This window comes from Danio rerio, chromosome 23 (assembly GCF_052040795.2).
Source record: "Danio rerio strain M-AB ecotype USA chromosome 23, GRCz13ab, whole genome shotgun sequence".
Classification (NCBI taxonomy): domain Eukaryota; kingdom Metazoa; phylum Chordata; class Actinopteri; order Cypriniformes; family Danionidae; genus Danio; species Danio rerio.
This window is the reverse complement of record NC_141043.1, coordinates 23,408,946-23,553,124: the sequence shown is the minus strand read 5'-3', so window position 1 is coordinate 23,553,124 and position 144,179 is coordinate 23,408,946. Positions and strand designations below refer to the sequence as shown.

General features: G+C 35.0%; 7 protein-coding genes and 3 long non-coding RNA genes across 22 annotated transcripts in view; 5 read left to right on the top strand and 5 right to left on the bottom strand.

Annotated features, from left to right (window-relative positions):
* Positions 1–55,531, bottom strand: part of col20a1 (collagen type XX alpha 1 chain) — a 61,041-nt gene extending 5,510 nt beyond the window's left edge. For 2 of the 4 annotated variants that reach the window (XM_087305004.1, XM_087305005.1), the window contains exons 1-34: positions 55,336–55,414; positions 53,044–53,106; positions 47,620–47,724; positions 40,229–40,372; positions 37,527–37,682; positions 33,363–33,554; positions 30,159–30,326; positions 29,716–29,835; positions 28,882–29,046; positions 26,501–26,659; positions 26,242–26,411; positions 23,109–23,238; positions 20,714–20,859; positions 20,502–20,631; positions 19,047–19,186; positions 17,445–17,571; positions 17,232–17,371; positions 14,088–14,220; positions 13,865–14,007; positions 11,297–11,426; positions 9,929–10,045; positions 9,685–9,831; positions 9,546–9,602; positions 9,315–9,353; positions 7,345–7,483; positions 7,114–7,256; positions 3,229–3,338; positions 2,774–2,932; positions 2,161–2,238; positions 1,968–2,054; positions 1,807–1,860; positions 314–409; positions 175–228; positions 34–87 (exon numbers count right to left, since the gene is read on the bottom strand). In XM_087305004.1, the coding sequence (XP_087161130.1) occupies positions 34–87; positions 175–228; positions 314–409; positions 1,807–1,860; positions 1,968–2,054; positions 2,161–2,238; positions 2,774–2,932; positions 3,229–3,338; positions 7,114–7,256; positions 7,345–7,483; positions 9,315–9,353; positions 9,546–9,602; positions 9,685–9,831; positions 9,929–10,045; positions 11,297–11,426; positions 13,865–14,007; positions 14,088–14,220; positions 17,232–17,371; positions 17,445–17,571; positions 19,047–19,186; positions 20,502–20,631; positions 20,714–20,859; positions 23,109–23,238; positions 26,242–26,411; positions 26,501–26,659; positions 28,882–29,046; positions 29,716–29,835; positions 30,159–30,326; positions 33,363–33,554; positions 37,527–37,682; positions 40,229–40,372; positions 47,620–47,724; positions 53,044–53,106; positions 55,336–55,363 (4,023 nt within the window). In that variant the 5' untranslated portion in view covers positions 55,364–55,414. 4 annotated transcript variants of the gene reach the window in all.
* On the top strand, positions 31,272–33,551 carry LOC147831286 (uncharacterized). Its single transcript, XR_015523477.1, has 2 exons — positions 31,272–32,425; positions 32,489–33,551. It is a non-coding gene; the product is annotated as an uncharacterized LOC147831286 (long non-coding RNA).
* Positions 55,532–59,456: 3,925 nt separating the features above from the next.
* slc35h1 (solute carrier family 35 member H1) lies at positions 59,457–77,008 on the bottom strand. Of its 10 annotated transcripts, XR_015522644.1 has the most exons (12): positions 76,537–76,748; positions 76,021–76,169; positions 75,754–75,904; positions 74,042–74,105; positions 72,631–72,703; positions 69,113–69,281; positions 68,911–68,994; positions 67,845–68,020; positions 65,322–65,865; positions 64,436–64,640; positions 62,648–63,225; positions 59,994–60,932 (listed from the first exon to the last, which is right to left on the bottom strand). XR_015522644.1 is itself a non-coding variant. In XM_087305214.1 (11 exons), the coding sequence occupies exons 3-11, from the start codon at positions 76,129–76,131 to the stop codon at positions 60,608–60,610; spliced, it is 1,086 nt and encodes a 361-aa protein (XP_087161340.1). In that variant the 5' UTR covers positions 76,132–76,169; positions 76,252–76,363; positions 76,537–76,748; the 3' UTR covers positions 59,994–60,607.
* On the top strand, positions 68,571–75,805 carry LOC147831285 (uncharacterized). The gene is made up of 3 exons (XR_015523471.1): positions 68,571–71,884; positions 72,263–73,334; positions 73,378–75,805. It is a non-coding gene; the product is annotated as an uncharacterized LOC147831285 (long non-coding RNA).
* Positions 77,009–78,493: 1,485 nt separating the features above from the next.
* taf13 (TATA-box binding protein associated factor 13) lies at positions 78,494–79,347 on the top strand. Its single transcript, NM_001004665.1, is given in 2 exon segments — positions 78,494–78,556; positions 78,655–79,347. A coding segment is annotated over 1 exon segment (375 nt). The 5' UTR covers positions 78,494–78,556; position 78,655; the 3' UTR covers positions 79,031–79,347.
* A 1,575-nt stretch (positions 79,348–80,922) lies between these two features.
* tnnc2.2 (troponin C2, fast skeletal type, tandem duplicate 2) lies at positions 80,923–85,469 on the bottom strand. Its single transcript, NM_131563.2, is given in 6 exon segments — positions 80,923–81,877; positions 82,519–82,655; positions 82,743–82,857; positions 83,760–83,903; positions 83,983–84,034; positions 85,408–85,469. Coding segments are annotated over 6 exon segments (483 nt in total). The 5' UTR covers positions 85,411–85,469; the 3' UTR covers positions 80,923–81,845.
* Positions 85,470–87,450: 1,981 nt separating this feature from the next.
* On the bottom strand, positions 87,451–99,869 carry tnnc2.1 (troponin C2, fast skeletal type, tandem duplicate 1). Its single transcript, XM_087306990.1, has 6 exons — positions 99,783–99,869; positions 92,368–92,422; positions 92,100–92,243; positions 91,060–91,174; positions 88,275–88,411; positions 87,451–87,947 (listed from the first exon to the last, which is right to left on the bottom strand). The coding sequence occupies exons 1-6, from the start codon at positions 99,783–99,785 to the stop codon at positions 87,916–87,918; spliced, it is 486 nt and encodes a 161-aa protein (XP_087163116.1). The 5' UTR covers positions 99,786–99,869; the 3' UTR covers positions 87,451–87,915.
* A 22,353-nt stretch (positions 99,870–122,222) lies between these two features.
* LOC147838181 (olfactory receptor 2G3-like) lies at positions 122,223–124,767 on the top strand. Its single transcript, XM_087306989.1, is given in 2 exon segments — positions 122,223–122,470; positions 122,473–124,767. Coding segments are annotated over 2 exon segments (1,068 nt in total). The 5' UTR covers positions 122,223–122,433; the 3' UTR covers positions 123,504–124,767.
* Positions 124,768–125,494: 727 nt separating this feature from the next.
* On the bottom strand, positions 125,495–127,255 carry LOC147838180 (uncharacterized). Its single transcript, XR_015523484.1, has 2 exons — positions 127,034–127,255; positions 125,495–126,628 (listed from the first exon to the last, which is right to left on the bottom strand). It is a non-coding gene; the product is annotated as an uncharacterized LOC147838180 (long non-coding RNA).
* Positions 127,256–130,312: 3,057 nt separating this feature from the next.
* Positions 130,313–139,973, top strand: si:rp71-17i16.5. The gene is made up of 11 exons (XM_087306931.1): positions 130,313–130,458; positions 132,038–133,968; positions 134,093–134,158; positions 134,298–134,523; positions 134,592–134,686; positions 134,965–135,111; positions 135,214–135,304; positions 136,145–136,275; positions 136,363–136,474; positions 136,743–136,900; positions 137,661–139,973. The coding sequence occupies exons 2-11, from the start codon at positions 132,043–132,045 to the stop codon at positions 137,916–137,918; spliced, it is 3,210 nt and encodes a 1,069-aa protein (XP_087163057.1). The 5' UTR covers positions 130,313–130,458; positions 132,038–132,042; the 3' UTR covers positions 137,919–139,973.
* Positions 139,974–144,179: the final 4,206 nt, after the last annotated feature.

Genomic DNA, 144,179 nt, shown 5'->3' with positions numbered 1-144,179 from the left:
ACAATGGCTGCCTAAAGCCACACAGAGACTTGCCTTTGGACCAGGATTGCCCTCTCCACCTTTTTGACCAGGAGGCCCTGGTAAACCCTTAGAACACAAAGATATGCCTAAAATTAGACTTGCTGCAGAAACATTCCTAAAATGACCAGTCATAGCCATTAACCCCAAGCTCACCTGACTCCCAGGCCTTCCAATATCTCCTTTTTCTCCTCTTGCTCCTGGTGGACCCTTATAATGAAAAGAGAGAGGGTCTGAGTATATCTTAAATGTTTATACACATCAGATTGTTTCTATAAAACAAGTGTAAACGTACCATTTTGCCCATTACAGCTATTCCACGAGGACCAGCAGGTCCAAGAGCACCAAAGCCACCCTCAGGGCCTGATTTACCAGGAGGGCCTACCTCACCCTAAAGAGATGCAGAGAACGCACAGAAACACATAAACAAGACAGATAACAGGCACTCTAAACAGGCAGTATGGCTTAGTGGGTAACTGAAGGATTGTAGGTTCTAGAGGTATAACGATACATTCATTCCTACCAGACAGTTTTGATACAAAACTTTTAGTACACTCTCCGAAATAAAGGTATGAAAACTGTCACTGGGGTGGTACCCTTTTCAAAAGGTACACATTTACACATAAATAGTCCATATTGATACTTTAAAAGTACATATTTGTACCTTAAGTGAAGTTTATTTATAAACTAACTTCGAGAGGATCACGTACTCATGATTTACACAGCTGGCCCAGAGTCAAGCTAATGTATGATCCACCAATTAGATGATTCCTAACTTAATATAAAAAACCAAAGCATCTTACCTTAGCCATCTTCATCTTAAAGAATCCCCCTTCCACCCCCTCTCCTCCCATTTTCCTCTATAGGGCAGTACAGTGGCCCAATGGTTAGCACTGTTGCCTCACAGCAAGAATGCCTCCAGTTCAGGTCTCTGGCCAGCCAGTTGGCATTTCTGTGCGGAGCTCATGTTCTCCCTGTGCTTGCGTGGGTTTTCCCCGCGTCCTCTGGTTTCCTCCCAGAGTCCAAAACATGAGACATAAGTAAACTGACTAAACCAAATCAGCACCATAGTCTATTCCACCAGCATGTAAGGTACCAGTACAGACCCTTTAGGTACAAAAGTGTACCTCTTGATAAAGTAATGCCCAAGTGACAGCTCTGGTACTTTTATTTCTGAATACAATCCTTGTTTTACATGCAGAACATATACAGTTCAAACCTAAATAGGGCCGCAAGTTTATTTATCACCTTGCACTCAAGCCTCAAGCTATTGTTTACTCTTATTTGTATGACCAAGTATGTTTATGATTTTGTGACAGAGCCTTATACACACACATGGTTATCCATCATTGCTTGATATTGCAGCCCACCATTATCAATATAAAAGTCAGACAAAGAGACATACATGTAAAAAGTGACACGGCTGAATTTAAATGCTCACTAGTACAGTGTGTGGTGGTCAGTGTGAGCACTGCATCAAACACATCTCTGCACATAAGGAAGATGTCCAGAAAAACAAGTGAAGCACAGCGTCCTAATAAATATGAGGATTGTATACTATATACTAAAAAAGTTTTCTTGTCCTATTTTAAATATTTGCAGAAACCTTTAATGTAACTTTTTTCTCTGAATGCAATTTTACCTATGCAGCAAAGATTTTAAAAACAGCTAATATGCACATTATTTGAATACAGTTTCACCTAAATCATTACATAATGTTTAATCTATCTGAGAATTTTTTATTTATTGCAAAACATCTGTTTTTTCTAATTTATTTCTGTGCCTTACCTTTTGTCCCACCTCTCCCTTCTCCCCCTTCTCACCACGAACACCAGGTTTCCCCTGAACAAGCATATCATTACACCAATAATTATTACAGCACTAATTATACCAATACAAGCTTTCTATAATGTTAATGTTAGTTTTAAAAAGCAGAGTTGTAGCCTCACAGATGGCCCAGTGTCTCCAGGTGATCCTGGGACATCTGTGGTGCAAGTGCAGGCATAAGCAGGGGCCGGACAGCTCTCCTCATCTCTCTAGAGGACAGAGAGTGACACTCAAAATTCAGCAGCAGCAGCTTTACAGCATCATGTACTATATGAAGTCATTCATACTAAGATGTCAGGACAACTTTTGGTGTACCTGTGAGGGCAGATCACAGCAGCTGTCTTCTGACGCCCAAGTAGTGTTGCACACAATCTCAAAGGACTGCAGCTGAAACTGGAGATGAATACAATATAATAGATTAGAATGTTACAAAAATGAATTTTTAAACAGTATTTATCAAAGAAAAAAATGAAAACATTTAGCATAGTAATAAGAAATGTTCCTTTATTGAGCAGCAAATCAGCATATTATATAATTTCTGAAAGAGGACGTGACACTAAAGACTAGAGGTGAACACTTTGCCATCACAGAAATACATATATTTAAATATTAGGGGAAATATATATTCAATATAGTAATTAATTACAATTAGTTATGCATAATTACATGCACATATCCCTAGCCCTCATTCTAATATTATTCAGTAGTTAAATAAAAAAAGCGTAACCAAATAATGCTAGATTTGAATAATGGTTTGCAATATTATATTATTATCAAATACTCTAAATTCAGTTTTAATAAGCATAATAGGCAAAAAAATGATTAAAAAACACCGTTGAATGACAGTGTTCATATACTCTTTGTTTTTTTTTTTTTTGGTATTTGAACTTCATGATCAGTCTATTTCTGGTCATAAAGTGAGACTTACTGCAGCAGATCCGCTGTGAGGTCCACGTGTCTTCACTAGTTTGCCCAGCATCTCAAAGCCATCAGTGGGCAAGGTTCCCAAGGGCCTTGCAGGTCTTTCTCCTACCCGCTGGCAATCCACAGACAGTGACACACTCACCTGACTGACCGATAAATGGATCTGCCAATCAAATCAGACAAAGAGAAAAGATGAATCAGTGGCAGCTGCATCTCGATTCTTTTTTAAATTTGACTGAGCCTTTTAACTAAAACTTTTATGCAGTAATTACATTTAAAAATATAAATGTACATTCTGATTTCAACTTTGGTAAATGTAAAGACAAAAACTGATAGATAAATGCTTTGTAATGTGCAGAAATTATCCAAAAAAAAAAAAAACAATAATTGTCAGAAATTATTATTTTTGAAGGTCAGCTGAACAACTTCTCAGAGAAAAAATACATAAATCTCACAAACCTTATGAAAGCTGCCATAGAAAATTGAGTGGACTTGTGGCTGGTCAAAGGTCAGTTCCTGGATCTCTCCTTTATAGTCTAGACTGAAATACAGCAGAACTTTCTTCTCAGCTACATAACAAAACAAAGAAGGAAAAGCTCATGAACTTGAGACATTAGAAAAGAAAACAACTTAGAGACTTATATTTTGAAATGAAAACAAGTTCACCAGATGATTTGAATATCTCTGTTTAAAAAGAATAACTGATTTTGTAGAGGAGTGCATCTGTATAAAATATTTATTAAATTAACAAAATAAAAACATAAATAAATAAATAGGAAAAAAGAAACAAACTAAATAAAAACTGATTAACGTTTTACTTAGTAGTTTAAATGTTTTCAGGTACAGAGATGTAAAATAACACTGCATAATCTTCACTGTACACTTAAAAAAGCTTTCCTTACTTAGATTTTCGTCTTGTTTCAAGTCCAAATATCTAAAAATTCTTAAATGAAGAATAATTTTCTAGGCAAAAAAAAAAAAAAATTATTTTGCTTACCCCATTGGCAGATAATTTTGTTTGTTTAAAGCAAAAACCTATTTAATTTTGCCATTTTTTTTTTTAAAAAAACAAGACAATATGTTTTACTTGCCTAGAAAAGTCTTCTTGATTTAAGAATTGTTTGATATTTGGACTAGAAACAAGATGAAAAATCTAAGTAAGAAAAGCATTGTTTTGCATTGTAAAAATTAAATACAGTTCGTCCTTGTTAAAACTAGGGATTTTAGATTTTAGATTATAGATACTAGTAAATATATTTCTCTAAAAATGGTTGCTATTACACCCAATATACAATTTAGAGACCATGGAAATTTCAAAAGTATTGAAAATAATAAAAACAAAAGCAAAGGCCAAATAAAATGAAATAAAAAGATATGCCTACAAATGTTTTTTTTTTAAGCCAAGTATATTTCAGTTAAATTAAGTATTCCCTTTAGGCATTGTTTCATATTAAATCTACAAAAGTCCAAAAGAATCATTATTAATCAAACAACAAAAGGCAAGAACAAATCACTGTCCTAGTCTTTTCTTGTTTGATTAATAATGATGAACACAGATGGCAGCAGGAATATAGCCTGATGTCACTTTAGGAGCTGCACGGGGCCAATTTACTATGACACATACATTTTCATTCTCAAATCTTTACACAACACACAAAGGTTTATATGAATAATCACTGAGTGCCAAATTTTGACAAATGTTTGCATGTATTTGGCTATTTATGCGTGTTTAATTTGACCATTAAGCTAGAACACAGGTCTCAAAGCCAGTTAAAGCAGGGCTCTGCACTGTTTAGTTTCAACCCTAATTAAACACACCTGATCAGGCTAATTGAGTCCTTCAGGTTGGTTCTACAGGTGTCTGTGTTTCTACAGCTAAGTGTGTTAAAGCAGGGTTGGAACTAAACTGCGCAGAGCTGCAGCCCTCCAGGAAATGGCTTTGACACATTTAAACTAAGAAGGCTCTTTCCTGTGTTTATAAATATTAATACACCTAATACACTAATATCCAGGTGAAATTGTGCTTAAAGGAGGAACGAAGGTATTTTATCTTGATTGTTTCTTCAAACTGTAGTCATTAGATGCCAATATCAAAATCAAAATTATACTTTAATTAATTGCGTAGCCCTATTGCAAACATTGTCATTTCTTGTACCTGAATGTTTTAAATTCAATTGGTATGTTTACACAATTAGATTAGATTCAACTTTATTGTCATTACACATGTACAAGTACAAGACAACGTATATAAGCAGGTATAAGTTATAAAGTGCAGTTATAGAAAAACTATGGTCATATTTACAGTTGGATGTACTATTACCATTATTTACAGGTTGTATTAGCTATGAACAGAGATTTACAATAAATTAATATATGTTAAGGTTGCTATTAATAATCAGAAGTGTGCAGACAGATAAACATAATTACAAATGTATATGTACAGTTAGTGTGTACATAATTACAAATGTCCATGTGCAGTGGGTATGTACAGTTCAAATAAGTGAATCAGTGCAATGTAGTGCAATGAATATGTGAAAATTTAAAATGTTCATTTAAAATCTTAAATGCAATTTTAAGGCTTAAAGGGACAGTTCACTCGAAAATAAAAACTCTGACATCATTTACTCACCCTTTACCTCTTTGAGATTCATTCTTCTATTGAACACAAAAGATGACATTTTAACCTGTAGCCATTGACTTCTACAGTATTTGTTTTTTTTTCTTTCTACTGGAACTCCGTGGTTGCAGGTTTACAGCTTTTAAACTAAACATCCTCTTTTAAATTTTTTTTACCTTTTTTTTTTTATGAAAGTTGAATCAAAAATTCATAATGAAAATTTTGTGATAAATAACTTACTTAAAATATGGAAACAGATTACATTATTTCTCTGTCTACCAAATACTTATTTGGACTGCCCAATAAGGTCAAATCATGCCTTTATTCCTGGAACTCAAGACAAAACATTTTCATATTGGAAAGAAAAAGGATTAGTACAAATAAAAGACCTAATAATAAATTTGGCTTATTTAGTCAGTTAAAATCTAAATACATTCTTCAATCCTCTGAGCTTTTTTTTTTTTTTTTTTAGATATTTACAAATAAAGGATTTTACTAGGAAAATTTTCCTGGTTTTGAAAATATAACTATACACCAGACACTTGAAAATACAAAAAAACAGAGCCTAATACAAAAAGGTATCGTCTCTTTTTTTATAACTTATTATTAGACAAGGGTAATTCAAACACTGATACAATAAGGAAAGAGTGGGAGAAGGAGCTTAACGAAGAGATATCAGACGAGTCATGGGAAGATTAAATTTTCAAAATTCATGATTGTTCTATCAACGCGAGACACAGACTGATTTAATTTAAAGTTATCTACAGACTTCATTATTCAAAAGTAAAATAACATACAATTTTCCCAAATGTATCCTTATTGTGCAATAAATGTAAAAACTTCGAAGGTACATTGACTCACTCATTCTGGTCATGCCATAAAGTTAGTTACTTTAGTATTTATTTTTAGAACGTTTTTAATTTTATATCTGAAGTACATAGGATTGATCTGTCACATCTTTGGATAGGAGAAAAATTGGAGATAAATACATATCCCAGGCAGTATCTTTATGTATGATATTAGCAAAGAAAATAATTTTACAAAATTGAAAGTCAGATTACACGCTTCAGTTTTGTGTTGCCCATGGAAGAAATGTGATATTGGATGGCAAATGAACTAAACATATTTTTTAAAATCTGAACCAAAATTATGTTTTCCATCAGTAATGCTGACTTGTAACTCATTATAGGTGGGAGTTTGGCATATGTCGAGTTGTGGAGCCTACACATTTCTTTGTATATTATTAATTTTTCATATTTAATTACATTTTTTCTCTTATGCTTTCTGGATGATATTGTATTATGTTGTGTCTGACTGTTTGTGTATTGTGAAATGGCCTTTATATCTTTTTTTGTCTGTTTATGTTATTGTTTATTTTTTATGCTATAAAATAATATAAAACAATAAAAAGATTTTTTTAAAAAGGTCTTTTTGTTCAACAGAAGAAAGAAACTCATAAAGGTTTGAAACCACTTGAGCGTGAGTAAATAGTAAGTACATTTTAATTTTGGGGTAAACTATCCCATTTTTCCTCGCTTTATTTTATTGTTAAACTTTGTAATTAATCCATATATTCCAAATGAAGCACATGCTTAATTTCTGATCCTAACCTAATGTGTAACTTCCTGTTTAACACTGTGACTACTGCAGATGCTCACATGATGGGATTTACAATTCTACTGATCTAGAACCACTCCTCAATGTTTAGGAAATATCCAGGCACTCACGGTCCAGCACGACCCCCATTTTGGGCTGGAAGTCATTGTCGGTGAGCTGCCAGAGGGCGAAGGGCTCTCTGGGTGAATCTTGCAGGAGCCTGAAGACCATACTGATGGTGTGCTCTGGAGAAAAGCCAGCTGGGTGGATGAAGCTGAGACAGATACACAGGGTTTGAACAGTGACCAATGGATGTATAAACTGGGATGTTTGATTATGTGTGCTTGTGTGTTTGTGTTTACCCTGTGCTCTGGGTGAGCTGTACATCTCTGTAAAGGGTGTAACTTGGCAAAGTGCTGAAGATGAAAGGTTCAGCTGCTACTCCTTCAATAGTAGAGTGAGCTCTCTGAGTGAGACCGAACGCTTCCATCATGTCGAAGCCTACAACACACAGGCACACACACTTTACCATTTTGTTCTCCAGTGTGTGTGTTTGTAAAAAAGTATAATAAAGTTATATACTTTTTTAAAATATTCTGAAGAAAGTGCATAATTTAATTTAAAAAATATATCTGAAAAATCTAGTATTACTATTATTAAAAATAAACAAATAAATTAAATTATTTATACTTAAATTATACTAAAATATATTTAATTGTATAATATTATATTAAAATAAGAAATTAAGAAGTAAAAATTATAAATATAAAAAAGTGTAAAAGTATAATAAATTATGTTGTTTTTTAAAAAACATATTTTTAAATAAAAAAAATAAAAATAAATGAAACAGAAGTTGCATAAACACAAGTTCAGTATGATGACTATGATGACATATTTTCAACTGAAACTGTAGAATATACCTGAAGACTATAGAATACACAAGACGTGTCATTTGTATAGTTTGGAATGGGGAAAAGTGTAATGGTCAATATGGCGAATGAAACCCTGCCTATTAGTACAGGAGCCAATTATCAATCGCTATAGACTGACGGAGAAGCTTGTAACAGGCGTGTGCTTTTACGACAGGTTGGTGGTCAGCAAACACACTGGAATCTCCTCGAATACTTGCTTTACAGACATGAGTTATACAGTATATCAGAATAAAGCTGGAAATATGTACTTTTAAATAAACCAAGTACTCTTGAAAACAAAGGTTTAATGGTTTGTAATCTATTAAATGAACTCGACGTACAGTCCGTCTTGTCAAATGGACATCCCATGACAGCAACTACTGAAATGCCCACAATCTTGTAAGGCAAGGCAAGGCAAGGCAAGTTTATTTATATAGCACATTTCATACACAGTGGCAATTCAAAGTGCTTTACATAAACAAGAATAAAAGTAAATAGTATAAATAAATAAATAAATAAATAAATAAATAAATAAATAAATAAAAACAAATAATAAAACTGATTAAAAAACATAAAAACAGGTAAAATGTGATATAAAAGAATGAAGAAGAAGAGAAAAACAAAATAGTGCAATCTGTCGGACGCAGCACAGTGCTCATTCAGTAAAGGCACAGCTGAACAGATGTGTAAACAAAGAGTCGCTGTTATTTCTGGAGGAGGTTCACCATCAAGACCAAGTTGTGAATTACTTCAGCGCTATCGGACAATCAACTGAAGTTGGTGTTGTTATCACATTATTTTTAAATGTGCATGCTAATTAGTTCGAGCAACCTGAAAATAGGCAGATTTTGTTTGATTCGAACGTTTAGGAACAAAACTTATGAGACAGTTGTTGCTTAATTTTAGTAACAGTTCCAAATATCTAATGTAATCGTAAGCTTGGCAAACAGTTTTGGAGTTTGAATTTAATATTTTCCCATTCAGACAGAATGCCCGAGAGGCGTTTAAAAGATGGCAGCTGTATGAAATGACTTGCCTTAAAGGGACTTTGTTCACAGTTAAAGGGGCGTGGCTAATCCTATTTTGTCCAATCAGTCAAACTGACATCATCAGTTTCTATTTCAGAGGAAGCAAATGGTAGATTGACCAAAACTATTTCAGTGGATTAACTTGCATCAATTAATGGTTGAATTTAATACTAACAATGTGCACTAGCAAAATAAACATTGCTTCCTTAAATCCCTACTGTTGCCATATTTGCTCTGCAAAACTTAGTTTATCAATAGACCCTGTTGCTAGGAGCGCAAAGGACATGGATTTCATTCTCAGAGACTGCATGAACATGGGGCAGTCGTGGCAATACTTGACAATACTCACTTCCCTTTTTACTGTATGTAAATAAGATGTAAATATGACCATACCTTTAAGCACATAATTTCTGACTGTCATCTCAGGACACACTAAAAAAAGAAAGAAAGGGAGCATGTTAAGTTTAAAGAAAGTAGAAAGTAAAGTAAGTTTGATCCCTTAAAAATTACATTTCTCTCTTGTCCATAAACTAGTTTGGTTTGATAAAACATAAAAGAAAACGCTGTTTATATTTAAAATCGTTGTTTAATACTTGTTTAGTTTTATACTGTATATACTCTTACCTTCTCTCTGAATGGGATGCAGTCCAGGAGGAACCTGAACTCTCACTGGAGCAGTAGCTTTAATAGAGAATAACATGCTGTTACTATTTACCAAATCATCACATCAGTCATTTTCACACATCAGTGCTGTGTATCTGACCTGTGGGGTGAAGAATGGTGACAGCAGCGCCCTCTACGGCTCCCAGACGTGAATGAACACTGATGCGGTACACGGTTTCAGGCTGCAGCTCAGAGAAACAGTGACTGCTGCTGGAAGCATCCACCATCTCCTCTTTAGTCTGCTTTTCTGAAACACAAACACACAGAAGCAGAAGTAAAAAAAAATCTGTGTGTTCAGCACAAACAGTAAAAACTGTTATGATGGTTGATTTAAGTGCTGCCACCTCTGAGGGCCTGGATGACTATGCGATATCCGCTGACTGCTGGAACGGGCCTCCAGGACACACATATGCTGGAGTGGTCCGAGCGAACCACACTTACACTGCTCACCCGCAGACTGGCTGATGTGCAGAAAGACAAACACAAACCATGTCCAAAAGCGCTCACTCAATCACTTTTTCCTTTATATTTTATGGCAGTTGAGTGGACTATATCAGGAAAGAGGGAACTAAGATGAGTGAAAGAAATCGGAAAGTGACATAAAAAGTATTAGTCAGAGAGGAGAGTGTTACAGACAATTTCATCATGAACATTACACCTAGCATCCTGTAATATTTCCTTTTTTTGGAGATTTCTGAATTCCATGTCTCTGTTCATTTGTCACATTTATTGTATTATTTTATAACAAAGAAAACAAAATTTCTTTCTAATCATGCCTGTAATTATTTTTTGCTTAGTGATGGGCAAAGCTTAATCATAAATAATTCTATCCAAAATAAAAATATATGTGTGTGTATTTTATTTATTAATTATGTATATGTGATACACACACACACATACAAATAAACAAATGTTTACAAAACAATTTTGTTACATACATATTTAAATTTATATAAAATTTGTATCATATCCATATTTTATATCTAAATATAAATAAACATTTTCTTAACTATATGAATGCACGTGTTTATTTATATATGGATAATAAATTTACAAACAGTACACACAGGTATGTCAGAATAAACTTTTCTTCTTGGATGCGATTCATCGCAATAAATTTTTGCCCAGCACTTTTTTATGTTTGAAATATAAATTTGCAGTGGTGCAGTGGGTAGCACAATTGCCTCACAGCAAGAAGGTCGCTGGTTCGAGCCCCAGCTGGGTCAGTTGGCATTTCTGTGTGGAGTTTGCATGTTCTCCCTGTGTTCGCATGGGTTTCCTTCAGGTGCTTCGGTGTTCCCCACAAGTCCAAAAACATGTGGTACAGTTGAATTGGCAAAGCTAAATTGTCCGTAGTGTATGAGTGTGAATGAGTAATTTAATGAGCAATGTGAATGTGAGTAGTGTTAATGAGTAATGTGAATGAGCTGGAAGGGCATCCGCTGTGTAAATCATATGCTGAATAAGTTGGTGGTTCATTCCGCTGTGGTGCCCACAGATTAATAAAGGGACTAAGCCGAAAAGAAAATGAATGAATGAATGAATGAATGAATGAATGAATGAAAATGAAATGCATTTTTGTGGTGAACTGTAACTATAAATAAAATAGGCAAAGTGCAAAGTCCTGAGTGAACAGCAGGTCAGAACACACTTTAATTCCACAGATAATGTATTAATATGTGTGTGTGTGTATGTCTGCATTTGAGACTCACTGGTCTTGCCCTGTGCAGAGGCGCTGCCGCCCTCTCTGCTGCGGTATTCAGCAGTCACCAGCACACTGTAGCGAGTGTCAGGCAGCAGATTCTGCAGCAGGATGCGCCTCTCACTGCCTGCCAATGACACCTAGAAAAAAAACGCCCCAACACATTTATAACACAACTAAAGATCACAGCACATTTACAACACAACTAAACACTTTAAGCAATAGATCAAATTCACTGTGGCTGGAAGGGTATCCGTTGCATAAAACATATGACAGAGTAATTGGTGGTTCATTCCACTGTGGCAACCCCTGATAAATCAGGAACTACGTCAAACTATAGTGAGCAAGCAAAATTCCCGGGGTAACATAGTTTTGAATCTAGTTTATTTCTTAGTTTTTATTTAATATTTTCTATATTTGTTTTATTCATTTCTCATTATCAAAATTGCTTAAATTCATAATTTCTTATCACTGTATGAGTTTTTCTAGTTTTAAGTTTAGTTTGTCAACATTTTTAGATCATTTTTAATATTTAGGTTATATAATTACATATTTACTTATGTATAATATATCATATGTATTTACTTTGTTATTAATGCCAGTAATTTATTTGTTTTTGAGGTTTTTATGCTCATTATAAGGCTGCATTTATGCATTTAATTTTTGTTTAATTATTGTAAAATAATATTACAATTAAAACTAATCATGGTCTATTAAATGTGATTCTATTTGTAATATAGTTCTTTTAAAAAATTAAATGTATCCCTTTGATGGCAAAGCTGAATGTGTACCCAGATTCTTCAAAAATCATTACAAAATGATGCTCTGCTGCTTTTCCCGGTAACTGTGAGACATTTCCCTTTTACATTTAGGACTCCTTGATGAATAGAAAGGTCATAAATGATTATTATAAATGTTTTTACGATCACTTTTTAATGCTGTTCTGTATTATATTGTAATATTATTATAATAACATCGTTAACTGTTCTGTAATGTTCAAATTTACCCTTTCGGTACAGTATGTGGGTGGCTGTTTTTGCCCTATTGAATTCCATTATATTGACATTTTTTTATTACAAAGCCATGACAGCATATAAACATGCATTCTTGATTGTTGGTGGTTTTGTCTGTTGGGAAGAGGTCAAATATGTCATTTTTACTGTTAATCATTGGTTGGCAGCATTAACCCTTCAGATAGGCCTCTGCAAAAATGTTTCTGGCTTTTATATGGAGTTCTATGGAGTGTATGTGTAACTGTGGCCAGCTAGTGAAGTGCTATGCAGATAAACCTCACTCCTCTGACCTCTAAAGGTGCTCTAGCAACCGACTCCAATGCAAAGAATTGCTGGTTTGATCACAGCTCAGGCCGGGATGGGTGCAGTAGGACTGGTAGGTTACACATGGGGGCTCGTCCGGGATGAGAGTGAGGTTTAGGGCATGAGTGTAATGGAGGCCAGCTAGCGAAATGCTATGCAGGTAAACCTAACTTCTCTGACTTCTAAAGGTGCTCTAGCGACAGACGTTAGAGGTGAAAGCCACCTTGTTAAAGCAGCCGACTCCCATACAAAGACTCCCCTGCTGAAAAATCCAGCTTAAACCAGCCTAGGCTGGTTAGCTGGTTTTAGCTGGTCGACCAGGATGGTTTTAGAGGGGTTTTTGGCCATTTCCAGGCTGGTTTTCAGCCATTTCCAGCCTGGTCTTAGCTGGTCAGGCTGGGAGATGACCAGCTGAAACCAGCTTGACCAGCCTAGCCCAGCTGGGAGTCCAGCCAAAACCAGCTATATCCAGCTTAAACCAGGCTGGAAATGGCTGGAAACCAGCCTGGAAATGGCCAAAACCCCTCTAAAATCAGGCTGGTCGACCAGCTAAAACCAGCCAACCAGCCTAGGCTGGTTTAAGCTGGATTTTTCAGCAGGGTCACCAGTTTGATCCCAGCTCAGAATGAGACAACCAATAGGAGCTGTGGGGTTACTATGCTCTGAGAGCTGAGCTGCTTATTTAGATTTTGACATACACACTACTGCATACTGAAGCCAGAAACTAAGCTTTTTTTTGCACTAGAACTGATGACCAACAGTATAAATGAACCTCTTCCCAACAGGGAAAACCAGCAGCAATCAAGAATGCATGATTATTTGGTGTCATGGCCAAGTTAAACTCAAAATCACCGCAGAGTGGATGAAAACATCCCCAACAGCAAGGATTAATCCTTTCAGGACAATCATTCATCCACTTGTAAGAGATTGTAAAACATTGTGCTATAAACGTTTTTTAATTAAAATGGTATTTTTAATTTTTATTTCAGTTCTACAAGGTTACTACATTGAAACGAATAATATTGATGTCTGCCTGCACCCATCCAACCTCCAGCTCTTTTGTGAGTGGTTGTCAGGCTATTGCACTGCAGTTACTAGGGGCATCTGAGTGGTTTTGTGTGCCTTTATATATGAGTGCTCACTATGAGAGCCTCTAAAACATCTGCTCCCTTAATATGGAATCAATCTATAAGGCACATGAATGGAGACAAAACCACTCTTCTGCGCTAAATAATAGGGTTCTCGTTTCTAAAAGCACTCACTGTGTTTTCCCTCGCATCTCCATTGAGCGGAGTAAATGACACACGGTACTGCTGCACATGCGCATTGGGGTGAACCCAGGTCACCAGCATACTGACTGCAGTCTCTTCTGAGATGGATAAACTGCTTGGACCACCTCCAGATACTAAAGAGACAAAAGGGGCAAGAAAATGATGCATCTGTTGTTGTCCAAGGTTTTCATGCGTGTACGCATTGTATACTCACAAGTGCTGTATCGTATCGCCACAGCTTCACTCTGAGCGCCGTCAGCATATGATGCAGAGAGAGAAATCTGATATTCCTTGTCTTCTTCAACCTTTTCCAAGATAGCACCCTCGCCTTTCCCATTTATCATCAGCTGCAATATATTATAATTTACTTATATTAAATCACAGCCAATGTTTACACCCAGTATTATGATGTGTTTTTAATTAATCCTGTTTCATTGTTAATTTCAACTATTTCTATAGGTAGCTGGAAATGCATTTGATGGGTATAAACACTGATGTGGTTTAATGTTTTTAAACATCCACAAAAGAAACCCACCCAGTAAGCAATTTTGTATTTAAAAGACCTCTGCTTTTTAAGCTTTTATCTAAAGCTAATTACAAGTGGGATCAGAAAGTAGCAGTATGTAAATGGAATGATGTATCTAAGCTACTTAATCCACAAGTTTAATTTTAATGAGTGGTTGATTGGTGTTTTATTTTAATTCATATTTTATTTATCATCTAAAAATCTAAAAGACATCTAATAGACATCCTAAAACAAAAGGCTGTCAGTTCAAAAGTAATAGACGTCTAACAATTGTCCAAAAATAGCCATCAAACACACAGACTACACATGAAGTCTGTCTAATCTGTCTTTTCGATGACTTATTAAACTATTGACAGCCCAGATTTAATCTTGTTGTAGACAAAATGTCTATGTTTGCAAGTCTATTAGATGTCTTTTTAAATGCTAAACTTGCTTGGCTGATACTCTTTGCCAGGGATGTTAAACTCAGTTCCTGGAGAGCCGCAGCCCTGCACAGTTTAGTTGCAACCCTGGTTCAACACACTTATCTGTAGGTTTCAAACAAGCCTGAAGGACTCAATCAGTTTGATCAGGTGTGTTTAGTTAGGGTTGGAGCTAAACTATGCAGGGCTGCGGCCCTCTAGGAATTGAGTTTGACATCTCTGCTCTACACCTTCTGACCAGAAACTCAATTATTAATAAACATAATAGATGTTGTGAGTTTCCCAGAGATGGGTTGCAGCTGGAAGGGCATCTGCTGTGTAAAAACTTGCTGGATAAGTTGGCGGTTCATTCTGCTGTGGCGACCCCAGATTAATAAAGGGACTAAGCCGACAAGAAAATGAATATATGAATGATGTTGTGAGAAAAATGTGTGTTGTACTACAATGCAGGGTGTGTTGTGTTTTACTACAATACAAGGGATATGTCTGAAATCATTGCCATGCCCATCTTATTTATGCACTTTTCTTGTTCACAACTTGTTCATTCATTGATTTATTTTCCTTCAGCTTAGTCCCTTATTTTTCGGGGGTCACCACAGCAGAATGAACTGCCAACTATTCCAGCATATGTTTAACACAGCGAATGTTTTTGAAGCTGCAACCCAGTACTGGAAAACACCCAAACACTATTACATTCTCACACACACACACACACAAACACACACGCACAGGCGCGCACACACATACACACACACACACACACACACACACACACACACTCACACACTATGGCCACTTTAGTTTACCCGATTTACCTATATATAGTTGAAGTCAGAATAATTAGCCCACCTGTTTATTTTTCCCCAATTTCCCCAATTTCAACAGAGAGTAGATTTTTTCAACACATTTCTAAAAATAATAGTTTTAATAACTCATCTCTAATAACTGATTTATTTTATTTTATTTTAGTCTTGATGACAGTAAATAATATTTGACTAGATATTTTTCAAGACACTTCTATACAGCTTAAAGTGACATTTAAAGGCTTAACTAGGTTAATGAGGTTAACTAGGAAGGTTAGGGTAATTAGGCAAGTTATTGTATAATGATGGTTTGTTCTGCAGATAATCGAAACAAAATATAGCTTAAACGGGCTTATCATTTTGACCTTAAAATGTTTTTAAAAAAATTAAAAACTGCTTTTATTTAAGCCGAAATAAAATAAATAAGACTTTCTCCAGAAGAAAAACTATTATCAGACATACTGTGAAAATTTCCTTGCCCTGTTAAACATCGTTTGGGAAACATTTAAAAAAGAAAAAAAAATCAAAGGGGGGCTAATAATTCTGAGGTCAACTGTATGTCTTTGGACTGTGGGGGAAACCGCAGCACCCGAAGGAAACCCACGCAAACAGTGGGACAACATGTAAACTCTACACAGAAACGCCAACTGGCCCAGCTGGGACTCGAACCAGCAATCTTCTTGCTGTAAGGCAACTTGTAAGCCTTGTAATATGTTTTTTTTTTTATTCATTATTACTCTTGCACTTCACACTAGTTTTTTGATGACTGAAAAGGGTCTAGGTGAAATTCAAATACTGGTCACAAGGACAATATGAATCCATGTTAAAACCAGGTGGAAACAGTGCCACATGTCAATATAGCGTCAAAGGAACAGTGGACATTCAAATCAGAGAACATAACTTTCGAAATTTCAAGGTCACAGCTAAGTACTATTTTAAGTCTTATTTAATGAAGTACAAAACAAGTTTAAGTATATTTCATTGACATATTTGAAAAAAATAACACTGGTTCACTTTAGTTTTCCTCCCATTTATTGGTGTTAATCTGGCATCTGGTGGTGATTTTCAGAATTTTCGGAAAAACTGGTATAATACTGTATATTCTGGTCACACTACACTTTTTGCCCCTTAGACTTCCATTCAAACACATTAGAATGTGGAAGTTTAAGGTTTGTTAACTCTGACCTGCGAATTCGCATGACATGAATACATGAGACTACTAGAAGGTCAAAACGTGCTAGAAATTTCAAATAAAAAGCAAATTATCCAGCCTATTTTCGGAGCACCATCTGACCAAATTCCACATACTCAATCTTTAGTGTGACAGGCTCAACTTTCCAGTTTTTACCGACTTTGTAAGTGGACGAGCTGTTTTAAAGTAAATTAAACCCTTTAAAAGCATGTTGTCCAGAATAAATCCAAAGAGAGATGATTTCCTTTTTTCATAATAAGAGAATCTAGCCATTGCAAATCTGACATTTCAAGTCCCCCAATGTTTAGTCGTTCATGTAAGACAAATTGAACAAGACAACAGAAAAAATGATGATTTGATCTCCACTGAATTTCAATCTTGACTGAACACAGGAAGTACTTGAGTTGGAGCTAACCTGGCTGAGGTCTCCTCCATTGAGCGAGATCCATTTGATGAGATAAAAGACCACATCATCAGCTGCAGCTTCCCATCGTACTGTTATCTCACTGCCGGTGAAGTTAGTGACCCTCAGATCTGATGGAGCTGGAACCCTCACTGAAAGATCAAACACATGTGAGCAGCAGTCTTCCAAATCAGAGTCACAGAGTTATATGCGTCACAGACTTACAGGTAGTAACATTGGCCGTGACCGGGCTGGACAGGCCCTTCTCGTAGAGTGAATGGACTGACACGAGATACCTGGAGAGGGATGACAGATTCTGCAGCAACACTGTGTTCACACCTCTGACTTCCACCTGAGAAATACAGATAACTATGCACAATGATGTTTGGGTAGAACATCTAATATACATTGGAAGACAAAATTATTAGATTATTTAAATAAATATTGCATTTCTTTTCCTAATATTTCCCAAGTGCTGTTTAATAGAGAGAGTCTGTCATCACATTTTTAAAGGGAATAATTTTAATAAATAATTTATAACATCTCATTTCTTTTGTCATTGCCATGATGACAGCACATCGTATTTTACAAGATGCTAGTATTCAGCTTAAAGTGCAATTTAAAGGCTTAAAGTTAATTAGGTTAATTACGCAAGTCAACAGTGCTTTGTTCTGTCAAGAAACAATCACAATAATAATAATTTCTTAAAGAGGTTAATGATAATGGCTTTTAAAAATGTAAATACAGTGGTCCCTCGCTATAACTCGATTCACTTTACGTGGCCTCGCAGTTTCACGGAATTGTTTTGTGCAATTTGCATTTGTACATCCTGATTGGCTGTAGACTGCTGTCAATCACTGTCAATCAATCTCCTCCTTGTCATGTCTCCTGTACAGTACAGAATGCGTTCAGTTTGCCAAATTAACATAAATCTTCGATCGTTAGCAGTGTGACTCTGAAGTGATTTACTATATATTGCAAGTTTTCTCCACAGAATGTCGACGATGTCGTTCTGCACCACCAAAGAGGAAGAGGAAGATGCTAACCATCGCATAAAAAGTTTAACTTCTGGACATGCTAAAGGAATATAGAAGTTATGCAGCTATTATGGAATAAATAAATGAAGATCAAATGTTTTTTGGTTTCATTCTATAATACTGGACTTAATTTTCTACAAAGGTTTGAACTTTGAGAGTATTTAAACAAGAGAGAAAAATGTGAAAAGGTTATGCCTGTCTGAGAAAAGTGTATAAAGTGTGTAGTGAGGGGTTTTGCAGCTTTGAAACATCTATAATAATTGTAAAAATACAGCTGACTACTTCATGGATTTCACCTATTGCAGGTTATTTTTACAATGTAACTTTCGCGAATCTCTTGACCTCATCAAGAGAATGGCAAGAGTGTGCAAAGCAGCAATCAAAGCAAAAGATGGCTACTTTGAAGAACCTACAATATGACATTTTTTTCAGAAGTTTCACAATTTTTTTGTTATGTATATAATTCCACATGTGTTTATTCATAGTTTTGATGCCTTCATTGTGACTCTACAATTTTCATCGTCATGAAAATACAGAAAACTCTTTGAATGAGAAGGTTTGTCCAAACTTTGGTCTGTACTGTATTTATTTATTTTAGTTAAACTAAAAGAAACAATCTATATACAGTAATATGAACAACAAAATATATAGTAATATGAAATACCATAAAACCTTTTTCTTGTTCTGTTAAACATCAAAATTTGAAATTTGAAAAATGTAAACAACTATTACAATTTCACAGGAGGGCTAATAATTATGTCTTCAACTGTAAGAAGAGGCTTCTGTTCACCTGCTTGACATCACTGCCGTGATTGGTGCTGTAAATGATCCGGTGGGCGGGAACATCGACAGCTCCAGGGACCCAAGTGACCCTCAGAGTGCTGTGACTGACCATGGGAAACTGCAAACTGAGCGGAGAAGGCAATGGGACTGGAAAAATAAGGAGAAATTGCAGAGGAAATGAGCAAAAGACATTAGTGAAAGAAGTGAATTCTCTTCAGTTTAGCAGTTTCATTTCAATGAACTGATTAAAAAGGATTCTGAGTTCTTTTTCTGTCACATAATTTACAATTTCCACTCAAGTTTATCTTTATCTCTAGGAATTAAAAAGTTGATGTAGCAAATTGTCTTTTAAAATACCAGGTGAAGCAGATGTATCTATTTCTGGTTTACTGCATATTATAGTGATTAGTGATGAAAATGAAGGCAATGTGAGTTTGTTTTCTCGATTACCTTCTGTTGCAACATTATCGAAGGATAAGTTCAAGTCAAAAATAAAAATTCTATTAGTCTCTATTTACTCACCCTTAATCATTTCAATAAAGTTACAACTTAATATACAGTTGAAGACAAAATTATTAGCCCTTCTGTGAAATAAATGTTCAAAATATATACAGGTATATGCAAAAAATAAGTGATGTTGATCAAAGAGAAGTTTTTTTAACACAATTTTAAAGATAATAATTCAGATTGAGTAAGTAAATGATTAATAAACTATTTGGATTGGCATGTATACATTTACACTTTGTATGTTCATACTTCATGTTCTTTGTGTCCTAATCTAAAGTGAGGACTACTTACGCTTTGTAAATCCCTGATAAATGACAAATAAAGGCTCAATATCAACTGAAAAATAAATCTTTGCAATCTTATCTGAAAATAAAATTACTGTACATTGCTGAATGACAGGAGTGTCAAAATACTACATAAAGTAATATGTAATAATAATGTACATGAAATTTCAATGTACATAAATAATAAAACAACAACAATATAATATAACAACATGAACAAACAATATGAACAATATGACAATATGACATTTCAGTGTTACTCAGCAATGTTTAAACTGTCCAGTAAATAAGCTTGTTTTCATTTGATACAGTTTCACTTGTGTATCCTGAAATTATTTTTTGTTCTAAATCTTTCTGTTTTTCATTTCCTTTCTTCTCTTTAGAAAACAACTGAGGTTTTAATTGTTTTTATAGGAGATTTACAAAACATAAACAGTCATCACTTTAGGTTACAAACAAAATTAAGTTATGTTAATAAAGCATTTATTACTTTTACTTATATATAACATATATTTACATGTATATTATTAAATCAATGGTAAAAAGAAGTCATCAGTGTAAATATGGTCCTTTGAAAAGCAACCGCCCCGGTGACAGCTTTCATACCTTTTTTTCTGAGCATATGGAGAGATGTATACTTCTGTATATGTGTTAAACAAATCGATATTTACATGTGGTGCCGATGGCTGTGATTGGGTCACTGGGGTCCTCATCATACAGTGCATAAAGTGTGACTGAATAATCCGTGGACGGGATCAAATCCACCAATTCAACATCTGTCTGAGCAGGTCCAAACTTCACCTGGCACAAAAAAAGAAAACCACAAAACCATTATATTAAAATAAGAGCCATATGGTGGCATGACACACAATCCTACACTCACCTCTTTGGCATCATCAGGCTCTCCATCATTGAGTGCTGAGTATAAGGCCATGTACTGTGTGGCTCCAGCAGCCGGCTGCCAGCGCACCCGCAGACTGCTGGCAGAGGAGGCTGTGACCTCCAGAGCCTCAGGGATTGCCAATGGTACTAAAAGAGAAGAGGATTATAGCACAGTTTCAAAATTACTTTTCCCCTTTCTGTTTTAAAGTCAGCTGCACTTGACCAGCATGATTTTGTAGCATTTAACAGACAAACAAATGTAATGTGTCAAATTGAAAATAACTTATAAGTGCCAGGTGTACAGGCAAGAAACAGAATTTTTGGTTTCCCTAATTTTAAATTGCAGATCAGTTTGGTCTTGGGATTTTAAACTATTAACACTGTATATAGTGTTGCGTTCGCAAGTGTATGTGTGTCTCGTTTCCCCCCCTCGCCTTCTTTCTCTTTTTCTCTTTCTCTCTACTGCTCTTTCCCTTTCCACAGGCCCCACCCTAATTACGTCTAACGACGTACTCTGGGATTGGCTGGAGTGACCCAGAACGTCTTTTAAAAAGTGGAACAAGCGTGGAGCTAGAGAGAGCGAGTTGCTTGGCGTGTTGTTTGGCATTTGGTGCAGTAGAAAAATATAGTTGCAAGTGGTATTTTTTTGATTGTGTATTCCTGGTTTGTGTGAGTGTAAAGTTTGACTTTTGTTTGTTTGTTGTTTAACTATCTGTGTACCCCCCTTGTAATTTTGTTTTGGGTTTGTTTGTTGTTATTGTAAGTACTGTATATTGTATATACACGGTAAGATGCAGTAGGAGTTGGATGCCACACTTTTCTTTTCGGTAAATATTTTCTCTTGTTTTTATATATTGTTAGAGAGACAGAAGTAGTTTTGTATTTTATTTCTGTTATTTTGTTAGATGTATGTATTTATTTTGTATAGATAGGGGATATTTCTTGTTTATTTTTTTTTGTGGCTATTTGGCTTCACATTTTGAGTGTTTGAAAAAGAAATAGAAAAAAACAAACAAATAAACAGACCCCACCCCAAGGGTTCTTAAAAGTGATTTTATTTGTTCACGGTTTTTATATTACATCCTTGTCACCCTCCTAACAACAGATTTGAAAACAAAATCATTAGCCTCTTTTGCAATTGCAATTATTTTAAAAATAATTCCCAATTGTGCAAGGATAAAAATGACATTTTTTCAAAGCATTTTTCACTATTTGGAATTTTTTTTCACTATTCATTCATTCATTTTCTTGTCGGCTTAGTCCCTTTATTAATCCGGGGTCGCCACAGTGGAATGAACCGCCAACTTATCCAGCAAGTTTTTTACGCAGCGGATGCCCATTCAGCCTCAACCCATCTCTGGGAAACATCTACACATGCATTCGCACACATACTCATACACTATGGACAATTTAGCCTACCCAATTCACCTGTACCGCATATCTTTGGACTGTGGGGGAAACCGGAGCACCCAGAGGAAACCCACGCGAAGGCAGGGAGAACATGCAAACTCCACACAGAAACGGCAACTTCGAACCAGCGATCCAGCGACCTTCTTGCTGTAAGGCGACAGCACTACCTACTGAGCCACTGCCTCGCCCTTTTTTTTCCCCCACAATTATATATTTATTTTATTTCAGGGAAAAATCTTATTTTTTAAAGTTTGCCTTGAATAAAAAATACAGTTAAAAATGTATAAAAAAGAGGTAAAGTCCATATTCTTAGGCCCCTTAAGATTATTATTATTTTTGGATTGGCTACAGAAAAAATCAATGTTGTCCCACTTGCCTAATTAACCTAACGGTTAATCTTTAACTTAACTAGTTGACCTAGTTAAGGCTTTAAATGGCACTTTAAGCCACTAGTATCTTAGTAAATTAGTATGTATTGTTATCATGTCAAACACAAAAGAAATGCATTATTAGTAGTGACAGACATTTTTTGCAATTTCCACACAGAATTTTGTAAAAATGATTTTGGGAGTATCATAACTAAAACTTTAAATATACAATAAAAAATAAAACATTTTTTACTTTTATTTAATGTTTACAATGCAAACCCAATTAGATCCCCTTATTTGGTAAATAAAGCAAGCCTCTCATATAATACATCTGGTAAGAGACAGAACATAATTTACAAACTGTATTGTAAATAAATCATATGAACATTTTAACATTACTATTATTATATAACAATAATATTAATGAAATTTATTTAAAAACTGAATAAATATAAATTTACACACATTAACACAACTAAATAAATAGACTCAATGATGGGCTAAAAATGAGTTTTTAGTGAATTATTATGTTTAAAATGTGTTGAAAACTCAGCTCCATGAAACATCACTTGAGAAATATCTGAATACATTTTATATATAGACTAAGCTGAAACTCACATGTGGTGAAGGTGCCTCTGAGAGCGGAGCCCACTTTATTCTCATAGACGGGGAAGATGGATAGATGGTACTGTGTTTGTGAGGACAGTCCTGTCAGCAGAGTTGTGGACTCTGTTCCATTAACCACCAGCTGAAATCAACCAACAACATGCATACCCAATATTTACACAAAGTAGGTTTTTTGAATGTCGGTATTGAATGCAGCACAGTTAATGTCCCATAGATGGCGCCACAAACCAAGCTTTCTTTAACTCCCAGTGCTCAAAAGTAGGACAAATAAACACAGCCATTTGAGTAATTATAGGTTTTCACACCTTTACAGGATTACAGCCTCAAGCATGTACTGATGGCTGACAGATACCAACTCATGCATATTTCACATCATATTGGATGAAAAACAATGTGATAAGAGGATGTACTGTATGTTCAAACTCGCGTCACTCACAGAACTGTAAATTAACAAAAGAAATCAGTTAGATTCTGAAGTTCACATATAATCAAATCTATACTATAATTCATAGATACACTTTATTGCCAATTCAATGACAAAAGACAACATAATGATTGTGGCAGTAAACCAACATTCGCATTATTTACTGTTACAGTCAGAGTTTTTGATGTTAGCAATCAGTTTGGCAAATGCAAACAATCATTCCAACAACCAGCTGCTGTATATATAGGCAGCTTTTATTATATAATGATGTTAAATGGAGAAATTCCTAACCTTGGACCTTATATTTTAAAAAAAAGGACCAAAAAAATTTTTTTATTTTTTATTTTTTTACAAAAGAGGCTCAAAATGTGAATTTTAACTTGTATTTGAATAAAACGATTGTAAGTGATCACTAAATGATCATACCACTTTTAATTTGTTGAGAGCATGTCACATGTTTTTCGTAGTACGGGTAACAAATAGGTTAGTCAAACTAGCAGAGCAAAGAGGATACCTGTTTCTGTGCAGTTCATAGAGATTAGCAGCGCTTTATGAAGAAAGGAGGCTTAATCTTGCTCTATTTAAATCCTAGAACCCTTTGGGAGTGAAGGATTGTGAAGTTGTTTATTTAAGCCAGTTTGTTTGTATGTATAATAATAATAATAATAATAATAATAATAATAATAATTTGTTTTATTTGTAAATGGCGCCTTTCTAGACACCCAAGGTGTGTTAATTGTGAGTTCTGCCTTTTTATTAGTTGTTTCAAACTGTCTTTATATACTTTATATCGTTTAGTTTTCATATAATTCTCTTTACATTGTATCTTTATTTGTCATATTTTTCTGTATACAAGTTGTATTCATTGATTTTTGTTGTTTCTTTGTGCAGTTTCATGGTGCTATGCAGCGACAGTTGAATGGTTCTCTTCTTGAGCAAAAAAAAGAAAGAGGCACCCGTCAAAAACTCTCGGTCTCATTCATGGATGCCAAAGGGCAGCTACAACGATTGGTATTAATTTTATTATTATGTTTTATTTGCTTATTATTCGGTTGGCCATATTCAGATTTTTGAGAGTAGTTGATTGTGCCGGGCAGTTTATTTGTTTACAGGTTTTCATTTTAAACAAGTTTCAACATTCCTAAAATATTTGTGTTTTTCTTATAATGGATTATATAATTCATTTGCACTTTAATACTTTACAAAAGTGTTTTCCAACCCAGGCTCATTCTGATTACATAGCCCAATATAAATTTCTGGAGAGAGCAAAATACGTTCCAAGAGCTACGTTTTTTTGCAGTTTTTGTTTTTGCGAGTCCACCAGTGCCCACTGCGCGTGCCATTCATGCCAGCTGTTCTCACGAAAATCCACCAGAGGCCGCTGTCGACTGACTGACTGACCGACCGATACTCCCACACTCCCTCTTCACTAAACCCAACCAATAGTGTTTTATAAAGCACAGATTGATCTGCCCACCCACTTTGCTAAACCCAACTGCAGTGTTTATAAAAGCATTACAAAAAAAGAAAAGCCCCCTTATTTTTAACACATTTTTGGATTTTACCACATTCTCACCCTGTTATCTACTTGTTAATTTTATTTTGTAGCTTTTGCTTTTGTCTAACATGCTTTCTGGAACTGTTCTTCACCGGACTTAAACCCCGTTTTCATGGTCAACTCCGCTCTGCGTCTCAAGCCTGCTGACATACATGTCGAGCTAACTAGACAAACTGGTAACAGCGGAAAAGCCGTCCATACGGAGATAGGCGCTTAGCTGGTAAGCGAAAACAGGAACGGCATCATACCACCTGATAGCATTTGTTTTCAAGACAAAATGCAGCCATACGCAGCTCTGGCTAAATAATTAGCAATTTCTAGAAACGTAATGTGTATTTTTATGGCGCATTTATCATGTATGGCCATACACCCAACGTACTTCACAATCATGAGGGAGGGTCTCTCCACAGCCACAGGACAGCGGCGCCAGTGCGCTCACAACACACCAGCTTTAGGTGGAGTGGAGAGACAGTGATAGAGCCAATTCGGTGGATGGGGATGTTTGGGAGGCCATGATAGGTAAGTGCCGATGGTGGGAATTTGGCCAGGACACCAGAGTTACACCCCTACTCTTTACGAGAAGTGCCATGGGATTTATAATGACCACAGAAAGTCAGGACCTTGGTTTAGCGTTTCATGCGAAAGTGTCTGAAATGTATATAGGGCTACATTTTCTGAATGAGCCTGTGTTGGTATTTCCCCGCAACATTTAATATTCCTTTTTTCAAAACTTTCAATTTAGTTTCAAGTAAAAATCAAGTGACCTGAGGGAGCTTGAAAAACTCATTCTACACTACAGGAAACTGCTTTTCAAGCTCTGAAACCTCAGGCCCTGAAAATCCTCATTCTTTTTGTTTTAAACAACATTATATACAGTTTTAAAACACAACTCTCAAAACAATATTTAAATACATATTGTTAATAAATACTTAAGCAGTGAGATATTAAGCTAAGCAATGTAATCAAATTAAAAGAAATATTTTTGCTGCATCAAAAAGCGAGCACATTATACAGACAAGATAATGCAGCACATACTAGCATTTAAATGTGAAAATTCAGCATTTCAAAGCCCATGATTTAAAAAAAAAAAGAGAGAAATAACACCAAATAATGTCCATGATAATGCTAGACCTCCGTCTCACCTCATTAAGGCTCTGTCCTTCAGCGGTGTGGTAAACCACTCTGTATTGCTGGGGATTTCTGCTGGGGACGGTCCAGCGCAGACGCACCTCTCTGGAGCCCAGTCCTACATACTGCAGATCAGTTGGGCTGGGAAATGACAGAACTGGTTCCTGAGTTGGATGCTCCATTCCTTCTCACAAAGATACAGTTTTTAGTTTTAATGTGAGTGTACGGTACAGATTCGCCAATTTAATGAAAACAAATTTGTGATTGACCTACTCTTGGCTTTAATACGGTCTTCAATCTTGCCACAGAGGATGCGTGCTAGTTTTCCCACCAGTTTACTGAGCAGAGGAAAATCATTCACCTTATACACATTCAGCTCCAGAGGTTCAGACGCCACCTGCCTCAACTCTGCCTCATCTGCATTTTTCACACCTGGACAAGAGCAAACAAGCAAACAAACAGAAAACTTAGATAAAAAAAACACAATAAAGTTGGGCTTTTATATTCCAAATGTTGGGCTTTAAATTCTCTATTTATATGGTATGGCCTGTAGTGTATGTAATAGCAAAGACTATAGAATACACAAGATATGTCACTCATACAGTTTTGAATGGTGAAAAATGTAATGGTCAATATGGCGAATGAAGCCCCGCCTACTAAAACAAGAACCAATCATCGATTGCTATAGACTGATGTTTCTCCAGAGGAGAATTTTGGACCAGGCGTGTGCTTTTACAACAGTTTTTGTGGTCAACAAACACACTGCAATCTCAACGAATACTTGACATACTTCACAGACATAAGAAATATATCCAAATAAAGCTTGAAATTTGTACTTTTAAATGAGTCAACAACACTTGAAACTAAACCTTTTTGGTTATGTAATCGGTATGAAATGAATGTGAGGTACAGTCCATCCTGTCAAATCACATGACAGTAACTACTCAAATACCCACAAACTTATAAACAAAGAGTCACTGTCATTTCTGGAGCAGATTTGCCTTCAAAAAATAAGTTGTGAATTACTTCAGAAAACCAGCGCAATTAGATAATCATTATCCAGAGGATGATGTGTGTAAAACAGCCATAAATGAGGTTGGTGTCGTGATGTCATTCCCTTCAGGTGCGCAAGAGCTTTAGCTCAAGCAACCTGAAAAAATGCAGATTTAGTTTGATTCGAATGTTTAGAAATTAAAGTTATGTGACAGTTGTTGCTTCATTTTAGTGGTTGTTCTCTTAAGCTTGACAAACAGTTTATTTTTTTATTAGATGTTTTCCCATTAAGACAGGATACCTGAAAATACTGCCCAAAAGGTGCTTCAAGGATGGCCGCCGTGTGAAATGACTTGTCTTAAAGGGACTTTGGTATTAGTCAACATTTGAAAAGGACCAAAAAAGTTCAAAGTTGTCCTAAGACAAAATCTGATGCTTTGGCTTTTCGTCAACTTTGATGAAAGGTGTTGAACCACCTCAAATGTTGACTACTTTAAACCAGCCAAATTACTATGCATATTATACATTGGGTGGTCAGAGGGATTTTAAATGACCTAAATCAAGTAAAAACACATCAAATTAAGTAATAATTCATTTATTCATTCCTTTATTCATTTTCTTTTCCTAATTTTCCTTAGTCCCATTATTAATCAAAGGTCGCCACAGCAGAATGAACCGTCAACTTATTCAGCATATGTTTTACGCAGAGCATGCCCTTCCAGCCGCATCCTAGTACTGGGAAACACACTTACACACTCATACACACAAATACGGTACACTACAGCCAATTTAGCTAACCCAATTCACCTATAGCGCATGTATTTGGACTGTGAGGAAACTGGAGCACCCAAAGGAAACCCACACAAACACGGGGAGAACATGCAAACTCCACACAGAAACGTCAACGGATCCAGCCGGGACTCAAACCAGCAACTCTTGCTGTTAGGCGACAATGCTAACCACTTAGAAACCACTTCATCCCTTAAGTTATTACATTATAATTATTATATATTATATGTAATTAAATATTTTAACATGTCAACATGAAATCTAAGCATATTATTTGTATTTTCCTAAGAACAAAATTGTGGCTAGTGAAAATGCAGAGTGGCTAGTAACTTTGGAAAACTACTAGACACAGTGGCTGGTCAGCAAAAGAGTTAATGTTGAGCCCTGTATATAAACACATTGTTTATTTAACAAGGATCAGGAATGCAATAAAACTATAACTGTTCTCTGCTAATCTCAATTCATTTATAATTCATGTTCTATTCTATTCATAAAATGAAGACATAAAAAATTCTTGAAAAAACACAGTTCCTAAAAAAAAAAATACTTTTCACAAAAACCACCAGGCACCCCTGTTTCCTTAACTGATAATTATCACAAATGTTTCTTAAACTGAATGTCAACATAGAATGATTTCTGGAAATGTATAATAACAATATGCTGAAGATTATAGTTATGATGTTGAAAATTCACAAATTTAATCCATATTAAATTATAATAAAATATGAAAATGGTTAATAGCGATGTATTAAATATTGAAGCACTGTTATCTTTAATGTATTTTTAAAAGAATTCCCAAACATTTTGATGATTCATTCTCAATCTATGTTCGTTTTTACAGATGTGTATTTTGCTTAAAGAGGCTCTCTCACCTATAGCAATGATCTCCACACCAGCATTCTTCAGTCTGTTGGCAGCAGCAATGGCGTCATCCTGAGATTTGCCATCAGTGAGAAGAAGCAAGAACTGAGGAGTGTTGGGTCGCGCACCCACCTCCTCCTTCAGATTGTTCTCAAGAGCGTGGATGAGAGCCTGCCCTGGGATACAGAACATCAGAACATCAAAAAAAAAAAACAATCTGAGGATGTTCAAATTTGCAGATAGATCTTGATCGATGCGTCAAGAGAATTAAGATTATTAATATGACAAAAATAAGTATGTCACAGGATAATGTGCATTTCAACAAATATAAAAGGTGTAAAAGGTATGCTTTGGAAATAGTGCAATAAGAATATGAAAAATAGTGCCATTAAAGTGATTATTTATTTATTATTTTATTTTATTTTGAGTGTTTTGTATGTTTATGTTTTATGTCTTTATGCCCCTTTGTTGTTGTCACTTTGTGAGTTTTTTTTGGCCCTGTAATAAAATGAAGACTCTTAACTGCAAATCAAATCTACCTTTGGGTTTAAATAAAATAACCTAACCTAATTATTCAAAGTATATTGAAAAGATGTTTTATATAGTGCTCATACTAGTACCTGCCAGTAAATGTGTCTTTTTATTGCTATCAGTGTCAGTCATTCAAGTAAAACAGGTTGGCAATTATAGCCATATGCTTAAGTGTTTTTATAGCCAAAGAACATGTATGTTATTGCATCAGTGGTGGAATTAATAGCCATAAAGACATAAAATAGAGGTTGCACTTTTTTAAATATTTTCAATTCCAAGGCTGGAAAGAAGTATAAAGGAAGCGATTGAATTACCTGTAAAAGTGTTCCCTCCTTTGTATCTGAAGTTCCTGACGGCTTCCAGGAGCGGCTCTTTTGATGTGAAGTTGTTAAGATGCCACTCTGTGCGTGGATCTCCACTATACTGAGACAGCGCTGAAACCATAAAAAAATTAATACTTTTAACCACCAATGGCATTCATTCATTAAATCAAGAGGCATTCGTGTTATAAAAGCTTTCTTTTTTATAAACAAACGGTGTACTTTTAACTTGTATTCATGAAAAGCCTTTAAAAAGTGTCACATTTTAAAAAATATTTTCAAAAAAAACATAAATAAATAAAAACTGATGATAATAAAAATGTTTATTGAGCAGCAATTTAGCATATTTAAAGAACTTCTAAAAGATCACGTGACACTGAAGAATGGGGTATGAATGTTGAGACTGAAGCACATAACCATTAAATACAGTCTCCTACCTATCTGGACGCCCTCTGGGCCGATGTGAAAGGGGACAGCAAGGCCCTGAAGGAACTCCCTCACTTTTCTGAAGTTTGTCCGACCGATGCTCCAGGATCCGTCCACCAGCAGGACCAGTTCCGCCTGAGCCTCAGCACTGCATTCAAATGGCTTTCGTGTGGAAACAGCTTAATACACATGGGGGGAAAAGGCTGTTTTAGTAAGTGCTGGCATTGAAGTGCCCAATATGCCTTTTCCCAACATGTTCTTTCAGTAAGTTCATTGACATTACTGCCAAGTATGTTTAACTATACTCAAAATTGCCTGAAACCAGTAGTCATTGATTTCAGTCTAACTTCCTTCACAAACTTGAAGTGATAGCTCTCCCAAATTAGAAAATTCTGTCATCCTTAACTCATCTTTTAAACCTGTTTGACGTTCTTGCTTTTGTTAATCACAAAAGAAAATATTTTGAAGAAAGATGGAAACCTGTAACCACTGACTTCCATTTGCTTTTCCTACTATGGAAGTGTCACAGAATGGGGACGAGACCAGAGCTGCGAGTATGAATGACAGTTAAATAGGGTTTCTGTTGTGAACAGTCTTTATTTTGCGTAGTTGAGCAGTTGACCAGATGATGGGATAGAACCGGAGACTGATGATGAACACTGAAATTGAGAATATCGGAAAGCACACAACAAGGAAGGAACCAGCAGCGAATCACGCATGAGAGTTTGTCCTTCTCTATGCGACGAGGCCAGACACTAAGTGAGGGATGGTGAGGGGATTTAAGGAGCTGGAGTGATGAGCGGGGATGATGTGCAGGTGTGTTTCAGGTATCAGTAGGCAGGTGAGAGGGATCTTGCTGGTTGCGGTGACTATGAGCTGGGTGTTTCAGGTGAATGAGAATGGGCAGAACCTGGCTTGGCTATGTCAGGAAGTCAATGGTTAAAGGTTTTAGCTTTCGTATATATAACAACAGCAGAAAGGCAGAAACAAATCAAACTGTTACATACACTGTGAGGAAAGATTTATTATGTAAAAAAAGAAAAAGAAATTGATCTTGGATGAATGTAAAGCTATTGTAATGCCTTGTTACTGTTTTTGGCTTTTGAGGTGTATTTTTAAAAAAAAATGACAAAAGACAATGGAATTGTCTTGTTCCATGCCCTGGTCACAATTCTCTGAAAGCCATTAGCATTCAGCATAAAGTCTAGCTTCACCCTTTTGGTACCGTGCTGTTGTGCTAGGTACCCTAAAGCTACATTCAGACGGTACAATTTTTTCCTGATTTCAGCAAAATTTGCTTGACATATACGGCTTGACATACTGTAAAGGGCAAACTTTGTTCCTAAAGGGCTACAGTTCTGCATAGTTTAGCTTTAACCATAGTTAAACACACCTGAACAAACTAATTGAGTCCTTTAGGCTTTTTTGAAACATACAAGTTAAGCTGCGGTCACATTAGAGTTTCAGCTTGCGAAATTCTGTAGCACTGTGCTGCGAAAAGGGGCGGAGTTAAACAAGATGATTAGACATTTAAAAAAGCAAGCGGTCCATGTGTTAAATTTCTGTCCAGAGAAGTCATGTTTTGATCTTCGATTGGTTTTACGCAATCATGTGATGCGATTTTACAGGTCAGAATTCACCAAGCTTGAACTTTTCAACGCAGCGAACTGCAAAACCTCCTCATTCACCACCAGTGTGCAGCATCTACTTGGATGATGTGACGGCAGCCATATTGCGCCAGAACCGCACACCAGCTGATTGGTGGAGAGGAGACTTTTGATGATATGGGAATGGTTAGGAGGCCATGATGGAGAGAGGACAGTGGGCGAATTTTGTCAGGATGCTGGGGTTAAACCTTAACTCTTTTTTTTTTTCGAAGGACATCCTGGGATTTTTAACAAAGAGTCAGGTCCTTGGTTAAATGTCTCATCCGAAAGATGCCGCTTACTGAGCAGTATATAGCCCCCTTCTGTATATTGGGGCGTTAGGACCCACACAAACCGCAGGTTGAGCATCCCCTTTTGGCCTCACAAACACGACTTCCGGCAGTAACCTAGCTTTTCCCATGTGGTCTCCCATCCAGTTACTAACCGGGCACAGCTCTGCTTAGCTTCAGTGGGTGACCATGTGAGAGTTGCAAAGAGCTGAATGAAAGAGAACTGCTTCCATGACATGGAAAAAATCTTCATGAAGTTATGGCAACAGTACACTTATATGATCTGTCATCGCAGAACTACCATAAAAAAATAAAAATAAAAATAAATATTGGTGATTGATAGTGAGGCACTTCTGCAGCACGGTTAGTGAGTAGTGGAATTACCAAGTAAACAAACAAATCAAGACAATTACAGCGATATTTATAATTGATGTGGCTTTTTGATGAAAGAATGCGTGCCATAGACATCATGCAATGATTGATCATGAAGCAAGTATAGTCTGGCATATTTGGTACCCACAAAACAACAAGATGGAATCCAAAATCCTATAATCTGGCACAGTGACTGTCTTAACTGGTAATGCATCAAAAATCCTATAACCTGAAAGGGGTTTATTAATAGGCGTGTTAAATGTGTATGCTACAGTTCACTATTTTATTCACAATTTTATTTTTTATTTCATATGAAACCGTAACGCTCAGTGGAAAAGATTATAAGAGACTCAAAAACCAAATATAGAAACTTTTAAAATAGAATAATTGGGCACTTTAAGAGTTAAGCAGAGGAATGTATTTTAATGTCTCAGCCTGTGCATGTTTGCAGTTATTTTTTGCTGTGAGGGATACTTAAGTGTCTTTTTACACTTACAAACATTTTGCAATTATCTCTACCCTTATATAAAGCAATCCGTGGAGTGATTTTGCAAGATCTCTTTACATATGCACTGTATGTGTGCTCCTCCATGGTGCATTCCTATCGGTGTGTGTGTGTGTGTGTGTTTTTTACAGATGGGAGGAAGAAGGGAATAAACTTCAGTCCTGAGGGCACTCGAGGGGCCCTGATAACAACCTATAGAGTGTCATTAACTCTGGTTTATCCCTAATTCTGTTATTATCCTTCACTATACAGACACAGGAAACATCAGCATGGCTCATTTACTCTGTTAAACACTGGCACTTTACAACACTTTACAATCATATTTGCATATTTATTCAGTCAATTAACATTGATGATGTTTTATTATTTGGTTGATTTACGTCTGAAATGTGATTCTATTACCAGTGCCAGGTTGAGTTGGGGTGGTTTTTCTCAGTTTACTGGTGTCGCTGTCCTCCTCTTTTGCTGACTTCCCTTCATTTTCTTCCTGATCAATTCTATCTTCAGCCTTGGATCGATTTTTGTCCTTCTTCTTTTTCTTCTCTTTGGTGCCTTGGTCAGCTTCAGGCTCAAGCTCTGGTACAACAGAAGGCTCTAAAAATGGAAGAAAGATATTATGAATGAAAATTAACAGCTAAATAAAATTGTGATCAATCCTGAATCTAAAACAGTCAAATAAAGATTAAGAGGATTTAGAAGATTTAGATTTAAAAGGGTGGTCCACTATGATATCATACGAGATACAATATCTCTGAATCTTTTACAGAATTAGCTTAGCAAAGCCTACAGCAAACAAAGTTTGGGGACTACAAAAAAATACATCCCTGCGCAGTGAAGGATCGTGGCAAGAGGTTATGTAATGTTATAGCAGAGAAAGCTAAAATGCAGTCCAAACGCTGCCATTCCCACAGAGCTTGTTCTGTTGCTGTATTTGGGCTTCCAAAGGACACGACACAAAAACAGAAGTGCTTACAGTTTAATATTAATTATGTTCCAGAGAATTATAAAAAATATATCTAGCATTTGACAAAGGACAGCTTTAAGAATCTCTCCCAGTTCAGTGCTGGATTTGGTTAAAACTCTTCCAACCGACGAAGCTGTGGATTGTGATCCACAACCTGTAGTTATTTTTTTTTGTTAAAATTGATCTATTGCATGCACAGTTTCTAGCGTTAACGGTATGCTGTAGCAGGGACTTAAACACGGATGTAAACAATGGGAAATGCTGTTTAGCACCATTAATAACTAAGCAATTTAGCTTACTTACACATGCTTATTCTGAATACACACTTGTCAGATTTTATTTTAGAGAGCAGGCATGAGGTTCAGCTGTGTAGAGTAGTTGTATATAATTAAAATAACATATATGAAAAAAATAAAAATCTTTTTTTTTTTTTTTTTTTTTACAAATGAAGCATGAGTGCACACTTACTTGCATCTTATAAACACAACCAAGCCTTAAAAACACACTCTGGACCCTAATAATTATAGAAGGAAATATTTTGTTTTAATTTATTTTAATTTATTTTATTTTGTTTTTTGCATAAGTAAAATGTGGAGGATCTTTTTTTTTTATATATATATTTGCAAACATTCTGTAATTGTACATATTCTTCCAATAAAAAAAAACAAACAAAAAAAAACACTCTGGACGACCCCTTTCACTAGACACGTTAAAGTTTAGGTTGAGGTTAGATTTTAAATGTTGGTTTTTGCAATGTACATTTAGTCACAAATGTATTAAAATGGCCGTCACAGTGGTGCAGTGGGTAGCACGATCACCTCACAGCAAGAAGGTTGCTGGTTCGAGAGTAAAGACATGCGCTGTAGGTGAATTGAATAAGCTAAATTGCCATAGTGTTTGTGTGTGTGTGTTTGTGTGTGTGTGTGTGTGTGTATGCTGTGTGAATGAGAGTGTATGGGTGTTTCCCAGTACTGGATTGCAGCTGGAAGGGCTTCCACTGTGTAAAACACATGCTGGATAAGTTGGTAGTTCCATCCCCTGATGAATAAAAGGACTAATGAATTAAAATGTATAAAGGTCACGAAAAGCTGCTGTACAACATCAAAAGCATTTATCTGTAGTCAAAAAAGTAGTATATGTTATGCTGTTTCAAAGCCTGCGTCTACATTCCCACACATTTTGCCCCTATACAAACAAAATCTCAGCACAGGTAGAGAGCAACCCATTCATGTCCCATTCGGTCCCATTACAGAAGCACTGATTACAGGCATTTGGAGATGAATGAACTCTTATTAATAGTTAGTGATAAAGCAACCACTAATTTAACCCTCTGTCACTCCACCAGCAAAGCATATATAATGACAGAGAGTGTGGGGATGCAGCTCCTCTGCTTTGTACACTGACTGGGCAGCAACTATAAAAGTGTATGGTTTGTTTGTCACTGATAAATGCCATGCTGTTAACACCTCCTTTTAGTAACTCAGTTTTACACATCTGGAGCTCAACATAAACGCTGCAACAGCAGACATGCAGTAAACTTTTACTACGAATATACTTTTATACCAACATGATTATTAAAAATATCATAAATTATTAAAAACATCAACTAGAAAAAAAAAATTATTGAATCATTGCTATAATTTTTTTACTGTTATTATTTATGTGTTTGATAATTTTAATTAAATAATAAATGTGTTGAAACTGTAATATAGAACTCTGGTTAAAAACAAACACAACAACAAGCACATAAGACATACACACAAAGTTAAAACTCTCTACCACCTAACCCTGATTCAAAATGGTAAGATTTTCGTTGAAGGAGATGTTTCTAAGACTGTCATGACACCTTGATAATCATGACATGACAGCATTTATACCTGATTATTATTAAAGTTCAGAGATATAACTTATTTATTTCAGGAGTTTCTCTAAATGAGACGGTGAAAGTAAACATTAATATGAAAATCTTAATAAAGGCAAAACACATTAATAGTGTTTATTTGCTGAAATTCTTATTAAAATGAGTACATTTGTAAGGTTTTTGTGCATTTTATATATATTTAAAAAGGGGAAAACAATAAATCATTGTAAGAAATCTGTAATGTTTAATTCATTTTCCGTTTAAAACGTGTAAAGGTCACTTGACCATCAGGACGAACGCAACATTTAATTTCTCAAAGGATGCATTCTGTGTTCTCATGGTCTACCAAGTTTGTTCTTCCGAGGTGACCTAGCAAGAATAATCTCTGAAGTACATTCTCTGCATGCGAAACAGTCTTTGTCGTCATTGTGACGATTTGACATTACCAAGATTAACTTGTCATAAATCTGTGATCATGAAAATATTTCTGATCACTCTTTTAAATGAAACAAAATTTATTTTTTTATTGAAGCGTCTCAGTAAGAGCCAATACTCAGTCAAAAATTGTTTTTAAAACAGTTCCATTAATATGTATTTAATTACATTATTTTTAAAAAGATTTTTGCCTTCATTAGATAAGACAGCATTTAGACAGAAAGCAAAGTTTGAGAGAGAGAGAGAGAGAGGGGTAGGGAAATGTCCTCGAGCCGGGATTCGAACACGGGCTGCCTGACGTGCTACTGCACCATATGTCGATGCGTTAACCACTAGGCTATTGCGCCAACAATTAATCACATTTTAATGAAAAATTCAATTTGTATCACTGTAGTTGAGGTCAAGAAAAACATTAATGACACTGTTGTAAAATTCATGACATAATTATAATGGCCTTAAGATAATCATGTTTATGGCAGATCTATGACAAGTTATGCTGTCTTAGTAATGTCAAGTTGTCATTAAAAAGACATCTCAAGCAATTGTCACCTTTGCACCTAAAATAACATAACTGAGCTAATGAAACATAATGACAGCTGTCATACACATGCATATAATCTCATTCACGTTCATAATATGTGTCATATTAGCCCATCATTTAGTCTAATTATTACATTCTTGTATATGTGTGTAAATTTATTTCTATTCAGTTTTTAAGTTAATTCCAGAATAATTATTAACTAATATCAAAATGTTCATATGATTTATTTACAATAAAGTTTGTAAAGTCATATTGTCTGTCTTTTAGTAGATTTATTATATGAGAGACTTGCTTTGTTTAACAAATAAGTGGATCTAGTTGGATTTGCATTGTAAAAATTCAATAAAAGTTCAAATAAAAGTTAAAACTTTTTTTAAGGTTCATGTTTTTAGTTATAATACTCCCAAAATCATTCCACAGAAATCAGCAGATGTTTTTTTTTTTTTTTTTTTACAAAATTCTGTGCAGAAATAACAATAAATGTCCACAGATTCTAACTTGCCTCATTTTAAGCGTCTTAAAAAAAACCTCTTCAATGAAATGTTACAAACATGAGTTGGTAGCGCAGCCCGTGTAAAAAACTATTTGAAGATACCTTCATCAAAGTAACTTGCAATTATGTTTCAAAAGGTCAAAATCTCTGAATTACAGCTCTAAATTCACACAAAACACACTTCAAACTTTTGAATGGTTGTGTTGAAAACTTGTCCTTTTTCATGAAAGATTTCACTGGCAAATGCACATTTAATTAACTTTTGTCTGTACCTGTAGTGGTTGGTTCTCTGTAGAGCACAGTGGGAAGGCCTTCTAAAGCCTCCGTCACGTCATCCACCTCTCCAGAGCCTGAGCCAATAGCGGGAGTTTTCTTCTTCTGCTCCCGGTTCCCATTGCGGATCAACTCTTCCTCACGCAGCCCATCAACTGATGCACACACAAACACAAGAGGAGAGGAAAATATCAAAGTGGTCAATAGACCAAACATGCGTTTAGGACAAGAAAGTAAACGTAATCTGAAATAATATTACAATTTACTTTTTGTGTGTAGCAATTAAATATATTTAAAATGTCATTTTTTGTTGTGATGTAAAGCTGAATTTTCAGCCTCATTTATAGTCATCAGTTTCACATGATGATATGCTGCTCAAGAAGTATTTAATATTATTAAATACAATTTCAAAAATAAATTGTAATAATATTTCCAAATTTTAAAGTTTTACTGTATTTTACTGCACAACATGCTTCATTTCAAAACATTTTTAAAAACCTGCTGATCCCAAACTTCTGTGGTGTGTGGAATATTATTTTCTGATTTATTTTGTATAAACTATTACATGATTACTACTTTACAAAACAAGTAAATCATGTTAAAGCCTTCTTTCCTTAAACCAACAGCCTTCTGATATATAAGCAGATGCATATGGAAAAACTGAGTGGATGCTTTGGCTTTCATGACAGAACAATGGAATAATCCCCCTCAGACATAAAGCATGGCCCTACAGCCAAACCACACAACTGGCCCTGTCCAGACCTGCTCGGCTCGACACAGTAACCTACTCCCTCAACCTGACATATCACAGATGTTTGCCATGGTTTGCATCTTTTGACAATGACAACACCAGTCTATTACAGAATAAAGTCAGATCTGCCAGCTAGATTCTTATTTCAGCACATTCATAGCTGGGACAATAGCTGAAAGTCATTTCATCATCCGCTATCAGGTTTCTTTAAGGGAGGCCTCTTTGGGGGGGACATTACTGTGTTTAAAAGGGAATTCCAGAAGCGTTTTGTGCCTGTAAAGACACAAGTGTCAGTCCTGGCCTGTAATCCAGCAGGAATCCACCATTCCACACTGTCAATTACAGACAGTTTCCCCTGAACACTGTACTGGTGTTATGTGTTCAAAGGTTTCTTTAATTTTTTCATCTCACAAATGTGACTTATTGTTCTCAGATTTGCAAAAAACTTGCAATTGAGAGTATGTTTTCCTTCTGTTAGAAATACAATTAGAATTGTGAGATTAAATTAAGTCAACATTTAAATTTAATTGTTAATTATTATTAGGGGCGACGTGGTGGCACAGTGGGTCTCACTATTCTCACAATTCAAAGAAATAGGAATAATAACTGCAGTAAAAAAGACAGAACTGTGAAATATAATCTGAGAATAATAAGAAAAAAATCTGAAACCACAGAATTGGAAAACTAGAAAAAATTTAATTTGTTTTTATTTCACAATATGGGAAAAAGTCAGTGAAAGTGTGAGATGAAACCATAAACTAGAGAAAAGTCTAAACTCTGACTTTGTATCTTGGAGTTCTGTGTATATACCTTGGAATTTCTATTAAAAATTCCCAACTGGAAGTTGAATTGTGAGCTAAAGGTCATAAATTATCATTTTTATTTACTTATTAGTGGTAAAAACAAGCTTCCATAGATTTCTGCTTCTTGCTCTTAAAAAGTTCCTCCACCTCTAAAGGCCAATTCACATCGCACAGACGAAAGCCAATAAACAAGTTGGTCGTTGTTAAAATGTTGTAAAAAAATTGTCACAATGTTCACACTGTCCCAACAATTGCTACACACAAAAATAACACTATTAATTAAGTGTCTTCAAAAGACATTTAAGTAAAGCAGATCTGGTCTCTGATCAGATTAATCCTAAATTTATTTCCACTTGTTGGGGAATCATATCACACTGCTCAGATATTCCATGATCCAACAAACTCTAATTGAACATGTTTATTCGGGTGAAAACAAACTCCGACCAACAGGTCAGATGCCGACCGAGTTAACACACTGATCCAACAAACTCCGGCAGACTTGTTTGTTGGCATTTGTCTGTGCAGTGTAAACAACAAACCTGAGAAGAAACATCTCATTATAATAATAAACACTGAGTCATAATGTAACATGGATTACTCTGGACATTTTGATGTTTCCTTAAAATGTGAGACTCGTTAAGGTTCATTGTGTAGCAATGACCATTAATTTTCAATCCTTAATAATGGATATGATTTGATTCCTTATACTGTAGGTTAAAAGAAGGACCAAGCAGCTCCCTAGCAATAACTCTAATCAATCAAATAGAAACATCTTCACTCAAGGGCGTAGAATTGGCATTAGTTCACCGTAATACTATTAACCACGACTGTGCAATTAATCGAAAATTGGTTTTGATTTTGGCCTCCATGATTATGAAAAACAATAATTGGGATAAAACAGTTCAATTGCATCACACACCCCTCTAAATTGACTGCAATAAAATCATGTAAATTGAGTTTTGCAACATGGGACAAGTTTATTATTTGTATTATCAAGTGTTTATTTTATATTATGAAGTCCTTTAATCTTGTTTTTAAAAGCGTGAAACCGAATTTGTGCTGTTCAATGCATGTGCTTTAGGGATGTATGTCCCCACCAATGTCAAGAGCAAATCTACGCTCTTGTCCTCATATCTTTAACTCTTACTTGTAAAGCGTCTTTTCGCAATGAGCTTCTCCTGTGTCCCGTTGATTGCCATAACCTGAAGGAGGTATTCCTGTCTGGAGTCCAGGCCAGCGACTGTGGCACGTCCACGTGTGGTGGTCAGCATCAGCTCTGGCTGAGGAACTTCTGGAAAAAAAAAAGAAAGAGTCATTTAGATTTAGAAATGTTTAACAAACAGCTGAAAATATATATACTGCTTTTTATATATCTACATTTCACATCAATGCATTAGGCAGATGCTTTTACAGAAAGCTCATTATGCACTCTCAGAAATAAAGGTACAGGAGCCGTCATGGGGGCAGTACCTTTTCAAAAGATACATTTTAGTACCCAAAGAGTTCACAATAGTACCTCAAAAGTGCACATTAGTACCAAAAAGTACCTTTGATGTACCATTATGGACCCTTCAGGTACAAATATGTACCTTTTGAAAAGGTACTGCCCCAGAGACAGCTCCTGTACCTTTAGTTCTTAGAGTGCACTGCATTGAAAGTAGAATTGATTTTTTGCAGTTCTTGCTTTCCCTGAATCAAATCCTCAACTTTGGCATTGATAACACCATGTTCTACTCTTTGTGTATAGGAAAGCCATTTTTTGTCTGTGTCTTTGTCAAAAATGCTCATGGTGTGTGTCCACCGAAGTTTTATTTTGCACAGCTTTAATGTAAGCATTCTTCTATGTTGGCTCAGCTGTGAGCGCTCCTCCAAGCATTTTAAAAACACAAACCACTGTGTTTGATTGAAAATGGATGCTCAACACCTTGCTACACTGCTGAGGTTTTAAAAAAACTGTGTTCTCCTAGAAAAAAAAAAAAAAAAAAAAAAAAATATATATATATATATATATATATATATATATATATATATATATATATATATATATATATATATACATATATATATATATATATATATATATTTATATATATATATATATATATATATATATATACATATATATATATATATATATATATATATATACATATATATATATATATATATATATATATATATATATATATATATATATATATATATATATATATATATATATACACACACATATATATATATATATATATATATATATATATATATATATATATATATATATATATATATATATATATTCTTGGCTTTCAGAAAAAACACTTTAGTGGACACACACCTTGTTTCAGCATTTTTTCAATGATCTTTTTCATTGTTTTTCATTATTTTTCAAAGTTTTTTCATTGTTTTTATCAGACCCAACTGCTGAGTTTTTTGGAGATGTGACACCAAGACACTTCAGATAAAGCCACCTGAATATTGTCCGGGAAAGAATGCATCTACAAAAGATCTGCAAACAACTCAAGATATGCATATAATCTGCTTGCATCTGTAAACACAGAGGAACTCGCTCTATAAGTGAGCTGCTAGTGGCTTACTTCACTTCTTAAACATCTAATATTGTAGCACTGATCACTATAATGACTGGATTGCTAATAATGCTCTAAACTGCTGATAGGCATATTACTTTAGGACTTGACCTTGACATAAAGACACCTGATCTGAAGAGTACGGTAACACAGAATTAGTTTTACACTAACACCTACACTAATTCTTACTTTAGATGTTATCTGTAAAGTTTATGGCCTTTTTCAGGCTTAATATAGCAAGCAATATATTGAGTTTGTTTGCTGTCAAAATGATCAAACATAAAAAAAAAAAAAAAAAACGTTCATCTTCCCTTTCGAATAAAATAACACACTGCTGTTATTCCATTTTCTTGTCCCGCTTGCATTACAGGCTTGCAATCTTTATTATAGGTTATTATTCATAGGTCTTTATTTTAATAATCCAATTTCTCTGCCCAATTTGAACTGTTTACCAATAGAATGCAAATTCTTCAGGGATGTTACTGAGGGTCAGCTTGACTTTAATGTAGACTTGGATTTATGTACTTAAAACATAATAACTACTGCATAAAACCAAGAAACTAGAAATAAAATGTGTATCTGTGGGTTCTTTTTATTTACGGATTTAACAGAGAGGCTTGTTAAAATACAGCATGACAAAAAGGCTGATATTGAAGGACAAGGCTGTAAAAATACAACCAACCAACAGAATATATTATATATTCAAAAATGATAAGATTTTTTTTTTACATAATTAAATTTGAGGTGTAAATTACTTTCATTTCTTTAGTTTTGAATTGCTTTCCTGAAATTAGATCTCTAGGGAGAGCAGATTTCGAAATTAGATAGCATTATGAAGAATGCACAGTGAGTGAGACATTTAAAATATCACAGAAAAGTTAAATATAAACACCCTCAAAAAATAGGTGGAGTGTGAGAATTTGTTAAGAATCATGATTGCCTGTTTCTGTGGGTTTCTGCCTGGAGCCTCGTGAAGGCATGTGTGCTGTTTGTTTTGCTGTGTGAACTTTCTCAAGACTGCAACAGACCTGTCTGGACTTACCTAACTGAGCACGGGGCGGAACAGAAGATAACAGAGGCAAAGATAAAGACAGAGCAAGAGATGGTGATAAAAAAACAGAGGGCCTTAACTGAAACATAGACAGAAGTGATATGAGCAAAGGTTATGACTATCCTCATTCCATCATCTCTCAAAAAGACTTGTCTATTCTGAACTCTTAGTTAACGGGATAAGAAAGAAAGAAAAAAAAGAAAGAAAGAAAGAAAGAAAGAGATGATTTTAACAACACTTTATTACAAAAATATTAATAAAATTATCTAAACCAAGGTGCCCATTTTTTTTTCATATGAAGGAACAAAAACCAATAATCATTGAGAGTCGTGAGCCAAAGATAAATATATCAAACTATCCACACAGTGGAGTTCAATGCTGAATGCACTAATTAAGCAGAATCTGCCTTTGCTTTGATTTGCGCATCAAAGTCTCTTTATTGTCCTCTATCCCTCGGATGACAGTATGTACATTTTTTTTACTAAATTACAGCATTAACATTGAAACACTTATTTTCAGTTAGGTTTTGTTGTAGCATAACATTTAAACAAACAAATAAAAGGTTACATTTAATTTGAAAAAGCCATCCCCTCATTCTCCCTTTGTTTTCAGATGGGATGGTGGGCCAAATCAAAGGTTACCATGGCCAACTTTGGACTACGGGCCATAGTTTGGGCATCTCTGATCTAATCAATCAACCAACAAAAAATAAAAATAAAAATAAATAAATAAAATTATATATATATATATATATATATATATATATATATATATATATATATATATATATATATATATATATATATATATATATATATATATAAATATATATAAATATAAATACACCACATCAGTTCAGAAAATAGAAGATCAACCATAGCATAAGACAGATAGCACAGAATAAAAATCAACAACAAATTGTCACAAATAGTTCCTAAAAACATTGCATTCTAGTGGTATATACTGGCATTTTAGCTTGTCCTTCTAAAAAATTAATTTATTCATTTTCTTGTCGGCTTAGTCCCTTTATTCCAGGGTCGCCCGGAATAAATCCGGGGTCACCACAGCGGAATGAACCGCCAACTTATCCAGCAAGTTTTTACGCAGCGGATGTCCTTCCAGCCGTAACCCATCTCTGGGAAACTTCTAAAAAATTAAGTTGTTGATTAATTAAATTAAATGTTAATTAAAATGTTTTTTTCTGAACATATTTAAACCCACAAATAAAAAATTGTGGGAAAAAAATAAAAAATTCTGTAAATTAGTAAACAAAGGCTCAAGTAACATTGCATAAATGCATGAAATACAATCAAGAAAGAAAGAAAGAAAGAAAGAAAGAAAGAAAGAAAGAAAGAAAGAAAGAAAGAAAGAAAGAAAGAAAGAAAGAAAGAAAGAAAGAAAGAAAGAAAAAAAAGAAAGAAAGAAAAAACAAATGAAATAAAATAAAATATTAAAGAAACAAATATATGAATACAATTCAAGTTACTTTCAAAAATGTCTATTTTTATTTGTTTGACTAACTAAGAAAAATGAATCCACTAGATGCATTAATTAAATGGGAGTGCTTCAGTGGAATCCAGGTTCTGCTCGGTGTAGTGAACAAAATGTGCATTTTTCCACTGAGTGGTGGGTTTAATCTGCCCTGGGGCGAGAAGGCATGACTGCTATTTACAGTATGACAGCCAGTGTGCTCCACGGTAGAGAACAGTAGAGAACATTTCTTGGTAGCACTTTAATTTGATGCTCCACTAACAGCTATTTTCTTCTAAGCAGTGCAGTTTTGTATATCACCTTTGAAATGTATTTCAAGTTCTGAGCATGCTGAGTTTTTGTTTGTTGTTGTATTTTAGTTGGATTGAGCCTTTGGCACTGCTCATCTAATCAAATCTGTGATCATTGTTGGGTAAGGTTACTTCTAAAAGTAATGTTACAATATTGAGTCACTTTAAAAAATAGTAACTGTAATCGTGTTCACGTTAAATAAGTTTTGTTATTTTTGCATTGTGTAAGACTAAAATAGGCTTTAGATTCATTTATTTTCCTTCAGCCTCGACACAGCGTAATGAACCGGCATTGATTTCAGCATATGTTTTACACAGCAGATGCCCTTCCAGCTGCACCCCAGTACTGGGAAATACCCATACACTCCCATATTCACATACACTCATACACTACGGCCAATTTAGTTCATCCAATTCACCTATAGCACATGTCTTTGGATTGTGAGCACCCAGAGGAAATATATGGAAACATGGGTAGAACATGCAAACTCCATACAGAAATGCCAACTGACCCAGACATGAACCAGAAACCTTCTCGCTGTGAGGCAAGAGTGCTTACCACTGAGCCACCATGTCACCCTAGATACATACTGTATCTAGAATTGTACGTCGACGTGCCTATAAGAAGTATGTCCTACTAAGCATATATTAAAAAAAAAATCTAAAGTGGCAGATCTGCTGCCTTTTTTCCTCACTGGATCAAAATGACCCCTACTTACAGTACATCTTGCCCATTTTAATACAGGACTTTTAAGGACAAACTAAATGCTTTTTTAAGCCCTTTTCAGGAACATTTTTAAACATTTCTATCTGTTTACAAGTGTGACAAATTAAACATTTACAAACACATACAGTTGAAGTCAGAATTATTAGCCCCCCTTTTATTTATTTTATATTTCGCAAATGATGTTTAACAGAGTAAGAAAATTTTCACAGCTTGTCTGATAATATTTTTTCTTCTGGAGAAAGTCTTATTTTTTATTTTGGCTTGAATAAGAGCAGTTATAATTTTTTTTAAAAACATTTTAGGGGGCAATATTATTAGCCCCTTTAAGCTATATATTTTGTTTCGATAGTCTACAGAACAAACCAGCGATATATAACAACTTGCCTAATTACCCTAACCAGCCTAGTTAACCTAATTAACCTAGTTAAGCCATGAAATGTCACTTTAATCTGTATAGAAGTGTCTTGAAAAATATCTATTCAATTATTATTTACTGTCATCATGGCAAAGATAAAAAAAAAATCAGTTATTAGAACTAAGTGATTAAAACTATTATGTTTAGAAATGTGTTGAAAAAATCTTCTCTTAAAGAAGGAAAAAAATAATATTTGCTAGAACTTTCTATAGTATATAGTATTTTAAGGACATTTTGATGGAATGTTAACTCAGCTCAATGTTACTAAATTACTGTCATTTATTCTCTTAAATGTGATTTACTTTGCATAATACAAAATTTAGATTCATTTTCATTTACAAAGGCACATATTAAAAAGATCATGTTACAGGCACATGTGCAGTCTACAAAGTTTTCATTTTATGCAAAATCTACTTTTTTTTTATTTCTGTTATTTAAATATTATTATGAATCATTATTACCCATTTTGCAAATTATTATAAAAGTAACACCATTACATTTTCAAAAAGCATCAAGAACTTAGTTGAAATTCTAAGCACTTATCAAGCCTTAAAAATAATCAATTAAAATGCATTTTAAAGAATATCCAGCAGCCGTACAGACACTGCTAAATGTTTTTATGTTAGAAACTGCTGTGAAAGTGAATTGTCCTAATCAAGCCAAAACACAATTTTAGACATTCTTTTCAAATCCATCTGACCAGATAAAAATAGCAATGTATAATTCTGCATATTCCGCTTTTAAGCACCTCTATAATAATATATAAACAATAATAATAAACTTTCTAAATTCTCTAAACTAGCAAAATCTGTGGCCAAAGGCAGCACTAGAAAATCATTCAATAGACAAATTACTGGTTTGTAAACATTCAGAATGCGCGCACAGCGAGGTGGCAGAAAAAAAACGAGAGCGCTAGCATTTACAGTGAGGGAATGACATCCGATGTTGTACAGAGTTTGTTATTGTATTAGAGATAAGTTATATTGATTACATTTTATACATTTTATTTAAATAATGCTTTCAGCATATTGTAACAGCTTGTCACCCAGTGATAAGCACAGTTATTCAGCAAAATTAGCACCCGGTTAGATACTTTGGATGCCTACAATTTTGTTCTGTGTGGTCATGTTCAAGAAATAATGTTCCATGATTACCAGATTCAAAACTTTGTAATGCTAAAAACCGAGGTTCTGCCAAGCTAAAGACAAAGAAAGAGGACAGAACTGTACAAGGCCTGGGTAATTAATCATCAACAAGCAAAAGGACTGCATTCTGACAGTCAACTGCACCTGTATGGCAGGGTATGTCAACTTACATTTTTACATTTTATTCTAAGCATTCAGTGTCCGCAGTTTAATTCACCATATTTAACTGTTTTTGCTGAAATCATTGCTGCAATCAAAAGCGAGTAATATGTATGATTCAGCATAGCGTAAACCTACCTGATATGAAATGAGAACTGCAGCGTTGAGCATTTTTAATTAGGTCCTCACTCTATTCAGCTCTTATGATGGCTGTTTGCCAAAGACGTCTGCGGTTGCCATTAAAAGCAGTGTGATGTGTGGTAAAATTTAAGTTTTCTATTTTTGGCATCCTACCACACAACATGACATGTTTGCTTTTGCATCCGGTCTGTTTTTGCAACCGGTATGCGCGGTTAAACCCATGTGATGTAGCTTGGTAATTTCCCTATTGATACTTCTAACCCAAACTATCAAGTATAACTCTACTATTAAGTAAGGTGTACGTAGAAGCGACTTAGAAAAATCTAAAGGTGACCACCAATATTATTATTTTATTTTATGACAGTTTTAAATATGTTTAAATTGATTACATTGTTATTGAAAACACCACACCAAATGCCAGCAAACAAAGCATATATCATTGAGAAAAAGTAACAAAAATGGCAAATCAACACGTTACTTGTATATCGCAAACACTAATGCTGAAGTCTTAATGTATCACTATAGCAGTCTGACCTGTAATGGGTCGCACACGGACCTTGTAGCCCTGAACCGGCCCTTCAGCCTCCTTCCATTTAATCTGTAACCGATCTTCAGACAGAACAGTTAGCTTCAGTCTGCCTGCAAACACATTCAGAACACATCATTCAACAAATGCAAGAATGAAAATACCATTAGAAAAGAAAACAGATGCATTTCCACTGATAAGTTTGTGTCTTCCAGCGAACAAACACACACAAAAGCCAGTCAGATGTGGGACAAAAACAAGCCTGTAACTGTTGAAGAGAACCATGGGAAAAGAGGCCTGTATTTGGGCGAAGCTAAAATATGTAAGTCTTAAAAGATCAAAGCTGCTCAATAGCCTTTTTTTCCCTCTTTGAGAAGTTCTAATATTTGACCGGGAAGTTTTTCATTTCCTTCAGCACTGTTCTCTTGCTCAACTCTGCCCTTGTCTTCAGCTTATCTGCATAAATTCCACATGACAGTTTGTCAATCGCCTCTTTCATGTAGGCTGGCCCATCTTCCCCTCACTCCAGCTGTCCACCAGTACTCAAAGCAGGCCCTGTCATGGCCTGCAGGGTAACAGGGGCTCCGGGACCACAGGAAATCTGCTTTTCGCCGGGGTTGAAGGTCAGCCTGAAGGGGATGCATGTGTGTAACGTCATGGCCCAGATGGGTGTTACAATGAGGATGACCCCAAAAAAACATCAAGATCTTTGTCCCTGCTAGATGTACAGCAGATTTAGGATCTGGATTATGTTACAGGGGGAATATATTATCAGCAACATACTGGGCTTCACAAAAATGTTTAACCATCTATAGTAATTAAACTTCATGTGATAAAATTTCAATGAACACAGTTAACATAGGCATAAAAAACTTCATGTGGTTTAATTCAAGCAAAATAAATACATTTAAATCAAATTAAACTTAATCAAATTAAACAAATTATCGTTATATATTATATATTGTTGTTATTTTTATAAAACCAGGGGAAAACTGTTAAAAATAATTAATTAATATTTAAAAAAAATAATGTTGCCTTATGTCTTATATTTTAACAAAAAAGTGCATGAATAAATAAAGCAATGGATGATGAAATATTAGGTTTCATGCACAAAAAACTTGTTTCATCAGGTATAAAAATAATGTTACATGTGACCATCAAAATTAACATGCTTCATTCAAATAAAAACCTTACTATTAAAAACGAAACAATATCATCACTATCATTGTAATAATGATTATTACTAAAAACAGAAATTGTGAAATGCTGGGTTTCATAATTGTAGAAAAAGATTTCATAAGATACTGTTATTGTTGTTGTTGTTATTATTATAAACGTGAATCCTCAAATGGTAGCCTTAATTATTATTTTACTGTTATTATTATTGTTATTATTATTATAAAAACGTAAATGATATAATTGTAGGCTTTATTATTAATTAATTTATTATTATTATTATTATAAAATGCTAACAATCAAATTCTAGGCTTCTGGCTTTATTATTTATTACTATTATAATTATTATTATAAAAACATGAATGATCAAATGGTCAGCTTACTTATTTATCATTATTATTTTTATTATTATTATTATTATTATTATTATTAAAACGTAAATGATTAAATGGTAGGCTTAATTGTTATTTTATTATTATTATTATTAATAGTAATAATAATTAAGTCTACCATTTGATCATCCACTTTTTTATAATATTATTAATATTAATATAATAATAATATTATTATTATTATTATTAATAATAATAATAATTGTTATCATTATTATTATTATTATTATTTCTATTATTATCATCATCATTATTATTAAGCTTACCATTTGATCGTTCACGTTTTTATAATAATAATAATAATAATAATAATAATAATAATTATTATTATTATTATTATTATTATTATTATTATTAAGCCAACAGTTTAATCATTCACATTTTATTAATAATAATAATACTAATAATAGTAATAATAATAATAATAAATACACTTTAATAATAAGAAGAACCTTTGTTCTTATGCTATTAAATGAATAGGGTTAACATAATATTATATTTTATTATTATTAATATTATTACTACTACTGTTAATAACAAAAATGACAATCAGCTGCTTCGATTCCAGCAACAGAGATCAGTTTCAAGGGTCAGATCTACTAAAATTATCCCCTTTAGGGTAACAACATTTTCACAGTGTGGCAACAAATAAATAGCCATGCTCTGAATCAACTGGCAGAAGATCAGAAGGCAAACAGAAACTTTCTGGCCGACGCAGCAGCACCACCAACCTAGAAGTCAACAAATGTGCTGCCAACTGCTCAGACAAAAACAGTGCGGAAAACACACGCGCGGCATGTATCCTCAAGGGAGGACAGAGATAACAAGAGGCCCAGAGAGGACACATAAATTATTCCAAGCACTTTAAAAAGCAAATTTCTTTCCCAAATGCAGAAACATCCAGTAAAGGATATGTGCAGTTGTCTAGAGATTTCGCAATGTTGCACAATGGCCTCAGGCAGAGAGTTTGCAGTCTATTCTTTTCTGCTGTGCTGCTAACCAAGAATTTCCTTCCTTGGGGGAAACATTCAGTTCAGGGAGACTGTGTTTAATGACTGTGTATCATTTAGCTAAAAAAAAAAACTCTCAAATGTAAGTCTACAGGGGTTAAATATGACTTCGGCACACTTTTCTAGCAAGTGGGTTGTAAATTCAGTCCAATTTGATGAACTTTTAGGAATGCAGATGACATTTCACAAACAAAACACAAGCTGTGTGCTTTTTTGGCATGATGTAATAAATGCAAACCATGCCAAACAACCCAAATGTGATGTGGCAATATATTTTTACCTCATTGATCCCACAATTCCGTTCAGAAACTAAATTCAGAAATAAAAAACAAAATAATAAAATAAAAATAAAATAGAAATAATAAAACAATTGTAATGGTGTGTGTGTTTTTATTTTTTTTATTTTTTATAAGCTAATGATCTAAACATTGGACGAGGAATAATTTAACAGCACAAAATGCTACACTTCTCCCTCAATGAATGGAAAAAAAGTTAATGCATTCCTGTCTCGAAAAGGGAGCTAAATGTGGACTGCCATTTTCTGTTTCCTGCTAAGAAAGCTACTTGACCCTTTATTATATTTTAAACTGCACAGGCCCAGCATTTTGGTTACAAAAGGGGATCTAATTATGGAAGCGGTAGCAATTATCCATGGCTCTGAAATACTGACCATTTCAGTGAAGCGGATGCATTTAAATTACAGGAGCAAACATATAGAACTTGCTGAACTGTTGATGTTAGCAGCTTACAAAGAACATTATGGTCATTTATTGTTATGTGTGTATGTATTCAGTTGTTCATATTCATTTTCCCAATGTTTAAATTGATGTTGTCTTTAATTAAGAAATTTCCTCTTATTATTTGTATTGCAACAGGGCTGTTAATGTTAATGCATGTGATGGAGACTAAAATAAAATAATTAAATCTATAACATAAAACTGGGTGGTTAATGAAATTTACTTCACAAGCTAATTAGGAGACATGAGTTTATCTCTGTCAAAAACACCTGTAAACCTGATTTGCAAAAATTTCCATTTTAACTTCTCAACACAGTTTACGGCCAGATCAATTTAAGCTGTCAGAGTGTAAGCAAATGCACCTGGGTCGTAAATTTAGTCCAATCAGATGAACTTTAACATTTCCCAAACAAAAGAAAACAGTTGTGTGTGAATTCTTGGCATGATTTAAGATGCTATCATAATTGCAAATAGACCGAATATATTGTATGTGCATGTCTTATTATTTAAAGCAAATGTGATGTAGTATCAGCAATGTTTTTTTAGACTTTTAGATTACTGTACTACCATTCCGTATTAAGTAACACTAGGAAATACACAGTTGAAGTAGATTGTTATTTTCTTTTTTAAATATTTCCCAAATTATGTTTAACAGAGCAAGGAAATTTTCACAGTATGTCTGATAATATTTTTTTTATTCCGGAGAAAGTCTTATTTGTTTTATTTCAGCTAGAATAAAAACAGTTCTTTAATTTTTTATGAACCATTTTAAGGTCAAAATTATAAGCCCCTTAAGGCAATTTTTTCCCCAACTTTCCTCAAAACAAACCAATGTTATACAATGACTTGCCTAATTACCCTAACCTACCTAGTTAACCTAATTAACCTAGTTAAGCCTTTAAATGTCACTTTAGGCTGTCATCATGGCAAAGATAAAATAAATCAGTTATTAGAGATGAGTTATTAAAACTATTATGCTTAGAAATGTGTTGAAAAAATCTTCTCTCCGTTAAACAGAAATTGGGGAAAAAATAAACAGGGGAGCTAATAATTCAGGGGGGCTAATAATTCTGAATTCAACTTGAATAGCCATAATCTAAGTATTTAAGGTGTCATTTTTGCTGGAAATGTATAAAGTAATGACATGATGGTTGTTAAATCTAAAAATAGTAAACATAATATTAAATATTAAAATGTTGAAATGGACCAGGCATATTTTATCAGAATAAGATTATACACTTCTGCAGTGAATGAAAAAAGTTAATCCAGTTTTGTCTCACAAATGTCTTCGTTCTAGTGATTTAGTAAGTGAATGCATTTAAACAATTAGTCCAAAACTGAGCTAAATGTAAAGAAAACCAGGACAATTACTTGAGAAAGAACAGTGTCTCACTTTTTTTGTGAATTAATTTTCCATGAGTGCATTTAAAGCGCAATCTTTGTCATATTCTGCGAATGAGTCATGCATGGTGCTTTGTGAAATACAGGCTAAACATAATGTCAACACAGCCCACTGCTGTATATATCTGCAAGATACACAAACTACAGTATGTTTCTTGGCTATATAAAGTAAACCATCATCTGGCTAGAAAACTTTAGATGGATGAGTACTGTAATCAATTCTGTCATGTGTATGAAGGGGTGTTCAATAATTATGAATAGCTCAGTGTACTGTATGCCATCAAGTCAAGGTGCCTGTTTTAGGGTTTTGGGCATCTCATGTGATCCTGTTTGATATTGCAACTTGACTTGTCTAAAATGTAAACAATCTCCTAGTGGTTGCACTGTACCAAACTGTACACTGTATATTCTGAATGGTTTTGTTCTTTGTTGTATTATGAAAAAACACCAACAGTTACCTTTAAATTAAAGGTTTTGTAAAAAAAAAAAAAATTGTTCTTCAAAAATCACCAAATCACAACAAAATAAATGGTAAGAAAGTCTCTGTTTAATTTCACAATAAATGTGTGATTAAACTGAATGACATCCACAGCTTTATCAAGTTTTATATATTAGCCTTTTTCAGTTCTCGTAATAGTAAAGATCATTTTTTGACATTATCCAGAATAAGTGTATTGGTAAATATTTAAAAAACAGCTAAAATGGCAGCATATTACCTTGTGTATGAACTTCAGAAACCAGTATCAGGAGAACCGTCACCAGGAAGATTGTCATTCGCTCTGGGAGGACGAGAGGAGAGATGTGGGCCATCGTGAATGTGTTAGTACCAATTAAAAAACCTGTAGAAAAAATGGTCGTAACAAAATGAGTGCAACTCATTTTCACTAAACCATCAAAGCAGAGGTCATCAACATAATATAAAGAGTAATTATGGAAGTTGGCACCATATAGCTGTTTTTTTTCTTTAATTATCTGAATATTAAATTGGACCAGGAGTAATTTAACGACACAAAATGCTACACTTCTCCCTCAATTAATGGAAAAAAAGGTAATGCATTTCTGTCTCACAAAGGGAGCTAAATGTGGACTGCTGTTTTCTGTTTCCGGCTAAGAAAGCTACTTGACCCTTTAATAAATTTTAATAAAGAGAAAGAGAGATTAAGATTTTACAAATAGTTTGTTCCAATAACACAATTACATATGAATCCACAAAATAATCTTACTTAAAAACAACAAATTGTAGAGAATTAATTTATTTTCTACAACAGATCAAAGCACATGTTTATAGCACCATATATTGAAAACATTTTCAAGATCTCTCAATAAATTGTACATTGTAAACTGAGGGGGGGGGGGGTTATTATTATTATACTATATACAATAATACTATACTACATACTGTGTTTACTATGTTTTAATGTATAAGAGAGAGAGAGAGAGAGAGAGAGAGAGAGAGAGAGAGATTGTTTTTATACTACAATATATACTACTATTTTACTGTTTACTGTTTTTATTGGATCTTTTTATTACCATTAACTATTAATAACAAAACACATTGAAACAAACCAACAGTTAATTCACATTTTAATAATGATAATAATAATAATAATAATAATAATAATAATAATAATAATAATAATAATAATAATAATAATAACAATAATAATAAGTAAATAAATGAATAAACAAACAAAATGAAAAAATATATATAAAGTAATAGTAAAATAAAATACATAAATTCAATTATGACGTACCTAACTCAAAATGCAGCGTAAAGAAACATAAGTAAGTAAGGAGTCCAGACTTAATGAAAAGCCTCAGTGGGCATATGAATGACACAGGTAAAGAATTCTAGGGGAATAATTTCCCTAATAATATTGTGCCACCCTTTCAAGGATGGGGGTTTGTCACTGACCCAGTTTAACTATGTTTTTTTATATATACAAGAGACACATCTGGATTTTTATAATTGAATCATTGTAAATATAATTATTATTATTGTTGTTTTTATTACTGTTTTATCCTAAAATGTTGATTGTTAAATGTAGTTTGTTCTGATAACTTAATATTTTTATTGATATATGTTAATAATATGACATACTGAATAATATTATATATTATTTATATTGTCATTATGTTATTATTTTTTATACTAATACTACTATTTACTGTTTTTTATTATATATACACATGTATGTTATTTTAAATGTAAACTTTATAAATGCTTTGGCAATACATTTGTCAATTGAACTATATTGAGAGAGAGAGAGAGAGAGAGAGAGAGAGAGAGAGAGAGAGAGAGAGAGAGAGAGAGAGAGAGAGAGAGAGAGAGAGATGGACACAAACAAGCCGTCCTAAAACTGGTCATTATAGACCCATTGAAGACAATTACAAGACAAGGGAGGGACTCTGAACACCTGTTATATATTCATAAACCAGACTTGTCTGCGAACTCTGCATGTAGTTTGGCATGTGAAAATCTGTCATGTCCACATCAGCTATCAATGGAGGGAACAGCAAATCCTCTCAGTAGTGTGTAGGTCTTATTTATTCAAATACTACGTTTAAATTTGAAGTGTCGCTTCCCTCTTCCCTATAGTGCGAGCTATAGGCTACATGCATTGGCTTGTTGTACAGAAAACAGCAGAAAAAAACATGATATGAGATTTAAAGCTCTAAATAGAACTTGAATCCGTCATGACACCACACCTAAAGCGAGCTGTCGAAAGATATTACCAATACATACGCGCATTATGAAACATAAAACGGTTTTAACCTGAATAAACTGCACATTAGTCTTTATTGAGGCTTATTTTAACGCAAACATGATATTTATGAATAATGCTCAACTCAGTCTAATACTTCAACCACTACAGGAGCAATTTTACAGCGAGTACCCGCAAATTACAAACATTAAAAAAAGCCACCGGCTCAGTTTGTGCAGCAAATATGTGAAAACACACACAGATGCACAGAAAATCTAACTAAACTTCAGACGGAAAGTTTACCTGAAGCTGAAGCCTGTACCTGGCGCATTCCTCACAGGTAAGGGATGTTAACACATTGAGTCCCGGTTACTCACTTCCCATTTGCTGCCGTTTAGGTCTCGACTTTGGTTGAGCAAAGTGTGAAATCTGATATGCAGAGCCCTCCTCTAGCAAAAAGGAGGCCGGGTATAATCTACACAGGGTGGTACAGTATATCAGCTGTTCAGCAAAACCAGCTAAGCCTATAGAAGCAGCCGTTTTGTAATATTCACACTGCTCATTTAATTTAACAGTCTGTTTTAAAATATACAGTCATACTGCCGCCTACAGAAAATTTTCTTAGGGGGGCCAGAATTGCGACTTTATATATATATATATATATATATATATATATATATATATATATATATATATATATATATATATATATATATATATATATATATATATATATTTGTGTGTGTGTGTGTGTGTGTGTTTATATTCATTGGTGGGAATTGGCTTCCAATTATGCACGCACACACACACACACTCAAAAAGAATTCAGTGTAACGTTATATTTTTGTTTCATTTCATAACTTTTCAGTTACCTTAAGGTAAAAATTAAATTGCAATTGCAGTCTTTTGAAGTATATGTTCTGTCAATAATGATCGAGGAGGGACAGTGAATCAGGTTTTGGATTTTTAGCAACGACCCTTTTTAGATTTTGACTCATAACTTCAGACACCCCTTGGATTAGTTAAAAACCCCATGATGGGAGTTTTATCAGTGTATACAAGTATTCTATACACACATATAGACCCTGAGTTTTCTGTAACAAACTTAATGAAATTGTATAAAGATTTAATAAATCCATAAACATGTTTGTTTTCATTATTAAGTAGCATTGTTACTTACATTTATGTCTGTGTGTGGAGAAAAATAGTACATTTTATGTTTCCTCAACTTTACACTCATAGTTAATAATAAATAATGCATGCTTATTATTCGACAGCTCTATGTAAATGCACATTTTCATTTCTCATTCTTAACTTCTTTTTGTGCAGGAGGAAACCCTGAGCAAGGTGTTTGGTGTGCCCTTGTCCCATCTGAGAAAGACCAGTCAGCTTAGGCAGGGGCTTCCTGAGAAAGCATGGCAAGTGCTACATTATTTCCAAAGGTTTGTCACTTATGCTGAGACTAATTGTAAATAAAATGGGTTTCTGATTAGGCCTCAGTGCATCAGAGAAGAAAATTATATTGATTTTGAGAAAGTTCGCCTCATGCACTGGCAGGTACAAAGTGCAAAAGAGGGAAGATCCCTCTGGGCCCACTGATGGTCGACAAGCCAGTGAGAATTACTGGAAGATACAGAAGGTTGTTGAGGATCACCACAGACACAGAGAGTTGGTGAGGGTTACCAAAGGCACAGAGGGTTGGTGAGGTTCACCACAGACACTGAGGGTTGGTAAGGATCATCACAGACAATAGAAGTTAGTGAGGGTCACCACAGAAACAGAGAGTTGGTGAGGGTCACCACATACACTGAGGGTTTTGTGTGGGTCACCACAGACACAGAGGGTTGGTGAGGGTCACCACAGACAATGGGGTTTGGTGATGGTCACCACAGAAACAGAGAGTTGGTGAGGGTCACCACAGACACTGAGGGTTTTGTGTGGGTCACCACAGACACAGAGGGTTGGGTGAGGGTCACCACAGAAACAAAGGTTTGGTGAGAGTCATCAAAGATACTGAGGAGTGGTGAGGGTCACCAAAGACCCATCAGTGATTCGGTTTATTTACTGTTTATTGACTAATATGAAAATGTTCATATGATTTATTTACAATACAGTTTGTAATGTTTTCTGTCTTTTAGTAGAGATATTACCTGATAGACTTGCTTTGTTTACCAAATAAAGTGGATCTAATTGGATTTGCATTGTAAACATTAAATACAAGTTAAAAAGGTATTACTTTTATTTTATATATTCATGTTTTAGTTATGATACTCCCACAATCATTCCGCATAAATCCACAGACAAAATTCTGCGCAAAAATAGCAAAAAATGTCCACAGATTCCGTCTGGCCCTACTAAGAAGTTAAAGTCCTATAAAAGTCACAAAACTTTACATATCATACAGTAGGTGAGATTATCATGTGAAATTGTTTATAACTGAAAATAAACAGCCTAATAAGCATTTGGTACTGTGATGAACAACAATACAACCGGAATAGTCTTAAATGCACTCAAAGTGTAAATAATAAATATTTATCCACAGTATTTTGCATGAGTGTAAAATTATGATGATATATTGTGTTACTGAACATCAGCATATGTCTACTTGGAACATATTTCTGTAGAATTTAACACCTCACCAATAGATGGCAACAAACTACCAGTGGAGAAAGAGACCATTACAGTTGTCATGAAGTCAATATTATTTCTATTATATCAATTACTCAACAATATTATTCAAAGAGTTACCCATTATTAATAAATTATATTTATGCAGTGTTATTTATGGCTTACTTTTATTGACTTGACTTTTTAGTTTATAAATAAATTTACAGTATTTATACACACACAATTTAAATAGTGAACACAGGTCATAGAAGATATCATACACATATCTTTTAACATTTTCACACCGAAACTACATCGCTTAATGTCTCTTGCTTATTTTATTTTAACACAAGATGCTCATGTGACACTTTTTTTTTTTTTTTTTTGTAATAGTGCAAACATTTTACAGGCGCACACACATACAGATGCATAGTTATTGGCCCACCACAAGACCTTTACAATTTCAAGGAAATCCCGGATGTCAGCATTCTATTGAATTGAACCAAAATAAACAAATTAAAGCTCAAATAAGAGCTGCAGGATGAGTGATTTCATTCCTCTCATTTGATTGATCAAATATATTTGCAATAGTAACTGAAACAATAGTATCTGGATGCAGGCTTTATGATGCAAGCTGAGATTGCATCACTCAGCAATGCAATGTCAGACACAATGCACTCAATAGAGTGAGTGACGTCACTGTGACAGGTAGGGTTAGGTGGGCGAATTAAAAAGCACTGGATGCAGCTTAGATTGCACTACACCAGGTCTGCATCCAGACCCATCTCAACTGAAAAGAGAACTTGTCTTACAGTAAATTAGTCAGAGCTGAATTAGTCTGAATTAGTACACAGTACTAAGTACTAAATCTCAAATTGCTAAAACTGTCATGCCATTTTTAGGTATCATAACTTTGAAAAACCTTCAAAAGAATGAGTTACAAGAGACTAAAAACAAAACGAGTTCCAGAAAACAATGCTGGAAGCCATCTGAAAGAATTATTGCATTTCAAATGTGTTTTACTTTGCAAATATACTTTTAAAGTATTGTATAATCTATAAATATATATATAAAGTCTAATTAACATCATATAAACACTTAAATTTATGTTTCATAATAAATTATCTTCATCATAAACCCTAAGGTAAATGTTCAAATTGTTTATTAATTTTAACTGGGTAGTAGACACAGCAAACCTTGTACATTACAAAGGATGAGAATCAGCACCTCCAAGTCCGAGGCCATGGTGCTCCACTGGGTAAAGGTGGTTTGCCATCTCTAGGTTGAAGAAAGTCCTTAGCCCAGATGGAGGAGTTCAAGTATTTTTTAAATTTTTTTTTTTTACGAGCGAGGGAAGGATAGAATGTGAGATTGACAGGTAGATCGATGCAGTGGCAGCAGTAATGCAGTTCATGTACCGGCCTGTTGTGGTAAAGAAGGAGCTGAGTCGAAAGGCAAGGCTTTCAATTTATCGGTCAATCTACGTTCATACTCTCTCCTATGGTTATGAGCTTTGGGTCAGGACAGAAAGGACAAGATCTCTGATATTAGCAGCCGAAATGAGTTTCCTAAGGAGGTGTTCCAGGAATGTCCCACGAGGAAGAGGAGGCCTCTGGGAAGACCCAGGACACACTGGAGGGACTATGCATCTCAGCTGGCCTTGGAATGCCTTAGGATTCCCCCCGGAGAAGCTGAAGGAAGTGTCTGGGGAAAGGGAAGTATGGGATTCTCTCCTAAGACTGCAGCCCCTGTGACCCAGCCCCAGAAAAGTGGATGAAAATTAATAAATGAATAAACTATGAAAATATTCTCTAAACTGCAAGACGATAAGGTGTTTGGTCATTTTCCCTGGAAGAGAGTCTGTTAATTTGCTCTTATTTGAGCAAGATATACAACACAACATTCTTTTAAAATCTGTTTAATAAAATCATAATTTTCAGCCAAAAATGACTAAAAATCAGCAGCAAAACTGTCATAAAAGTTCACTATACACTATGATCTCGATGAAGAAAGTGTACAAACTGAAGGACATTTTCTGTTTAAGTGAATTCAGAGCCATGTGCTCACTCTTGATCTTGGAAACTGAAGCCCTCTGACTTTAGATTAATCCACTAAACAAACTCAATGAACTCAATCAAAGCAAGAATTATACAGGCTTCCCTCCACCTGCACCAATACTCCAAACAAATCTAATTACTGGAGGCTGCATAATCTACTTTGCTGAAGTAGATGCTTCCCTCTCTTAATAAAGAGTTGATAACGTTGGTTGAATTCTGAAAATTAAATACATATGAAATACTTGTAGTTGTAATTCATAAAATTGACTTGCAAAAGAAAAAGAATCCACAGGAGAGTTTCTTCTTTTTATTAAAAACAAAGTAATTTACTCATATTCTCTAAGTCAAAATTAGAAAACAAATTATTGTGAGCGACTGATAACTGACCTGATATTTAATTTGAAAAAGTTTGAATCGTAAGGCCACTTAAGACTCATCCTGTTATGCAACTGACGCCATAAGCATGGTTGAAGGCATTTTTTTACATAATGTCAATTCTCTCTTTCTCCTAAAACCTTTATGACAGAACTCCTTGTCTATCATATGGCATCAAAATACCTTTAATATTGTGCACAAGTCAGTCGGTCTACATATATGGTCCTTTTTTTTATACCTTAGCAGGTCGTTTCCCCATCCACTTTCATTCTATGGATGAACTCCTGGATATGGATGACGATGTTAGGATGAACTCACTTCCTTTTAGAGTTCTCTTTTCCCAAGAGCATTTCTCTGTTCTCTCATTATCACACAGAGACGAACTATAAAACATATTAGCTCTTCAATATCTTTTTGAGTTCATTCTCATATATTCTGGAGCTTGTTCAGTACCTGTGTTCAATGGGAGCACTGATATGAGTCTTTAAAGAAGACTATTCCATGTGCCCATTCAGGACACTCATTTCTTCCTCAGACTAATAGAGAATCTCATGCTCCTCTTCGTCATTTGTGTCTTCACAGTAGTCATCTTTTGTTTGCAGAAGTGGAAGCTCAAGGTGTGGGTTCTCCCTGACTGGTAGGTGTCTTACCATGGGGCCATTTCCTACAAAAAAGATGGGAGACGGACACACTGAGTGCACAAGAAATACTGCAAAAAAGAATCTGTAATTGGAAAACTGGCTTTGCATATGTTTTTCTTCCAAACATTTTGCTGTTCATTTTTTCTGAGAAGTTTATGTTAATAGACAATGTAAGGGAGCAGGGATTCTGCAGGTTTTATGGGGGTACATTTATGACCAACTAGGGATGCTCATTTCGGTTGATTTTGCTAACCAACAACCGCAGCTCATTAATCGGTTATTAACGGTTAACTGGTCAGATTACTATTAATTTTATATTAAACAAATTGACGTGTCTATTTTGTGTCTTACACTTTAAACATTGCATTTTAAAATACTGATTTAATTTTATATGCTAGCATATTAATAATAGAACAATACAACAGAGTATTTCCACGCACCTGCAGTGTTTAGCACAGAAGAGCAGAATAAACTAAATAAAATAAATAAAGTAAATAGGACTGCCCTAAATTATTTTCACTTAATAATTAATTTACATTACAAAACGAAAATACTGACTGATTCTTTTTAATAACCGGCATAGGCTGTTTTTTTTTTTCAATCATGTTTTTTTTCTTCCGTCAAATAAAAATAGCTGACTTCCTCAAATCGCTCGCTCCACGGAAAATATGCATTTATTTAATGCCCTGCTTGTAGGCTATTATTATAATCACAAAACCTTTTACATTTTTTATAGAAATCATTATTTTAAAGATTGTCTTGCTATACGGTTTCCTCTCTCTCCCTCGCGGTTCAAGTGCGCGCGCTGCGTGATGAAAAGACAACAACAACACGCGCATATGTTGACTTTTTGTAAACAGTTTTGTTGTTTAAATATGATATTGCAATAATGTGCAAACATGCTTTATAGGCTGTAAAATAAAAGGTAAAGCCTATTTGTTGCGTTTATTACGCAGATCAAGGTCAACATCAGCGCTGGTTTGGTATCAACACGTCTGTATCAGACAGCAATATTCTTCTTCCATTTTGCTTCTTTGGCAAATGTGTCTGTAGGCACGGGGTTATACGTATCATCCTGCAAGTTAAGTATGTCTTGCAGTTGAAGAAGGGGCCGAAAACAAGGCGCACCTCACTGCCTTTATGTTGACAAGGAAAAAAGAAGAAAAGAAGTGCGGTCCTCTTATGAAACGACTGAATCAGCTGGGTATCGATTGTGCATAAGTGTTGCTGTCTGTGTTGTTACAATTGTAATATTTAACAATATTGTGATATTCAGGATTTGTACATTCATACAGCTCTGGATAACTTAAAACAGCGATTAGACCTTCAGAGCGACATTAATGCGTCCTGAAGTAAAGCGAAACGGCTATAAACTCCAGCAAGATAGAGTGATTATATGCAGAGTTATATACCTTTATCTATAAATGAAGTATAACTATAGAAACTGTGTTCATCTTAACTAAAAGCTTCGTCGAGTTTGCTGACCTCACGCATCGCGCACCTGTCAGTCAGTCAGCACATAACCCCAAAGTGTTAAACAGATTTTGCACTGTTATAATTCACTTACCTTTTAATACGTTTTGGTGCGATTATAATCCGCTATTAAAAACAACAACAATGACTGAATGTTTTGAATGGATAATGTAGCCGTGGAGGGATGCATTTTGGTCCCCGCCATGGAAGAATGAATGTAGCGGAAACTCTTTAAAAGTTCTCTGTAGTTGTCTTGACAACACAAAAAGCTGCTCTGGGATGAGCCGCGTGCAAAAGATGCCCCTCTTAACGCAAAGGCGCATTAAATCGGCCCCTTATGCAGCCAAACTAAAAATATATAAAATAATATTTTTAATTGTTTAACTGATAGCATTAACCGGTTACAAACGCACCCTTTCGGTTAATGGTTAATCGATTATTTTGAGCATCCCTATGACCAACTAAAGGAAATTTTAGAGAAAACAACAGCAAAATAAAAAATAAAAAACAATACAGCAATGCATTGAGAAACATGTATAATGTCTAGGGAGAACATAAAGAGTTGCATTTACAGCTATAATTCAAAGTAAGAATACAAACAAAATGACCTGACATAACTTTAATTAAATTTGAAATACATTAAGGCTTGAATCGCTCTGATTCAACCACATGAGTGTGAAAATAACGTTTACTTTGTGTTGTATATCTATATTTGATAGTGCTGTCAAAACAAATGCTATAAATAAAATTCTTCATGTGATGCCTAGACATTTTGCATAGCAAAAAGGGTTTTATACATATGACATCTTCTTGATATAAACATTTGATACTTAAAGTCAATCAGTCAATGCATAAAATATCTAATTCATTAGTGTCTTAAAATTGATCTGGCACATTAAATGTTTCTTTAATTAAGTATGCAAATAGCACTAGTTTTGCAGTATTAAAATTACACTGAATTATCAGAAGGTCAACACCCACCCAAAGACACTCCCTCACCAGTAAAGTGATTCCAAGTGGTCGAAAATGGACAAAAGAGACTATTAAAGGTTCACGAAACACCAAAACACATTTTTTGAGCTGTTGACAGTCGTATATGTGTCCCACACTGCTAAAAACACTATTAGGACACCTATATTTCACTAAAAAGTGTAAATTGGTTGTTTTTGCGTTATTTCAAGCAAATTTGTACTTCCTGTTTGAAACGAATTTTTGAAGCTGCGTCACGGTCATGACATAATAGCGTGTATTCCAGCGTGCAGACTGGGCGTCTGTGCCTGAGTGAGTCTTATTACGTCTTACAGTGTGATGCATTAATGCATGAGTAAGGCTTGGGTCAAACCAATCAGCGCGCTCTATTGTGCAACTTCATTAATATTCATTATTGTCACCGTGTTTACACCACAAAGACGCCACGTTGTGTTGGCAAAACAAGCGTGAAGTGTTGCTTTTATAGTTTGCTGCTGTTAAGTTTCTTTTTTATTTTCTCTCTGTGAGAGCTCAGAGTCACGTGTGGATTAACAGTGTACGCGACGCTCGACAACAATAACTTACGTGTCTAAGGAGGAACATTGTTTACCTGAGAGCTGTTCTCATCTGCAAACGCTGAAATCTGGATTTGCTTGTAGTATTCTCTTCATAAAAGCGCGGCTCTAGTTGCTGGTGATTGTTCTGTCTCTACAGATTTGGTAAGTGAGCGACCAGTGCTCTTTGTTTATTCAGTTTGTTCGTATCGAATTAAGTTAACTATTGCACTGAGTGCAGAAATGTTAGCACCGCATTTTGTGACCGGAATAACACACGCGGCTTTCTGACACTACCTGCCGTGTGCAAAGTTTCCGGGAAATGCAGAGTTTTTTTTTCTCTCATTCGCCGTGCGGTATCAAACATTGCATGAAAAATACACGCTTGCAGCAGTTCCTCGAATCAAATATCTCGTTTGTCGCGAAAGGCATGAATGAATTCCCTGAATGAAAGAGCCAAACTGCAGTTAAAGTCCAACATTTAATAATTTAGCAAATAATTTGACTACAGATGTCCATGTAGGTTAAACACCATCACTTTCTGCTGTCTGTGTGGGTGTGTATTTTGACTCTGAAACTCGCGCGTGCACAAATAGACACTCCCACACCATCCCACTTTAGTTCCTCCGACACTCCCCCCTAAACAGAGCTGGACACGCCCTTTTTTCTGACTTTTTCCAAAGTAGAGGTGTGAAAACACCCTGCTGAAACGAGGGGGTTTCATGGCCCTTTAAATGCCAGGTGTGAATGTTAACATAACTCCTTTGTCCACTTGTGATGGGATTGACAAAATCAGGTCACTATTGTCTTTTCAGAAGGTGGGACTTTGTGGTAATCAGAGAGTGTCATCAACTTTTAATAGATGCTGCAATAATGCATTGCATAGGTAAATTATTTTTTCTTATTCTAGTACACCATACTGGCAAAACTAGCTTTACATTATTAGTCATTATAATTGACCCTTCGCTAAGCCCCGCCCTCATTAGTTACTGTTGCTACGTCTGTCAAGCTTTCATGCCTGGCACATCTATTACAGTGTGTAGCGCCGGTGTCAGACATTCCCAGGGATATAATTAGTTATTTTTGGCAAACAGGTGAGATATCCGAGAAAACCAGACAAAAAAAGGACTGCAATATGCCTTATAGGGGTATATTCGGCACATAATAGCAACCGATTACAAAATAATTTAATCAAAATTGAAGCTAGATTAGCCTAGCTGCATCATACGCTGACCATTCAACAGCTTAGCTCATGCTCAGCAGGAGAGGTGAAATAAATAAAAAAAATCTAATATTAACCAATGAAACCTTGATTTCTCTTTTTTTTTTTTTTTTAGCCAAAAAGCTTGATAAACTATTGTTGTGCAATGAAATATGGCGTTACTAACCGACAGGAAACACGCATGACAGTGCTTCTATATAATTCATTCATAGAAAGAGCAGCCAGAGAGGGTAAATTGATGGATTTGTGGCGAATAATAGCATCGACTCATAACATTGTACAGAACCTAGAACTGTCAGTGTGTTTGTGTGCTCTTTATCTAGTGTCTATTTTAATTTGCAGTTAAGTATATAGTGCTCAGTTCGTTTAAAAAAAAAAAAAAGGAAAAGACAACTGTGAAACATAAACTGCTTTGTATTTTTGTAGGAAACAGTTTAGATCTGTTTAGGGTGAGAGGTGTGCAAGTAATTGCCATCGGTCTATCACTGAATGTGAATATCAAAAACAAAACAAACTTAACTCCGCCCCTCACAGAGCTTGATGCACACTGACATTTCTCTTCTTGAGTTTTAGGTTTTGAAAAGGGAAAAAATTCCACCACTATGTCCAAACGTTAAGGATACCAGGTGTCAGATTTGCACAATTCATATGCACAGGGCTTTGGCTTGTTTCCCTTGCTCGAAAGCTTGACAGAGCCCCTGAGCGTAGCTATGGTTGCGAAGCCATGATTGGTGGGTGGCGGTTTTTGGGTGTGGCTTAGCGAAGTGTCAATTAGACTCACAACAGGCATAGGAAAGAATCTTACCTTTGTTACGGTATGTTTTTAGGCCAATATGAAGTGATATCCCAGACAGGCACACAGCAAAACCAAGCCAGTTGACTGTGCTCATTTTATCCCCCAAGAACTCCACTGCCAGCAGCAGAGTGCACACCTCCTACAGAGAGAAGCATATGAACACTATTAGACTAATGAAGACTTTAATACCACGCTGAGCTATTAGGGAAAAATCACCAAAAACAGAAAGAGGAGGAGACAGTGCTTCAGCAGCTTTTCATACTGCAAGTATGCAAAAATAACGGTGTCAATTCAAACATAATCAACCTGTCACATTATGACAGTAAATTAGCTACAATTAGCTGGGAAAATGATAACAGAACTCAATTCAAGAAGAAATTCATTATGATAATAATAAATGTAATAACTTTCTAATGACTTTGACAGGCAGGAACTGAATGTAATGAATTACAATCCCAAAAATGATTCAGATAGCAGTTAGTTAGCTGTCAAAATTAGCGCGTTAACGCACATGATTAAATTTAAATATTTAACGCGTTTAAAAAAATAACGCAGTTGGAGTTTTTTTATTTCCTGTTGTGGCCGACTTGTGTTCAGGGCCGGCCGCCCTTAGAGGCGACCTAGGCGACTGCCTTGGACAGCAGAATAATGAGCGAACCCCCCGGTCCTCACATTCATCCGCTACACCGACCCCCTCCTTCACGGTCCTCTGCCTTCCATATGAATAAAACGGCGTGATTGCCGTTTGCCTAGAGTGCCAGTTCAGCTTGCTCTGGCCCTGCGTGTGTTTAACGTGCAAAGAAATATGGATAAGACCAAGGACGCCGTTCTAGAAGGAAAGTTTCAGTATAAAACAATTAATGTCGTATCTTTAGGCTATCCTGCGTTTCCTCCAGAGTTTGATGCAATTTCGGGTGTTTCATTTTTAATATTTAGACTTTAATTGCAGTTCAGCAGTTTACTCTCATTCAGCATATTTTCATTCAGGATGTTTTAATGGAATTTGATACAGCATGGCGAACAGAAAAGAAAAAGGAAAAAAAAAAAAAAAAAAATCGCTGTTTACATGGTCGACTCTTGATCAGTATTATCTTAATCATCAAAGCTGAGTATTGGTGTCCATGTGAATGAAAGTGCCAGATGAATTCACAAGCTGTCAAAGACATTTCTCTGCCCTTAAGCTGTGTCCCTCAAATGTTTCATTAAGTTTGACGTGTTTCCCCCCCTTTTGTAAAGTGTCTGCTTCACGTTCCCCTGTCAGAATCCTTGCTTGTTAAATACAGCCATACTTTATAATGCTTAGTTTAAGCAAATTTGATGAACGCCATTGTGCGTGTTGATGAATCTGAAGGGATCCCTCTCGCTCACCGGCACTGCGGCAGTGTCTCTGTTTGTGTGTGTTTGTGGTCCACTTAGAATTCAACATGGAAAGCGTTTTTGTTTGTTATTGGCATGGATTGTTTTGAAATTTAAATGGCATTTACATGCCTGTGTTTTTACTTCTGTAATAAATACGGCATTTCGTGATTAATCATGATTAATTATGTTTCATGATTGATCATGATTAATTACAAAAAAAGTGTGATTAATCACGTTAATTTTTTGAATCATTTGGCAGCAAAACACTTTGTTTGTGCACATTAGTCTCAATGACTCATTTAAACCTGAACTTTAGTATAGGGATCCACCAAATTTTGGGCTACCAAAAATGATCGTCCAAAAATATGTTTCAACTGAAAGAGAAAGTTGGCTGAAAATACGAGATGTGGAAAAAAGGCTATACTATGCCACACTGATCACTGCTGGGCTCAAATAATGCACCAGCAGGATATTTCCATGTAGTATACTTGTTCCTGCTGCTTGCATGTGGGTTATTATGCTGTCATGGCAACACTGGTAAAATGATGGCTATTAGTCAAGATGAACTTTTTTTAATTTAGGTTTATGGCGAAAGTCCATCCATAATTTCCGTTTTGACCGGGGATATTAATATTAGTGCATTTCTACTTCAGCATTTTAAACTATACTATAAAATGTTCAGCATCCACAAGAAAAAAAAAAGTAAAAATCTATCTAGGGTCTGAGCAAATTTTGGTTTGACTGCATATGTGTTCTCACCTTAAAAATGCCTGCAATGGACAGTGTAAGACTGGACGTGCGTGACACCAGCAGGAACTCAGAGAAGCCGAGCCCGAACGCCAGCATGCCACCCACAGACAGAGTGACTAAAGAGTACAGCAGGTGAGAGAGCTCACTGACCCTGAACAGCTTTTCTGTGGTGCTCACACTCAGTCCTGTGCAGGAATAACAAAACAAAGAAACAAAACAACAGGTTAAGACACAAATACACCCACAACCCTGAAACATAACAAATAGGAAAGTGAGAAATAACCAGCTGATTTTTTTGAAAGCCTTACAAATAAAAAAAAAAATGAAATAAATTAAAAGCTTCTGTACAAATGAGTACACATTATAAATGACGATTTTCATCATTTTTCTCATTGAATGTCACACCAATTTATTGTGTTTTTACTAAACAGTTAATAAATATATATATATATATATATATCAAAATAAGTGTGTTCACCAAATATCTTTGGGATAAGACTACATTTAAATTCAAATATAATAAATAATAGACAGAAAATTACACCCAAAATTAACCTAGATCAAACCTTTAGTATGTTCTCATTGATTCTTCCTGTGTTTTCCCTCCTAACACAATAATTTGTGGTGTACTCATTTTTACTCTATGTTTTAATTTTATTTTGGTAGAATAGTTGCTTTTGTTTCTGACTAATGATTGTCTGTATTGAGTAGATTTTTTTCTTTAAATATTTTTTTTGATTGTTTACAGATCAAATTCCATTTATATAAGCGAACAATACATGTAACAACTAAGCATAGTTAGAAAAAAATAAACTTCACTAACTTTTTGTATTTTCCCCATTTTTCCCCTTTCATTTGTATGCTTTATTTTATTATAAAACATTATTTTTATTTCCAAGTTTTTAGAACTCTGGAAACAATCTTTTTTATTCTTCTGTTTATAAAATCAGTTTTCTATGCTCACTTACACAAACTACTTTTATGATAAAGCATACAATATAAATACTAGTAGAGCGAAACACAAAAACTTAATTTCCTTTTGATATATTTAAACAAAAAATGTTACAAGACTGACCCTCATTAAGAAGAAACAGGGGAAATAGGCCCAGGAACATGAGGGGCTGCAGATGGTACATGGTGTCTATGGGGTTCTGAAGACCTGGGTGTCAAAGAGTTGGACAGGAGAGTCATGCAAAATGCAACACAGAATGAACACAAACACAGTTTAGGGAACTTAACAGGAGCATCCACCATCCTTGCTCACACTAAAGACTTACCAAGCTCTGCTTTCTGCATGAGCAACTGAGTGAGAGTCCAGCGGATTCCTCCGATAAAAGAGGCTAACAGGACCATGATGAAACCCTCCAGGTTAAACTGAGTGGACTTGAGAGTAAACATGAAGAGACCACTGGAAATCAGGACAACCACCAGGATCAGGAATGGATTCTGTTGGTGTGAGAATGGTCAGCATACATTACCTACAAGCAGCACTGACCACAGAAAGAAACAGACAATTATTCCTATATTTTCCATCCAAACTAGTAATTGGAAATAGACAAACACAGAAAATGGCATTTCATGGAGTGATTAAAAGTAGTTTTAAACTAATTTGTACTGGCCCCCTATAGGCTTCACGTGTGCTTTTAGCCTCTTAATGGTCTGACACCTCCATGCATGCCTGATTACCTGCTGTTCCATTTTTGCAGCTAAAACAACAGATAAGCTATATTAAAACCTTTAAAGTGCCACAACCGGTGAGGAAGTGCACAGACTTAATGAAAGAGTACAGAACTATTAAACTGCATGAGAATTGAAAGGTGAGATTTTGATGTTATTTTTTTTTCATTTAATACAAAAGGCATAGTTCACTAAAGAATGAAATTCTGACATCTTTTATGCATTCTATACAAAGAACGATGTCACTGAAGAATGTTGGAAAAACAGCAGGCATCGACTTCCATAGAATTTTTTGTCAATTGATAGTTTTGAACATATTACCATCTCCCACTGACTGCAAAATCATGGGCTGAGTGATTTCTCTTTTTTTTATCATAATCGTTCAGTTGATAATTGTTGTGCAATTAGATATAATGATACTATCCAACAAGGACACATGGATGAGCTGTGCTTCTATGGAATTTCTTCATAAAAAGAACAACCAGAAAGGACCAATTTATGTATTTGTGCTAAATAGTAGCATCATTGACCCATAACAATCTATTGGCCTCTTTCCATTGAGCAGAACGGTTCTGTATGCTCTTTTATCCATTTCCACTGTAAAAAGCTACCAAAAAGTGAACATGCGATGTCACTTTATGGGGTACCCTTTCAAAAAGGTACCTAATACTACAGAATAGTACCAAAAGGGTTGAGCTAGACTCAAGGCTGAACAATATTTGTTTAAAGAGAATTGTCACCATTACGTGCAATAAGCCAAGAGAATGAAAACAAAGGAAGCACCAATTTTAAATAAACAGCCGTGAGCCATGGTGGACCAGAGATGAAACAAACCTGCTCGTATTCTTGTGACAAACAGCCATAAGCCCAGAAGAACAGAATCTGCCATGTGTCCTATTGTTGTTTACGAGTAGTTTGACTTTTTCTTTTTATTCTGTATTTGTGTATTTTTAACAAGAGGTTAGATGTGCTAGTGAAAGCTATGTTTTAAAATGTTTTTGAACCCAAATAAGGCCTAAATGTACATTTTGGGTAATTCCTTCAGGATATTTTGGTAAGCAAAACAGCCCCAGACATTCACACCACCACCACCACCACCACATTTTACTGTTGTATTTTTTTCTGAAAATGTAAGGGTACATACACGTTCCAAAAAATTCAATCTTTGTTTCGTCAGTATTTTCCCAAGGTCTTGGATATCGTCAAGATGTTTTCTGGCAAAACTGAGATGAGCCTTAATGTTCTTTTTGCTCACAGTACTTTTTGTCTTGCAACTCTACTATGCAAAAAATTTTTTACATTTCTTTTATGGCAGAGTCTTGAACACCTCCCATAACTGAGGCAAGTGAGGCCTGCAGTTCTTTGGATGTTGTTGTGGGGTCTTTTGTGACCTCTTGGAGGAATTTTGGCCAGCCAGCCACTTCTGAGGTTCTCCACTTTTCCATGTTTTTGATATATTTTATTTAATGCCTCTTTCTGTGGTTCGCTACAGTCACAAAGCTTTAGAAATGGCTTTACAACCATTTCCAGACTGGTAGATCTCAGTTATTTCCTTATTTGTTTTTGAACTTCTTTGGATTACAGCATGGTGTTAGATTTTGAGGATCTTTTGGTCTACTTCACTTTGTCAAGCAGGTCCTATTTAAGCTTGATTGCAAACAGGTGTGGCCTGGGTGTCTCTAGAGAACTTAAAACTCAAGTGTAAAACCAGAGTTAAGTTATTTTTTTAACAAGGGACAAACATCTTCACATAGGGCAATGTAGTTTGGATTTAGTTTTCCCCTAATAATAAAAACCTTTATTTAGATATTGCATGATGCATTTGTGTTACCTTTGACAATATAGTGAAAAAACATGCAGAAAAACAAGAAATTAATTAGGAGCAAAGACTTTTTTACAGCAGTGTTGTTCAGTGTTAATTTGTTACTATCAGAGCAGAATTGATAGCTGCTGTTCTCTGTATCACTTTTAAAAAAATAATTTTATGTACTTTTTGATTAAGCACACTTATTTCACAATACTAGATAAAGTGATTCCCAGAACTTTGGCAATATTCTTTGAACTGCGCTAAACTACTACCTTCAATCAGTTCTTTTCATAAAAATCACTTGTCAACTTTTCTTGCTTTTTATATTGGAGAAATCTACTGCATAGGTGAGCAACTGCTCAATCAAGTACAGGAAAATCGTACTCAACTGGCTTATTTTTAACATCGCACAGGGAGGTCTCTAATTTTTCATTTCACAATGTGACCTATCAGCAAACCCCTTACAGCAGATTGAACATAACCTTTTGACATCCGGTTAATATGATCTAAACCTTACTGATTAAACATGTCCACTTTTAAAATGTACTTTTATACAATCCCGAGAGTAGGAATTCATTCATTCATTCATTTTCTTGTCGGCTTAGTCCCTTTATTAATCCGGGGTTGCCACAGTGTAATGAACCGGCAACTTATCCAGCAAGTTTTTACACAGCGGATGCCCTTCCAGCCACAACCCATCTCGGAGGAAACATCCACACACACATTCACACACACACTATGGACAATTTAGCCTACCCAATTCACCTGTATCGCATGTCTTTTGACTGTGGGGGAAACCGGAGCACTTGGAGGAAACCCACGCGAAGGCAGGGAGAACATGCAAACTCCACACAGAAACGCCAACTGAGCCGAGGTTCGAATCAGCGACTTACTTGCTGTGAGGCGACAGCACTACCTACTGCGCCACTGCCTCCCCGAGTAGGAACTCATTCTCTTCAAAATGCCATAATTTTATTATGAATTGAAATTGATAAAAAATGTCTGCTGTTAAAATGCATTTTACTTTTTAAACTCATTCTCTTTAAAATGCCATAATCTGAAAAAGATAAATACAAATGTCTGCTGTTAAAACTTAATCATTAATAACCACAGTAGGAATTCTCTTTAAAAGCATGCAGTTCTCCAGTCTGGGAAATAAGGATTTAACAAAGAGTACAACGTATTCAGCTCTGTCCATAGAGAAGTCCACAATAGAAACCAAAATAAAAAAGGAAAACAACAATGCACCATCAAGCAAAAACAGGAACTAAAACTTCAGTTTGAAAATTGTTTCCTTTTATTTATACTTACCGGCTCCTCCAGTTTGAATAGCAAGGAGAAAAACAGAATGAAAAGAACAGCTGAAGACTTGGTCATGGTGTACCTGAACAAAAAACAAAAATTCAAAGATGATTGTTATGCAGGTCAAGAATAAAATACAGTTTAAGGAAAGAAAAAGAAAAACATGACTCTTATTTTTGTTCTGATTTGCAGTTTAGACCAGTCAATACTTGATGAGAAGTCTGATTTTAGGAAGTTAAAGCTGACAGATTTCACAGAAATAAACATTGGAAGTGTGATGGACACACTAATTTTAATCGTCATATATTGAGCCAATTTTACAACATTCTTATTTCAACACATTCATTCGTCATCTGTCATCCATCTCCTAACATCAAATCTTATGTTTACACTTGAGACTGTAGCTTTCTGAATGACCTGAAGATGTTGTGTTGTGTGTGAACTTATGAGCACATGATACCCAGTTCCTCCCTGAGCAAGTATTTTATAAGTGTATTATACGTTATATGTTTTAAGGCTCTTCACATTAAAAACAAAATGTGTAATCTATTCCAGTCTTAATGTTAGTTGAAGTTTTTCACTTTGGTTAAATGTAAACAGAATGCTGCATCAGAGCAGGGGCCTGCACCATGAAGTTAGATTAGCTAATTCTGGGTTTTAGGTACATGAAATTGGCTCATTTCAGCTGCTCCATAATACAATGGCAACAAAGGGTGATTGGAATTTGAGCTGGCCTAATGTGACCTAAAACAAAAGATTGGTGCAAACTAAACTGAAACTCAACTGGCTAGCCTGCTAATCCAGCTTCATGCTACAGGCCTCAGGTTTGCTATTGTCATGACCTTAAAATAATTTTTTTCTTCTTCTTCTTTACCAACACGTCAAGCTATATACAGTGGTGTGAAACAAATAAGTACATTAGGGAAATAATAAGTTTATTTTATTTTATTTAATTAAAAAAAAAAACACATGGTAATGAGAACTTTATATAAAAAGATTCAGATTTTGTTGCTCGGATTTATTTATTTTCTTTAAACTTTTTTACAATTTGTTTTAAATGTGGCCAATATCAGACTCCAGTGTTATCTAATCAATGTCTTAACAGACCAATAAACGTAAAAAAACAAAAACAAAAATCACATTCAGCATGCTGTCATATAAAGTAAACAGTGTCAGCTATTTAGTTATAAGGTGGTGTGCTAGCAATGTCAGCAAATTCAAGCACAGGTTATAAGTAGGTTGAAGAAGAGGATTAGAAGAAGAGTGAAAATATTTACATCATATACAAGCAAAAAAATTAATTCAGCAGTACAGACAGACATCCATTAATATTACCTGCAAAATGTTAGAATAAAGTTTGAGGTGCCTCCTTGCAAACACTATACAATCTAATCTGTCAGATAGTAATAAACATGCTTACAAACTAATAGTGATGAAAAGGAAACTCCAGTTGGACAGTCCAATATCCAACGTTGTCGCCAGGGCTGAGGGACACAGACAAACCGATGAACAGATATTATTATGATCAACCATTTTCACACTAGAATGCAAGGTTTATATCATTCTGTGTTACTTTTTGAACATTAGCTGATCATGAATATACAGTATGACACTGCAGTGCCCACTGTGCTTCTAAATCACATTAAATGTTTATTCCCAACAAACACATCTACACTGCAACGATATCTGTACAACGCTGAATTTTGTCAAAGCCAACGTCTCCACTTACATGCTCGCTACATGGTCACAACGTAGAAATGTAAGACGACTAAAAAGGCTGTAGCAATGTTGTCATGTAACATTCAGCAACCGTGAGACGACGTTCTTAGTACATGTATTTATTGTTTTTTCCTTGCAGTTAATCAATACCGTCTAGAATACAGGATAAGCAGAAATAGTTTTCCAGTATTGCTTTTAATATTAAATATTGCTCATTCATTTTTTCCTTTTTAATATAGGCCTGAGTGCATATATAATTTTTTACATGTAAAAATGCCACACAAATGCATATAGATTACATTAAATAATTAACTAACTATATACAGCTGAGGTCAGAATTATTAGCCCCCCTTTGATTTTTATTTTATTTTTTTTTCCCAAATGATGTTTAACAAAGCAAGGAAATTTTCACAGTATGTTTGATAATATTTACTCATCTGGAAAAAGTCTTATTTGTTTTATTTAAGCTAGAATAAAAACAGTTATTAATTTTTTTTTTTAAAAAACATTTTAAGGTCAAAATTATTAGCCCCTTTAAGCTATATATTTTTTCAAAAGTCTACAGAACAAACCATCGTTAAACAATAACTTGCCTAATTACCCTAACCTGCCTAGTTAACCTTGTTAAGCCTTTAAATGTCAATTTAAGCTGTACAGACGCGTCTTGAAAAATACATAGTAAAAAATTATTTACTGTCATCATGGCAAAGAGAAAATAAATGAGTTAATAGAAATGAGTATTTAAAACTTTTATATTTAGAAATGTGTTGAAAAAATCTTCTTTCGTTAAACAGAAATTCGGGGAAAAAATAAACATGGAGGCTAATAATTCTGACTTCAACTGTATAATTAAACTGTAGAATACAACAGACTGGGGAGCGCAGCCGAAAACCAGGCATAGCTGTAGGTGTGGAGAAAGTAGTCAGAGAAAGAAACAAATCCGACAGAGAATTCATTTCACAGATGGATCCACAGTAGCCACAAGTCACAATATGCAGTGAACGTTGTTGAATGAGACACCGAATGGTCTGTCGAAATTTAAACTGATTCATTTATAACGGGTAAATATTGTACAGTGGTTATCTACAACCTAAAGCAACAGCCATTAAATGGCAACATTATGACACTGTTGTGTCAACCATCAGCAACAACGTAGATCCTCAACCTTTTTACAGTATTGGTACAACGATGTAGAAAGGAAGCTACGTTGAGGCAACGTTGTGCGTTTGTTGGGTTTATACATAGTTAAAAGTGGTGTACAGAACAACAATAATCCAGATTAAGCACAGTGTGAATGGCCCTGATGTGGACTTTACCTGCCCAAACTGTGTGTTGGATAAAAAAAGATAACGGGTTTAATCTATTCAAACACTTTGTTTGGTCTTTGGACTCTCTGATGACTTTAATTCTCACCTGTAGGGGCTACTTTAGAAAGGTAGACCTTCCAGGGAAGAGTAACTCGAGGCTTTCCTGTCCAGCACTGCATAGCAGAGCGTGTCAGTGTGGATAAACAGAATATTATAGTGAGATGGACCAGGGTCATAAAAAGAGGAAAGTGGAAGTCCTGAAATTAAGTTACAACAACAGGAATTAAAACGGAAGTATAATAATATAACAATAATCAAAATTTAAGAAAAAAACACAATGAGATTTTCATCATGCGACTGAATGACATCCCACCTTCATGAGCCATTTGTTGTAGAAGGTTATGCCAATAGAAAACGCATAGTAGAAAAGCACCAGACCCACAGTGCGCAGCGCCTTGCAGAGGAAGTGTGTCGGGCACGCCATCCTGGACAACCCGGATACCACAGGGCTCAGCTAACACTCTTTAAAAAACAAAGAGAGAGGGGTGGGATAATAACAATCAACGCAGTTAGTCCACAAGTGTGTTAACGTGTAAAACCAAACTTGATCAGGACAAGCAGGCCAAAGTTTGACGTGCGCGTGTCGAATTGATCAGAGAAACACTTGTTGAAAACTGCCAGAACAAGCTGTGCCGGTTCAGTGCCTGATAAAGAGACTAAAACCTCATGGGTTGTATTCTGAAGTCATTTACACAATAAATTCGAGCTTCACTGAAGGGAGAACTAAGCTCATCACCTCACTGATGCTGACGAGCGCAAGCTGACATTTACAGCTGAGCTAACCAATAAGTTACTAGTTAGCTTGGGTCAGTGATCAGAGTCTTCTTACCTCACTGTTTACATAGTCCTCCAAAACGAGAAGCTGCTGCTAATAAACGCTATGTAACCATCATTTGGTCGCGCGAGTCGTCTCGGAGCGTTAGGTTTACATTAACACGCTACTATTAGTGAATCGTGTCATCTAATGGTTGAGGGTTTTTGCAAACCTACAGACACCCCTGTGAGTTACTTGCGCTGCTGTGACGTGGACGTTGCTCTGCTGACACATGCGCTGCAGCCCGGGAACATTTGAATTCGATATAGATAAGGTTTCACAGGAGATCATTTCAAATCGAATGTTTTCATCCTCTGTGTGTGTTTGTTCTCTGTTGTTTGGACAAAGTGAATTATCTTGCATCGTATAATTATATTGTTTTTTGTTGTTTTGTTTTAACCGATATGTTTGCAGCCAGTCATTTGAATCCGTTCATTCGAGTCGGTTCTTTTGAACGAGTTCTGAACAAATCATCATTGAATCAAACAGAGCGAATCACATGTGCAATGAATTTGATGGGGATTTTTAAAATTAAATTAATAGAAATTGAATATAGTAATATTACAATAAAACACTAATAATTAACAAATATCTGGATAACATGCTATTACATTAATTTAAAAATACACATGGGATTAAATTAATCTAAAAATTATTATATTATAATTAATTCGCATAAATTACATTATAAATTAATTCATACAAACATAATTATGATAAAATTCAAATAAATAATTAAATTAAAATACACTAAAATAAAAAAAAATATTTAAATGCAAAAATACATACATACCGAGTTACTTGACAATGTAGAAAAATGCCATAACGCAACTTAATATAAACTAAATATTTTCCAAATTTAAATATTTTCCAATTTTATAGGGAAATTTATAACATTAAATGTTCATAGTACGAATTGCCTAATTATAAAAAAAAATGCATAGATGCCTTTTACATTTGCATTTGCACGAGGATGATCATATCTTCAGAATCTAAGTGGCATTTAAAGATTAACCCCTGCCTCAAAATGGTTAGGCTAGTTAATACTTTTGTGTACGTTGGGCAGACAAAATCATCAAAAGTCTTTTTTTTAATTTTATTTAGTTTATCATTTGCTCAAGAATACAGGTGTGAAGATCAACTGTGATAAACAAAAAAGCCAGGACAGGAGTTGTGATTAATGTCAAACAACATATCAGTAGTGAGTACAAAAAAAAAAAAAAAAAAAAAATATATATATATATATATATATATATATATATATATATATATATATATATATATATATATATATATATATATATATATATATATATATATAATTAAATAAATAAAATTAATTAATTAATACTTAAATTGCAAAGTATACCAAATTAAGTATAAGAAAAGGAATTCACAGTAAAAATATGTATTATACATTTGTAATTATGTTCATATCTATTTACATACCTATGATTATTAATAGCAACCTGTAGATACATTCATTTAGTGTAAATCTCTGTTCATGGCTAATACAACCTGTAAATATCATAGTATCCATCTGTTAATATCACCATAGTATATATATATATAACTGCACTTTATTACTTACACCTGTATCCTGTACTTGCTGGTTAGACCTAAACTGCATTTCGTTGCCTTGTACTTGTACATGTGTAATGACAATACAGTCAAAGTGTGTCTAATCTAAAATCTAATCTAACAAAATACCATAAATACAAATTACATAAACACATAAAAAGAGCATGCATTTAATGTTTTAGTTGCCTGATTGTTAGAAGAGTTAGATAAAGACTTAATATAATTTATAAAAAGACTCAGGTCAGGATAAAACAAAGCTAATTTGTGACGTCAAAGAATCACTAAATTGATTTGTTTGAAAGATTCGAAAATACGTTAAACTTCAACATGTGTTTCATCCAGAACTCTAGATGGCGCTAACCGATTGAATCTCCCTATCCTGGGTCGCGTCAGATGTAAACGAATAAACAGCGTTTCCTGCTGGTTTGTTTGTGTTCTCTGTTGAACTCTACATGTAAGCCATATACAAGCACTGTTCTCTTATAATATAAAATACCCGACATTTGCATATTCATACCCATTTCTAACCAGCGTAATGTATTTAATTTCAAGAATGGCCGAGGAAGAAGATGATCCCGGTTTTGACGAGGATTTGGACGACGGAGGAAACGGGGCAGACTCCGGCCAAGGGAGGAGAAAGCGGCTTTTTTCCAAGGAGCTTCGCTGCATGATGTACGGCTTCGGAGACGACCAGAACCCCTACACCGAATCAGTGGACATCCTAGAGGATCTGGTGATCGAGTTCATCACGGAAATGACACACAAAGCCATGTCCATCGGGCGCCAGGGCCGCGTCCAGGTGGAGGACATTGTCTTTCTCATCAGAAAAGACCCCAGAAAGTTCGCCAGGGTGAAGGACCTGCTCACCATGAACGAGGAGCTGAAGAAGGCTCGAAAAGCCTTCGACGAGGCAAATTATGGCTCTTAAAATTGACTCTCAGTTGCTAGACTTTTATTTTGTTCAATCATTGTTAAATTTTTTACATTTTTAATGCTGTTTTGGTTTTCAGTTGCTTGACACTTCACAGTTTAGTTCATTTTTTTTCATTTGTTTGTGCAATAAATGTACATCGTTACACTTTTATCGGAAGATCTTTTTCCAAATTATTTTTTTGAAAACAGCTAACAAGCACTAACTTCTCGAGAATAATGAAAATTATAATACAACACCCGTATATTATCATTAACTGTTTTTGTTATAATCGCATCGTATGTAATTCTAAATAGTTATTTTACACACTTCAAGATGAAAATAAAAAGGACTACATCACAGTTGAAAAAGTAAGAATGGTTCCTCAAAGAACTGGACAGCAAAAAGTTCTTAAAAGGACTGTGTATTTTTTAGTTTTAAAGACTCGTCGATGCGCCCGTAGAATCTTTAATTAATGAGTGTTAAAATACTATATAATTAATCGTGTAAGTCTTTAGTGTTTTGAATTATAATGTGCATTTGGCCTTTTTACAGATTATTGCTGAACTGGGTAAAAGTTCTATAAATTTAAGTCAAGAAAATGCATTATGAAAAATGTAACTCCTATATAGGGCTGTGCCGATAAACAATATTATATAGAATCGCGATTAAATTTGTCAATAACAATGATTAGATCTGGACTTTTTTTTTACTCTATATTGATCCAAGAGCCAATCACACAGCAGACATGTGCAACAAAGGGAATCTAAAAGTGCGTCGATATCAAAGATGTACCTAATTTTTGGCCACCGAAAATTTATTGGCTGAAAATGTTATGTCATTTAATGGACCCTCTAATTTTAGTTGCTTTAGTCAATATCGAGATTGCATTTTGGTCAGCATTAGAGATTGCATTAGTTTTCCATTCATTTCCACAGTGGTAATTTTTCACTGCAAAGAAAAGTTTGTTTCAGGATCATCATTGCTATTTTGATTTTCCAAAGTAAAAGGTTGGTCGATAATTAGATTATTTACATCAGGGGTGTCCAAACTCGGTCCTGGAGGGCCAGTGTCCTGCACAGTTTAGCTCTAACTTCCTTCAACACACCTCCCTGGAAGCTTCTAGTTAGTATACCTAGAAAGAGCTTGATTAGATGGTTCGGGGTCGGAACTAAAATATGCAGGACACCAGCCCTTCAGGACCGAGTTTGGACATCCCTGATTTAGATGTTCTTAAGGGGGGGGAAATTACATAACTCTACCCCAATGTTCTTGAAAACTGCAGGAATAAGGAATAAAATGCCTTGGTTAATAGTGTCATCTATTGTTTTTTACATTTTTAAGTATTAATATATTTTATAACTATTAATAATGTATTATAACAAACTAATATAGACATAAATGTAGATATTGCATTAAAGAAAAGCCATGCTACCACTAGTCACCTTATTTTGTATGAGCTATTTCCCATCTAAGTGTGTAAATTCAGATATATTGCTGTCGGTAAATAACACAAAATCTATTTGTACTACAAACCAAACCAGTATGTTTATGATTACACTAAGAAGTTCAAATAATATAACAAAAACACGATTGTAAAAATCAAACAGCATAACAGACAGCTAAACAAATGGAAGCAGATGCCAGAAGCCCTGCACATTCAACCTGCAGCACATGCATGTTGAGAAAATGAAAGTAAATCTGGTATTTTTCTCCAGTGTTTGTCAGTCCTCACAATAATAAGGACTGAATCACCCATTATTTGCAATGTTAGTGTGCGACGCTTTAATTCAGTCAAGCACACTTATGCATTCAGTAGCTGAAATCCTATCCATTTGTTCTACATATGAATCATACATACTTGATGAACTTTACATTACTAGTCTACAAATAATACTCAGCAGCCATTGACCAGATAAACAAGACAGAATTTACTGATTTACACACACCACACAAAAAATAAATGTCATGTTGCAAAGCAATATGTGCAGTGGATGAGAACTAGGCTTCAGAGCATAATAATTTAAGAAATATTTAAAGCACTTGGGTATTTGTAAAATAATCTGGAGTTGGGGTCTTGCTGCTAATATATATGAACATTAAATGTTTTTGGTCTATACATACAGTGCCTATAAAAACTATCATACTCTGTGAAAATCTTTACCTTTACTCACATTACACCCTGCTTTCAAAGACCTTAAGGATAAAGTTGTAGAAAAGCACAGGTTAGGAGAAGGCTTCACAGATATTTCAAAGGCTGGAAAAGTTATTTGGAATGTGATTTGATTTCAGGCTGCATGACAAATAAAAGTAATCATTTCACAGGGGTGATGGTTTTCTATAGGCACTGTATATACAGAAACTATAATCTAATCGGGGTCAGAGACCTTGATAAATCATAAATCAAAAATACTAAACAACATGTGTTTTATTTTTTATTCTGTTTTCAAGCGTTTGTTCTTAAATACAGTGTAGTGGTTGTGGCTTTGGCATTGGTCTATGCAGCGATAACAAGCTGCTGATCTAGACTAAATCTAGACTAAAGACACCCACAAATGAGGGGTCTACCATGGCGTGTGTTTCTAGTGAACATATCAACATCATGAAGCTGCGAACCACACCACAGCTTCGCTCCTTGGGTCTTGCGTATGAGGATCAGTGGGAGCCCAGCCTTGGCAAACCCCACACAAGTGTTCATCTGTCTGTCTGCTGCGGAGGTGAGATGGAGGCAGAAAGAGGACAAAAGGGGAAAGTGAGTTTGGGTGGCGTTATGAGGGCAGGGATTTAGTAGGCAGGGGTGAAAGGGGAGAGGAATGTCCATGAGTCTCTGTTTTTACTGCACGTTCTCCATCATCTTGAGGAATTCTGAGGGTGGAAAGACAGTGTTGAGTCAATATCTCTTCACAATGCATGTGCAATGTATGCACCCATAGAAATCTGGTATGTGGTAATACATATATATATATATATATATATATATATATATATATATATATATATAAATTTCATATTTGGATTTCACATATTTGAAATACATGTCATATTAAATATTTATATCAAAATGTTGCTTTCATGTTTTTTGTTAACTTTTGAAATTGTGAAATAATTGGAAATGTATATAATGCACATATAAGTTCAAATATATTAGCCAATTAGGTAATGTTATGTATGTAAGACATATATATGAACATATATGTACATATTTCAAATTCCAATGGTTGAAAATTTGCATGAAAGCAATATTTTGAAACATATGTTGCATATATGTCACGTATATGTGATGTATGTACGTACTTAAAAATTCCAATGGTTGGAATAAAATATGTAAGAGGCCATTTTAGCAATATTTCAAAGTATATGTTGCATATACTCTGACATTTTGACATGTGAAATCCAATTATAAACTTATAAATCGTATGTAATTTGCATATATTTCCATGTATCAGATTTCTATATGGGTAGTGTATAATAAGATAAAGCATAATGCAATTTAAAAACCCTCATACCATCAAAGTCCAGCATGCCATCGTTGTTTTTGTCTCCGTCTTTAAGCAGCTCATCGATCTCCTCCTCTGAGATGGATTCACCAGTGCTGCGGATGATCTCGGCAAACTCATCTCTGTCGATGTAGCCATCACCGTTCCTGCAGATTCACAGTGTTGCGTTTGATGTAGTGAGCTTGAGTGACGTTCAAAAACAGATGCACATGAGAAGATATCGAATTACTTACTTGTCCAGCACGCGGAAGCATTCGGCCAACTCTTCCTCGCTCTTGCCAGCCTGGTCCTCCTTAAGGAGTCTCACCATCATGACCAAGAACTCTTCAAAGTCGATGGAGCCGCTGCCTAAAGTTTCCAGTGAGTACATTAGCTCTTGCATATCTTATTTTTTTTTAGCATTTTATGCTTAAAACTAAACAATCAGAGTGTATGTAGACAGAAAAATACTTTAAGAAAACGTACAAACAAAGATGTTTAGTACATGACATGTGCTCTTGAATTGGCCTGAAGGGGCTCATAAAATTATATTTATTTTTAGCTTTAATATCAACCCTTAAAGATATCTCAGGTCTTACTTAAAAAACAGGTCTCTTTCATAAACTTGTTATCAAAATTTTGACAAGAAAATAAGGTAAAAGAATGTTTGTTTTTCAATTATTGAAATAATTTAATAAAATAACTACAGATCATTATATTATCTGCAAACAATGGCTCAGCAATTCAACACAGAACAAAAACAATATTCCTAGTTCCAATTCCAAAAGGTAAAATATGTTTTTTTTTTTTAAATTGATAATTAAAAAATATTAGGACATTTTTATACTAAATTGAACATTGGAGGACATTGGAGGATATGATAGGACTTGGAGGACATTGAAGCTAGATAGGCTAAAAGCTTCTCTGGGCCTGAATATGTACTGTAGACTAACTTAATATTGATTAAAGAATTCAAACTTTTAAGGGTTTAACACAATGTGTTGATATTGAGGTAAGTTGCTTGTGTAGTTTTAATTTTCGCAGTGAAATTCTTTAAAATTGTTCAATATTTTTGCCTGAGAGAAATAAATTAGACTGTTTGTAGCGCCTCTTGAGGCCGAGCTAGAAAGCAATCCGTATTTGTGTGGAGACACATTTTTTTTTAAAACGTGACATCAGATGAAAATGAATTTGCTTAGTTAAAATTTTTTGCCTATAATATTATATAAAGTGATGTGTGTACACATTTCTAGCTGTCGCATTTTGTTTACCGTCTTCATCGACCTCCTCGATGATTTCTTCCAGCTCCTCTCTGGTTGGATTCTGACCCAACATCCTCATGACAGTACCCAACTCCTTGGTGCTGATATCACCGCCACCGTCAGTATCGAACATGTCGAAGGCAGCCTTGAACTCTTTAAAACAGACGCGTTCGAGTTAATACAAAACAAAGACGTGGATTACATTTTTTCTCTCTGTATATAGACAACTCACCGGCAAGCATTTCCTCGCTCAGATATGAGCGGGCCTCCTGTTGCGCGTCAGTCTGTGAAACAACACGTTGTTACATTATGAATGGTTAGTATCAGATGGCCTAAATATAGTTTTTTTTTTGATGTACTGAATTACATGTTTTATAACCACCATTTTTGTTACAAATACCACAACAAAGGTTTAGATTTTAAAACTATAGTAATTTGCTATATCCTACTAAATAACCACAAATTGACACGGGTTTTGCAACTGTAATCATATTTTACCATTGTATTTGTAGTAAAACTGTGGGCAGTAGCGCTAAAACATGGTTACTATATATATATATATATATATATATATATATATATATATATATATATATATATATATATATATATATATATATATATATATATATATATACATTCATTTTTATGTGACTTGGAATTTTATCAGGTTTATTAGGAGTTATTTGAGAGTCATTATTAGTTTTTGTTTTCCTGATAATATGCATGCATTACTACTGGGTTGTGGGTACAGCAGGTGGCGTCCGTCCAGGACAATTTTGCAGCTATTTTAAGGCTTAAGACGTTATCCCTGCAGTCAGTGACTGTAAATGGTAGTTAAGAAACAGGATCCTTGGAATGTGGTGCCTCAGCATTTAGTTAGCCCACTTAAACTAGCCTGCTGATCAGCTTCATGTATCAAATAGCAGAATTGCTATCTCCACACATTTACCACTTTCCCAAATTTTAAGCACATAACAGTAGCCAACTAAAATAATTTAATTATCCAATCAGGTTTATATTTGAAATAGTGGAAAAAGTTGTTTCATCCATCTTAACCATTGAGCTATTATTAAAAAACATGATTATTATTTAAGGATATTTGAATGTTTTGTTGTAATTTGTGACAGATTTATTATACTTTGCTTGTGACAGCTAGACCATTTCTTGGTTTTGGAGAGAGATTTAAAGAAGGCTCGGTATTGCAAATAAAATCTGACAGTACATTAGTTAGACAACTACTAAAGTTGTACTCAGATTACCTCAATGTTAAAAATGACCAAAAATACTGAATTATGACATTTAAAAATAAATTACTTTTCTGTTTTCTGATCAATAGCATTTTTAAAATCATAACTGAATTATTTCCCTTTTTTATTCCCTATTATAAAGTATTAAACATGCAAAGCTGCAAGAGAACCATTAATAAAATGTATCATTGCATAATCCTTAATTAATAATGACAGATATATACATATATATATATATATATATATATATATATATATATATATATATATATATATATATATATATAGACACACACTTATAGACATTGCTCTATTACATTTGATTACTCTTTGATTAACAGGCCATTTGCACAATTGTTCATGCCTTCATAAGCAAAACTGACTGCTTAGATTATTTAAACTCTTACCATGATTGTGGTTTAGCTTCCCTCACTTATATCCACGAGACAAGCAGTGGTCAACACGCTCGCACCCCAACAGAAAGACTAGACATCAAGTGACAGTTCTGACACACTTTAAACAGGCCACCCAAGACCCGCCCACACACCTCCAGATTTAGAATCCTGAACTTTTAGGGTTCGGCGGCTCCCACAAGCCAATAGAAATGAGAAATGAGTACACTTAAAGAACAGTCTTCAAGAATACAGGAAAATGGTAACTGTTCTACTGCTGCAGGCCTGTGTTTATTGGAGGAACTGATGAAAGACACAATAAAATGCTTATGCTGATAAAAAGCCACTATGCACTATGTTCAAGTGGCATTTATCAATTGACTGTTCGTCGGGTTCGGACTGAAATAGGGAAGCGAGTCTTTAGTCATGCCGCCCCCTCATACTGCAATATTCTTCAGTCTGAACTGAAAATGTCTGAACTTATTCAGATTGAGCTATTTCATTCTATCTTACACGGCAAACAATAAGAATCCATTTCTCAGTGGATGTGTTTTTGCATTGTAGTTTTGTATTTCTGAAAGACTAAACTGTATAATTTATTACATATTTTTCTTATCTTTTCTTTAATTTCCTTTCTTTTTTCTTTTCATTCATGAAGTTCTGTGTTGCAGACCTCTTGGCCAGGTCACCCTTGTAAATGGATATATGCAGTTAAATATTGTGTTTGGTGAATTGTTGAATTTTCTAATGACATCCGGATTTTGCTAAAAGCTTTTTTATCAATTCACCTCAAAAGTCGAAGACCTTAATCGCTACCTAAAATTGACATATTAGTAACTTAAAAGAGCAATAGTACCATTTGAGTACACTGTAAATAAAATACTGGTTGCCTTAACATTTTAAGCGTAAGCAAATTAACCATATGAGTCTATTGAACTTATATAATGTTAAACTGACTTAAAACAGCTTGCTTATAAAATTAAGTTAGAACATGATTAACTTAGTTTAATAAGTTACGATAAACTAAAAACATATGCTGTCATGACTAATTGAGCATATAAATCGTACAGTGTAGTTACAGCTCCAATGAGTTTTTATACTCTTAAACATGTAACATACGTCTGTAACATAATAAATTATGTGTGTAAATATTTATATGTAATATTAATGTGTGCAGATGGAAATTGAATTTTAAAATGGTGAGAGGCGAGAGCGTTCTACACCTCTCCCATTTTAGTCAAGCCAAGAAACCCTAAACCGCCTGGGAAGGTGCTGTGTTGCAAATCTTCCCTGTGCCCTGAATAGCAGTCGGTTTAGATCTCCACCCAGAACTCAACAACACAAATGGAGACACAGGTACCCCAAATCCCAAAGAGCATAAACCCCAGTTTCCATCTAAGGCATGCACTTCCTGAGCTAGGAATCATGAGGACGTTTGAGAAGGAGGAGGTTACAGACCCTATACTTTCCAGCAGAAATGGAGTGATTTAAAAGGCGAGCAGAGAAGTTGAGAAATCATTGCATCTACAGAAGTGGCATGAGATTACACCTCCAACAGTACTGTATGACCTGAAGGATCAACTGGCGTTTCCCGCAGTAAGAAGAAAACCTGAGGGAAATCTGACCTTTTGCCTCTAACCTCAACTTATATAACTAGCATACTACTGGCAATGGTCTTTGGGATTTAAAATTGATCTTTTTCATGACCTTTCTTGACCTTCCTTCTAAAGTATGAAAAGAAGAGACCAAGGTAAATTCAAACGACAACACTACGGATCTGCTGGACGCTCAAAGTGTTGTCTATTTTGGACCAGGGCAACTGGAAACCATGATGGCGGGCTGATCTTGTTTTTCTGATGGGGAGTAGTGAAAGTATTGGCGGGGTGTGTCAGAAGATCACATGAGTCTCAGTATTAACTTCTAGAACTGAGATATTTGGCTTCATAACAACCACTTTTAGGTTTTCTACTTTTAAAATATAAAAAAAGCGCTGAAATCACACAATACTATTTTGGATAATAAAATCAAAGCAAAATATTCCCAAAATATAGAAGCATATAGGTCAAAAGTGCCTTTTTAATCAATTTGCAAAGATACAGTTGGAAAAATAAGAGGTTTCCTATCACCATGACAACACAGCATGAAGTCTGCGTCTGAGGTAAATACTGTAGCAGGGTTATTTTAAAACAGCAAAGGGTGAGGGGACGTGGCCAGAGGGCTGGAGAATGTCTGGGGAAGAAGCAGGTGTAGTGGGGGACAGCTGAGTGAGGGGTAAGTGGTTTCCTTTTAAAAAGGTTTGGATGGTTATTTATAGGTGCCATCACAGTGCGGTCCTTGAGGAACAACGGCAAGAAGGTACCACTCATCTATAATTTCTCCTGTTCCTCAAAGCACATTGCATACTATCTCAAGCATTATCGATTTGTCTCATTGTTTTCTTTTTCTTCAAAAATCTCACTCAGATGCTCTTGAACATCTTGACTGCTTTCAGTTGCCGCTGGAGGGGATGAAATGGAATTTTTCTTACTGCACGTTCTCCATCATTTTGAGAAACTCTGCAATAAAAATGGAAAAAAGGGATGATATGTTGAACAAATTCATTTGTATGGGATAAAATATTGCACAAATTAATTTCCTTAAGCATCTCAAACATGGTATTATAATATCTGGAGGTCAGGAAAATCCCATGGACACATATGTATTTATATTTAAATATACTTTAACATTAAAAAATAAAAATGGACAAAGAACTTTAACATCTATGGAACCATTCCAGTGCAAAAGGTCTTTAAAGAAAGGCTGAAAAATGGTTCTTTAAAAGTTTTGTCTGTTTTTTATTTTTATTTTCTGAGGGAGACACAGAAAAACAGAATAACATTTACCATCAAAGTCAATTTTTCCGTCTTTGTTTGTGTCTGCATCGGCCATGAGCTCATCTATGTCTTCCTCTGCCACAGGCTCACCAGTGGCATGCAAGATATCCCCAAACTCCTCACGATCAATGAAACCATCTTGGTTCCTGTTGTAAACAAATGATATTACATTGATATTACAATAATTACATTATTGTTGTTGATTTAGTTGTCAAGCTATGTCACCTGTCTTGTTATATCTAGATGTGTTTTTTTTTTAAATAAATTGATGACCAATTACACACACATGAATCCTTATAATAATACTTACACTATCGGTCAAAAGTTTGGGGTCTTTTTTTTTTTTTATTAATTTTATCTTTTTTTTTATTGAACATTTGATTGTGAACAAAGCCCGAGATCCACCCAACAAAATATGTAAGATAAAAATAAAAGCTGCAAATATAAACTGCTTACTAACATCTGTTAATGTAGAGTTAATACTTAACAGATAAGGAATTCACTATTTGCTAATGCTTAATAAATGATTTGTAGTGTGCAGTTATTACAAAGTGTTACAGAGTTTTCTAATAATGCTGTCACAATTAGCTAAAGCGCATAAGATTATAGGTGTTGGTAACACTTTAGTTCACAAGTAACAGTAATAACAAACCATTAACAAACACTACTAGCTTAAAAAAACTACTAATTAGCTGTTTATTAATAGTAGGGTAGTAGTTTGGTTTAGGTTTGGGGTAGAATTAAGGATGCAGAATACAATACTAATGAACAGTTAATATCTTAATAATAGGCAGGTAATAAGCCAGTAGTTAATAGCATGAATGGTGACCTAAACTTAAGGATTACCAAGGTGTTAAGACAAAAAAAAAAAAAACAAGATTATCAATAAAGCTTAATTCAAAGGAGTATTTTGCTATTTAAAATCTAAAATAAAGCAGTTATTGCAAAATTAATCAGTCTCTATTATGCATATGCATTATTTATTTTTCTATTCTTCCGTAGACCTAGGAGGTATATTACAGTGAGGAAAAACATTTGATTGAAAAAGTCCCTTTAATAAAGCAAATCATTGTTTTTATTTTTCTTGGAAAGCCAAATGGACTGTGTGGATGTGCAATAGCTGGATGTCAAGGACTTCAATAAAGAATACTATTCATTAACATGCTCATTCAAAACATTTCTAAGCTAGTTTAAAGAGCTTTATTCATAAAAATAAACTCTTAAGCTGGTAGATTTAGCAGCACAAGTAATTGACTGGATTCATGTTTGAAAAGATTATTAACCTAAATGGATGCATTGATTTTTTTTTCTGTGCGCATAAAGCTAAAATAAAGAAAATACTGAAAAGCACATTTTGTTTTTGCTAATTAATTTAAAGGAAGTGTGTCCAGGTGGCGCAGTAGGTAGCATGATCGCCTTACAGCTAGAAGGTTGTTGGTTCGAGCCCCAGCTGGATCTGTGTGGAGTTTGCATGTTCTTCCTGTGTTCATGTGGGTTTCCTCTGGGTGCTTTGGTTTCCCCCATAGTCCAAAGACATGCGGTACAGTTGAATTGAGTAAGCTAAATTGGCCATAGTGTATGTGTGTGAATGCAAGTGTGTATTGGTGTTTCCCAGTGTTGGGTTGTAGCTGGAAGGGCATCAGCTGCGTAAAACATATGCTGGATAAGTTGGCAGTTCATTCCTCATAAAGGGACTAAGCCGAAAAGAAATTGAATGAATAAATTTGAAGGAATTTAATTTAACACTACTTAAATTTCATTCGGTTATGAATAAGATGAAACAAATGATTCATTCATTATTTTCAGGTAAACATGACAAAATTTAATAAAATAACTATATTCTGCATCACATGAAAGTACTGTTAGATTTACACTTCTATAATAAATGTCGTCAAATAATAAAGTCTTCTTGCAGTCACTAATTGCATTCCTTAAAACTCATAATTGATAAAGCTACATATTTTTTAAAAAATCCAATGAAAATAATTTCTTCATGCATTAAGATGTCTTGATTGTAACTCTATGCTCTGTAATCAAGAAGTATATGTGGAATAAGCAAACTATTCCAATCTTTTACTCTGTTAACGGAAGTAAATGCTGCAATAAATGTTACATAATGGCACAGTGGATTCTTTGATTAATATTTATTGCTATGCCAATTCCATGAACAGAACTATCCAATTTCTGAATAGGTTATACAGTCTAGATAGTATGCAAAAAATGTTCCCTTTATGACCAGTCGTTCATCTGAATTCACAATGAACATATTTCGTTGTAATGTTATACAGCTAATGCTATATGTAGTGCCCTGCAATGCACAGTGAACATGATTTCCGCCTACTTTCATCTAAAGACATGCTTTTTTATAGTTAATAGACACATTGTAATGCAGAAAGTCATGTTTGATATCGAGATCTTATTTAATTACTTATTTCTATGTCTCATTGATGGTCGCTGTTAAACCACTAGTGGTCTCAAACTTAATTCCTGGAGGGCTGCAGCTCAGTTTAACTCTAACCACCTATAACTCACACCTATTTAATAGTCTCTAGTAGTCTTAAACACCTTGACTAGATGACTTAGCTGTGTTTGATAGGGGTTGGAGCAAAACTGTGCAGAGCTGCGGACCTCCAGGAATCCAGTTCGAGACCTACTATGACCTAGACAGACCAGCATAAATATTATAAATTCTGGTGATTTATATTCCTTTCTATTTTAGATTTAAAAGGCAAATCCAGTAACCTTTCCTCCCACTGCTGTTCCGTTTTGTTTGGTGTCGATATTAGTGACTTACTTGTCAAATATACGGAAACATTCAGAAAGCTCCTCTTCGCTCTTTCCAGCTTGGTCTTCTTTTAGCTGCTGCACCATCATGACCAGGAATTCCTCAAAGTCGATAGTCCCGCTGCCTGAGTATGCAAAACAGAGGCGTACAGGAGGAGGATAAAAGCAATATTCTTTGAAACATCTGATAAGTTTCAGAACTCTTCGCCAATTTTATATTGAGTAAATTAAAACTAATCTACCAAATGTACAGATTATGGATTTTGTAATGTCATTGCATAATAGTGTGGCTAAACTCTACCTCTACAGAAAAATATTCAACATCAGCCTGGAGGCTTCCTATAGTTGGCGGAAAAGTATAGTTTTGTACGATAAAGATGGGTGTCATTGCTTTGCATTATAACTGAATATTTAACTTCTTATAAATATTACAGAGAGGTAGAAGCCCAATTTGAAATAAAAGGGACCCAAAACTGAGCCCTGAGGAACTCTAGTAGTGATATTCAAATGATGTGAACTTCGTCAATCCTTCTTTACTTCATTTCTATGTCTTTTTACAATGTAGATTGTGTCAAAGCAGCAACAGTACACATGGAGTACAGCTTGGTAAATAAGATTGGAGTAGGCTAATAATCAGCACATACACCAAGAGATGAAGACAGCACTGTACAGTGCCAAGCTGGATAATAACGCAGGTGTTGCATTGCCTTCCTCCTGATCCAGAGTTCATAGTGATAGACACCTGCATTGATCTTACTTTGTGTATATCAGAAGAAAGAAACTCAAACAGGTTTGGAACAAATAAATAGATAGTATACAAGTTGGGTGAACTTTCCTTTTAACTTCAGAGTCGGCCTTTACTACGGAGTCTACAATCCACCGCATAAACGTGTGTTCTAATGAGAGTCGTCAAAACTGGAAAGAGAATCTTCAAAATTATGATTTTTTAATGTAGAAATCTCCAGAACATCATAAATCTCTAGAAAATTCTAAATAAAAAAGGCAGACCATGACTCCTTTACTTAACTTCTGGGATGCAACCAGACTTACCATCTTCATCCACTTCTTCAATGATTGCGTCCAGCTCCTCTCTGCTTGGATTCTGACCCAGCATCCTCATGACGGTACCCAACTCCTTGGTGCTGATATCACCGCCACCATCAGTGTCGAACATGTCGAAGGCAGCCTTGAACTCTTCCAGTTGGAATGACAAAGAATAATTTAAAACAAGTCATGAAAAGCTACGTCTTCAAGGTTTTTACATTAACAATTTAACACAGAATGCAAAGTAGTGTGAATCATGAGTTCATACACTCACCAGCGATCATTTCCTCACTCAGGAATGAGCGAGCGTCGTTCTGGGCATCAGTGGGCTAATGAGAAAAACAGATTGTGATACAATAAAAACCTCATGTGACATTTAGCCTGGAGCAGGGCAATGGTCATTGGATTAAAACAAATAATAAACGCCTTTACAGGGATTTCATGACAAAAAAAAAGCAGATGAAGGAATATCTACAGCATGTTTAAATTAGTTTTATTAATGATCTATTAACAACAGAAAAACATTGAAGAGTACATGGCCACACTGTAAAAAATTACTCTAAAATTTACAGGATTACTGGCAATTTTGGTTCTACAGCACAATTGTAATTATTATTTTACAGTGCGCTTGTAAATTTTAAAGTATTGCATGACAATTTTTTTGGTATTACTGGCGACACACTACATTATACTTTACACTTACAATATACTTTACAATCACACTATAAATTATTAACAATTTCAAATGTGCTGGGGTTTTACAGCACAATTGTAATTGTTAATTTAAAGTGCACTTGTACAATTTATAAAATTGCCAGTAATACTGTACATTTTGTCAAATAAATTTTATTGAAAACTGGTTCAGAAAAAAAAGAATTCTCTGTTTTAAATATTTTGTCCTCATATAACATAGTCAAAGCAAATAAAAAGATAACAAAAGGTAAAACAATATGAAAATCATAATTGTAACATGAAGCAGTCGCTGACAAAGGAGTGCGAATCCAAACGCAGGTTTATTGAACAGAAAATGGTCAGGCAAGCAACAGTCAACACAGGAGCAAACAGATGTATAAGGGCAATCCCGAGTTGTGGTCAATAAACAGGAAGATGGTCAAAAAGGCAGGCAGCAGACTGGAATAAATAAACAAAACAAAGCAAGGTTTAAACACGGAAGGCAAGGAAAACGCGTCGTAATGTTCACAGTATAGCAAGACTCAGCACAGCCTGTGTGTTAGTGTGCTGTAGTCTAGCTTATCAGTCTTTGAGCAGCTTCAGCTGTGAGAGTTATCAATGAGCCAGGATTAGGAACTGGTGTGTGTGCAGTGCATGACTGGTACTTATAGTCCATATAATGGCGGATTTTGTCACCTTGGAATTATAAGGTTCTATCTGCATTCTGAATGATTTTCAGATATTGAGCTTCAAAGATTTTGCATTCCAGACAGCAAACAGTATGTTGTCATTTAAAAAGAATATGTCAATAACTCTAATAATTGTAACAAATGTCAGATAGAACCTCATAATTCTAAGATGATGATTTGTAGTTATATGCGATACTGTGTTTGACAGCGACCTGTACAGGCTGGATCATTGGTGATTGTGACAATAATAATAAACAAATAAAAAAACATTAACGTAACAAGCCAACTTGTTTACAAAGACCTGTTTGAACGACAGAGTATGATGACAAAGCATATTAAAACATTACAGAAATTATACCTTATTCCACAAGGTTTTTTAGGGTAACAGATAAAAGGATGCCAAAATTTTTCAAATTGTTCGAGTTTTATTTTCAAATAATATCTAATTCGCTCCATATGTAACATAGAGGTAATTTCTCTACGATGGTTTACATGTAGGGGATTCCTTTTTTTCCCCCAAAACAGTAGCAGTAGCTTCTTGGCAGTAGTTAAACAGTATAAGAGTGATTTATGTTGACAACAAATGCGATTGATCCTAGACTTAATAGTATTAAATCTGGTCATAACTGCAACTTCAACATATCAGAAAGCACTTCAAAAATTCCATTCCAATAATTCTTTATCTTAGAACAAATAATAAAGCTGTGATATAGATCTGCATTTGATGAATTACATTTGTCGCAAACAGGTGAAATATTTTGGGAGATTCTATGTAATTGTTTCTTCGAATAATGTGACCTATGAATTATTTTAAACTGAATAAGACAATGTCTAGAATTTTTGTGTTATTCTAACTTACTTTTCCACAGTTTTTTTTTTTTTCAGTTAATCAAAGTTTAGCTTGATATTTTTTGTCAAATTGACTAATGCTAGTTTAGATTACTGGAAAAGTTCATTTGATTCAACTAAAAATATATGGCAGCAAGATTATTTCAGTGTCGAGAACTCCTTGATTAAATATTGAAACTGACAGCTCTGCATCACAAAGGAAGCTATGTTAGGAATTTAACATCATCATATTTAATGTGTTTCCATTGAAGCTGTTGTTAAAGAGGAGTTATGAATGCTGACACTATTCACACAATGACTTAGACACCAGTGCTGCCGTTACAAACGCATGAGAATGTGACAGTATCAAATCAGTTGATTTATCTAATGATAACATGTTCTCTCATGTCACAGTTCAGATTATATATAAAATGTATATTATAATAACTATTACTCAGGCAGAATAAATAAGACAGATGAGTTCCTAGTATTGAATTGCATGAATATAAAGTTTCATTTCATTTTATGAATTCAATGTGTAGATTTTGAAGAGCTACACAGTTCACACACTATTATGAAGGATTCAAAAGAGGAAAAAAGCCAAAGATACCTTTCAGGCAACAGTTTTTAAATGAATAACTTATTTGAAAAAAAATTTTAATGACCTAAAGAACCTTTTTTCACTTAAAAATGTTAGGCTTAATTTTTCAGTGTGTACACTGTGAAAAAGGCTGGTTTCCACAGAATCTGTGTTGGGACAACATGATGGAAATAAATTAATCTATTAGTTTTTACTAATTTAAGTGGATTGAGCAATAGTCAGGCAATATTCCAACCCCCCACTCCCGCCCCACCCCCCAAAAATGTCATGAATTGTGTTGTTTCAGCTTATTTTAAATAAGTAGTTTGAACAGAACAGAAGCCCATTATCATCCATCCACATGGTCTTATAGAGAAGACTCAGGATCCAGATCTGTTTTTACATTACTTTGACAATTGGGTTTAGGGTTGGGGTAAATGTTAATAAAACACAATTAATGGGAAATTTAATAAATAATATAAATAATTATCATTAACTTAATGGTCGCAGCTGTATGTGATGTATAGCTGATTTACCATGTGGACGGAAAAGCCTTTTGAGCTTACTAATAGGCGCAGAAGGCCCCTATTGGCCAATATCTATCAGCTGATGACCACTGATAGCGGTCATTCAATCGAGTGATAACATTTGAATCGGCTGACAAAGCAAACATCATTACTGGCAAACATCATCTCATTGAGAGCCCATGAGATATAGTGTTGTGTGGTCTCTATGGCTGAAAGTGGTATTAATACAGTGCTTAGCATAAATGAGTACACCCCATTTTGGTGTCAAAAAACTAATATCTTTATCCGTTTCTCACTGAATATAGGCAATGCATTTGGGCACATTTAAACAAAGCAGATTTATTAAACAAACAGATTTATTTAAATAATATTTTAGTCACCGAACATATTTAGACAATTGAAAGATAATACAATTAAATTCAAGCTAAATATTGCAAAAGAAAATTACAACATATAATTTTTTTTACTTCTCTTGATTTTTCCTCTTTTTTAAATTTGTATTTAATATTTTTATAACATATAAATTTTGGTTTACTAGTTTTTGGACCTCTATCATAGGTTATTCTATTAGATAAGCTCCAGATTTGATTTCAGTACTGACTAATCTACTGTATATGCACAAATATAATATTGTATAGCTTTCTATTGAATATTTGAATTTAAAAGATAGATTTGTGATGGGCTGTACCTATATATGCCGAGCCGAGCCCTGTACAAATATGGATTTCTGATAAAAATTGTATTGGAGATTGTGGAATTCCTTGTGAGAAAAGAGAAATAACATAGAAATCCGCAATAAACAGCTGAGACTGAACTCAATGCTTTACATACAGGACCTACAAAAGTGAAATGTCATAGCAAACACCTCCTACACTACACTTTTTTTTTTTTTTTACAACTGACAGAAATCAGAAATCCTACGCATTGTGTCTGAAGTCTCACTCCTTTTTTGGATCCCTATTTGTTCCTCATCATGCTGAATTCATGATTAATAGGTGAGTAAAGAAGAAATCAAAAGGTGTGACCAGAAAACACACTGTGCTTCTGGTCATTTTTCTTTTTTGAGAAGCACTATTCAGGACCAACATATTATTTAGCCCTCATTAAACCCATTTGCTAATCTGGTGGATTGAAAAAAAAAAAAAAAAAAACACGACAACGAGCACGTGTAGAACATTTTAAATCAGTCATGAAGCTCTGTCCAAGCTGTTCACAGCAGGCTCCATTTTCACTGCTTTTATTTATATGACCTGTATCACCTGCTCAAACCATGTTATTACTTTCATTTATTACTCTGCAGTAAGCACATTATCAGCAAGTGTTTTCATTTTTAAGAGAAAAACAAGTTGCGTTTGACCACCACCTGACACGTTACTCACAATTCATTCATTCATTTATTTCCTTTTTTGGCTTAGTCCCTTTATTAATCCGGGGTCACCACAGCGGAATGAACCACCAACTTATTCAGCACATGTTTTACGCAGCGGATGCCCTTCCAGCTGCAACCGGTCTCTGGGAAACATCCACACACACTCATACCCTATGGACAATTTAGCCAACCCAATTCACCTTCACTGCATGTCTTCGGACTTCGGAAGAAACCGGAGCACTCATAGTAAACCCACGCAAACACAGAGAACAAGCAAACTCCACACAGAAATGCCAACTGACCTAGCCGAGGCTCGAACCAGTGACCTTCTTGCTGTGAGGTGACAGCACTACCTACTGCGCCACTGCATCGCCAATTTATTCATTCATTCATTTTCCTTTGGCTTAATTTTTTTTTTGTCAGGGATCACCACAGTGGAATGAACCACCAACTATTCCAGCATATGGTATTTACATAGCGAATGCCTTTCCAGCCACAACCTAGTACTGAGAAACACCCATACACTTTCACATTCATACTCATACACTACGGCCAATTTAGCTTCTTCAATTCACTTATCGCATGTCTTTGGACTGTGGAGAAAACACAAACCCAGGGAGAACATGCAAACTTCACACAGAAATGTTAACTGGCCCAGCTGGCACTTGAACCAGTGACCTTCTTGCTGTAGGATGACAGTGCTAATCACTGAGCTACAGTGCCGCCCACTCAGAATTTGATTCAAGAAAATATTCTTATATTGGCAGTGGTGTACAGTATTTTTACTTCATTACAGTGCAAATGTACATTTTCCATGATATAAGTTGTAGTTTTAGGTTAGGAGACTAATGGTGCACTTAACCCTCTACAGTTCATAAATGTTATGTAGTAAGAAACTATATTAAACAGGAGAACTCATCACCTACTCAGGGACAGAATAACAGTGATACATGAACGGGCTGATACTTTTCAGTAGTTGCAACCCATATTAAACACACCTGCCTGCCTGATCTCCAGGAACAGGGTTGAGCAGCCCTGCCTTACATAATTCTTTCATAAATCTCAGATTCAAGTTGTCCAGTCAGATTAAGTCAGCTGATTAAGAACACTTTGTCATGTCCATCTTTTTGTACCGTAATACCATCTGAATTCGATAAAATTTGTTTAAAATCTGAACAATATTAAAATCCTCTATGTAAATTAACCATTTTTACACACAAACACACACAGGTTTCATTTTATGAATTGTGAGGACATACAGTATAGGCTTCCATTTTTTTAATACTGTAAACAGTAAATATTTTCTATCGCAGATTTCACATAATTAATTTTCTGTACACAGATTTTTTTAGTTTAACTATATGTTCAATCAAATTTCCAAAACTTTTAATGATTTTGATAAGGGATACTTGTTTACAAAATTCTATCATAATTAACATTTATTTTAAGTACAGGTTTTTGCCCAAATATGTGCATTGTGTACATTGTTCACACTACAGATCCGAAAGATGCAACCTTCCTCCAAGTTCACAAAGGAACTGCTTGTCTGAATGTTTACCTGAGTAATTCTGGTTATTTTACAGTCATTTACCGCTATTACCGTATAAAATGGGCTATAAATAATTTCCCCTACACGTTCATGCTCACAAAGAATAAGAAAACGACACTGCAAATGTCAAAGGAGCATGACAGTCTGAGCACTGTAATCAAACCCTATGTGTTCGCTCTCTTTGATGATGTGGATTACCACATCTATCTGGAGACCGCAAACCATCAAACATGACTGAAGGGCAGAAGAGAGGTCATTTGTCAATTACTTGTTGGAGGCAATATTTAACATTAGTGTTTATTTCTCTAATGTGACCCTGCACCACAAAACCATAATGGTCAATTTTTGAAATTGAGATTTAAACTTCATCTGAAAGTTGAATAAATAAGTTTTCATTCTTGTGTGGTTTGTTTAAATAAAATATTGAGAAAGTTTGCCTTTAAAGTTAAGACTTAAGCTCATTGTAATGTACATTACTAATCAAAATTCAGATTTTGATATATTTGTGATAAGAAATTTACAAAATGTGATCATGTACTAAAAAATTCTAAGATGATTCCTTGGATTTACATTTTTTAAGTTAATTGGTTGTAAACAATTTATTTGGGGTGAATTTACACAAACAAATTAAGTTGAACATTACTAAATGTAATTTGTTATTTGTTTAAATTCAACACATATAAATTGCAACAGTTTTGCAGATTTCATTTTTTTTTCAGTGTGTAACATGATCTTTGCTTAATATTCTAATGATTTTTGACAGAAGAGAAGTCTATAATATTGACCAAAATATGTATTTTGGATACTGGAAAAAATATATTCATTCATTATAAAAGCTCTAGGGTTTTGTCATTCAGGGTCACGTCAGATCTGACAGCTATACTGAGAAAGTGTTGAAGCAAATGACAGCAATTTACTGGAAAAAGCTGCAAATTTACTGCAAAAGCAATTTACCATAGAACAATTTTTTTATTCAGAAATGACTACTATTATAAATAATGGCAGAGAAATCACAGCAAAAATATACATGTAAGCATAACTGCACACATAAAGCAAAAAGCTAAGCAAAACCAGGCCTTCAAAAATACTATTGCTTACAGTTGTAAACTGTAAAAAACGGATAAAACCTTTTTATTGTATACCTAAACTGTTGTCAAATTGTAGAAAGTTGTAGAAGAATTCTAATGCAAAAGCCTAAGTTTAGTAATTTCACTTTCATTTTAGAAGAAAGTTTGAGAAGCCACTTTTGCATCTAAACTCCTCACTTGTTTGAGAATAAAAACTAAACAAACTAGATATCATTACGATAGCAATTAGAATTAGATGTTTAAGGTATTCCTTAAAAATAAAACCTGCACATTTACTCTTCAAAGTTCTTTTAGAAATGTTCTAGTCATAAGCATGCATCCATATTGAGCAATCATAAAAAAATCAGATAATAATCGTAGTGTCTTGTCCGTGTATAGAAATCTTACCATTCTGACAGCTTGTTAGTGAGCTCAATATCTGAAAACAATAACAGTCCTCAGTGCGACAGCCTTTCCCCCTGAATGTCCGCAGATGGGCAAACATCTTCAGCCTCTCCTAATAAGACCTCATATTACTCTCACCTTTCTAGAAAATGGACAGGATTGGACAAGAAAAGCCAAACAGTGAATATGTCAGCCAATGTCCGCGCAGCCTTAAAAAACAGGCTCCACCTTTCTGCTTCATCCCTTTCTAATCCATCCACCACTATGTGTCCTCCATTGGCCCATATTTAGATGAAGGTTGAACAAGTGTTCTCAATGACATTTCCCTGGCAAAAAAAAAAAAAAAAAACAATATAAAGAAAATAAATAAGGTATGGAATGATATAAACAGCTCTCAGAAACAGATGTATGCTACATGGGGTAAGACTTGCGCCCTCACCCCACATGCCAGTATTTCTTTACCGTATCTGTCAAATGTTCCATCCATCAGTCTTTTTGGCTGTGTATCCCAGCATTGCTGTCCGGTTCACATGGATCTGCAAAACACTGACACATATTAAGAAACAGTGAGTCACAACAAGACAATGAGATGTGGCATGTGTGCCACGTAAAGTATTGTATCACCCTGAAGGGGTTTATTACTTTGCTATTCACCCATCACACAAGTATTTTAACATTAAATATAGATTTGAATTGAAAAGCAGTTCATTATTTTACCTGTAAATTAATTATCTTAAAGTTAAGTTAAAAAAACTGCATAGCATTCGGCCTAGCAACAACACTGTAAAAAATTATATGATTACTGACAGTCATGATAACATGTTTTTGAGTTAGAATTGTGCAGTTTTGAGAAATAATTGTGCTTCTAGAATTATTTAGAGTTTTACATGAGTCAAATTGGGGTTTTAAGTGAATGTATTGTAATTTTAAGTTGAAATGACTGCGCATGAGTTGAAATGACTTAATTTGAAACTTGTGTATTTTGAGTGTATTTTTCTTTTATTAACTCAAAATCAATTCTAAAATCCCATGAATTATATATAGTGCCTTAGTGTCCAACCAGTAACAATATACAGCTGCACCGCTACAGGTGTGATATTGTGTTTATACAACAGTTCGACATCATAATCATGTATAATAAAAAGAAAATCAAACATGGAGTCTAAAAATCCTTTTGTATAAGGAACTACTTTTTTCCGCCATTCATTCACATCTGCAGCTGACGTCAGAACAGCAGAAACTGTTACTACTTATCATCGTCCCTTTAGAGCTAGTATTTGAATGATTCTCTAGCGTAATGTCAAAAATTATGACAAAACAGCTGATTTTGCTCACATTTTAAGATTATAAGGCTGAGCGGCATGAAATGTCATCAGTCTACAGAGATTTCCCATTATTTCTCTTGCAATCGGGAGATCACAATAATTAACACAGAAAAAGCCAAAGTTTACCAGATTACTGTTGTGTTTGCGATAAGAAAAACGCTAAACCCATCCAGTCATTTCTTCTTTCTTTCTGTCTACTGAACTAGTCTGCAGTAATGAAAACATGAGAATCATTGGAAACAAACAAACGGCCAACACAAAATACAGTACATACATTGCTGATACATGAGTCCCATCTCACACTAAACACACTACAATTACTATTGTAAAAATACAGCACTACAACATAAAAAGAGAGATCAACTTAGAATATCACTTAATAATGATTTGATTAGTTGTAGTTAAAATTACGCTGAGATTTTCTCCTTTAAGAGCTTATTATGTGGTTTCTGTCGTCATCTTGTGGATGGAAAACGTCAATTGTTTTTGCTGTTTAGTACGACAGGCTGAATGAAAACCTGCTTCAGAGTGCTCTTGATCTCAAACTGGGGCAACGGTTCATCTTCCAGCAGAACAATGGCGCAAAGCCACCGCTAAAATATCCATGGAGTAGCTTAAAAACAACTCGGTGAACATCCTTGAGTAGCCCAGCCAGAGTCCAAACCTAAATTCTATTGAACATCTCTGGAGAGATCTGAAAATTTCTGTACACTGTCACTTCCTATCCAAACTGATAGAGCTTGAGAGGAAATTTCCAAAGACAGGTGTGCCAAGCTTGTGGCATCATATTCTAAAATACTTAAGGCTGTAATTGTTGCCAAAAGTGCATCAAAGTGTTGAGCAAAGGCTGTGAGTACGTATTTTCATGTGATTTTTCAGGTTTTTTTTTTTTTTATAAATCTGCAACAATTTAAAAAAATCGTTTTTGTTTTACATTGTCATTATGAGGGATTGTGTGTAAAATGCTGAGGAAATAATTGAATTTAATCCATTTTAGAATAAGACTGAAACAAAAAAATGTGGAAAAAGTCAAGCGCTATGAATGCTTTCCGGATACACTGTATATAGATGTTGCTAGACATTTTATACAGCACACATGACAATCGCAATATGCTTTGTATTTAGTTACATTTTATAAGAAGCAGTTTTATCTTTCTGTCCATTTCATAAGGAAATTAACAATAAATGCTGTTGTGATTAGCTTGGATGAAGGTACAAATAAATGCACTTTACTTTAATATAAAAGGAAGATGGACATCCCGCGTCTCATGGATTTACTCAATTAGGTTTTCAGCAAAGACATCATTCAAATAGTTTGTAAATAAAATATCTATGTTTCTGTTCTGCTTTTGCCTGTGCTCCCTAGCTATTCTTCTTAATTGTTATTCAGTGCACATTGGATTCTGTCCTCCCTGATCCAGTTGTGTTTCATCTCAAGTCCTTTGTTTGATAATGTTTGTGCTTGCATTCATGTCTATACCATGACTTCTTTGCTGATTTAAATAAGATCTTGAAGTTTCTACTCTTTACACTACAATTGTTCATGGCAATTGTATGTTTACTGTTTTGAAGCCACAAACAAACTTCATTTTTGTTTTTATTATCACCTGAAACTGGTGTCTTCACTTGACATATGAGAAGCAAGATAATGGCCGTTGTATTTGTATAAAAAGACAGAACAGAACAGGTGCGTCTGAAGTATTGTATTTAGAAATATGACAGTACAGTTGTTGAAAAAAGACCTTGAGCCTATTAAAATGTTTTACAAATCCCACATCCAAATGAGACACTCCGAGTTCTACATACTTTCTTAGGCAGAGCACAGTTCATCCATTATACACAGTAGATCTACATCCTCAGCCAGTACACAAACATTTCAATTCTGCTTTTAATGGGCTGATGAAATGGTCTTCACATTACAAGAAAAAAATATATATTTTAAAAATAGAGAATTTACCATGGCACCATTGAAAAAAGTGCCTTTTGCAGCCTTTATTTTTGAATCACACTGTATATGTGGATGACACTTAACAGTACATTAATAATATGTAAACTAAACATTATTATATTATATTATATATTAATGATGAGTTAAAACATGCATTAATCATGAACTAACTTTAACTACAGCATAAGTCTCAAGAGTTCATGTGTGTGTGTGAATAATGGCTACCTTAATTACTTGTGCTTGTTTGTTAGTTAACCACATTTGATTATGCTTCGTTTAACCATCAAGAACTCATGCCATGTTTATGCATACTTTTATTATGACTTTACTTGTAGGGAACATCACCATTAACCGATTCTTAACTACTTACGAACCCCTTATGCATATTCAACTAGTGCGTTTACAGTAAATAACAATAGAAAAGTGTGATCAACATCAACATGAACAGTTTAAACACTGGAGTTCATCAGTAGCTATAGTGATGTGCCCCTCCAAGTAAAGTCATGACATAATTATACATTAACTGTTCATGATTTCATGTTGGTGACATTTAGCGTAAAATTAAATGTAATTTATACATTAATTAGCAACATGTACTAACAAGTAATTAAGGTAGTTGTTATTTACACATGAACTCTTGCAACTCATGTTGTAGGTAGAGTTAGTTCATAATTAGCGCCCGCCTTAATTCACCATTAATTTGTATAAAAGTAATGTTTAGTTTACATGTTAATACAGCATTATTCATGTACTGTTATTGTAACATGTTACCTATATATAACCTATTAAAGCCTGAAAATCACTATTTTCAGACAGCATAGAAAAGAATTAGTGTTGTCCATTTGTTTCAATTGTCTCTAAACTGTTTTAAAATAAAAGAGTTTTTGCAAAAGAACATTTTGGGTCCTGTAAAGAACTTGTAAAGTAACGTCTTTGTGGTGCGTTACCTAAAACCATCGTTAGCCAACTAAGGTCGCATGTTCCGTCATGTGCTGGATGAGTTGGTGGTTCATTCCGCTGTGGCGGCCCCAGATTAATAAGGGGACTAAGCCAAAAAGAAAATTAATGAATGATGAATTAATTAGGGGTTTGGTTAAAAGGTTTTTTGGCTATGTTTTGTATTGTCTGGGGTATATATATATATATATATATATATATATATATATATATATATGTATATATATATATATATATATATATATATATATATATATATATATATATATATATATATATATATATATATATATATATGTGTGTGTGTGTGTGTGTGTATGAATGATTGTATATGTATATTTGGACATATATGTGAGAGGATATAATGTGATCTGGAAGTGTACAATAAGGAGCACCTGATTGTGATGAACACTGTCTGATGAAGAGCCGGGTGGCTCGAAACGTTAAATGCTTTGTGTCAGCTTTTTAAATTGAATAAATTTGTATTTCTGGAGATTTGGTGTTGCCGCCTTTGATGAATATTTAATTTGCGCCTTTTGCGTTTTTTGGCTGAGCAATCAGTCAAGAGGGATGTGCGTGCTTTTGAACAATTTTCATTGCATGTTCCGTCATAACAAACATTGTTCTTTGATTTTGGCATTTCCCAAATCAATCGTATTAATGAACATTCACAAACTGTGTCGCAAACTTGTAACATCTGCATTTACACCTCTAGAGCTGTAGGTAGAAGCATAGTTTCTGGTTGTGTTCTATTTCTAGTTATCCCGCCATGCTCTATTCATTTAGAGTATTCCAACATTTAAACTTAGAATGATTGAAAAAAAGTCATTACTTGTAGTTGTGATTTGTTTTCAATCTATTTTTACAATTCAGTTTTAGCGATCTTCATGTTTTATAATTGCACTCGCTTTGCAGAGAACTTTGAAAGTATTTATGCCATTTTGATTACAGCCGTGGCTCATTAGGAAAGCTATAGGCGATTATTATTTAAAAGCAGAATTTACGTTACATCTCCAAAGCTTGTGAATAAAAAAATATCTAGCATACAGGTAGTGCTGTCGCCTCACTGCAAGAAGGTTTCTGGTTCGAGCTTTGGCTGGGTCAGCTCACGTTTCTGTGTGGAGTTTGCATGTTCTCCCTGCGTTAGCGTGGGTTTCCTATGGGTGCTCCAGTTTCCCCCACAGTCCAAAGACATGCGGTACATGTTAATTGGGTAGGCTAAATTGTCCGCAGTGTATGTGTGTGTGAATGTTTCCCAGAGATAGGTTGCGGCTGCAAGGGCATCCGCTGCATAAAACATATGCTGGATAAGTTGGGTGTTCATTCCACTGTGGCGACCCCATATTAATAAAGGGACTAAGCCGAAAAGAAAATGAATGAATGAATAGCACACATGGTTATTTATGTATAGTAAGTTATTTATTAAGAAATGTATCTGTACAGTAGATCTATATGACATGAGCCTGTTGGTTAAAACATTTCTGCAGTGGTTTGAATGTGTCAAATTGTAAAAGTAGACTTTTAATAAACAAATAAATATCCTACCTAATAATAATATTATTTATTATTATTAAGTAGGATTTTTCTTCTTTTCTTAATAAATGGCATGCTGTAAACTACAATTATTTACTAATGATTTATATGATTCATAGATTATATAGGTTAGCTAAGTGGTTTTATGTTTTAGAATAGAATATGAAATTTTCTCAATAATATTTGTAAAGGAATTATAGGCCCTATGCCGTTTACATATATTTAAATGATTATAAGAAGCTAGTGCATGTTTTTACCAAAATTAATATTGGATTTTTTTTAAATGCATGTGCATGTAAAACAATATAATTTGCGCAAAAAAATTATGGGGAGTGTCATTATAACTAACGTGGTTCAATGATGGATCACTCGTCACATTGCTCATTTTCCAAACAATGCATCGTACTATGCTCTCAGAAATTAAGGTACAGGAGTTGTCACTGAGACAGTACCTTTTCAAAAGATAAATATTTGAACCCACATCAGTACCTCAAAGGAGCATATTATTGCCCAAATGTACCTAAAAGTACCTTTGAGGTACCTTTGTGAACCCTTCAGGCACAAATTTGTACCTTTTGAAAAGGTACTGCCCCAGTGACAGCTCCTGTACCTTTATTTCTTAGAGAGTATGATAGTCACGAGGTATGTCGTGGTTTAGGAAACGCACCCCTGCATGATATGAAAGCTTTGAATTCTTCAAGTAACCATCAATATTAAATAAAACCTTTAAAGCATGAACACTTCTTAAAAGAACCACAGTTGAAATTATTTTAAAAGTCTGAAGAGCCTAAGAACATTTTTGCCACTGAAAATATTTCATAGATCTTTGTTTTTCGATGTAAACATTGATGCTATTAAAGAACCTTTCTTTTTGATTGTGTGGCCACAGATCAAACAAATAAATTCTGTCATTATTTACACTCCCTCATGTTCTCTAGACTAGTATGACTTTATTTTCATCAATTGAACACAACAAGAGAAGTTTTGCAAAGCCTGAAAGCCTTAAAATATAGAAATATTAGAGACATTCGAATATTAGAAATATTAGCATCATTTGCCCTGTTAACGATTCATTAAAAGCATTCCATCACACATTGAATGAAGTAGGCATGGGCCGGTATAAGATTCTGACGAATGATAACAATCGATAAATATATCACAGTTTCACTGTATCATGGTATTGTAGTTACTGCTCTGAAATATATTCATTTTAAGTATCTGGGTAAAAATAAATCCCCACTGGAAACAATATATTTCAATTTTGGAAAGATTTTAAATAATTTATATCAGTAAACATGTCAGGGTGAATAATTCTTTACGTTTTAAAATGGCATCTTTTCTGCTGGAGATATTGTTGTGCTAAAAAAATAAATAAAATAAAAATCTTACACATACATGGGAACGGTATTACAGAAAATTATGGCGGTTTCAAAACCTGACTTTTACGAACAAAGAATGAAGTCATATGAATCCTATATTATCATTTTGTGCATCCATTAAACACAACAGGAAAAGTTTTGCAGAGCCTGAAAGACTCTAATAATAGCATAATTTGCCCTGTTAACGATTCATTAAAAGCAGTCCATCACATAAAGAACAACAGAAGTTTATGTTACTGTTTGATATAGAGTAAGTAATAATTAAATGTTAATTTTCTTGTTTATTGTCTTTTTTTTAAGCATTTGTTAAACAATAATGATCCAACTTTATTCTCAATTGCTTTCTTTATTCTTATGTGACAGGACAAGGACTGACCTTGTCGGATTCCTAAGGCGCACCATCACTACCCTTCCAAACCTTATTAGGTTTCTCATAATAATCCTCTGACTTCTAGAGTTTCGTAGGCTTGCAAATATATCTACTCCCAAGATGAGTCTTAGCGTAGTTTGACTTGATCCCACATGCTTAACACACAGACACACACCATTGCTTATAAACACTTGTAACTCAACTTGTAGTACAGTAAAATCAAAGTAGCCATGTGTCAAGAGACAAATGTAGACTTGTGTGATAGTTTCAAATAAAGGAACAGTATTGTGTTTGGGTTATCTGACAAGATGGAAAATATTAAAAGAATAGGTCAAATATATTTGTTTAGCAACTGAATATTAAATATGTATACAGTATAGAGTAGATCAGGGGTTGTCAAAGTTTCAATACAAACGTCCAAATCAGAATTTTCATTATTGTCAGAGGTCTGGAAAGTTGGTTATAACAAATCTATTTTTTAATAAATACGACCGTATATAAATCAACCATTTACATAAAGGTAACACTTATACAGTAATAATTCACACCATTTATTACTTGCTTAATGCCTGCATTTTATTAAGCTATTAACTGTTTATTAGCACTTATAAATTGTGATCTTATTATACATCCATAATCCCGATAATTAAACACCTCTTTCACCTTGCTAACTATTAACAAGCAGCTAATTAATAGTATATTGAGGTAAAACTCTTCATGATTTGTACATTAAAATAAAGTGTGACCAAACTCTCACAAAAATGTGATTCAGGGTCTGGATCTGCACCAGAGTCTGGACTTAGAAAATCCCTAAAATAGACTATTAGATTTTCTCCCCTCACCCTTCCTCATTTCCTCAAGATTTTTTTTTTCAAATAGCTTAATTGGTCAAATGACTACAAAAGGTCATTGTGTGGTTATTATACTGTTATGAAGGATCCAGTATCATTAAGGTTTGCTGGAAAAACCCATTTCTTTTAATTATGGTGGAACAGATCTAAAGAAGGCTCTCAATTATCCTCCAGTCCTGTCTTATTTTTTCATTCATTCCTTCATTTTCTTTTCGGCTTAGTCCCTTTATTAATCTGGGGTCATCACAGCGAAATGAACCGCCAACTATTCCAGCATATGTTTAACGCAGTGGATACTCTTCCAGCTGCAACCCAACACAGGGAAACACCCATACACTCTTACATTCACACACTATACGACCAATTTAATTTATTCAATTCACCTGTACCGCATGAATTTGGACTGTGGGGAAAACTGATATTATAGAAAGAATTACAAATAAAAGTTCACATTTTTAAACTACTACAACAATACTTAATAACAGTAATCCAAGTACTTGCAGTTTGTTATTTTACACCCCTGATGACAACAGTGTCACACAGGAAAACATAATGGCTTTAATTTAATTAAAAACGAACAAGATTACAAGTTTAGTCTGGCACTCTATTATGAATATGATCCCAACTCCGAAACCATTTTGGTCTTTAGCACCTGCCTTTGGTTTTACCTAATAATCAACTCTTAAGCATTTCCCCATTGCTTGATTAGACAAAACACAGGTATTTCGGTTGTATGTGATATATAGACAATATTTTCTCTGACTTTCCACAATTAGCACAAACATTCCCTGAGCTCATTTTTTTAGATATTTGCAACTCAGAAACTTTGTTAAAAACTAATTTCCAGATTTTTCAAATTAAACAAACTTTTATCTGGATGAAATTCTTGAAGTACCCTCAAGCTATAGGCCTACAGTCCACTTTCTACAGGCTAATCTATTCTATTTCTGCTGTTATATTCTAACTCAGCCATACATTTTTTTGAACCTGTATTCAGAGGACACAAGAACACTATTATCTGCCGCTACCATCTACCCATCCTCAAACTCAAATGCAGCAGCCCACAACAGCAGCCTTCAGTACAATAAGTGTGCAGGGCTGCTTCTGAGGTTAGATACACAGTAGTGATGGGAGGTTCGGATATTTAACGTGGATGTTTGGGCTCAACATGGTAAAATTATGTAGTCAACAATAGAAATTTCAGTCAGTTAAAACATCACCATGATCTGAAAAATGTCTTAATGTAAGGTTTTGCAGCCTAACTGAAGCATGATTCACTTATTTGAATTCCATTATGATTTTCTGTTATGAAATAAACATACATTTTCCTCCAAATCCTCTCATTTAATCCCTCGGTTTATTAAATGCCACACTTCATTTTTAATGGTTGAATAAGTAATCATCCAGGTAATTAAAGTGCACTTATTCTTTTTAGAGTTTTAGTGTGAATGCACTACTTACACTATTACTACATTCAGGACGAACCTAAAGGTACTACAGGGGACTACAGATGTAAATTAGCTTTATAGCTAACTCTGGCACAACATGTCATGTTGTACATTGTCCCTGTATAAATAAATAAAGTAAAAAAAAAAAAAAAAGTGTTTTGGCAATGTTTTTATAAAGTGTGATTATATATAATAAAATTTAATAATTTTTACCATTAGAGCCTGGATATATTCACACACTGCTGCCACACAAATGTGCATAAGCCTTATAAAAGTGATTTTTGTTTAGCAGGTCTCCTTTAAATGTTCTTCATGGACCCACTAATGCAAATAAAATAGAATAAAAAAACATTAATTTATCAAATTATTCTCACTAACTTCTACTAACGTGTCTCACAGGAATAGACAGACAGTCCCGGGTTATAACAAAGATGAGCTATGTACAATTCAGCAGCCAGTTAGAGAAGCTTTCTAGAAATGCACGCTGATGACTTTGAGCATCAGAATAGCTGCCTAGTCATAACGGAAAGATTTACGTAAATTAACCAATCAAATGGAAAGTGTGTGCTGTCATCACTATCTGCTTAAGTGCATTATGGCTGTGTGTAATGGTGGGGCTGTGGCACATAGGTAACCTCTGGCCTGAGGGCCCAGTTAAACTGCATTTGTTCTCCGCAAAGAGCCTTACGTCACCCAATGCTCTCTCAGACACCAAAGTGTAGCTAAAAGACAGCAGCAACTGTTCACCTCTCAATCCTGTCTCTCGGTCCAATGCTCCTCCTTTTTTCTTCACTCTATTCTTGGACATTCTTGAGAACAGCAGCTGAATCTTGGAGAACAACTAGATGTGTGGCCTGCTAAAAAAAGAAAAAGAGCAACCAAATGCCCTCTATTCATGAAAGCAAACACTTTACACTACCAGATAAAAGTCTGGCTGTTGACCCCAGTTGTAAGAGCAACAAATAAAACCTTGACTTCTAGTTTATCATTTGGAAAGGTGGCAGAAGGTAGATTTTTCTGATAAATCATCTGTTAAATCGTCCAATTACAACAAATACTGCTGAAGACCTAATGGAACCCACATGGACCCAAAATCTCAGAGAAATAGGTCAGGTTTGGTGAAGGAAAAATCATAGTTTGGGGTTACTTTCAGTATGGGGGTGTGTGAGAGATCTGCAGAGTGGATGGCAACATCAACAGCCTGAGGTATCTAAACATTTGTGCTGCCCATTACATTACAAACCACAGGAGAGGGCAAATTCTTCAGCAGGATAGCGCTCCTTCTCATACTTCAGCCTCTACATCAAAGTTCCTAAAAGCAAAAAGGGTCAAGGTTCTCCAAAATTGGCTAGCCCAGTCACCAGACTTGAACATTATTAAGCATGTCTGGGGTAAGATGATGGAGGAGGCATAGAAGATGAATCTAAAGAACCTTGATGAACTCTGGGAGTCCTGCAAGAACACTTTCTTTCCCATTGCAGATGACTTTAATAATACATTATTTGAGTAATTGCAGAAATGTATGAATGCAGTCCTCCAAGTTCATGGGACGAACTCATTAATTGTTTTTCCACTGCACCATCACTTTCTATACTGTGCCTTATTTCTGTTAAGTGACAAGACTTTTGTCTGAGCAAAGTCAGACCTTACTATCCTAATTAAATCTTTAAAAATCAAAACATGATCTTGTTCTATTTTTCTAAAATAAGCGTATTTCATATAAGCCACTTCTGATACCAAATGATTAACTAGAACTCAAGTTATTATTATTTGTTGTTGCTACAACAAGATAGGTGACTTTTGTCAGATATTGTAGATAGACTCTGTATTTAAATTTACCTTTTTGAAAGGTAAGATTTGTAATGTTGTCTAAAGACGTCTCTTCCGCTCACCAAGCATGCATTTATTTGATTTAAATTATAGCAAGAACAGAACAATTATGCAAAAATCTATTTTTTTTCTGATACCAAAGATTCAACTAGAAATCAAGTTAATACTTAGTGTTCTTCAAACTTTTGTCAAGACTTTTGTCAGGTAGTGTAGTAAAACACAATAGTGTTTTTTTTTACATGTTATTTACAATACTTTGTTAAGAATGCTACCACATACTGTATATTAACTTTAGTGAATTGATAAACTGTAATCTTGGAGAACAAGTAGATGTGTGGCCTGCTAAAAAAGAAAAAGAGCAATCAAATGTCCACTTCCACATGAAAGAAACACTTTACACTACCAGACAAGAGTCTAGCAGTTGACCCCAGTTGTAAGAGCAACAAATAATACCAGTATGGAGGCGTGCAAGATATCTGCAGAGTGTCTGGCAACATCAACAGCCTGAGGTATCAAGACACTTGTGCTGCCCATTACATTACAAACCACAGGAGAGAGGAAATTGTTCAGCAGGATAGAGCTCCCTCTCATACTTAAGCCTTCACATCAAAGTTCCTAAAAGCAAACAAGGTCAAGGTGCTCCAAGATTGGCCAGCCTAGTCACCAGACATGAACATTATTGAACATGTCTGGGGTAAGATGAAGGACGAAGCATAGAAGATGAATCTAAAGAATCTTTTTAAAACTCATTTAAAAATGCTTTCTTTGCCATTCCAGATGACTGAAATATTAAGTTATCTGAGTCATTGCAGAGATGTATGGATGCAGTCCTCCAAGCTCATTGGAGTCATACACTATGACCATATTATTATTATTTTTTTCCATTGCACCATGACCTTAAATTCTTTACTGTACATTATTTCTGTTAGGTGGCAAGATTTTGTTAGAGCAGAGTCAGACCTTATTAAATTAAATAATTAAATAATTTAAATAAAGGCATGATCATATATTATTTAGGTAAAACAAGTCTGATCTAGAGGCCCTTGCCTTTTATATAAGCCACTTTTGACAAGTGACAAGACTTGTCAGGTAGTGTAATAAAATCAGGTAGTGTTTTACTTTAGTTTTTTTACTGTAGCATTTACAACACTTTGTTATGAATGCTGCTGTAGTATTAACTTTAATGAATTAATAAATTGTATTAAATCCTGCAATATCCTTTAGTTCTTGCTACAGTAAACTGTGGTGTATTGTAGTATAATACACAACCTAAAGAAAAGTACAATATGGACCTTTTTCACATTTTTATGTTCCTAGCTGAAGTCGTCATAGTTGGTAAACCTAGAGCGTTAAGTACAACAAATATATTTTTACAATCCTATTTGCTGATGTTATAAAAGAAACTCCACAATGGTGTTATCAAGACTTTCCAAAAAAAAAGGAAAAATAATTGTGCAAGACTGATAAAGGCAGCCAGAAGAAAAAACAATGTCAAATTCATTGTCCTGCTCCATACACTCTGCATTTAAAGCACCTCAGTAATTATTATAATTTTTTTGTAATTTGATGCAAAGATGATATACTACATATGTAAATACATTTATATGTACATAGGTAAAAAAAATCTAAATATTAAAAAAGTTCAAGGATTTGAGATTATAAAGACCGTTAAACGAGTCATTGTATGCGTCTTGTGAAAAGGGTTCATTGGGTCATTTGTTTATACTGGTGGTTGAGGTACCATAGCAACTATAGAATTACCACAACTGATTAATTTAAGTATGGTCCAAAAATACATTACTACAGCTTTTTTTTTTTCATGTGAGCTCCCATAATTTCTGTTGTCTACCAAGAGCACTTACTGACAATGAGTGATTATATACGCCATTCAGTATGATTATGTATTATCAATTACCTTTTTTTCTGATGATAATTGCTTTTTCCCCTTGTTCTTCTGTATGTTCCAGAAAAAAATAGTTGTAATGGAGGCTTTTAAGTGTGTGAGGCTTATTCATCGACTCCTGTCAACCATAATGAAAAGGTAAACTATATAAACCCTTGTTTTACTTCCTGTGTCCTTACTTCATGTTCAGCTGTTTTAATCCCTGTTCTTTTCATTCCAACAAGGGGGGTGGGGGGGATGGCATTGATAAACATTAACAAAGAGAAAGGATGAGTTACAGACAACAAGGAGTAAATGCAACTAAACACAAAACCAGAGGCCTGTTGCACAAAGTTTGCTTTTTACCCAGGTAAGTTTGTGTTTAGTTCCAGCATACTATGTGTAGTAACATTTTAGAATGATGGTCCATTATTGTTAATGTTAGTTAATAATCTTGTATTAATCATAGATCAACATTTATGACTGCATTATTAAAATCCAAAAATGTGCTTGTAAACATTAGCAAAAGCATTGTTAGTTAAGGTGAACTAACATAATTTAATTTAAATAACAGCAACTAACATTAACAAAGATGAATAAATATTGTAATGAATGTATAACTAAATGTTCCTGTTAGTAATTACATGATCTAACATTAACTAAAGGACCATTATTTTAAAGTGACACCCTCTGTATTTTTGGAATAAAGAGAGAGTGTTGGTTAAATTGGGATTTCACAAACTCAAACGGGACCAATCAGCCATGAAAAAAAATTACATATACAGTATATCTGATGCAATAAAGCCACTCCCAGTCCCGTGTAAAAAGTCAAATTTGACTCATGTTGCTAATAATATATTCATATTGAATTATAATTATACAAACACATAGTTTTGAATTGTCAATTACTACTATTAAATATTAGTAATAGCTTTAAATGAAAATGTACATTAAAATATTAACTCAGCAGGCACAGAACGTCAACATGACGTCAGGTTGACGTTGTACCCCATGTCGTGGCGGACGTTGTATTTTGTTTGAAAATGAAAGTTGGATTGACATCAGAACTCAACGTCAGGCCGACGTCAATGTCTAACATACAGTAAACCAAATATCAACGTCTAATGATGTCACAGCTTGACGTTTTGTGGACATTATCACTATGACATCCATCAGACACTGGATTTTGGTTGCCATACCTGACGAATAAATGTCAGTGTTTAATGTTACTTTCTAACAGAAACCACAATTAACCAATCATCAAAATCATTTGACGTTGTTATTGGACGCTAAAAAATGTTGTCTTTAGAAGCTGATTACGCATTGAATTTTGGTCACCTGACATCAACCTAAATCTAACCTAATATTAGTCTTATGATGTTGTGTGCGTTGGGTATCTATTCATTTCCTTTAATATATAAAGCTTGTCAAATGTTTGTGGACATACATTATTTAAATCATTTTAGTATTTTGCATTGATACTCTTAAGCGTTTGCTGCATTGATAGTGCTTATTTCTGCCTTGTTAATGTATTTAAATGCATTATGTTTTTTATAATGATATCTCTTAATCTTTAACAGAAAAGTAAATTGTCCTCACTCTTGCGAGAAATTACTCAAACTAACTCTCTCATGTTTTGTAAGATTGGCTGTTTGTTGCATGTGTCACACTTTCAGCTGCAAGACAAGGTTAATTACAAACTCTGGGTTACAGCCCAAGGTAACAGAAAAAGTTTATATCAATTTTGATATAACCAGGTTGCATTTGTATGATTTTTTTTTTAACCCAACACCTCTGCAGCCCAGAGTTTGTGCCAACTTCTTTTATACAAAAGGATAGAATAAAAAAATTGAGGAGCTGAGGCAAAATGTAAATACAGAAACATTTAAGAAAGAATATTAACAAGACAATCACTCAATCTATAATTTTTTCCTCTCTTTGAGTAGAGAGAAAACACGGTATATACAACTGACGTCAGAATTATTAGCCCCCTTTGATTTTTTTCTTCTTTTTTAAATACTTCTCAAATGATGTTTAACAGAGCAAGGACATTTTCACAATATGTCTGATAATATTTTTTTCTTTTGGAGAAAGTCTTATTTGTTTTAATTCAGCTAGAATAACAGCAACTTTTAATTTTTTAAACACCATTTTAAGGGTCAAAACTATTAGCCACTTTAAGCTATATTTTTGTTGATAGTCTACAGAAGAAACCATCATTATACAATAACTTGATTAATTACTCTAACCTGCCTAGTTCACATTATTAACATAGTTAAGCCTTTATATGTAACTTTAAGCTGAATAAATCTGTCTGGAAAATATCTAGTAAAATATTCTGCACTGTCATCATGGCAACGATAAAATAAATCAGTTAATAGAGATGAGTTATTAAAACTATCATGTTTAGAAATGTGTTGAAAAAATCTTGTCTCCGTTAAACAGAAATTGGGAAAAAAATAAACGGGGGGCTAATAATTCAGAGGGGCTAATAATTCAGACTTCAACTGTTTGCATATATATATATATATATGCACACACACACACACACACACACACACACACACACACACACACACACACACACACACACACACAGTATTTTATATGTTGTAGTTGTATTTAAATTATGCCTTAATTGATTGTCTTGATTGGGCCTCAAGTGATTGTCTTGTTTTAATTGCCTACATGGTTGGCCTTGATTGGTTGTAACAGAACTTTGTTCAAGAACTTTGTTCGAGAACCTTAGTTGCCGTCTTTGTTTACAAGTATGTGAGCACAATGAAGGTCTTTTTGCTGAAATCTTGCAGGATTTAATTTTCATTTAACATGAATAACAATGTGCAAATATTTTTACACATTTTTTGAAAGAATGTTTTTTTAATCTTGCGGAAAAACTGATAAATTCTTATACTGACAACATGACAAAGCATTTTGATTGTTTCATGATGTCATTTTGGTTTGTGGATGGGACTAACACACAGGTGTCAAACTCAGCTCCTGGAGGGCCACAGCTCTGCACAGTTTAGTTCCAACCCTAATTAAAGACACCTGATCAAACTAATTGATTGCTTTAGGCTTGTTTGCTACAGACACTGTGGGCGTGTTGAAGCAGGGCTGGAACTAAACTCTGCAGGGCTGCGGCCTTCCAGAAATTGAGTTTGAAACCCCTTCACAAACATGTTTGCTGGCATGAATAGTTTTTGTACTACACTGTTAACTCTTGTTGTAGATTATGAGGTAAATAACTTTAAATTATCCAGTGTTTTGCTGTAATAAAAGAAAACAGTATTTTACCGTAAAATAAGTATAGCTTTTGTTGCAACCTGTGTAGTGCAGTCTAAATGACATTAAATGACTTGATGTATCCATTACAGGTCTAACTGCTACAATAAATGGTAAAATACAGTTCAAGAATTGCTGTCACAACTACTCTGATGCTTTATGCTTCTATTTATAGAGAAGTTTATCTTGAAGAAGACAACAACGGTTTAGACATTACAGACACAGGCTGTCTGTCTTATTACACAACGGTGTTGGACCTTTGAGGGAGCCATGCGTTTAATTTGTTTATTTTTGAGTGTACATCATTTCTGTCTACTAAGTAAGATGCAGAGCCTGACATGCTTTGAGCCTTAAATAGGAATATATATAATAATAAGTAAAACTTTTTCAAATACTGTTGAGAATTTCTAACACATTATTTTCACTTAAGCATATTTAATAACTACACAAATCAGCTCATATTTTTTTGAATGTGTTGATTTTACCATAACATGATGGAAACAGTGCTGAGTGTCTTTCTGGCAACCAAACTGTTTTTCTACAAATAAAAAGACATGAGCATAGAGCAGATTTTTTAATTTCAATGCAGCATTGTCCTTGCATGTTTAACAAATTCTCTATACCTACAATAGGTCAGAATCATCACAGGAATTCACTAAAAGATGATACAGCTACCCACAATATCCAGGTAGTGAATTTATCACTAAGAAATTTTCAGAGCCTTACACTTTTTATACTATAAAAAAACTAATAAAAAATTGAGATTGTGGTGTAAACTTTTGTGCACATTGTTTGACAAATATGTTTCTAACCACATCTAGAGTAACTGTGTGTGTATTCTTTTTCATTTTTTTTTTTTATTTGAAACTTTTTTAAATAATTATTTTGCGTTTTTTCTGTTCAGTTTTGGTATGTGGATGGTCAGCCTTGAGGGCAAAAAGACATTGCGTTGATGAGCAATAACAGAACCTATTTACAGTAAGCAGCTCTTGTTAGCTTTAGACACATAAATCTAGTTCAAAATATATTCTATACTGTGCAAAAGTAGCAGTTCTTTGCAATAGGTGTAAATCATAATTTGTGTGAAAGTCTGATATAAAGTGTATCTGGAAAGTACTCATAGCGCTTGACTTTTTCCTAATTTTTTTATGTTACAGCCTTATTCCGAAATAGATTAAACAAATTTATTTCCTCAAAATTCTACACACAATACCCCATAATGAAAACTTGAAAAAAGAGTTTTTGAAATTGTTGCAAATTTATTATAAATATAAAACCTGAAAAATCACATACACCTGTCTATATAAGGTCCCAGGGTTGACAGTGCATGTCAAAGCACAAACCAAGCATGAAGACAAAGGAATTGTCAGAAGACCTCAGAGACAGAGACAGGATTGACTCGAGGCACAAGGCTGTGGAAGTTTACAGAAAAAATTCTGCTGCGCTGAAAGTTCCATTAAGCACATTGGCCTCCATCATCTGTAAGTGGAGGACGTTTGGAACCACCAGGACTTTTCCTAGAGCTGGCCGGCCATGTAAACTGAGTGATCGGTGGAGAAGGGCCTTAGTCAAGGAGGTGATCAATAACTCGATGGTCACTCTGTCTGAGCTCCAACATTCTTCTGTGAAGAGATGAAAACCTTAAGGACAATCTTTTGTGCAACAATCCACCAATCAGGCCTGTATGAAGTAGACTTTCAGACTATAGGAAACAAAATTCTCCGGCCTGATGAGACTAAAATTGAGTTCTTTGGAGTGAATGCCAGCCTTTACATTTGGATAAAACCAGGCACCGCTCATCACCAGGCTAATGCCATCCCTACAGTAAAGCATGGTGGTGGCAGCATCATGCTGTGGGGATGTTTTTCAGCAGTAGGAACTGGAAGACTAGTCATGATAGAGGGAAAGATGAAGGCAGCAATGTACAGAGATAGTCTGAATGAAAATCTGCTTCACAATGACCCAAGGCACTCCGCCAAAATATCAATGGAGTGGCTTCACAATGACTCAGTGAATGTCCTTGAGTGGCCCAGCCAAAGCCCAGACCTAAATCCTAATGACCATCTCTGCAGAGATCTGAAAATTCCCTTCACTTCCCATTCAATCTGGTACTTCTGTACATGTAGTTTTTCAGTTTTTTTATTTTTAATAAATTTGCAAGTATTAAAAAAAATGTTTCAATGTTGTTATAGGGTATTGTGTAAAGAGCTTTGAGGAAATAAATGAATGCATTTTGGAATAAGGCTGTAACATAAAAAATGTGGAAAGAGTGAAGTGCTATGAATACTTTCTGGATGCACTGTATCTTCCTTTGTTAAAGTGTTCTTGTAAAAAGTTAAATGCAGAGGTAAATGTATTTACTTATTTTAGTAATGTCTATGTATTGTAAAAACAAATCTCTTTCTCTTGTTTTTGCCACTGATTTGTTTTCTATTATTTGTCTAACTATTTTTCATTTTTTGCCAGTGGTAGGTGGGGTGGGGTATTATTAGAAATTGCAGTTGGTTGCTATCATTGCCTATGGCAATGTATGCTTGATTATTTTCACCTGTTTAACAAAAAAAAATTAAGTGTAAATACTATTTCAATGCCATTTATACATAATCTGGCAGATACACTCACCGGCCACTTTATAAGGTACACATTACTAGTACCGGGTTGGACCCACTTTTGCCTTCAGAACTGCCTTAACCCTTCGTGGCATAGATTCAACAAGTTACTGGAAATATTTCTCAAACATTTTGGTCCATATTAACATGAAAGCATCACGCAGTTGCAGCAGATTTATTGGCTGCACATCCACTCTCCTGTTCAACCACATCCCAAAGGTGTTCTATTGGATTAGGATCTGGTGAGTGTGGAGGCCATTTTGAGTACAGTGACCTCACTGTCATGTGGTCATGAAAGGATGGACATGATCATCAACAATTATCAGGCTGTGGCGTTGACACAATGCTCAATTGGTACTAATGGTCCCAAAGTGTGCCAAGATAATATCCCCTACACTATTACATCACCACCAGCCTGAACCATTAATACAAGGCAGAATGGATACATGCTTTCATGTTGCTGATGCCAAATTCTGACTCTACGATCTGAATGTTGCAGCAGAAATCGAGACTCATCAGAGCAGGCATCATTTATCCAATCTTCAGTTCTCCAATTTTGGTGAGCCTGTGTGAATTGTAGCCTCAGTTACCCAAACTTAGCTGACAGGAGTGGTTTGCTTTTGCTGCTGTAGCACATTCGCCTCAAGGTTTGACGTGTTGTTCGTTCAGAGACGCTCTTCTGCATACCTCGGTTGTAGCAAGTGGTTATTTGAGTTACTGTTGAGCTTGAACTCATACTGTTTAGCTTGAACTAGTCTGGCCATTCTCTTTTGACCTCTGGCATCAACACAGAACTGCCCCACACTGAATATTTTCTCTTTTTCAGACCATTCTCTGTAAACCCTTGGTATGGTTGTGCGTGAAAATCCCAATAAATCAGCAGCTTCTGAAAAATTCAGACCAGCCCATCTGGCACTTACAGCCATACCATGTTCAAAGTCACTTAAATCACCTTTCTTCCTCATTCTGATGCAAAGGATTGTGTATAGTGCATATCATTCCACTGGTTCAAAGTACTTTTTCAAACACTCATTATTATACTTTTAGAACATTTACTTAATTTTTATTGAAAATAAATTCTACTATTGTCCATCGACTGGCCTAATTAACCTTTTTAACGGAATTAACTTAGTTAAGCCATGTAATTGCAATTTAAGCTGAATACTGTGCACTACGATCTTATAAAACAATATATATATATATATATATATTATGTACTGCAATTATGGCAAAGATAAAATAAGTTAGTATTTAAAAATACTCTCTCTATTAAATATTGCTTGCATACAAGCCTTAAAAAACATCTGAGGCCTGTTGCACAAAACTAGTTGAACAAAGTCTGGGTTGCAGAGTAAGTTCGGGTTGACAAACCCAAAGAATTGTTAACTACATGGTAAAGATCAAGGTTTAGTTGTTTGACAATGCTTGATAAAAACATTTCCTGCCAACTCAAGGTTTAACCCATGGGTTAACGATTCATTCTGGATTGCATGCAGTCAACAGCCAATCACATTATTATTATATCAATGCAAACTCATTTATTCCTTTTCTTTTTGACTTAGTCGCTTTATTAATCAGGGGTTGTCACAGCGGAATGAATCACCAACTTACCCAGCACATGTTTTACACAGCGGATGCCCTTCCAGCTGCAACCCACCACTGGCAAACACCCACACGCTCTTACACATACTCACATACACTTCGGCCATTTAACTTTTCACCATTTTACAATTCACCTGTGCTGCATGTCTTTGGACTTTGGGGGAAACCGGAGCACCCGGAGAAAACCCATGCGAACATGGAGACTCCACACAGAAAGTCCAACGGACCCAGCTGAGGCTCAAACCAACGACCTTCATGCTGTGAGGCGATTGTGCCACCCACTGCGCCAACGTGCCCATCAATGCAAGTAAATCATTTATTTTATTAATGTAGGTTCGCAAACAGCTCATAAGATGGTCATTTTAAAAGGTCGCTGGTTCAAGCCTCAACTTTGTCAGTTGGCATTTCTGTGTGGAGTTTGCATGTTCTCCCCGTGTTCGCATGGGTTTTTTCTGGGTGCTGCAGTTTCCCCCACAGTCCAAAGACATGCGCTAGGTGAATTGAATAAGCTAAATTGGCCGTAGTGTATGGATGTTTCCCAGTTCTGGGTTGCAGCTGGAATGGCATCCGCTGTGTAAAACGTATGCTTAATAAGTTGGCGGTTCATTCCACTGTGATGACCTCTGATGAATAAAGGGACTAAGCCAAAGGAAAATAAAAGACTGCATTTCACATAACTTTTTTATTATTTTCTCATGTTATGGACCTTCTCTAGATGGGGAAGCCCTCCATAGTTTAGTTCCAACCCTGCTTTTCACAACTACCTGTTTCAAATAAGCCCAAAGGACCCAACTAGTTTGATCAGTTGTGTATGATTGGGGTTAAACCTGAACTGTACAGAGCTGTGGTCCCCAGTAATGTGATGTTATTCAATATGACACCTGCTTTACACGGCATGTGTTAATTAATGTAGCTTTTTTTGTCATGGTGTTGTAAACAGAAAATGTATTCATATCTTCTAATTGCAAATATATATATATATATATATATATATATATATATATATATATATATATATATATATATATATATATATATATATATATATATATTCATATCTGCCAATTTCTTTAAATATCTCAGTATCTTTTAGTGACTAACTGGCAAGTGTTGCTAGCATTCCACTGTAAAAAAGAAGCATGGCAAGTTTGAATTATTGATTTATAAAATAACATTTCTAGATTAGCTTGCTGTTGCATTTGTACGTTTAATAACCTAATGTCTATTAAAAACAAATAAAATTATTATTATTATTATCTTAAATGTTTATGTAAAAATATATTTCATTTAGCAAAACATGCCGCTATAATATTTTAAACGTGAAAAGACATGCACATTTATGTAGTTTCAGTAATATTTTGTACATTCAAAAAAAAAAATAATAAATAAAAAAAAAACGCCTTAAAGCGTGTACCTAAAAGCACTACATTCAACTGGTTACTTATTTTTCCAAGGGTTCTCTCTCTCTTTGATTGGAAAAAAAGCCCCACCTCCAGTCAAGCCCCTCGCCTCACCTGTAAGCATCTGTTCTGGTCTGGAAGCACATCTCGTGCAAGCGTAACAAATGCGCACATCAGCCACCGAGTCGCCCAAATCTCTATATTCCCAGTCATACACGCGCTCGTTCTCGTCCAGATGCGTTTCACGCGCACTTTGCCATTCTACATACTATGGACTGTCCACCTCCAAACCAGGATGCCCTCAACATCACTTCAGACCCCCTCCAGCCGCAGGACCCGGGACGCTGCCTCTTCAGATCCATCCTGCCCTCGGATACAACTGTGCAGGCGCTGCTGTGCGTCTTCATACTGATGACCATCATCTCCCTCGTGATCAACGGGTGCACTTTGTTCAGCATCGGCAGTTCTGAAGACTTGTCCTGGCAGCCGCGCTTTGCCCTGCTGAAGAGCCTCATAGTCAGTGATGTTCTCCTCATCGTCACTCAAGGTCCAACACTCACATACTGTCTGCTCCAGAAGACCACGCTGCCCTATGGATTTTGGTGCGTCTTTCAGTTCTTTATCAACACTGTTTGCGTTTTCTGCACTGTGCTTACTATAACCTGCATGGCCCTGGAGCGCTACGTCTACGTGTGCCAGGCTATATATTATATAAGCATACTAACCAAAAAGCGACTTTACTGCATAGTTGGTTTCACGTGGTTTACGTCGGTGTTCTTTTCCACAATGATCACATTTTTACTCAGTTTGGGGCACAAAAGCGCACTGCTGGACAAACCTATAGCCGGACTGCTTTGTGAGCCAGACACTTTGGAGGCCCACCTGGGCTTTCCTCGGGGTGCAGCGGTGTTTCGGAAGATTGTTGGGCTTGTTGTGACGCTGCTTTGCATTTGTTCCTACTCGTTCTCGTACGTTTGCATGTACCAGAAGGCGCAAAACGCCGTTCAGCCTTTCCATCAGGTCAACAACAGAGCGCGCACGACCGTAATGTTTTACTGCTCCATGCTGCTGGTTCAGATGCTCCCCATCTTTTTGAAAATCGCCTCAGATGCTGTATATGAGCTCGAAGGCAACATGGCTATGTATTCTGGAAGCTGGCGCTCTGCCGGGACGCTCCACATCACGCTGCTTGTGATGCTTCAGTTTCCCCCCTGCGTTAATCCACTCATTTATGGTCTGCGCAACAAGGAGGTGCGGGCGGCTCTGCCCAGGCTGCTGTTCTGGAGGAGGGAGAACCGACACTAAGTTTACCTTTTGAACTTTTCTAGGTTTAGTCGCTTGGAAATATTCTAAAGAAAAAAAGGATGAATGCCTAGCTTTCAAGGTTCAGAGAAAAATGCAGTCAAGAAGATTGCAAAGTCTCTGTTTAATGCAAACTTCAATGAAAGCAAATTGCAGACATTTGAATGTGTCATTGTTTACATATAGAACATATTTGTTTTTATATCATTTTTAAAATCCTGTTACGTAATTAATGAAAGAAGTCGAGACCAAGATGAGATTTTAGTGTCTATATCTGAGTAATATATGTACAAAGGGGGTCTTAAGAAAAAATATTTGAGAAATAATGTTTTATCGTTAGTTATTGGACACTCTCGGCAGTAAAGAATGTATATTTCAGGTACTTTAAACGGCCCTTTATGACAAAATGTGTGTCATCTTTTCAAGAGATACATTTATGTAAAAATGCAACCCCATTCTGACCTGTGCTTACTGTGTTTTAAAATATATAAAAGAGCAAGTGATTAAAAGTTTTACTATATTTTTAAATGATTAAAAGGTCTTGCTGAAAAAAAACACTAGTGGTTTGAGAGAATATAAAATGACAATTAATTGGTATGCTTGTACTGTATGCTGGCTACACTTTGATCCTTGTGCAGTCTTTTATGTCTTTTCCTGACAAGACATAGGTACAGAATGACAATTCTGTGGGCACTTACAGTGGCTGAGCTTAACATGCTGCAATTTAAAATATAATACACCATTACAAAAAAATGGCAGCAAATTAAGAAAAGACCATCAATTTGACAGCACACATGCTGCAAACCCTCACAATGCATAAAAAATGTACTGCATTTTCTTAAAACACTTTCAAATAGCTCAAAACACCATGGAAATGTTTCAAGACAACCCTAAAATGTGACAGACACGGCTATTTAGGATATGGTTACTGTATTTTTAGGCAAGCAAAATACAAAAGGCAAGGAAATCAGGATGCCAAAAAAAAATTAAAAATTCTTCACCAATTCTTCAAAAACATTTCAAAAATCACCAACAAATTTACTGAGCAATAGTCTTAGCACAGGTGTGCCTTTCATGTTTTTTGGTCCCATTACCATTGTGTACCAATGTTTTTGCAAGTGTTGTGAGAAAATGCGGTGTGTTTTTGTAAATTGTGTGTGTTGTGAAAAAATGCAGTGCGTTTTATTAATTTCATTGCGTTGTGTGAAAATGCCGCATGTTTTTATTGTGTTTGCATTGTGTGCAAATGCAGCACGTTTTTTAATGTGTTTGCTTTGTGGGGATTTGCAGCATGTGTGCTGTCCAAGTGGATGAGATCTTTTCTTCATTTATTGGCATTTTTTGTAATTGCACTTGTTTTCTTAAATTGTAACATGTCAAGTTCTCTCGGCATAATAGCATTATTTTTCTATTAATCATTGCAACAATGCTTTATTATTCTTGGAAACCCATTTTTGACTGATGTTAAAGTAAATAATGCACTGGTATTGTGAACAATCTGTGCACAGGAGTTCTGTAACCGCCATCTTTTTTTCTTTTTAATGAAAACTTTTAACACTCAACTACAGTAACGTTAGACAAACAAGCATATATTTTTTGATTAAGAAAGAAGTAAAATAACTGGTTAGGATTTAAGTTTAAGACATTTTTACATGACTATAACACAATAATATTTATTGTATGCAAATGTGATCACACTTTTACTAATTACCTCTTATGAAAAATATAAAAGGACATTACGCTGACACTCTCAGGAATGCAAATATAAATAGACATAGCAAGAAATGAATACGCAAGTGAACATTTATTTTTTTGTGTATAAACAACATCTATATATAGGGCAAAAAAAATGTGGGTATGACTGATATTTCATGAATATATACAGCTGGAAGTCAGAATTATTAGCCCCCCTTTGAAAAAAAAAAAAAAAAAAAAAATATATATATATATATATATATATATATATATATATATACAATATACACATACATATATTTCCCAAATGATGTTTAACAGAGCAAGAAAATTTTCACAGTATGTCTGATAATATTTTTTCTTCTGGAGAAATTCTTGTTTGTTTTATTTCGGCTAGAATAAAAGCAGTTTTCAGTTTTTTAGAAACTATTTTAAGGTCAAAATTATTTGCCCCTTTAAGCTATTTTTTCGATAGTCTACAAAACAAACCATCATTTTACAATAAATTGCCTAATTACCCTAACCTGCCTAGTTAACCTAATTAACATAGTTAAGCCTTTAAATGTCACTTTAAGCTGTATAGAAGTGTCTTGAAAAATATCTAGTAAAATATTCTGTACTGTAATCATGGCAAAAATGAAATAAATCAGTTATTAGAGATGAGTTATTAAAATTATTATGGTAAGAAATCTGTAATAATAAATAATTCTGACTTCAACTGTGTGTGTGTGTGTGTGGAGATATATAGATATAAAATGGCACAATGTACATATAATGTTACATATATATTTACATATCCATGAACAGATGAATGAGTTAATCATGTTGATTGTAATTGGAATTCCAATTAATTTATTTAAATGTATCTGTTTATGCATTAATGCTATCAATATAATGTTGTTGTGACTTATTGTGTTACAATCTATGTACAGTACGTAGATGTGCTGGTACCTACAAGTTGTAAAAGATGTGAAATTACAAGGGAGTAATTTGTTTAAAAAAGTTTATAGAATGTTAAGAATTGTTATATATGTTTTACAAGAGTTTATTAGTTATTTGTTTGAGTAAAATGTATTTCTATTTATTAAACTAAGCACATTTTGTCCAAATGTAACAACTATAATTTTGTTATTTTGTACATTTTGCAATCAAGTTTTTAGACATTGTATACAGTATACAGAAGGGTGAAAAAAATTCTCCCTTTGCCAGAAATTACTTACTCTTAGCCACTAACCCTTTTCAACCAACAAAATATGAGTGAAGAAGTAAGAAGCTGTATTTTGAATGATGTATCTAAGGCATGTTAACATATTTGATAATATAAGCAACCGATATGTACTTCATACCTGTGTTATATACCTGTTATGAAAGATTATGCAAAGAAACTGCACACGCTATGGTGTCTCCACATAAATGTCTAGTACATTCATTTGCTGTGAGGAAGCCGTAGGTGAAGACATGGAGGCGGATTGAATCCAAAAGCTGGAGGTTTATTAAACAAACAACTAGTATCAAACAATAGGCAGAATCGTGATCATGAACCAGGCAACGATAAGCAGACAAAGAGGCAGTCCAAAAAGGCAAACAAGGCAGAGTCCAAAATCCAAAAACAGTAGTCAAAAGAGCAGGCAAAAAGGTCATAACACCATGGCAGAAATAGCAGTAGGAAAAACGCTTAGTAGGCAGTGAAACTGGCAATACTTCGCAATGAATACACATAAGCAGTGTGCTTATATATGGTGGCTACCAGGAAGTACCACAGAGGAAGTACCCAGTCAATAATCGGGAGAGAGCTCCCTCTGGTGGGCGGATGAATGGTAAGCTGCCATATTCGTTACATTTGCGGTGTTAATAAACTAAAACTAATGACTGCACAAAAGCACAGACATCTCGTCTCCATTGACTTCTGTGATAATAGGCTACTTGTAACTGTCTATGCAGACTCTCTTACACCACCCAGAGATTTTTACTTATATTTGGTGTCAAGGCAACGTGTAACTCAATAGGCTGTTAAACACATGCAGGCCTATTCATGAGTTAATTTCGCAAATGAGATTGAGAAAAGAGAGAAAAGAGAGACACATGAGAATGAAAAAAGGCTCTAAAAACCTTAGCAACGACATAATAATCCAAATCTAAAAATCAGTTTTTAATTTGAATGCTTTAACTGTGGAAGAACAACAGTATTACAATATTACAATATGTAGTTGAGGTCAGAATTATTAGCCCCCCTTTGATTTTTTTCTTTTTTAAATATATCCCAAATTATGTTTAACAGGGCAAGGAAATGTTCACAATATGTCTGATAATATTTTTTCTTCTGGAGAAAGTCTTATTTGTTTTATTTCGGCTAGAATAAAAGCAGTTTTTAATTTTTTTAAATGCCATTTCAGGGACAAAATTATAAGCCCCTTTAAGCTATATTTTTTTGATAGTCAACAAAACAAACCATCATTATTCAATAGCTTAATTACCCTAACCTGCCTGATTATCCTAATTAACCCAGTGAAGCCTTTAAATGTCACTTTAAGCTGTATAGAAGTGTCTTAAAAAATACCAAGTAAAATATTATTTACCATTATTAATATCGGCCTATTGTTGGAGACCCCAAAACCAAAATATGAACTTTTATTCTGCTTAATAGGGGCTCTTTAACCAATTTTGTTCAATCAGGTTGGGTTTTACAATTTTTATACCTGCCCCCCCAGTAGGTGCTGCTATGCCGTGCAATAACATTTAATAAGAATCAATATATCTACTGAGGTTTTCAGTCATTCATAATGTTTTAAAGTCTGAATGGTTGCACCCTTTCAATTACCTGTTTATTTTAGTGCTATCATTACGTTGTTTAAAATAAAAATTTAAATAGCCTTTTTATAGGAAAATGTTCTATCACAAAAATATCACAGTACTCAACAACCTCAAAATTTGCATGTTTTCCCAGCATGGTCGATTTGAAGTGCTTCTGGTGATTTGAAGTGCTTCTTTATTCTCAATTGCAAGTCGATTTGGATAAAAGCATCGCTAAAGGAACAAATGTAAATGTGTTATATATTTACTTACAACATAAGCCTCTATCTAAATCTAAAGGAAACTCTTTATATTATAGTGAAAAGAGAGACCTTGACTCACAAAAGGCTTTGCATTTATATCTGTACGATAAAAATCAAAGAAAAAGATGACTTTTTTGACACTGACATTTTTTCCTCTAAGTTACCTTTAACTTTTTATATTAAAGCACAGCTGTTAATTGTATTTTAGTAAATAAAGTGTATAGGGGTTAAATAATAAAACTGAAAATCCAGGTTTTAGACAACAATAATCCATTAGTATAGTATAGGGCCTCCTTCTGCGGCTAATACAGCATCAGTTCATCTTTCAAATGACAGATACAAGTCAGAGGGATTTTGAGCAATTCTTGCTGAATAGTGGTCAGATCACTAGGTGATACTGGTGGAAGAAAACGTTTCCTGACTCGCTTCTCCAAAACCATTGGCTGCACATGGTCCTCCAGAATAGTTTGGTAGTTCTTGGCAGAGACGGGACCATCTAGCACAAGACCAGGCCAGTCAAACTAAATACTTCAACACTACTTTTCATTCATTCATTCATTCATTCATTCATTCATTCATTCATTCATTCATTTTTCTTCAGCTAAGTCCTTTTATTCATCAGGAGTCGCCACAGCAAAATGAACCACCAACTTATCCAGCTTACGTTTTATGCAGCGGATGCCTTTCCAGCTGCAACCCAGCACTGGGAAATACCCATACACTCACAATCTCACACATACGCTTTACCACAATTCATTATGTCTTTGGACTATAGAGGGAAACCAGAGCACCCGGAGGAAACCCACATGAACATGGGGAGAATGTGAAAACTCTACACAGAAACACCAACTGGCTCAGCCGGGCCTTGAACCAGTAACCTTCTTGTTGTGAGGTGATGGTGCTAACCACTGCGCCTGTCATGATCACCAGCGATCTCTAACCACCAGAGGTCGCTGGAAAACATTCCCACTCGTACAAACTACAAATCCGCAAGTTAATGGACTACAACTTTATACATGCACTTTGTTCACACACATGTTCCAGATCCTGACTGATTACACTTCCACAGCTGAAGCTTCTTAAAGACTGATTACTGCATTATATTAACAGCACAGGAACACTCACTGTTGCCGAGTCTTGTTATCTGCTACAGTGACACTACAACGCGATTTCTTTGTCTGCCTTTGCCGTATTTTTGATCCTTTGCCTTGTTTATTTGTTTAATTCTGTTTGCTGCCTGCCTCTGACCATCTACCTGTTAATTTGACTTTGGCTCTGGATTGCCCGCATACATCTGTTTTCCCCTTTATTGACCACTGCTTGCCTGACGATTCTAATAAACCTGCATGTGGATCCTCACCTTTGTTGTCAGTGTCACACCCCATGTTACAGCGCCATTACTTCACCTCCAACACGAATATACACAATCGGTCAAATGTTTGTGGTCAGTAGGATTTTTAAATGTTTTAAAATAAGCTTCTCCTGACCAAGGCTGCATTTCTAAGTAATAATTAATAATATTGATTTTGTATTAATAAAACATTTAAAATTTTTAAAAAGTTAATTTTTTTCACTATGAAATTTTTTCTTAGCCACTGTGGGAGGTGCTGGTGCAGAGATGCTTAAAGAGATCCAACACAAACTGGCTGATGTTCCAAAAAAAGACTGAAATTTATTAAATCAGAAATTATATGAATAGTTACATAAAAACGAACAACTTAAAGGCAGCTTGCATGCTGATTCCACTATGCCATTCTCAGAATGATCAAAAACTGTGCCACAGGGCTGTCCCGGGTGGCATCGCCTTATAAATCTTTATTTCTCCTCTCACCTATAGAGGGCACATACTCAGAGAAATACAATAAACACCTTTATCATTTTACAACATAATATATTTAAAACAACAGTTATTACAAATAAAAATAAAAAGCAAACGTGTCTCCTACAGTTGTAGTTTGTATGGAGAGAAATGGTATTTGATCAAGCAAGTGAATTTGAAATAAAATGAAACTACGAGCAAATAAGTTTGTAATGATAAAAAAAATAAAAAATTCTTCCTCTCAGGTGCAGAAAGACAAAGGAATGAGGAAATGATGAGCTGTTATGCAGACAGTCACTTCTGTGATGTATTACAGTAAAGGGAATTGAACTATAGCTCGCACACAAGCCACAGAAACCTACCTAAAACCAAAGACAGACAGCCTGAATAGGTAAGTGCACTTCAAATTATGCAAAAACTTGTAGAATTTCAGCTGGTATTGAAAATGAGTTGTTATATGATGTATAACTTTAATGTAAGGAACATGTAGTATAGCACTGAAGACTAAAGCTTATTTTGGTTTTGATGCATTCTTCTGCCTAGAATGACTGGCAGAACCAGTTTGTGTGTTGCCAAACTGTATTTATTTTAGAACAGTTGCCAGTGTTAAATATTTTTCCTTTAACTGGTGCAAGAATAATAGCGTGACAATGCTGCTGTACATTACAATTGGCATGCATTACTTGTAAACCTCATTAAATACTGTATATATGCAAATCAAAAAGTAAGTAAACAAATAAATAAATAAATAAAGGCTTGACAATTTACAGACAACTAAAAATCAGCTTTCCTTTCTTAAAAACAAATTGCACTACAGCCTCACAAACAAGGGAAATATGAGGAGGAAGCAGCACTTATATTTGTATCTACATCCCTGAAATCTTACATGTTACAATTAGTGTTTATGAATGAATGAAACTCATGAATGGAGCAAAGAGAATGCCGATGAAGTCCAGGGAATTTGTTAACATGTATAGATATATGCAAGAAATAGAGTGAAGCACAAATATAATAAACAAAAACAAGCTAAAAAACAAAAACAAAAACAGGCACATTACGAGGATAGCTAAAAATCACTATTGACTAAAAGGGACGAACAGAACAGGGTGTAAGTGCATGAGGAAACAATTAATTTACTGATGAGAAGGTGGAGACAATTAATGAATGACTAACAAGACAATAAGGGTAAACTAAGGAGGTAGGGAGTGACACATGAAAACAGAACTAAACACACACACAGACACACACACGCACGCACGCATGCACGCACACACACAGTGTTTACATATTTTATTTAAAAACGCTGAAATGTGACCAAATTAGAGGACTTACTCTGTTTGATTTCAATTTATTTTGGCCACATTTACTTTGGCTCAACATCCTAGCAACTGCACTGCAATACGCTAAAAATAAACTAAACCAGTGGCTCTCAAACTTTTTTTATCAAGTACCACCTCAGAAAAAAATGGTCTCTCCGAGTACCACCAAAATGAGCAGAATTGAAATACAGTAGCATAGTAGGCCCAGTAAAGAAGCTTCAACTTTGCACAGTTAAAAAACGTGGCAGATTACCTCAGAAATATAGGCTATATGTCATATGTGGCATATTTTATACATGATTTTTGATAAATTTTGAAATGTGTGTACTGTGTAGCATGTACATGACATGTTTCATTCCTCCGCGTACCACTAGAAGGAAGCCTGTCTACCACTAGTGGTACACGTACCACAGTTTGAGAACCACTGAACTAAACAACTTCTCTGGCATTTATTCAGTTTAGTATTATTGAGGATAATTGCCTCGTTTAATCACCACCAGAATAATAAATGACTAAAAAGGGGGCATCTTCACCTAGACTCCAAATATGTCAGTTAATATAACCAATAATGTCTGATCTACAAAAAGACTTCCTGTTTTGAAAAGACTGGTTGACCTTAAATGAGCACATGCTAACTTGTTTGCTTTCTAGCATCCATGGAGAACAGCTGGGAAGGTGTGCGGGATATACAACCGGAGCCTTGCTCAGATAACAACCTTGTATTCATTTGCAAGTTACCAGCCAGAGAAGGTTTTCAGTCAGTGGACAGCAGGGAGCCCTTACAGATCAAACTCCCAGGACAATGCAGCGTACATCAGCTTCGAGTGCGACTTTGTATGCTCGCACAGGAGAATAACCGAATATCTGAGCCATTTGCACTTCTGGACCCAGAACGATACAGTCTGCTGTACCACAAGGAGGAAGAGTGGTATGAAATTTATGACGACTTTCAGGTATTGCAAACTCTTGATGCACCCTGGTTTCAGGGTACTGATGGTCTTCAGACTGTCTTTGTTACTGTGCTGGCTCAGAAACCTGCCTCAGAGGAGAGAGTTTATTTCCAGCATGTTTTGAATGAACTAATTGGGTATGATTTAGACTCTTCAAATGCTAATCGTTTAGGTGAGCTTGCCTATACTCGAAGAAAGTTTGCCACGCCACGAACTGAAGAACTGAAAAAACGAGATCTGATAGCTTATGCCACTGAACCCTGGACAACTTCCATCGTGCTCCCAAATGATCAGCAAGGCTACTTTCAGCGGACACTTTCAGTGACTCTTTATTATAATGGTTCAAATCTTTCGATTAAAGCTGATTTGACTCAAAAACCCAGTGATATCCTCAAGATCTTTTGGGAATCATTGCCAAAGGGGAGCCTACCAATTGAAAGCTGGACCAGTGATCATGTCCTCAAGGTGTGTGGCAGGGAGGAATTTCTGAGTGGAGACTTCCAGCTCTCAAACTACCTGTGGGTCAGACACTGCCTCAAAAACTCACTGGAGCTTCATCTCTCAGTAGTTGCCATCTCATCTCTTCCAGATGACACAGTGAGTACAGAGTACTGGCCACTAGTGGACAGTCTTACTGGTCTCTCAAGCTCCCATGAGGAGCTCTGCCTTAAAAAGAAGGAAGTAGAGGACATTGTGCTGATTTCTCTGTGGGACTGCGAGAGAAAGTTCAGGGTTAAACTCCTGGGATTTGATATCCCAGATCTCCCAAGTAAGGTACCATCACTTGTTTACGTAGAGGCAACAATAATCTATGGTAAAAAGACCATATCTTCAATTTGCTCAACTCCGAAAGAGTTTACAGATGAAGTTCTGTGGAACACCTGGCTGGAGTTTGACATTTTGATCAGGGATATCCCTCAAGGTGCAAAACTAGGTCTCACAATTAATGCCACAGAGGCAGCTAAGGAAACAAAGTCAAGCTCCTCTAAGGTACCAGATCACCATAAGGGAAAATTGCAGGTACTATACTTCGTAAATCTCCAATTGATTGATCACAGATCGCTTCTTAGCCAAGGTCCACACACTCTGAACATGTGGCCTTTCCCAGAATGGGATGAGGAGGCAGTCACTTATGAAGCAGACAAGCTGTCTACTGCCACCAACCCTGATGTAGCCAACTCAATGGCGATTACCTTCATGCTGGATCGCTACAGCTTTCCTGTTGTCTTGCCTAATGGCAGGAGCTCCTCTTGTAGTGGTACATCTCCTGTTTCAGAGTCTTCTTCACTGGACCTTGCAGGGGAATCCAGACTCTCCGCCCCATTCAGTGAGGCTTCTTCAACAGCAACCTTAACAAGAATGAGGAACCTAAAAAAGTTCAAAGAAGAAAGTGTCCACTATGTCTCAAATTTACCTCAGTTTCTTCGCACAGTCAACTGGATGCTTCCAACTGTGGTCCAGGAGGTGCACTGGCTTTTGAGTCACTGGGGGCCAGAGGACATTGAGCTTTTTGTGGCCCTTGAGCTTCTGAGTGTGGATTTTGCGGACCTGAAGGTCAGAAGATTGGCAGTTCAAAGATTAGAGATTTTATCCAATGACGAGGTGCTTAAGTATCTGCTTCAGCTGGTTCAGGTAAAAAAATATAATGTTCCATAAATGACATATTAAATAGCTCCAGTTTCAAAGTAGTGACATTCCAGATAGCATGTTCATTGAACATCAATCAAAATCCAATAAAGGATATTATTTTCTGTAGACCCTTAAAGTCGAGCCATATCACGATAGCTTTCTGGCAAGATTCCTGCTAAAAAGAGCACTAAGGGTAAGTCCTGTTTCCTGCTGTTCTCATTAGAGGGAATTTTTTAATCTCTATAATTTTGACTAAATTATATACCTGCATCATACCAGCTGTCAAGAAGTAAAGGTTAACTGCATTTGCTGATTCCATTTTCCTGGAACAGAGTAAACGCATTGGACACTTCTTCTTTTGGTATTTGCGAAGTGAGGTGGCAGGATGCCCGTTTTTCCGCCAGCGTATGGCAGTGATACTGGAGGCATACCTATTGGGCTGTGGAGAGGCAATGTTGGCTGAATTCCAGAGTCAAGTGCAAGTTGTCAGTTACCTGCATGACGTTGCTCTTGCAGTAAAGTTGCTCTACCCAGATAGGACAGATCTTCCATCAACAGGTAAAGATCAAACAGGTTACTGTTTATACTACTTATGTTATTCGCACTATCATGTATGTGCGTTTCAGCTCCTCAGAAGCTGCAGGAGTTACTGGAGAAGTGTGATTTACCCTCTGACTTCCAGGTGCCTTTTGATCCCCGTGTCAGAGCAGGAAGTATCATAGTAGGTTAATCATCTTTACTAATTGCTAGAAACCAGAATACGCCTCAATTGATATGGCAAACTTTTCAACCTTTTTCTTTGTTGGAAGTTTGATAAGTCCACAATCTAACAGCAACCTGTTCCCACCCTAAACTCATCCAAACTAAACTTATCCTTAAAAACAATATCTTGTCCACAGTCTGGCATGTCCACTGTTGCTTTGGACCCCATTAATCCCCAATCACTTTTCTTGCATGGATAAAACATTATTCATAAGAAACATTCTGTTGTTCACACAGCTAAAAGACTGTAAGATAATGGCATCAAAGAAAAAGCCACTCTGGCTGGAGTTCTCCTGCATTCAGTCAGAAGCTCCACCCTCTCCTCCAGTCGGCATCATCTTTAAACATGGAGATGACCTCCGACAGGACATGCTCATCATTCAGGTTTATTAGCAACTGTTTAAAATTCATGTTCACCACAGACTAATTAGCAATAGTGGCTAAAAACAAGGTTAATTACTAACTAAAATGTTTTTCATGTTTTAGACTCTCGTGGTTATGGACTCCATTTGGCAAGAAAAAGGTTTAGACTTGAATCTGGTGCCCTATGGATGCATTTCAACTGGATTTAACATAGGTAAGATCAGTCTTTCTCTTATGTACTGCAGTATGAGCAACTAACCCCAGAGCATCATTTTAGTTATTTTTGTCTGTTTCATTTTAATTTTTTAAATCATTTTGTCTGTGTTACTGTTAATTTGGATAAAATGAATATATTGTATATATTTTACACTTATTATCCTTTTATAATTCTTTTTTTACCAGTTACAAAACATTGCCTATCAAGACGAAAATGTCACAATTAAAACTGCATTATTTCACCCCAGAGACATTTAAGACAAAATGCATTCATTGTTTGTTATTAAGCTTCCATGTTGTTGGAAAGGTTTGGCCTGTGGAGCGTTTCCCATTATCTGCTTTTGAATGCTACATGCCAAATAAATGTAATAGACTCTCTTCAATTTCCTTTAGGCTATTCCCTTCTTTTTCAGAAATCACCACAGATAAATAAAAATATTTTAATATGATTTTAAATAATTATGTGGGTATGTTGGTTTGGTTACTTTTTCATGCGAATACCGAACATTTTGTTTGGTTATTCAAGGGATTCCTGCTTTTATAAAGAGAGAAAATTACCATAATGCATGAAAATTAATGTTGTTTCAGATCACTGATTGTGATTATTAATAATAAAATTAATTTTTTTCTGCCTTATAAAAAAAAAACAATGAAAGCATTATGTAAACAAACTATCAAGACTGATGCTGGTAAAAAATGAACAATGTGTGTAAAAATGTAAACATATCATACATTTATTATGATGATACAGCACTCTGAGATACTGTATTGTGATTGGCTGCATAATTGTCTTAATATTTTGTCTTAACAATCAGCTGTATAACTGTCTTTGACACAGGAATGATTGAAATTGTGCGAAATGCAATCACTATTGCCTCAGTTCAGAGGAGTCAGGGTGGAGTGGCGGGAGCTTTTAAAAACAATGCCCTGTATGACTGGCTTCAGACGAAGTGCCCATTCCAGGAAAAAGTGAGCAGATATTCTAAATATACACCTCTTAAATCTGCATAAATCTGATTGTTATCTTCTTACTCCTTTTTGAATTTGTTACAACAGCACTTTCAAGCTACAGAGAAGTTTGTGAACTCATGTGCCGGGTACTGTGTTGCCACGTATGTGCTGGGCATTGGTGACCGTCACAATGACAACATCATGATCACAGATCAAGGTAAAGAACTCAGTTTGAGTAAAGCCATCATAGATGAACATTTTACAAGAAACTGACTCATTTTAACTTGATTATAAAATTCAGCTATGATAATGTACAGATTATGAATGCATAATGTTAAACACACACAATGTTAAAAGAATCATGGGTAGATATTAGGACATGTTTCAGGAATATAAAACATGGCTTTAAGCTTATGTGCCAGTATTTTACTAATGAATGTGTCCACAGGGAATCTGCCTAATGTTAAGTTCTCTGTTCTTCTCAGGAAACTTGTTCCACATTGATTTTGGGCACATCTTGGGAAACACTAAGAGCTTTTGGGGAGTGAACAGAGAAAGGGTGCCATTTGTCCTCACCCCGGATTTCCTGTATGTTATGGGCAGGGTGAAAGGCCGTCCCAGTCTCTACTTCCAGAGATTTAGGGTATTTTTCTCCACAAGTTTTTCCTATTTTGTATGTGCGTTTTATAACAACTATTGTTGCTACTGTTGATTCTCTTTAGACAAGTGGTTCTTAAATTGTGGTAGATGTACCCCTAGTGGTGCGTATGCTTCCTTCTAGAAACTGCAAAGAATGAGTGTTTTTAAATACATTTTGCCTGTTTGATGAAAAAAACTAAAATGACTAAAAATGGTATAAAACTAAATTAACTTGAAAAAATAATAAGTAAGAAAAAGTGCACAAAACAAAAAAGATTACATTGGCACACAAAATTACTAAAACTTAAAATTAAAAACTGAAACTGTAAAAATAAAATTCAATAAAATAATAAATAATATAACAGATTAAAACACTAAAATAACATTACTTTCAACTAACATAGAAATATGGCATCTATTTTTTTCAGCCCATTTTTATAAAGGGACAGTTCACCCAATAATGAAAAAAAAAATCCATCCTCATTTACTCACACTTGATTTTCCTTCTTCTGTTAAACACAAAAGAATGATGCTGGTTTATGGTACCCATTGTCTGAATGGTTGCTATCAACCAGCATTTTTTTTGTGTTCAACAGGAGAAACTCAGGTTTTGAACAAGTGAAGGGTGAGTAAATGTATTTAGATTTTTGGGTGAACTATTCTTTTAAGCTTTAAAAAAGATGACCCTGCTCTGTCTAGATTAAATTTAAACAAGTAAAGTGCTAGAGCCTTACTCTGAGCTGAAGTATGTGTTGTTTCTCTAGGACACATGCATAAATGCCTATCTGTCCCTCCGAGCTCAGTCTCGGCTTCTTGTGACGCTCTTCTCTCTAATGCTCCTGACCGGAATCCCTGAGCTCAGCATGTCTCAAGACATGCTTTACCTGCGGACGGCACTGCAACAAGATCAGAGCGAGGAGGAGGCAAGAAATCATCTCCTGCAGCAGATTGCACTTTGTGAACACAAAGGTTGGACTGTGCAAGCTAACTGGTGGTTTCATTTGATGGCTGGCATTAAATAGAAAACAACAGGGAATTATGCAACTTTTTAATAGATAATGTAATTTAGGAATTAACTGAACTTTGCATTTTATAGTTCAGTTAATTTTACACCCGTGAGACCTTAAGATGAATTAAATGTGCCTTCACACATATTGTAGTAAGTTTGGTTCAATCCTAGCAAACTCTTGTATGATTGGTCTGTTGCTGTGGTTCATATTAAGTGCAAACACTGCCATCCGAACCTCGGTGTGCACCAGACTGAGACTATAAAAAACAGGGTCTTGGTCTACTTCCAAATGAACTCTGGTGTAGCTTGACTGAGATATGTGCATAGTACAAACCCCACACATCTAAACAAATTAAAACACAACATGATATCAAAAGATTCATTCATTCATTTTCTTGTCGGCTTAGTCCCTTTATTAATCCGGGGTCGCCACAGCAGAATAAACCGCCAACTTATCCAGCTAGTTTTTTTACACAGCGGATGCCCTTCCAGCTGCAACCCATCTCTGGGAAACACACATACATTCACTACCGACAATTTAGCCTACCCAATTCACCTGTACCGCATGTCTTTGGACTGTGGGGGAAACCTGAGCACCTGGAGGAAACCTACGCGAAGGCAGGGAGAACATGCAAACTCCACACAGAAATGCCAACTGAGCCGAGGTTCGAACCAGTGACCCAGCGACCTTCTTGCTGTGAGGCGAACATGCTACCCACTGCACCACTGCCTCGCCTCGATATCAAAAGATGTGATCATAAAAAAGACAGAACAGCTATTACAGTTCAATACAGATGTAAGAAGCACATCTCCCTGCATCAGATCTTGATTTGTATGAATGTGAGAGAAAATCCTGGCACTGTTTTGACTTCTATACACATTTTTAAATCTCTATATGTGTTCTTAGATGTTTTACATATTATCATGAGATGCTTATGCAATGATTGTTTTTATAGGTCTTTGCTATGTTATATATCTTAAAAGCCACCATCTTAGGATTGGTTTTAATAGTGACAATGTGAATGCTGAGTGAACTAGGATTAAATGCAGCAAATCATCCAAGAGAACTAAACTATACGTTTAAACACGTTTGTATTAAAAGATAAAAAAAGATTAACCAACAAACTAAATATTGTGATTTCTTTTCTAATTCACCCTCTCAATGACTGTTTTATGCATTTTAAGAAACTTTATACAGTCATAAACTATGGAAGGTCATGAGCCCTGTTGCACAGAAATTATTTGAACAAACTCGTTGTTGTGTAGTAATTTTGGGGTTGATATGAAGGAATTGTAAGGAACCCATTTTTTTTTTTTTTTTACAATGAGAGATATCACTATCAGAAATATTAATAACACTGCTGATGCAGCAAATGTCTGAGAAGTCAACATAATGAACTTAGTTTACTTAGTTAGTGTTTGATATGGGTAGCAACTGAAATCTGCAGGAAGGTAGATCTCCAGGAACAGGATTGAGCACCCCTGATCTAGATGGATTTGCATTGTAAACATTAAAGAAAATTTAAAAAGCTATTATTTTTATTACATATAATAAGTTTTTAGTCACGATACTTCCCAAATCATTCCGCACAAATACGCAGATTTTTTTTACAAAATTCTCAGCAGAAATAGCAAAAAATGTCCACAGATTCTGTCTGACCCTAGCCGTAAGGCAGTTTTATATACTGTAAATATAAAAACAATTTGTAATACTTGTATTTGTTTTTAAATGTTATATTTGAATGGGAAACACCTGCAGTCCTGCCCTCAATTTTCTTTAGTTTTTCATGTTGTAAAAGCTGATTTGGAATTATGATTTTCAGTCTTGGCTTCCCAGTCCCTCTAATGTTAGATTTTATCATGCAAACCCTGTGCCCCCCAAATAAACAATCATCAAAGACCATCAGAAAGGCCATCAGCATGTCACAATGATTATATTAGAAATAATAAAGATGACACACCACAAAAAAGACCACATGAGTAGCATTCTGCTAATGACAGCAGTTGCCTTTAGAGGGCACCCACACCCACATTTACCTCACATGCACTGGGTCATGAGACGACAGACCAAAAAAATAAATAAATAAATAAAAAAATCCCACTGCCTCCTCACAACAGACTGTGAGACAAAACACACCCAGCTTTTGTTAACACTAGTAAAAGCACAACATGAGAATATGTAATTCCCCTTGTACAGGCCATGATACAGAGTACTCGTGGCTGAACTGATGTGTCTAGAACAAGAGGAGGGTTGTTTGCTGGGTGTAGGGGTGTTTTCAAAGCTAGCAGTTTGGGGGGCAATGGGCGTGGGGGGAGGGGGGGGGGGCTGTCAAGTCTGTCTGAGAGACTGTTTCCAGACAGACAAGCCTCCATGCTTCTTTTAGCTTGCCGTCTCTCATCCAAAGCATCATCATATCCTACTCTAATCATTAAGGTATTTTTATTTCATTACTTTTATGGTTCTCGTTTTAATCATGCTTTGTCCTTAAATGGCACAGCAGTCATTGTTGCATTTATTCCATTCTTTTCGCTTCCTATTTCTTACTCGCACACAAACACACACTCATACACACACGCACACTCGCACCAAGAAGGCATCACTGTGCTGCTGACAAGGATAAGCACATGGTCACTCCACAGACTGGCTGCCTGTTTTGGAACTCTTTGTTTTTCACTACATCAGCTCTACAAGTATTTTATGAGAGTTAGTGTTGCTGCACTTTACTGAAAGGTAAGACTCTTTACTATAAATATACAATTTATTTTTACTTTATATTTATATTAAATATACAATTTACTATAAATAAACTTTATAATTTCAATAATACATTTGTCTTTTCAGCTGCTAATCCAGTTTACTCTCTCAGGTAAGTGTTAAATGAATGTAAAAAGGTAATATTTCTATGTAATAGCAAACTAGTTGTAGTTATATAATTATGTCAATTATGTTATATATAATAATATTAATAATAATAATAATAAATATTACGATATAAAATTCCCATTAGCTAATAAATTAATTTTTAAGTAAAATCAAACCACGTTATAGTAACATTGCTAAATTATTGGATTTGATATATGCAGTAAAATTTTTATAAATGACTTACTTGTATGTGATGTACAGTATACACTGTATAACACTGCATGTAAGTGTATATATGATGTATACTTAATTATATAAATATATTCTAAAAAATATATATAGGAAACACTTAAAGAACATAGTGTAACTCCAAGTGTTCCCTTGAAGAATTTCATTACAGTGAATCATGTAGTATTGCTTTAAGTTTACAATAAACCCACATTTATTTATCCCAATGCCATGTGCTCTCCTTGAGGTCACACACTCACAAAAAAAACTAAATTAGATTCAACTACTTTTTGTAAATGAGAAGCTTTAGTAGTTAATGATAAGGGAGTGTCAGTGGACAAGTTGGTTCATATCTGTTTGAGTCCTGGTTAATGCACATGGAGGACTCAGTCAAACAGCCCTGGTTTGCAGTGCAGAAAACAGCCTTGACCTAATTCACATCAGACAGACCAGCCCCCAGTCTCACTACATAACCAGGATCATACTGTACACTCCAAAAATGACTGCTGTTTGTTCAAACTGCTTATTTAAAATGAGATGAATCAACACAATTCTTGAGTTTTGTCTGGGTCAACATATTTGTTTAATGATCAATCTTATTCATTAACTTTGTTTCATACTCATATTCATATTCATATTCATACACTAACTTCCTTCACGTTGTCCCAACACTAATCGGTTATATGGAACTAAACATTATTTACAGTGTACAAGACTTAACAGTAACTGCTGTCAAATCAATGCTAAGTTGTTCTTTTTTTAGTGACATATTGTAAGACGAAAATTGTTCTGGACTTCAAGACTAATAGTGAAAATTGTTCTAGTGATCAGTGTGTTTTCTACTGTATAATTGTTATACTGGATAAGAGAAAATGACAGGATTAGTTCAGGCCAAAATGAAAATTCTGTTATCGTTTGTTTACCCTCAGGTTGTTTTAAACCCTTAAAGGGACAGTTCACCAAAAATAAAAATTCTGTCATCATTAAATGATTCTCGACTTGTTCCTTTCTTCAACTGAGCACAATGGAAAATATACTGAAGAATGCTGGGCAAACGAGCCATTGACATCTATAGTATATTTTAGAAAACAATATATTTTAGTCAGTAGGTGTTTTGTTTTTCCAACAATCTTCAGAATATCTTGTTTTGTGCTTAAGTGGAGTAAGGCAAAACAGTCATAACTTGAGTGTAAGTAAATGGTAAAGGATTTTTTATTTTTGGATGAACTATCCCTTTAAGACTTCTCGTAATCTCTAAAACTCAAATATTTTAATGAAATTTAAGAAAGTCCTGTACCTTCTTTTAAAACTTGTTCAATCAAAACATTTTTCATCCACCTATTTTCATGCACATTTTGGATATGCACATGGTTGATGGACATAAATGTTGAAAATGTGCACAAAAAACTTATGCACATAACTGATTTGGATAAACTATTTATTTGAAAAGGAAAAATGTGCATAAACTATGATGGAAACACTTTTACTGAAATCATGTTTTGTGTCATGTTTTAGCCTACTTACGTGATGATAAAAATGTGTGTGAATGGACAAACCAGCAGGCTGAACACACTTTAAAACATCTGAAATGTTGTTTTGGTCATTCTAAAATGCCTTAACAATTTTAATATTAGTGTTATTATATTTTTAATTACTTCCAGACCTGTCATGAGCGAATGTGCTCCATGTCTCACGCCTTCAAACGCCACCATGCGTTTATTGTTTGTCGGCATTTTCTTAGCATTTTCAGGTAAATAATTTATTAAATAAAGAGAAGATCCAAGCAATTTCTCCTACCAGCAGTTGTTACTTTTGATATTTGGCACCAGTTAATCAGGAAGTGGCGATTTAAGACTGATTGAATGGAAAGTTACTTTACTCGTGTCTTTCATGGGATATCTCAGTTTTGCACATGAATTCAATTTACTGTATGGAAACATAGCAATTGAAGCTTTAAAACTATTTTAAAGAAATGAACAAATACACTTTTTCCAAGTCTAGAGAGGAGATGGCATAATGCGATGAACTGGTTTTATTTTAGCTTTTATTCACAAAACATGAATCACATTGGGTTACAGTGAGCTAAGTTTGAAAGCTGTAAACATTGTTTGACGATTCATGTTTATATGTGAATGAATCTGTTCACAATATAAATCAATCATGCCTCTTCATAAGACTGCTCAGTTTGTTTGTATTTATTTCAGACTTTCTAAAGAGGGACACAATCATTTTAGATTAAAACAATAAAACATATAATAAAATATCTTAATTTGTGCTATGAGGAAGAATTCATTTCTGTCACCTTTTGTTTTCAGGTAAATCCCTGCTATTAACACGTCTTTTAGCTTAATAAAATACTAATTTGCTGCTTAATAATATTTAGTAAGGTGGTATTGGTTAGGATTAAGGATGTAGAATAAAATCCTACTTTATACAATACAATAAACAGGCAACATTTTAATAATAAGGAGATTATAAGCCATCAGTTAACAGTGGAAATGTATACTTAAACTAAAGTGTTACATTAATATTTTATTGATTTGCAACTACATTATAATGAGTAAATGATGACAGAATAATGTCATAAATCATTACAGAAATACTTGAAGAAGTATATTGTTTTGGATTTATTGGTGCCTTATGCACAGTGCATAAACTAAAGTTAGGAAAGAACCTGAACTGACGATAGTCTGTATTTGTGCTTGTACTTGTTTACAAGCTGAATGAGTTCTGTATGAATTATGCAATAAAAAACTCAGCTTATGTATATACACACAGTACATCAGTCAGTAAAGTGACATTTTTGTACATAACAGCACTGTCTGGAATGTGTTGCTTTTATGAATCTCTGTTTCTCAAAATGTTGTATAAATGTAAATCATATGGAATCAAGAGAGCAGGTTAAAGCCTAAAACAAATGTTAAAGATGAATGCTCTAATTTCATTGTGGGTGTGTGTGTTTATATGTATGCGTGTAGTGACTACCAACATGTCGAGATGTGCATACATGCCATATGTGTAGTGTGTCTTTAATGAAATCTGTCTTTTCAGGTTAAGTACAGGTGTGGCTAACAACACTTAATGAAAACTGTCAGAAAGATGACGCACTGAACTCAAAGATAATCGTAGACATTAATGAAATCCTTCAATGCAATATCTGCCAAATTTAGGAGAAAAGATTTT

Coding starts and splice junctions, on each gene's coding strand:
- slc35h1 (XM_087305208.1), bottom strand. CDS start 76,131: ATGGCGTGCCCGACACACTTCCTCTGCAAGGCGCTGCGCACTGTGGGT. Junction 75,905..76,020: donor ACAACAAATGGCTCATGAAG/GTGGGATGTCAT, acceptor ACTTAATTTCAG/GACTTCCACTTTCCTCTTTT. Junction 68,021..68,910: donor CCTGTTTCTTCTTAATGAGG/GTCAGTCTTGTA, acceptor ATTCCTGCACAG/GACTGAGTGTGAGCACCACA.
- tnnc2.1 (XM_087306990.1), bottom strand. Junction 92,244..92,367: donor GAGTGAGGAAATGATCGCTG/GTGAGTGTATGA, acceptor TCCAACTGGAAG/AGTTCAAGGCTGCCTTCGAC. Junction 88,412..91,059: donor TGTTTCCGTATATTTGACAA/GTAAGTCACTAA, acceptor TGTTTACAACAG/GAACCAAGATGGTTTCATTG.
- si:rp71-17i16.5 (XM_087306931.1), top strand. CDS start 132,043: ATGGAGAACAGCTGGGAAGGTGTGCGGGATATACAACCGGAGCCTTGC. Junction 133,969..134,092: donor ATCTGCTTCAGCTGGTTCAG/GTAAAAAAATAT, acceptor TATTTTCTGTAG/ACCCTTAAAGTCGAGCCATA. Junction 134,159..134,297: donor TGCTAAAAAGAGCACTAAGG/GTAAGTCCTGTT, acceptor TTCCTGGAACAG/AGTAAACGCATTGGACACTT.